The sequence below is a fragment of the Macrosteles quadrilineatus genome, unplaced genomic scaffold (assembly GCF_028750875.1).
Source record: "Macrosteles quadrilineatus isolate MER2022 unplaced genomic scaffold, UCM_ALF_1.0 Scaffold_4__1_contigs__length_99947679, whole genome shotgun sequence".
Lineage (NCBI taxonomy): Eukaryota > Metazoa > Arthropoda > Insecta > Hemiptera > Cicadellidae > Macrosteles > Macrosteles quadrilineatus.
The window spans coordinates 9,670,013-9,808,341 of NW_026542597.1; the positions used below are offsets into that span (position 1 = coordinate 9,670,013).

At 34.8% G+C, this 138,329-nt stretch overlaps 6 protein-coding genes and 1 long non-coding RNA gene across 8 annotated transcripts; 3 read left to right on the forward strand and 4 right to left on the reverse strand.

Annotated features, from left to right (window-relative positions):
- The first annotated feature begins 646 nt into the window (after positions 1–646).
- Positions 647–8,771, forward strand: LOC128992024 (60S ribosomal protein L30). The gene is made up of 4 exons (XM_054415368.1): positions 647–730; positions 832–870; positions 6,101–6,246; positions 8,569–8,771. The coding sequence occupies exons 2-4, from the start codon at positions 850–852 to the stop codon at positions 8,741–8,743; spliced, it is 342 nt and encodes a 113-aa protein (XP_054271343.1). The 5' UTR covers positions 647–730; positions 832–849; the 3' UTR covers positions 8,744–8,771.
- Positions 8,772–10,100: 1,329 nt separating this feature from the next.
- On the reverse strand, positions 10,101–22,030 carry LOC128992047 (uncharacterized). The gene is made up of 11 exons (XM_054415424.1): positions 21,742–22,030; positions 20,192–21,021; positions 19,182–19,281; positions 18,299–18,546; positions 17,798–17,879; positions 17,505–17,639; positions 16,325–16,404; positions 14,487–14,620; positions 13,720–13,870; positions 12,313–12,438; positions 10,101–10,312 (listed from the first exon to the last, which is right to left on the reverse strand). The coding sequence occupies exons 1-11, from the start codon at positions 21,743–21,745 to the stop codon at positions 10,244–10,246; spliced, it is 1,959 nt and encodes a 652-aa protein (XP_054271399.1). The 5' UTR covers positions 21,746–22,030; the 3' UTR covers positions 10,101–10,243.
- Positions 22,031–23,115: 1,085 nt separating this feature from the next.
- LOC128993274 (rab-like protein 6) lies at positions 23,116–43,585 on the forward strand. Its single transcript, XM_054417064.1, has 12 exons — positions 23,116–23,291; positions 24,630–24,759; positions 25,976–26,082; positions 28,918–29,129; positions 32,152–32,292; positions 33,079–33,288; positions 35,144–35,267; positions 37,412–37,541; positions 37,906–38,035; positions 39,107–39,254; positions 41,725–41,892; positions 42,170–43,585. The coding sequence occupies exons 2-12, from the start codon at positions 24,636–24,638 to the stop codon at positions 42,368–42,370; spliced, it is 1,695 nt and encodes a 564-aa protein (XP_054273039.1). The 5' UTR covers positions 23,116–23,291; positions 24,630–24,635; the 3' UTR covers positions 42,371–43,585.
- A 1,319-nt stretch (positions 43,586–44,904) lies between these two features.
- Positions 44,905–53,466, reverse strand: LOC128993312 (uncharacterized). The gene is made up of 7 exons (XM_054417128.1): positions 53,136–53,466; positions 51,326–51,754; positions 49,786–49,874; positions 48,337–48,493; positions 47,235–47,302; positions 46,775–46,844; positions 44,905–45,451 (listed from the first exon to the last, which is right to left on the reverse strand). Exons 1-7 carry the CDS (start codon positions 53,289–53,291, stop codon positions 45,263–45,265), a joined length of 1,158 nt encoding a protein of 385 aa, XP_054273103.1. The 5' UTR covers positions 53,292–53,466; the 3' UTR covers positions 44,905–45,262.
- A 1,194-nt stretch (positions 53,467–54,660) lies between these two features.
- Positions 54,661–66,092, forward strand: LOC128993313 (dual specificity protein phosphatase MPK-4). The gene is made up of 8 exons (XM_054417129.1): positions 54,661–54,833; positions 57,149–57,280; positions 57,737–57,836; positions 57,963–58,049; positions 59,082–59,230; positions 62,492–62,591; positions 63,791–64,014; positions 65,184–66,092. Exons 1-8 carry the CDS (start codon positions 54,764–54,766, stop codon positions 65,285–65,287), a joined length of 966 nt encoding a protein of 321 aa, XP_054273104.1. The 5' UTR covers positions 54,661–54,763; the 3' UTR covers positions 65,288–66,092.
- A 5,479-nt stretch (positions 66,093–71,571) lies between these two features.
- On the reverse strand, positions 71,572–85,400 carry LOC128993405 (paired mesoderm homeobox protein 2-like). 2 transcript variants are annotated; one of them, XM_054417294.1, is made up of 5 exons: positions 85,198–85,400; positions 77,313–77,497; positions 74,611–74,752; positions 72,710–72,820; positions 71,572–71,864 (listed from the first exon to the last, which is right to left on the reverse strand). In XM_054417294.1, exons 1-5 carry the CDS (start codon positions 85,304–85,306, stop codon positions 71,776–71,778), a joined length of 636 nt encoding a protein of 211 aa, XP_054273269.1. In that variant the 5' UTR covers positions 85,307–85,400; the 3' UTR covers positions 71,572–71,775. The 2 variants fall into 2 exon arrangements, with proteins under 2 accessions (XP_054273269.1, XP_054273270.1); XM_054417295.1 differs by lacking the exon at positions 72,710–72,820.
- Positions 85,401–122,737: 37,337 nt separating this feature from the next.
- Positions 122,738–126,376, reverse strand: LOC128993623 (uncharacterized). Its single transcript, XR_008490779.1, has 2 exons — positions 126,134–126,376; positions 122,738–122,966 (listed from the first exon to the last, which is right to left on the reverse strand). It is a non-coding gene; the product is annotated as an uncharacterized LOC128993623 (long non-coding RNA).
- Between the last annotated feature and the right edge of the window lie 11,953 nt (positions 126,377–138,329).

A 138,329-nucleotide genomic window follows, 5' to 3' on the forward strand; every position in this document is an offset into this window, starting at 1 on the left:
CTGGCTTCATGTCACCTAAAATTTGCTTTTAAAAGAAGGAACAGTCCATTCTTGGTTCGCTGCCCAAAACGGCACACGGAAGATTTCTCAGGTGCCGTTTGTCGTCAATAACTGCAGCTGACGTCACTTTGAGGGAACACCATTACCGCAACGATACGGTTTTGAGCCATCGGCCTCGGTGGTGTAGTGGATAGCGTGTCGGGCTGATAATCCTTTAATGTACCGTGTTCGGATCCCGCTGGTGGCACTAACTTTTTGTCAACAATTTTTTTCATACAGCAAGTTTGGTTGGTTTGGTTAGGTTATGACAGTTTAATTTTATAATTGAAAAAAAAAAAAATTGAATGTTGGCATTTATAATTTTAGTTTATTAACAAAACTATTTTTTAGATTAGTAAACCTTCATTCGATTTTTTCACTATCAGCACGTTTGGTTAGGTTATGACAGTTTAATTTAATAATAGACAAATTATAAAATTGTCTGTTTCTTCAGACGCAGCAGTTAGTGGCGTCAGCAGTTAGTCAGTTAGTGACGTCAAACGGCACCTGAGAAATCTTCCGTGTGCCCCACCGGTTTTCTGCCACAGTCCAACGTGGAACCGCCACCGCCATCTAAAGTTTTCTTTTCTTTCTTTCATCGGGCGGACGGAGTCGGAAGTCGGAGTCGGAAACTCAAACTCTTCAACTCTTCTCCTCATCGCTTCGGCTTCGCCTTCGTCCATTTTTAAAGGTAAGTTTTATAACTTCCAGCCAAATTTACAATGTTAATTTCCAACTAAAATAAAAACTTTTAGATTAACTTCATTAATTTATACATTTGTTTTGTTGCAGGGCTTTGTAATTGTCACCATGGTTGCACCAAAGAAACAGGTAGGCTTAACTTTTCAACACGTGTTAATTTAACCTTAAAAGAATTAGTCCTAAGCTTCTACAAGCTACTCAATCTTAATTTTCGGTTAAATCTTTTGAAAGGGAATAAATGTCTTGAACATTTTTAGTTTGACTTGATTATGTGGCTCAAATTCACTTTATATTTCTTCACAGTGGTAGGCCTATGTAACACACAGTCTTACACCACATGGTAGGCTACAATCATTTTGGACACTAGGGTCTGGGCCAGGATCTCTTGTCAACAACTTTCAAGATATGGCTGTGTTGTTTGACCCTCCATCTATGACTGCGCAGAAGAGCCACCAACTGTAAAAATATATTTAGTCAGAATTGAACTAAACTTAGGCTACCAGAGGGCGTTTCCCTCTCAGGATAAACTTAAAAATTCTAAATTAACCCTCCAAGTGTCCATAGTTTTGGTGGTAAAACTGAACTTATACTACTTATGATATAGCCTATTGAACTTTTTTTGCCTTATCTACCTAAATTAGACTATTTTAAGCACTTTTTACCATAGGCACTTTTGGGGGAAACGCCTATTTCACCCTGAAAATCGTGTTTCAAAATCAAGAAAAATGCTAGAAATCAATGATTTTAGACGCATGTAAAACTTTTTGGGTACAATTTCTTAACTGGACTAACTTTATCTATTGAAACAATCAAATTTAAAATATTGTTTAATAATCAATATATTTACCAGCTATATTAGTTATAAAATTAAACTATCATAAGCTAACCTAACCTAACCAACCAAACTTGCTGATGTGAAAACATCGAATGAAGGTTTACTAATTATCGGTATTATCATAGCTAAGTTAAGAAACTGTAGGTAGGTACCCAACTTCTTTTTATTACGTGTCAATAACTTAATACTTATCTAACCTAGCATAGCCTAACCAGGCTTTACCAAAAATCGGTCATTTTGGCACATTGTTAACCTAAGCATGTGTTAGGTTGGGTTGGGTTAGGTTAGGTTAGGTTAAGTTAGTTTATTATATATTTAATTTGGTTTACCCAAAAATGGGGTAATTTTTGGTACTTTACTATTTTCTACGATTTTTCAAACTTGGTTTCCTGGGTAAAAACGGCATTTGCCAAAAAAGTGTTTAAAATGGACTAATAATTAAAAAAAACCACCCTAAGTTAAAAAGAAAATTATCAAGCCCCAAAAATCATTGATTTCTAGCATTTTTCTTGATTTTCAAACGTGATTTTCAGGGTGAAATAGGCGTTTCCCCCAAAAGTGCCAACGGTAAAAAGTGCTTAAAATAGTCTAATTTAGGTAGATAAGGCAAAAAAAGTTCAATATAACATAAGTAGCCTAGTATAAGTTCAGTTTTACCGTTTTGGTCTTAATGTTCGCCCATTTATTGCGTAATCACAGGGTTTTATTAAAATGTATGTATTTTAGAAACTTGAAAACAATACAAAGTATACTGTTTTATAACTTATATCATTTTGTTTGGGTAGACATCATTATTGTATCTTTCGCGGTCCTGTAGACATCGCAATTGTCTCCCATGATTGTGGCAAAATGTTAATCATATTCCGCAGTCGTGTGGAGATCATCAATGTCGCCTGCAATCGCGGCAAATTTCTTACTTTCCCGCGGCCGTGTGGACATTATCATTGTCTTCAGTGATCGTGGCATTATTCTGATCATCCCTCGTGGCTCTGTAGATATCACATTCTTGCGCTTTCATCCCTCGTGGCCGTGTTTGGACACATTATCATCTCCCGCGGTCACGGAAACGTCACTGTTGTCTTGCTCAATTGCAGTAAATTGAAAATTCCAGATAGAAATAAAAAATTCACTCATAATTCCCGGTTTTTAAAAACTCACGCTTAACTTAATTCCCGTATTTCCCGGTCGGTGGACACCCTGTTATGTATATTTCAGATGGGTGCTACTATTATTAGTCACTTAGGGTTGTTCAATTTATTATGTGTCTGTGACTACCACTGCCTCAACAGTAGGCCTACACTACAAGAGTAGAGCGGGAGTATAGTATAGTAGGGATTAGAGGGATTAGTTTTTTGTATTAAATTAATTTAAATTCATTTTTCCTATTGCGAGAACTAGCACGATACTGTCAGACAAAGCTGGAATTGCGCTAGAGACCAAAGCTGGGTGGTCACATGACCTGCTAGTGACTCTTCAAGCGCTTTTAATATTAAACTGTTAATACCCTTCAGCAGCTAGAGATACCAGCTCATGCGAGTGTTTCTAGCAGCTGGAGAATCAATCACACTATGCTGGTTAAATGCTGGTTCTATCTGCTTGTTACTAGCAATAAAAAAAACCAGCTCCGTGTGACAGGCGCTGTAGACTCCAGACTGTTTTTGCACAATGTCAATGAAACATAATATCATTATATTGAGTTTTAGCCTCCTGACCACATTTAAATACTAAATAATGGTGTAAATACCTGCATCTATGTGATCAATGTGTTGCTAAAATGCAACCGGTTTCGACTCACAAAGGAGTCATCGTCGGGCCAGTACAGATGTCTTCTTGCTTCATTTGAAGGTCGTCAATTCGTAATAAATAAATACATTTAACACGCACACATACACGAACATAGAAACGAACATTTAAGGTTAAAAACAAAAGATAATACTATAGCGGTAACGAGACACGACGTGATCGGGCGGGGGTTATGTCTAGACATATGTCTAACCCCCGCCCGATCACGTCGTGTCTCGTTACCGCTATAGTATTATCTTTCCTTTTTAACCTTAAATGTTCGTTTCTATGTTCGTGTACGTGTGCGTGTTAAATGTATTTATTTATTACGAATTGACGACCTTCAAATGAAGCAAGAAGACATCAGTACTGGCCCGACGATGACTCCTTTGTGAGTCGAAACCGGTTGCATTTTAGCAACACATTGATCACATAGATGCAGGTATTTACACCATTATTTAGGAAACATAATAAATAACATTTTCAAAAATGCTTGTTAATAATGTTATTTTTTTTTTTTTTTTTTTTTTTTTTATACAAAAAAGCTCCTAACTTAAAAGACATTCTTTCAAAACCCAAACTACCTCCCACTTCCCAACCCTCAGCAAAACCTTCGGGCTGTAATCAATGCAACAAACCACGATGTGCCACTTGCAAATTAATCATCCCATCAAAAACTTTCACAAGCAGGCAAACAAAAAGATGTTATAACATAAATAGTAACATCACCTGTGAGTCTACTAATGTAATTTACCAAATTTCATGCAAAAATTGTCCTAAAGACTACATTGGCAAAACCACCAATGCTCTAAGAGTTCGTATGAATGGCCACAGATATGATGTAAACCATCCTGATAAACAAAAACCTGTGGCTATTCATGCGAGAGAGCATTCTCAAAATTTTGAACAATGTTATTCATTAAAAGGAATAAGAAAATTGGTAAAAGACGCACCAGACTTGAAATTAAGACAGCTTGAGCAAGCTCATCAATTAATACTTAAATCTAAAACACCTTCCGGTCTAAATTTGAGATAGTATATATATACATATATATATATATATATATATATATATAAAATTTTTTCTTTCTTTCTATCAAAACATTTTCTTTTTTACTTCTTCATAAATTATATGTATTTTGGATTTTTGCTAAAACCATATGATTCAGAGTGGTAAACACTTCTATTTGTTATTGTGTTTGTTCCTGAAGAAGGCTAATGCCGAAATATAGAAATTTCTATAAAAGTGTGTGATAAGTTTATTTTGAAAATGATTAAGCCGTTTGGCAATATTATGAAGAAACAATGTTAATAATGTTAGTTAGGCCTACTTAGCTTAGTAACTTAATTCAATGGTTTGAGAGCCAGTACAGTATCCATTAACTTAAGGACTATTGATTTATTTATTGGTGATATGATCCTGTTAACTTATTGAAGTGGCATAGGATTTATTTGGGATACAGTTCTATAGAGAAGCCAATACCGGTACCTAGTGGTTTTGATTCAGTCGATGTGTTGCGTCTAAAGTTGTTTACCAATATAAACATTGAAAGTGAGTTATGATCTTTAAATCTTCTTATTCATGTTTAATAAATTATAAATTAAAAAACATTGAATTAAATAAAACTACCAATATTCGACCAAAAACAAAATATGTTTCATGAACGTTGACAAAACAAACAAACAAAAAAGAGTTAACATTAACTTTACTTCTTAAAACTTAAAAATTTAAAAAAATAATAAACATTGTAACCATGTTTATTATAAAAATATTGATGCCTATATAATTATGCTGAGTATATATCTTTTTTTTTTTAAAGAGGTTGGCGGCCTCTTTTAACCTTGCATTTGCCCGTCCACATAGACTAAGCGCCCGTGCGTGGATCGTTTGCAGCAAAGCAAGGAGTGAGCCGGTACAGTACAAAGGTGAACTGTACTGATAAAATGTTATCGGCAGTGACCAGGATCCGAACCCACGGCACTACTGCCTTGGGCCCGAAGTCCGTGACGCTACCGACTGAGCCACCGACTCCCTAAAAATACTGTAAAAAATTAAATATAAAATACTGTTAACGTTGTCGTGAAACACACTTGTACTGAAATTCTTTTTGTTAGTTGTCAGAAATAATTTATAGGACTACTTAAAAAAGCGAGTATAGCACTCTGTGTCAGCCTAGATAAGGTTGGTCCAATTTGAGACTCGCTACAACAACTCAAGCACCTATTCCTGTGCACCGAGTTTAAGTGCCCAGTTTATTATGCTTGATATAGTTCTTATTTTCCATAAATTAGATTTCTTATTATCTACCGTACAGCACTGCAGCAACACAAGCACAGCATTGAATTTAAGTTGTTTTTAATAATTTCTCAAATATGCCCTAGTTAGGCCTACATAGTTTAATTTTTGTATAGGCTACCCAAGTAATTTGAATCAATGGATACACTTTTCTTGTGCTAGATTTTATGGCATCCAATTCTACTGTAGGCTATGTCATGGATCCAAATCCCAACATGAAATAATATGTGGCAAAACTTCCTATAATGTGAAGCATGGCTGTTTTTATTTACCTACTTAATGATGATATTGCAAAACACTTATTTACACTCTTCACAAGGCTTTTATTATGTCACTAAATATTTTGGCTTTTTTACACAAGAACTTCGAGACAGAATCTTAGACATTTTTTAAATTCCATTTATGTATTTTCATTTAGTGTATATACATGATCTGTGTGTGTGTAGAAAAAGGCCATGGAGAGCATCAACTCTCGGCTGGCGTTGGTGATGAAGTCTGGCAAGTACGTGCTTGGCCTGAAGCAGACGCTCAAGACTCTGCGGCAAGGCAAGGCCAAGCTGGTGATCATCGGCAACAACACACCTCCGCTCAGGTGAGACTGAGAAGTAGGCTATGCCTATGGAGTCTCAGGCCCCTTCATCTGGTAGGCCTAGTGTTAGTAGAAATCTGTAGTGTCAAGCAAAGAGGTTAATTTTTTGTTGAACAATAGGTTGTTGGGACCGTGACTACCTCGGTTACCGAGAATTTCAGATAACACGGATGTCAACATAGATTTTGAGGTTAGGGTTATGGTACCTTGAAGTCAAATACTTGTAAAATATCTTCAAAACACATCGCGAATAAAAGATAATAATAATGTAATTTTGATGTAACTTTTCTTCCAAATAGCGTAGTATTCTTAAAGAAACAAAATAACCCAGCAAACATATTCAACAGATTTTCAATCGTCTTGAAAGACTTTAAACACAGTAGCCTATAATTAGAATTATGATGAACCAATACACACTATATATTGTTTAAAACAAAACACTAGGTGTTTTTAAGTTTGACCTTATCTATAACTTAGACACAATCACATGTCTACATCAAAACATAGTACCGTAATGAAGAAGAGAAGACTGACAGACTCTTGTTAGCCGGCCAACCTAGTTCTTTACAATTAAGGTTAAAAGAGGCCGCCAACCTCTTTTTAAAAAAAAAGTTCCATGTGATTTTAATTTTTAAGGTTATTGCAGTTCGTTTTAACGTTAAAATAATACTTAAATTAATGGTTATTCCAAGTGTTGTATTTGTTGCAATAAATCACAAATTAATTGCTATATTTACATTTCTTTTAATAGAAACATGTTACAATAAAGTAATTATTGCTTACCTACTGAAAATCAAATAAATATTTAGACCAACCTTGGATAACCGGGACTCGGATAGTTGGGAGTTTTTGTAGTTGCATGTAAACATTCACGGCAAAAACTTGAACTATCACTTTTTTATTGGTGTAATTTACACGCTGGTGATTTACTTGGTTTATCAGTTAGAAAAATATTAATACCAAAAATTTAAAATAGAGGCTAACATTTATTTTGGAAATTTGCGAGTATAGCACTCTGTGTCAGCCTAGCTAAGGTTGGTCCAATTTGAGACTCGCTACAACAACTCAAGCACCTATTCCTGTGCACCGAGTTTAGGTGCCCAGTTTATTATGCTTGATACAGTTTTTCTTGTAAAATATCCTAATATCCTTGTAAAATCAGTAGCTGTCTCTGTAGACTTAATAAAAAGATTACTGTAGTATGTGTTGAATTGTTTGCAGATAACTTAGTTGGTTTGAAATTCTGAAATTGTAAAAACTCTTTGGCTTATGAATTTAAATTTTAACATGTAAACCTACCTACATAATATGTATCTGTAAACCAGCTTTAACTGATCATATTGTATTTTTATTTTAACTAGGGCTATCAGTAGAGTAGGCTATAAGCTAGTTTTCCTATTATTAACCCTTACCACTCTCATTAAGGCCCTATGCCCTTGGTTCTAATTTATTATGCAGGTCATTGCGCCTACCAGTATTTTAACTTCCAATAATTACAATAATAATAAAAAATTAAATTGAAAAACAAATTTTGAAATTTTGTTGGAAGCCGACATGTGATACGATTGCAAACGGTTGATGTCAACTCATGGCCGACACGAGAGTGGTAAGGGTTAAGACTTTTTAAATTTGTTTTAATCATTCAATTACCTTAAAAATACAGACATTACCATTTTACATTTTATTTTACACCTGTTTGTTGCGTTAGTTGATTATGAAATTACCAAATTCTAGACTTCCTTTTGTGATATCCTGTAATACGCGAGAATAGCACACTGCTCTGATCCTGTTAGGTTCAGAAGCAAATTTTCAACTCGCAACATCATAAGCAAGTATTTTAATCCTGTGTTTTGGTTATAAGCTCTCAGGTTACTGTACTTGTGACATAAATAAAAATTAAAAAATTAGTGGTTAATTCAGGTTAATATTCGTTGATAAAATCAGGAAGCTAAGTTTTAAGTCTAGAATTTTACCAAATGTTAAAAATATAAAAGAATGGACTATAGTAATAGGACATTAAGCTATATTGCATAATGCAGTTTAAGTTGAGGACAAAACAATTCTTCTGAAAGACTTTTAAATATACTGTTTTGTTAGGAAAATGAAATCCTATTGAAATTTGAGGACCAATTTTACTAGTTTATGGTCCATACAACAACATAGATAAATAGGTATAGTAGCCTAGCCGGAAGTAAAATAAATACAAATTTCATTATTTACTACAGTTGTAATAATATGTACCTCTGTAGCAAATGGTTAGATACCTCAACAATTTTATTCAGATAACACTGCTGTAAAATACTGAATGAAATAACTACTTTGTAGGAAATCCGAGATTGAGTACTACGCCATGTTGGCCAAGACCGGCGTCCACCACTACTCTGGTAACAACATTGAGCTGGGAACTGCTTGTGGAAAGTACTTCAGAGTGTGCACACTGTCCATCACAGACCCTGGTGACTCCGACATCATCAGGTCAATGCCAGAGTCTCAGCAGTGATTAATTAATAAAGTGTGTTTTTATTAAACTGTTTGTTTTCATTGATTTTGTCCCATTTGCCCTACTCATTGTCTTCAGTACATAAACAAAAGTTTGTGATTTAGTTTTTAGACTGTGTTAACTTATTGTACAAGTTAAGCACTGTAACATAACACAGGATTAATTTGTCTGTAATTAAATTAAGTGTGCCAATGGGGAGTGGACACCCCTAGACAAGGCGACGGCTTAACCTCCCGTCATCAAGGGCTACCATAATTTTGACGCCTACCATCCATTTAGAGTGGAGAGGTCTCTTCAACTATGGTATCCCTTATCGCCAGTGTTTTTTGATTATGTCCGCAACAAACATATTGGTTTAGTTGTATGAAACTGTATTGAAAGCGTGACTGCCCCGTTGTGTGATGGGCTTACTGTAAACTGTGTGGGTGCAATAACATAAGGCAAATAGATGGAGCATGTAAGGCCCATATTTCACTTTTAATCTTTTCTGTGTAGCTCCAAACTTGGGTTCCCACACTTGTATCAAAAGTGGGATTGTAGGCAAAATCTGCTGGCGCATGGCACGGCAGAACCTCCTCTTGTAACTCAAATAAAGTAAAATGTTGTAAATATTTAGAACATTTCACTTTTGAGACAGAATCCACTGTTTATAGGATAGGTGTGCTCTATCTATTGGTCTTGTGTTTCTAAGTGTACACATATTACATGCTTAAAAAAAGCATGTGTTTTGGCGTTTTGTGTTTGGTTGGAATACTGGAGTGTGTCAAAAGTAAATGCAGCAATTGGTAATACTTTGCTTGCTATGATCAGTACAAGAAAGCCCACTTTGTCAAGGAACTGTGGGAAAATGTAATTTTTATTTTAAAATTACTACGCTAACATGTCAAAAATACGACCTTGATATCTTATTCAGTAAAATTCAATGCGATCCACATGAGTCGTTCTCAAGAGGTCCAATCGGTTATTATCAGTTATCAGTCCCCTGCCACACATGTTTGGCTTTATCCTCTCAACTGCAGCCACAATCCTGTGCCTTAGTTCCCGTAAACTTAGCACTCTGACCTGGTACACAATATCTGGTGTTGTAAACAGCTGACTTCTCAGTAAACATCATCATTAGGCTGGTGTTCACAATATTGCCTAAGTTGTTATGGCCAGCAATGATTCAGCTTGGTCACTTGTAGTTTTTAAAATACAGATAAATCAACTATAGGTCGGCCGCTTAAAAAGCGTCCTCCTCCAGCATTGGTTTAGCATTAGCGCGCAGGTCGTTTTCTAAGCGGCCGAACTATAGAGCTATTGCTCTAAGAACCATAAAGGTTGATACCAAAGAAAAAACATTTTTTTATAACAACATTTTATTGAGCGAAAAGCTCTGAAATACAAATATATATATATTTAAATTCACTAGAATCATATAGAGAGAGCAATACAAGTAGTAAATGCACTGAAGAACAGTCAATGCATGTTAAATATCAAAATACAGCTAATGACACACTCCTAATGTGGTACTCTGTTCTCCTTGTCTCGAACTGCAGTCTTCTTGCCCTTGACTAAATTAGATAATGTCTGAAACAGCAGATACAATAATTAGTGATGTCTTAAATACAAATTTAATCAATACTGACTACCCTAAGAGGTATGTATTTCAGTATATGATTGACAAGTTTAGCCTAATAATAATAGCAACTTAACCCCCAAGACAATAATAATATACCACATGTAATACATAATCAATTTTTACAATGCCTCTACCTCTAAGCGGCGGTACGCTCCGGACCTCATAGTCCGACCAGACGTTGGTCTCGGACTATATAAGCGGTGACAAAAAAATGGGTTCACGAGACAGAGCGTAGTGATGTGAAAGCAGGGCTTATTTTTGGTCGAGAACAAATCAAAGCGGAGCCTGATGGCAGGGATTCGCAGGGAATTTTTGTTGAGACATTGATAACAACAGCCTGAAAACACATATAAAGCCACTACTTCTGACTTAATCCGGCACCTCTATACAATAGGATGATCATGAAAGAAAGCTAAACCAAAACAATTATTATTCGCGTATTTTATTGTCTCAATGCTCGTCTATAATAAAATAATCTTATCAAAATTTATTTATAAACATAACAAGCCATGTTTGTAAGAAATCAGATAATTGAAGTCTTTAGCGAAATATATTTTTCTGCGAGTATAATTGTAGTCCAATTTAGATATGCATGACATAAAATAACTGGGTATTTACACCCTGATGAATGCCTATTTTTCATAAATGCCCGATAATTTAGGATTGTTTTTTTTTTATAGGCTAATTTTAAATAAACCAATTTCTATTTATGGTATAATTGGAAGGTCTAAGTATTGAAACTAAAATGTATTTATAGGTAATAGGCCTTTTTATTTTTTTGAGGGACAGGAGGGAAAATGCTTTTAATGCACACAGGTAGCCAGCCTGTAGTGTGAGACTCTTGAAAGTATCAGACTACTCACTTCTGTTGGACACAGACCTAGAATTAATTGTTTGTCACATTACATCAAGTCCGGCCAACATGTGACCTAAGCCCTCAGGGCTTGCGCCATTTCTGGCATTTAGATTATTTATGACCTACACCGCATCCCAGTCAAGGTCGAGCTTTTTGGCCGCTGAGAATACCCTGGATATAATTTGACACACAGGTCCAATTCTCCTCACCCTCCGTCATCATCGGTATGACCGTGTCCACCGACAGCAGTCCTACAAACTGTTCGAGTCTCCAGGTGGGGCCTTTCCCATTGCTGGCAGTGGTAAAAATGTATGTTCCACGTCATCGGGAATACCTGGGCAGTATATGCAATTGGGTGACACGGCTTTGCCCACCCTGAACAGGTGCGACTGGAAAAAGCCGCGAGACATCAGAAATTGGGTGAGGTAGAAGTTCACCTCTCTGCACCGCCAGGGAGACGACGTGATGTAGACCTCTAGTATGCTACCAACCCCGCGCCGTGCCGGACCAAATCAGTATCATGATAGCGCTATCTAAATATTTATTGTGTATTCGTACGATTTTAATGTTTTTTGTGTTCGTGTTGTCCGTGTTTAAAATGTGTTTTCGACGAGTTGAAAGCTTTGAAAATGTTGTCTTCGCAACGAAACATGTAAGCTGATGAAACCTATTATTGTCGTAAAATACTAATATTTTACAGTGGTAACGGAAACATAATAATAGTCTCCCGCGGTCAAAGAACAGTTATCATCAATTCTTCTAACAAATCAAGCGGCCATTCGGACATCATCATCGTCTCTCGCGGTCACAGAAACGTCATCGTCGTCTCCCGCGGTAACGGAAACGTCATCATATTCTCCCCTGGTCACGGAAACGTCATTGTCTTCACCCACGGTTCGGAAACGTCATCGTCGTCTCCTGCGGTCACGGAAATGTAATTTTCATGTGCGATCACGGCAAATTGAAAATTCCTGGTAAAATACGGAATTCACGCATAATTCCCGGTTTTTCAGGTCGGTGGACACCAGCGGTTTTCCTGTATCTACACCAGCAGTAGCTGTAGCAGTTATTATTAGTAAAACTTCAACTCACGTTAACAGCAGTTCTGACTTTGCTCTGTCTTGGAGACTTAGTCTTTACATCAGCGAGAACTCGACTGTTGATGCTAGACTTGGGTTGTGATGTTTTCTTCTTCTCGGGAACTTTATTTGCAGTCATCTGAAGGCAAGAGTATTTTAAAATTGTGATTTTATATTTAAATTGTTTATCTTAAGCATAGAATAACAATCTATAAAATGCATTTCTTATAGGCCTATTTACTATTCGATTCCTGTACATAGGACGTGAGCCAACGTATTGATATATTTTATACTAAGTTATAAAGTTTCTCTTAAAAAACACATATTATTACCTTCCTTGTAGAAGCAAACCTAAGTACCTTATAACCTAATGCTATTTAAATGAGTAATAAATATTACTTTTTCGAAGCAAATTTCATTTAGGAAAAATTAAATCAGGGAAACTGAAATTTGCTTAGCCTGCAGGTATTCTGTGGTGGGTTTATTATTTAATTATTAGTAGCCTATGGTAAAATAAATAAATTAACATCAAATCTTGATATTTGAACAACTTGTGTTTTCAGTACTTCACTTGTAACGATTAAGATTTTCCAAAGGCATTTGGCTACATCTAACTATATATTATTACTTGTTAATTTATTCTTTGCACAATTCTTTTTGGCTCCACTGAACAAAGTCCACAAAAAGCAAAAAAATTTTAATATTAAATACTAAATTACTGCTGAGGTTTCAATCAAAATCACTACCGATGCTAAATGACCATTTTTGGAGAATTTGGGTTGTTAGTGATCAGCAGCATCTTAGGTACGTCGGATTTTAATAATCAATAAATCAAATGAAACCTGGTACTTCACTTCAGACATAATATAGGAATAACGTAGTTAGAATTGAATAAATATATCTAAAATTATATTCCATATTCGAGAAATAATCAACTTTATGTTTTTAATACAGTAACAGGGTATCCTGAACTTAACTGATTCAAACAATCAATATAACAAAAGAAATCCTTTATTTCTACCAAAAATAATATTCCATATCTGAGAATAATCCAATTTACATTTTTAAATTGAGAAATAGAGTATCTTGAACTTAACTGATTCAAACGATCAATATCACAAAAGAAATCATTTATTTGTAGGAGCATTTAGAGACCAAAAAATATAAAATAAAGGTGGCCGTGGGTAACTCCTAAGGATAATTACTATATGAAATACAGCTTTATTATATTATTTTCTTTCTTGACCTCTAAAAATTGTGTATATGTATTTAGTTTGTTATTATACTTTAAAAAATATATTAAATATAAATATTCTTTCATAAAAATAAAAAAATAAAATCATGGTCGGAAATATCGCTTAATTTCAGAATGGCCCATAAGCTAGTTTGATCCCATAATTCTACCTTCTGTTACAATTACCTGAGTGCTAGAGAGGTTAGAGGTAGACTTGGGAGCCTGAGCCAGACCTCTGAGTGGCTTGACCTGCATCACACGAGGAATGCTGGAGCTGGCGGAGTTAGATCTCGGCCTTGCACCTGCCTCGGGCAACACTCCTCGGCTCTTGTGATTCCTGGGTGAAACATTACAAAGATGAGCAACTTTGTTGTTAACCCTTCAACTGGCAGTGAGTCACGGTAGTTAGTGTTTGTAGTGACAGAGACTGTAATAGTCGCGTTTCGTACAGTTTTTTTTTTTATAAATGGTTAAAAACAATAGTAAAATTGAATAATTTGTATACCAACTGAAAGACAAGACTCTAAGCTTTTATTTAATTACTTAAATGCATTTTATATCAAAACAGATAAATGTAATTTAGTACACAATTGGATGAACATTTTGAGCAAAATCAGTTGCACCACGAAACTGCCAAACATGGTATGTTTCAAAATTTATAGCATGGGATATTTAATTTCTTTAAAGAAACTGGTGATGCAATAACAATTCACAATATCACTATCAGTCACTTTTTAAATGTTTGTGATCTGGTTAAAACCAGCTGGTAATAGTCATTAGGTTCATGAAATTCACATACCCACCCAAATTCACAAATTCACATGAAAATACACACCCAAGTATGTGTCACTGTCTTAAAATAATGATTATGATACTTTAAAGTAGGTTCGTGCAAATTCTAAACTTATAACCTACTGTGCATTAGCACCCAGTAACAGTATTTCAACACTCACGCAAAGCTGCCCTCCAGCGAGTGCCGCTTGTTAGTTGCCGTAGACAAGCTGTCGTTTATCTTTGATTCCCCAAAGATTTCTGCTTTGTTGGGAGTCGAGCTCGCCATTGGTGTGATGTTCAACTGACTGTTGTCCTGATAATGTGAAAAAATAGGTCAATACACAGAATTAGTTATCAATGAAATTTAATTGCAAAGGGAATAGGGGACTTTTATTTATGGATTTGGTTGAATTTTTATAAACTTAAATAGTCCAGTAAATAGAGACAAAAATTGGGGGGTTAACTTACAAACGGTCCGGTAGTTCTAAATTTGTTATATGTTGTCTAGGATGGTAAGTAGGTGTTTAAAATGCAAAATGCACAATTTTCCCCCCTCCGCGCCCGCCGACAAATTGTAAAATCAGAATAAATTGGCACTTTCTTGAGATTTTCGCCTATATCTCAGTTTTGGTGCCTTTTAGTGAAAATGAAGATATGGTCAATGTTGTAGACAATTAAATTTCCTATAATTACGTTTAATATTTTGTTTTTAAGACTTAAGGCTAAGAAGATGTTCATTAATAAAACGGGGGAAAAATAAAATCATTCCGAAGTTTGCCAGAATATTTATTTTAGATCGCTGTAATTGAGCAATGGCCTATTCTAGGAAAACAGGCATCACAATCAAATTTGTAGAGAATTTAATTACCTACAAAATGACTCTATTTTTATTTGCCAACCGTTTGAAGGGGGCAAAAAAATTAAAAAAACAAACAAAGCAAATTAAAACAATGGGTCTAAAACAATGTTATTTTGCACAACATGTTATTTTGCTTTAATTACTCCACATTTAATTCAACACTTCAAATTTTGTTGTTGTTTTGGCTTGAATTTTAGTTAATAAATACCCCCGTCACAGCACACATACAGACTAAGCAAATTTCCATTAACCTGGATGGATTTCTATTAAAACATTCCCTTCAAATTGTCAGATTTACTTCCTTATTAAATAACATTAATTTTAATGAGTACTTAGGTTTGCTGCTATAGTTGTGTTTTTTAATGAAATGTTTATAGATTAGTGCTTAGTATGAAAAAAAATAAAATTGCCAAATTTGATTAAAATATATCTATAAACAAACAACTGCAACAGTTTATTATCTTATCTTACTAATATTATAAATGTGAAAGTTTGTGTGTTTGTTTGTTTGTGTGTTTGAAGTTCAATCACGCATAAACCACTGGGCGGATTGGGCTGAAATTTGGCATGATGATAGCTTACATTCCCAATTAACATATAGCTCTGCTAGTTATCCATAAGAACAACATGGATTGTAGTAAATATTTTTAAGGGGAATATAGTACCAGCAACATGAGCATTGTACTGTTACATGTAAGTAACGTAAGAATGATCTTTATTAAAATAAGAAATTTTAAGAAAATTATTTTACAAATTACCAATTGATATTCAAATCTTAAAATTAAAAGAATACAAACAAAAGTACAACATTGACCATATCTTCATTTTCACTATAAGGCACCAAAACTGAGATATAGGCGAAAATCTCAAGAAAGTGCCAATTTTTTCTAATTTTTCAATTATGGCGGAGGGTGCGGAGGGGGGGAATTGTGCATTTTGCATTTTAAATACCTACTTACCATCCTAGACAACATATAAAAAATTTAGAACTACTGGACCGTTTGTAAGTTAACAGACCTCTATTCACTGGATTAGAAAATGGTTTAGTGTTTTAGGTTTTATGAAATAAAATGTGCACAATGTAGTTTGAACTAGATATTTGTACATATTTGTATTTTACGGTTTCTCCAAAGTTTCCCAACTGTCTTATTTTTTTACCTTAACAGGAGTACGCAAAGCATGGGCTGATGATCTTGGCATTCTCGTCTCGGGCGAGCTGTCTTTCTTTGATAATTTTCCTGAAACACAAATCATAAGAAACTGTCTCAAACAAACATAATCTTTGAAAGGTAAAAAGGTATTGCATTGGATTTCGTTTTGCCTCAAAAAAGTTTTGAACCCTATTAAAATGCACAATTTATGGACGGGACCCCTCGTATATGAGTTTGAACCATGTGGTGTATTTGACATCTGGGGACACCAAAACAAAAATAAACTGTCCCTGGGGGCAAGTGTCACAATGAAACCTACGGTAATAGCTTATTCCCAATTGGAAATTTGCTAAAATCAAACATTAAAAAATGTTCTTTATCTTAAAACATCTCCAACACCTTGGAATGTACCAATGTATTTTAAAGTTTGGTCGGTGTTTGGCATCACACGAATCCTAGTTAACATAAGTTTGGATAGTTAATTAAGGCGATTGACTGTCTAAAAGAATCAGATATGATACGAAATAGGTAGGCCAAACATTTTGTAAAATTGTTTATAATAATCCAAGTTGGTAAGCCGTTAAAACCCAGCATTGCTCCTACTATGAAGATTCTACAATCAATTAGGAAGAGCCATCAACGGGCCATCACTGGCCTAGGGACTCATAGTCTGACACTTCGAATCGCAGCTAAATTTCGACCGATAATACATCTTTTACATTTTAAAATACAATAGTTAGTTATTTATTCACCTCAGTGTGAAAATGGTTTTGTTAATAGTAGGCCTGATTCTGAGGTCAAGGGTGTAGCATGTAGCACAAGGGTCTAGGTATTAATAATTTTTTTTAAAGATAACAGGCCTACCTGAGTGGGAAAGAGTCCAATATGGCACAAGGAACAAAACTTTACATCATACACGAAACATAAGAGCATTTCACTGTTAATGACAGCATTTTCAACTAAGGAAGAAATGAGTTTTAGAGAGATGACTTCATGTCTAAAGAACACGCTTTCTTCAACTCATTGCTTCCTAAGTTGAAAATACCCACAGTTAAAGTGAAATATTCTGATGTTTTGTGTATGGTCTAAAGTTGAGTGTTTCATGTACCACGTTGGGCTCTTTCCTATTCAGGTAAGCCTGCTATTCTCACAAGCAATGTTGGGAAGCAATTCTGTTATATTCTCACCAGACATTGTGAATGGTTCCTTCGTCATATTCTGAACTGGCATCACAGCTTTCAATGGTCCTTTTTTTGTATCTCCACCAAACTTCTTTCTCAGTTTAATTGGCTGGGCTTCATTTTTCATGATGTTGATCGGGCCTAAAACAATTGTATGTTAAGTAGTATTCATACATAAGTAGAGTAAATGTTTCATCTCTGTAAATATTAAGCTAATATAAGACAAGCTTGACTAACTTGCAGTCTTTTCATTATTTTAGTACTTTCTATGAAGAAAATTTGTTTTTTGTTGAACTCACCTGCCGCTACAAGAGGAGGAATAACTGTGACTTCTTTGAGGTGAGATCCCATAGAAACACTCCTCTTCATTGTAACCTCTTCCTGTAACATACCCAGCAAACAATTGATTTTAGCACCATCACATTTGATATTGCCAATACGTTTTTGTCTCATAGAAGTACAGTAATTAAAATCATACACAAGTACACAAATAGTCTACACAAGTACTACACAAGTAGTCTTCTACAGTAAAAGTTATATTCATTGCATTTAATAAACTTTAAAGAACTAAGTTTCTAGTTTTTATTTAAGATAAAAATCCAGCCCATTGCCCTTTTATTGGGGACAAAAGGCACATCTTTTGGCCCTATGTGCTAAATGGACCTAACACTATTTAATACAAAGCCTCTGTATATAGAAAAGGCTAATTGATGTGGCACTAGTGTACTTGTTGCTCAAATTCGAGCAATTGCTAAGTATTACAGGGGTTATTTCAAAACAAATAACATAATGTTTCATACCTGTGTGTAATCCAGTTCAGTCTGCACGTGAGTAAGTGAGCGCCGAGACTTGTATGCCAGAAGCGCCGGTGAGTCCGACAACACTCTAGTACATGGCGCAGGCGCAGGTGAACTGCATGTTACTCCATCACTGCGCCGGCGGAAGTTCAGCGTGGGGTCCTTCCGTAGTTTTTCTTCTTCATCTTCGCTGCTATCAGCGTACCACCGGGGCTTGCAAGAAAACAGGTCCTCACTGTCGGAGTCTGATTCTGGTTGTTTGCAAATAACAAATTAAGCTCTTCACAAATATGGCTCACTAAGCAACTTACAAAACTAACATATAGTCAAGGGAACAACTAAAGTAAATGTAGGCATAGCTACAACAATAAGTGTGATCATACTGCTAACACTTTAAGGGTTGGTTTGCCCAGGGACTTCTTCCCTAATGACTTTGGTTCAGTTATTGTCAATCACTTGTAGTGCTCACGGTGGTTTCAAGCCCACCTTTAAATGTAGACGCTCTAGAAGTTAAGGTCGGTAAACCTGACAAACTAATGGCCTTGATAATTGGCCTTTGTTACAGTTTCTGCAATTACTAATGTGTCAACCGAAAGTGGAAGTATTTATTTTTTTGTAAATTGTAGCCCTGATCATCACTTATAGTTTGGTAAAATTTACAATATAACCCTTTAAAGTTGAATTTTTTTCCCATTAGAGCAGTCGGGAAAATGGCGCCCGGTAACCTACACTCGCCATTCAACTGCAAAAATAATCTTTTTTGATTTTTGAATTTTTGATTTTTTTTCAGTAGAGGTCGCCATTTTTGAGCAGTTGGAAAAATGGCGGGCGGCGACCTATGCTCACCGTTTGACCGCAAAGGGTTACGTAATTTAAAATTATTTACCTTGGTCTCTTCTAAAACTTTCTGCAAGTTTACTGAATGTGCGAGATAGTTTATGAGCTTCTTTGAACACTTTGTCTTCAACATTTGATTCCAACGATACCTGCAAGCAACAATCAGAAATAGTTATTTCAAACACCCCTGCTGCATCAAACCTGCAGATTAAGGGAATTTCAATTCATCTGATTGATATTTACCAAAATATATCATTGAGCAACTCATATTTGTTCCTTGTATTAACATTAAAATTAGATTTACCACGTACCGGTACTTATTTAGGTTCCCAAGGAAGGGAACAATAATTGTTTTTCTCTCTTGTTTGTCTTTTACCTTTAATTTTGTACAATAATTCTCATAAAAAAAAAAAATTAAGTCCTACAGCCTACACAATGGCTGTAAAAAATTTTGCATAGGTATCTATATTTAAAGAAAAAAACTTTTGAATAGTTTTAAAACCCCATAACACTCCATTCCTAATGCCCGATCTTGCTGGTTCCCGAACTCAATCAAGTTCCTTTATCTAGAACACATTCATGACAAATTTTATCAAAATCAAGCCAAAATTTCTCGAATAATCCTGTTCATGGACTAGACACACAAACACCGATGAACAAAACACTTGAACAAATAGTGTTTTTGGCCTCTAGAAACATAAAAATGTAAAAGTAAATAGGTCCCGGGCCTAGGTATTTCTAGTATTGTATTGTAGTTTCCACCTATGGTAATAGCTTATTTAGGGAAATTCGCTGAAAAGAAAAACAATCAATTGTTAACAGATATTTTATAGCACAAATATATGGCAGAGCAAACCAGGTTGGTTCATTTGATTTTACATTGTCTCTCTGCAAACATTAACCAACACTCCACTGTGAATAAGATGAATGTATTGGAATTTTACAGTACAACACGTCAATTGCTTAGCAATGTAAATTTTTTAAACTTAAAATGTTGATCATCTAAGATAGCCAATAACTTAGTAAGCGTTATTCTACTTTATCACACAAAATACTTACTTCAGTAGAGTTTGGGCTTAAAATTCCAAAACCGGAATTATCACTTGATGCATCGATATTTAGGTCATCCAAATTTGTAGTATTGATAGCATCTGTACAGCTTTTGTTTAGCCTATCAAACTCCTTGTTAGGCGCAGAAGATAATCCAATGAAAGACAGTGATCTTTTGTTTTGTTGTTTGTTAAACATTGAATTTTTTACGCTGCCATTGAGTGTGTCCTGAATACATCTGTTAACTCTTTTAGCAATAACCTCTTTCAAACTTTCTTCCGTGGAAAAATCAGTTGATATATGAGACTTGCTGTCACTTTCTATTGCAGCTGACAATTTTGAAGAGTCTTTCGTCAAGTCTTGAGCACTCTTTGGAATTACGTTGTTACCCTGGATACTTTCAGGAACTTTATTATCATTAGGAATTTCATTCCTGCTGGTTGCTTCATGATTGGCTATGGAGGTTTTATTCAATTCAATATTGGGGAGGAAACTAAACACTGGTTCCACTAGTTTTTCATTATGTTTGACATCAGGGGACTTTACACTGTTGGTATTTTCACCATTTTTAGGACTTTTGATTAGTTCATCTTTGATGTTAAGAGAAACATCTGACTCTTTTGCTGCTGTTTGCTCACTGATGGAATTATTCGCGGCGGCTTGTAACACACACTCAAATGGGTCAGGTGCGGCAACTTCTTGCACTTCAAAGGGATCAGCAAATGGTTCATCGAGTGCTTTTGGAGCTAAAGTCATTTGAGGCGGAATTGGTATGAGGGGAAGAGCTAAATCATTCTTGTGAGCTGGACTACTGAAGTCAATGAGAAAATTTGATTGATCTGAAAGAAAAAGATTCAATCATTTAGAGGCAATAAATAGATAAACCTCAAATATAAAAAAATAACAATAACAAACCATGTTCATTAATTAAATACCATATTTAGTACCTAACATAATGAATAGTTTAAAATAGCCTATTTACCAGGAGTTTCGTGGCCCGCGATTATCGTTGATCTCGCCCAGTTTTAACCGACGGCCAAAAAATGGGTTCAAGAAATAGAGCGTTAGCCGAGATCAAGCTTAGCCGAGACCAATGCTGGCCGTCAAAGCGCTTTGAAATGAGGTAGGTAGGCTAATAAATTATTCAGAATAACAACTATACTCAATACTAAGCATTTGAAAACGGTTTTTAGCAACATAGGCCTATAACCGATATCAGATTCACTAGGCTATAAGCAGTTGGCTGGCAGGTGGTGGGTAACAGGGTTTCAGCTAAACTGTTGTTTGACAACTGTTTAAGCTAGTTAAACGCTGGCAACTGTTTACAGCTAAACGGTTTAGCGCGAAAAACAGTTCATTAAGCACATCCCTACTAACTATGGGAACTATGGCTCTAACGACCTAGACCTAAGTTTAAGTAAATTTAAATCATTCTGAATACAAGCTCCTAATTACAATCCCTTTGCTAATAGGCCTAGCAGATATTTTAGCATAGGCCTAGGCCTATTAAATTAGCAAATTATAAAAAGTTAATAAATGTAACAAAAATAGATACTCACCCATTTTGGCCACTTTTTGAGTTATGTTATAACTTAATGCCAAATGCCTATGATGGTTTTCAAGGCAGATCCTGAATATTAATATGATTTTTTTACTTTCGACCGAAATATATTTTTGATGCCAACCGAATGAAAACTGGTTTCATATAGGCCTAATCACATTTTTGTATTTCCCGAATAATCTAAATAGCCTATTCTAAATATAAAATAAATGGTCTCGGGCGGACAAGTTAATTCAGAATATAAATAAATTCTCGTACAAGTTTAAACTTCAAAAAGTAACCAACCAAACCAACTAACCTCGAATTTATTTGAATAACAGATTTTTTAATTGTGTCACGGCAGTTTCGCATAGAGTATACAGACATAGAATAAGTAACAAAATTAGTACGATACTGACATGTAAATACAGCTGGCAACATTATGGTTACGGTCTGATTAAACCGCAGTACCATAGACTAACCAAGGGAGTATGTTTAATCTATGGCAGTACTTAGTGTATATGGTTATAAACTTCATCGAATAAATAAATAGCATAACAAATCTATTAGCTATTAACATTATTACGGCCCAGGTTGAGCTATTTTTTTGTTTCAAAAAGCGTATGACACCACCATGGTATGACACCATATGCTTGAAGCTGTTGAATAAAGATATTTATTTGTATTGTATTGTTAGTCAATGATAACTCTCTGTTCCATTTTTGTACAGATCGAAATCAATTCCGACGCACTGATCATAGTTAATACATGTGAAATGGATTGCTAATATACGTTAACAACATTTGAGAAACCATGTGAATGCTATGAGCAAGTATTTTAATCGAGTTTCGATCAAAATCTTAATTATATCACAATTGTGTCCATCCACGCAAGTGGCACTTTTTATTAAAATTTTTTGTAAAGGCGTGAGCTCTACTATTTAACGTCGAATCGAATGGTTGTTTGTTAGAAACCATGTCCAATGGCAATGAGCAATGGTATCTGGGTCTGGTAACAATTTCGCTTGGAATCGAAGGCGAGCTCTATAACCACTCAGCTATCCAGCCAATTGTGTTCTTCACCATTGAAGATGTAAAGACCAAAGTACCTTTTACATTTTTATCCTGATATAAAAGAGATACATAGTTAATAAAAATAAGAGAGAAGATGAGTGTACTTGCAGTATCCAAAGATAATAAAAAAAACTCTATGAATCTTTTTTAGATATATGACTACCTTTAATTCACTAAACACAGTTTTAAAGCTTCATTGGTATAAATATTGAGCTGCCTGCGAAATAAATGAAAGTGAACAGACGACGCTGTGTACTGAAAAACATGAAAATAACTCTTCTTGAGCTGTCACTGTCAAATTTGTATGTAGGTACTAGGTAGGCTATGTTGTGTGCAAACCTAGCAAATAGGACGGTATAAATAATAAAGTAATGTTAATGCAACTGAATGATATGGCTGAAGAATATTTCAATAATATGGAAAAGTGTTGTTATTTGTAGAGTGTCATCTTCCATAAATTGATTTAATAGTGTACACTAATTTTTAAACTTACAAGGTAAACCTACTATGACACAAGTTAGGCTAGTCAAGATTATAGACACAACTTAGTGTTAAAACAATATTGGTACAAATATACCCACAAACTTTGAATTTCATAAAAAAGATAGCTAATACAGTGAAGGCATTTTGTTAAATAAATACCAACCATAATGTTCTTTTTACCTATAATGTATGAAACATTATTTTTTTCATCCATATGGAAGTCAAAACTCAAAAGAAGGGTCTATGGCTCTATGAAAGTGCTACAGTAAATGGAATATTTAACTGAGAATTATCAAATATATGTAGGTGCCTAAACTCTGTTTGCATAGCTTTTACATTTTAGTAGATGACACTAATTTGACCTAGAATTTTACCAGGGCTAATAAACCAACTTAATAGATGTCTTTTGGAGCTGTTTTTGGGGAGCAAAATCATTTGCCTATTTTATTCAGAGTTTAAGCTGTTGTTGCAATTTTTTAACCATCCTATAAGGCTAAATGATATGCAGTGCACTTAGTAGAGTTGTCACAAATTAACTTTTATGAGATGCTGGCAAGTGAAAGTAGCCTATTTAAAATTTGTTGTTAAGTTAGGCCAACTTATTTATTCTATTAGTATTGAATGTCTATTTAGAAAATATTTTTGAATGTTGTATGGGTCATCGTGTATTAAGAAAGTTGCAAAGCAGGAGACAATCATGGTGTTGCCAAAATCACCTAAGTTGCTCTTGATGGGTATTCATGATATCGGGGGAGATGATCTCGGTGTCACCAAAAGCAGAAGAGATGCTTATGGGTGTTGCTTCACCCGTGGGATATCATGTAAATTATGTTGATTGGTTTTAGCTCATACCGAATTGTGGGTATTTTTAGGCATGTACTGTGGATGTGATACTCCCTGGTGTCGATTAACGTCCGCACGAGTGAGTGACTATTTGCAATAGGCCTACTATCCTGAAAATTAGACCAATTCGTTTATACCAAGGTAAAAATGTGGTTCGGAAGCCACTATAAACTGTAGGTCCCTTAGTTGCCATTAGCTGTATGGGCTATTAATTTACAGCTGTGTATAAGGATTAAGTCAGCCTTAGTCACTAACAAGACTACTGTACAAGATCGCGCCACTCATCCTACAATCATCTCCATCTGTACTTGGCTTAAAATACCTACTTTGTATGGTCACCATTTAATTGAAAAGTATTAAAAGTAACTTATAAACAAATTTCAATCTAGGCCTAACTTATTGGTGATGCAATGGCACGTGTGACATGCCTAAGCATGTAAATTAATTATGTTTTGCAATGTACATACTAAATTAAATGAGCCTAGCTTAAATTATGTTTTTGTTTAAGGTTAAAATGTTTTCTGCACTAAAGCGACTGACTAGCAAAAATGAGTCATTACCTTCATCAGGACCTCCAGGCCATCATACAATGTCTCAAAACCTCCAGAAAAAGTTTGCAAAGGGAATTCAGTACAACAGTAAGTTTGGTTAACAAATGTATATAGGTTGCCTAATTTTTGTTTGTTTTTGTTCCGGATCAATATTGACAATCAAAAAAGTTTAAATTACTTGTGTCCACTGATTGATCCTGTTGTATTGTATCCTTTACAGGAGATGCATTTTGGTGAATTAAATCACCATCATCAGTCCTAATATAAGCCCTTGAACTTACCCATTACAGGTGCCTCTTGAAGTTTGAAAACACAGGGCTAATGACATTGAATGACAGCATTAGAACAATATGAAATTTATAGAACAGCTAAGTTAAAACCGTCCCCCATAACCTTCTGAATAATAAAAGTACACTTCAATACAACATTTTATTTGAAACCAATTCTGCTAGTAACGTCTGATCCCAGTCGAGCCTCGACTCACGACCGAAGTGCGTATACATGTTCCTAGTTTAAATGAAAGTAGGCCTACCATGCATTATCCGTTTTTATTCGTTAACGTTTTTATGTGTAATGTTTGTGTATGTGGTTTCAAACTCGAGGTAATGGGGAAGTTGAAGAGCTTATATTAGGACTGATGATGGTGATTCAATTCGCTAAAATGCATTTTCTGTAAAGGATACAACAGGATTGATAGGCAGACACAGGTAATTTAATTTTTTCGATTGTCTAGCCTGATTTCAAAACCATTGCTAAAGTGCAACTAGCCTGGACTATGTATAACAAGTACTAGTAGGCCTTAATCTTTTTTAGACTCAGTACAAGAAGACCTATTGCTTTGTTTGTCAACAATGTCACTCTTGTATGCTCATTAAAAACATGAACATTTCAAAGACATAATTAACAAAACGTAGGTATTTCAGGTAGGTAAACAGTACAACGTTATCAGGGAAGTAATGTCTAGATATTTTTAGAGCAATCAAATAGGTAAAAACATTTTGTATTTTCAACTCAACTATACATTGGTGGGTTTGGGTTATTGTCTTTCTCTCCTCCATTACCACAGATAATCAAGATGAGTTTCTACCAATTTGTCTTATAGAACTCCCACATAGAAAACATAAATTTCTGCATAAGTTTTTGTAACTGAAATCATACTATATATTGTTTAATATGATAGTTTGTGAACAATCCATAATAGTTTCCTATGTTGTCTAGACTTGATTAGGCTCCATTGTTGATTTTATTAAGTTGTTTTTTTATAATTTATTAATCAATTTGTGCTTGATTTTATATTTTCTAGTGAAAATAATAATCAAAGGGGATAGAAATGTTGGAAAGACTTGTTTGTTTCATCGACTACAAGGCAAGAAGTTTATTGAAGAGTACACTCCAACTGAAGAAATTCAGGTAAAAGTTATGATTTTGTAATTTTGTTTGCTCTAGTCAAAACAATAACTCTTTAGATTTTTTCAATCTGAGTCCTTACAAATCACACTTACAAAAATACCCCCGCCGCAGCAAACCTGCAGACTAAGCGAATTTCAACTTGTCTGATTACTTTTTTGCTAAAATAATTCCATAAATAAGACATAGCCTATTTATTCCCTACTACCTGGCCCGACAGACGTCGTCCTGTCCTAATGTGGTTTTATGTCAATGCTCGTTCATTTTCAAGATGAGCTCGTTCGCATGGCTCAATCACGTCCTGGTTGAAGTTCGTTCGCTACGCTCACTCACCTTTAGGTTGGAGCTCGTTTGCTGCGCTCACTTGCCTTCATTTGATTTGACAACAAATATTCGTAAAAAACAAATGGAATAGAAACCTATTTGATAGCTCTCATTTGTTATGCATAGATTTGTTTAAAAAATTAGGTTATTACATTACATTACATTACAACAGCTGTTTCCTTAATTTAATTTAATCAAGATAAAATATATATATATATATATACAGGGTGTCCCGGAACTCTTTACCAATATTTTAGGGCATTGTTCCTGGGTAGTTAACATACCTAAATATCATATTTAAATTGTCCGGAAGTCCTTAGTTACTCACACAGCCGCCATTTTGTTTTTTTAAGTTATTAATTTTTTTCTAAGCATACGAAATTGAAACTTTGCACAAACATTTATGACAACTAGACAAAGCTACCAAAAAATTATGACGATATTTAAAATTCATAAAACAAAATGGCGGCCATTTTAGATTTTGTTTCTTAAATGACTCGAAAACCGTTAAGAAACAAAATCTAAAATAGCCGCCATTTTGTTTTATGAATATTAAAAATCTCCATAATTTTTTGGTAGCTTTGTCTAGTTGTCATAAATGTTTGTGCAAAGTTTCAATTTCGTATGTTTAACCATTCCGTAGAAAAAAATTAATAACATAAAAAAACAAAATGGCGGCTGTGTGAGTAACTAAGGACTTCTGGAAAATTTGAATATGATATTTAGGTATGTTAACTACCCAGGAACAATGCCCTAAAATATTGGTAGAGAGTTCCGGGACACCCTGTATATTAATTTGAACGGATGGTGTTTTTGGTCTCTAGGGACCTCAAAAGGAAAAAGTAAATCGGTCCCGGGTCCAGGTCTTACAATGAGTACTACGGTAATAGCTCATTCCCTATATGGGAAATTCGCTAACACATTTTAGCGAATTTCCCATATAGGGAATAAGCTATTACCGTAGGTCTCATGGTAAGACCTAGACCCGGGACCGATTTACTTTTTCGTTTTGAGGTTCCCAGAGGCCAAAAACACCATCCGTTCAAATTCATATATATATATATATATATATATATATATATATATCCTACTAATATTATAAATGAGAAAGTTTGGATGTATGGATATATGGATGTATGGATGTATGTTTGTGACAAGTGAACGCGAAAAATACTGGTCGGATTGGGCTGAAATTTGGCATGATGATAGCTGACATTCCCGATTAACATATAGGCATATTCTTATTTCAAAAATCCTTTCGGGCTCCGCCCCAGTGGCTCTGGAGTTTCCCATGTTAACCTAATGAGAAATGGAATTATTGAATCTTAACAGCTGTTTCAATTAAACAACTTGGTCCTGTTCTATGATGTTCAATAGCATTAAAGTTACAAGGATTACCAACAGGGTGCAGCACTATTATTTCTTTTACATATTTATGACAACAGCTAATTTGCAACCAAAAGGTGAGTGAGCGTAGCGAACGAACTTCAACCTGGAGGCGAGTTAGCGAAGCGAACGAGCTAAACTGAAGGCAAGTGAGCGCAGCGAACGATCTAAACTGAAGGCAAGTGAGCGCAGCGAACGAGCTCCAACCTAAAGGTGAGTGAGCGTAGCGAACGAGCTCCAACCTAAAGGTGAGTGAGCGTAGCGAACAAACTTCAACAAGGACGTGATTGAGCCATGCGAACGAGATAATCTTGAAAATTAAGAAGTTAAACGGGGCAAAGCCCGTGGGTTACAGCTAGTATACATATATATTCATATATGTGTCCGTTAGAGCGATAACTCGAGCAAAATTGATCCGATTTTGATGAAATTTGGTACAAACGTGTAAACCTACATTTATTCGAACGAGTTCGCGAACCAGCATAATCGGACCATGAGATCAGGGGTTTATGGGGGGTTTTATGGGGTAAAAATGGGGTTTTATCATTTTTGACCCTAAAACTTTAAATTTCTAAATTTCTCTCTAGATCATTTTGAAGAGCTTAAATAAACAAATAATTTAGTATATTGAAGTTTTTTTGAACGTTCATTGACTACGGAGAAAATTAAAAAATTGTAAATTTAAAATTCCCATGTTATTCTAATGGAGAATAAATAAACTGTTCTAATTTGCTTGTTTATGGATATATCTTAATCAAATTTGGCAATTTGGCTTATTTCATACTAAGCTATCAATATTTCAATTGAAAAAACACACCTCAACATCTTCCCCGTAGCAGCAAACCTAACTACTCACTAAAATTAATGTTATTTAAATAGGAAATAAATCTGAAAATTTATAGGGAATATTTTAGTAGAAATCAAGCCGGGTAAATGGGAATTCGCTTAGTATGCAGGTTTGCTGCGACGGGGGTATTTATTTGTAGAAAGATTCTGCTTCTTAAAAACTCATTTCAAGTTGACATCTACATAGGTAGAAAGTTAATAAAATGCCTGTTTGGAGGTGCAACTCTCAGAGAATCTATTCCATCGCTTTTAACTGAGCAGTCCACTTTCACCACATTCCAGGTTGCTAGCATTCAGTGGAACTACAAGGCTACGGACGATGTAGTGAAGGTCGAAGTGTGGGATGTCGTAGACAAGGGTAAGAAGAGAGTTTTGATGGAAGGTCTCAAGCTGGGTGAGAATGACGCCAGCCCACCAGCTCTAGACGCAGAGTTCTTAGATGTATACAAGGGAACTAACGGGGTCATATTAGTCTTGGATATTACGAAGAGTTGGTGAGTGGCCTCTACAATTTACAGTAAACTGCAACTATCCGAATTGCTTAGGAAAAAAAATAACAAAAATAACCTAAAATCACAGTAGGCCTAATGGGTATTGTTAAAGAATGTAAAAGCTGTGATCCGCAGTCTTCCAAGGTTACACGATTTCGTATATACATGAATCATCATTTTAGCGAATTTCCCATATAGGGAATAAGCTATTACCGTAGTACTCATGGTAAGACCTGGACTCGGGACCGATTTTTTTTTTTCGTTTTGAGGTCCCTAGAGGCCAAAAACACCATCCGTTCAAATTCATATATATATATATATATATATTTATATATTTATATATTTATATATTAAGGAACGCGGCAGCGTTCCGCCCCGCCAAGTCCCCCAGCGGTACACAGCTGCTGCAGTGTATATATACATGACGTGACAAAGTGGCTTTTTTACTCGTCTATAGCTCTGAAGAAACAAAAGCTATTAAAATAATTGTTCATCCACTGGATAGGGGCAATCATTCTTGGCAAAATAAAAAAAAGAATTTAAAAAAAGGTTGTGTTTGAGCCAAGAAAAACTAGTTTGAAAATTCACAAATTTTCCGTGTTCTCCTTAAATGTTGACGGACCTACAGCCCAAACCACTGGCTCAATTTTAATGTTTTTTATGTTGTTTGAAAGCCCTTAGCGTGTAGATGTGCCTTTTGAGGGTCACAAGTCGGTGCGTTGACCCATAAACCCTTGGCAAGCCCTCAAAGTACGATTTTGGCCCATTTAAATAACATGGGATTAAAATCAAAACAAAAGAAGGATCAGCTGCGATTAAATCTCAATTAATTTAAAATGTTAGAGAAATTCATAGGATCAGCTGAAAAATTATTTTAAAACTTTTATAAAGTATTTTTTTCAGGTATACCGAATGATTTGAGCTACTTACTATATAAAATTACTTAGAGCAGTGATATTCCCCGATACTTTCCATTGAAAAATGCAGTGTACCGATGGTACACTGGTACAGCAGCTCGTCATTTTTAACAGTTTAATACTACTTATCAAAACATATGAAACCTAGGAACTTGAAACTTAGTACTAGTACTAAGGTTAGTTTTAACATTGTTTCTTCATAATATTGCCAAAATTTATTTAACTAAATAAGGTTAGTTTTATGTTTTGATACACTAAAACAAATAAAACAATCGGGAAAATTCGTCTACGTATGTTAAACAAGCAAAAAAGTGAATGTAAAAAGTGATATGTAAATTTAGGATAAAAATGAGTTTTTCAATATTTGTTTTGCCTTATGCTATTTCTAACAAACCTAATCTGTTTGATTACATTTTTACTTCTCTAATAAGGGCTCAATTTACACTAGTCTTTAGATATACGGGTTTAATTATCGGAACACTTATGTAACACCAATGCATTTTATGTGTAGTTGTGCCCTGGTCTATATAAGAGAAAAGAGGATTTTTATTTTAACTGTTAATTTTCTACAAAAATAAATACAATCTAACAAAAAACCACTAAGTGGTAACACTTCCCCCGCCAAGTCAGCAACCCAAAAAAGACAATAAATCACCACTTTTCCGCCAAGTAAAACAATGTAATGTATGTAACTTTGGCCACTTGGCGGCAGACTTTTGCTTGATCACTTTAAAAAATACCATAAAATTAGTTTCATTGAGCAAGTATCTCTCCCAATAGTACATTGCTAGATGAGAGCTTATTTTACAAAATTTGACCTTATTTGTGTCACATTTCATAAAATCATAATAGTGATGGTTTTATATTTACTGATTACCTCGAAATTATTATACTTAGTTGGACTAATTAATTAGAGAAGTTGATTTGTGAAATTATCCACCAACGTAACTTTAATGAAAAAAAAACAAGCAAAAGTCTGCCGCCAAGTTGCCAAACTTACATACATTACATTGTTTTACTTGGCGGAAAAGTGGTGATTTATTGTCTTTTTTGGGTTGCTGACTTGGCGGGGGAAGTGTTACCACTTAGTGGTTTTTTGTTGGATATATATATATATATGTGTCCGTCAGCACGATAACTCAAGCAAAAATGATCCGATTTTGATGAAATTTGGTACAAACGTGTAAACCTACGTTTATTCGAACGAGTTCGCGATCCAGCATGATCGGACCATGGGAACGGGTGTTTACGGGGGGTTTTATGGGGTAAAAATAGGTTTTTCCCATTTTTGACCCAAAAAACTTAAAATTTTGCAATTTATTTCCAAACCATTTTGTAGAGCTTAAAAAAACAAATAATTTAGTATATTGAAGCGTTATTATGCGCCTAACGGTTACGGAGAAAATTCAAAAAAATTGTAAATTTAAAATTCCCATGTTATTCTTATGGAGAATAAGTAAACGGTTGTAGTTTGCTTGTTTATGAACATATTTTGATCAAATTTGGAAAATGTTTTTATTTCTTACTAACTATTAACATTTTACAAAAAAAAAAACAATTTTACCCTCTCTGATGCAGCAAACCTAAGTACTTGTTAAACTAATTCTATTTAAATCGGGAATAAATGTTATATTTTTAAGTAGACATTTCAGTGTAAATCCAATCAGTCAAATGGAAATTCGCTTAGTCTGCAGGTTTGCTGCGGCGGGGGTATTTGTATGTTACTACCGGTAGCCTACAATAAAAAAAATAAAAGAAATAATTTGCCAAATAGGCCTATTGTTGTTTATTTTACATAAAATAACACAAGTGAAAAGCTTCGTTTTTCTAAGAATGAATAGCAAAAACAATTTCGATCTACAGTGTGAGGGTAGTTCTCAATCTATGCAGTATGCATAATGTGCTGCACTTTGCCGAAATGCATGTATGTATAACGAGAACTATCTATGTTTATTTTCTAACCGCATTGAATAGATACATCTACAGTAATCAAGTATTGTTTGTATGTTTTTTTTTTCATTGAATTCTTTTAAACAAAAATATAAATAAAGCAAATATGTCTGATTGTAATACAGTGATCAGGTTAGTAACAAAATTAATGTTTACAGGTCGTTTGACTATGTACAGAAGGAGTTGGCCAAAGTGCCAGCCCACATCCCGGTGTTGGTGCTGGGTAACCATTGCGACATGTCACACCATCGCACTGTCACAGCTGATATAGCAGCTGCGTACATTGACACAATACAGAGGTAGGCAAATGGTTGAAACGACCATACAGAACTCTAAGGATTACATTTATCTGGGTAGCCGAATGGTTATGGCAACCGCCTTAAGATGAAGGTCACTGTAGTCTTGGATGCCATTTGTCATTGGGCTATCATGAATCTAACCAGAGGTTGAGGTTAGAAGGTAACATGACCAGAGTTTGGACTGTTCTTGCAATGGTGGAGATGAACACAAAATACAAACATTCTTTACCAGACTGGGACCGAAGATTGTTGGTATTGAGTGGCAACTTATCTGTAGAGCAACACTTAAGCTTTAGGCCCACCTGCGCTTAGCCTGAATAAGACTGATAATGCAAACGAGATTTGTGGAAATTTACAGGACCACCAATGGTCCAAATCAACAAAAATATTTTTCTTGCTTGATTTCAATTAGCTTTTTGTCAGAATAACAATTTATAGCTTGTAAAGGTGTCAACTGAGAGGAAAAGTATAAATGGTGGAAACTGTGTGTGTGTACAGAAAGTAAAGTGTCTTCTGCGAAAAATAAAAGCTGCAACATTAAAGAAGTTCCTTTTTATATTCTTATTGAATTTAACTATTTGTAAAATCCTTTAAATAAATTCTTTATCAGCATCGTACGTGTTATTAAATTACCTGAAAGCACAAAAAATATGTCAAATATATAACACTTGTAAAAATTATGTAACAACTACAAGTGTTATTTGACATATTTTTTTGCTTTCAGGTAAAATCCTTTCTATAAAATAAATGATCAAATTGCTCTACATTCAATATAAACATTCACAGACCACTGGGATCGGCTCAGATCCGTTACGCTGAGGCGTCAATGAGCAACGGCTTTGGGCTGAAGCTGCTGCACAAGTTCTTCTGTCTGCCGTTCCTACAGCTTCAGCGACAGACGCTACTCGGACAGCTGGAGCGGAACCAGGCTGAGACTCAGGCGACTCTTGAGGAACTTGATCTGTTCCAGCAAAGTGAACATGCGGACTACGACAAGTGAGCTAGATAACACTGAGTGTTAATTTGTGTCATATCTACTATTGGTTTATGGTGTCTAACATTGGCTATGGGGAGTAGTAGACAACCCATTTAATTGCATCACAGACCAAGTGTGTTGACAAAAGACAGTATTCTATACATTTTCATACTTTAATACTTTTTTATGAAATGGCGACCATACATAGTAGGTATTAAGAGAACACAAGCATAATTTTACAGTGCCATAGTAGGCTACAGTTGATGTCTAATGATGATTTCTGTCTTATACGCCTAATTTATAATTTTAATCAAGCTAAACTGAAAGAACAACATGTCGTACTGTGGACTGTTGTGATTTTTAGAATGAATGGATAAGTTAGTAGCTAGCATCTATAGAAAATACCCATAGTAGACACAGCAAACACAAAATATTTTATAAAGAGAGTTGGGCAAACTGGTGGCTGTAATGGCTGTTGCCACCTATCTAGAATTCAATTGTCAATTTTTTTTTAATAGCTTATTTACACTATTTACAGGTTATGAGGTTATGAACTAACTATATAGTGCTCAGGTCAATTTTAAGTTCAAAACTTGTTTAACCCTCCGAGTGTTAAGCGTCGCGTAATCGACGCACAACACACCCGCTGTGGTGTTATGCGTGGCTTTTGCGACACACAAACATCATTTACGGCGAAGGCTCTGGGACTGACTGAATCAGATTGAACTGGATCGAGATAGGTATCGTTGTTTTCGGCAGATTCCGAGCTTTCTCCTGATGTCTGTTTCTAGACGCTTTTCATTTTAGTTCCGAAAATATTGTAGCAGACAGATGACGTGCGTATTTGTAAACAACTTGGTTAACCTCGCACCAATGACTGATGTGTTTCATTATGTTTATCATTGTTTAAGTGTTAAAAATAAAAAGTAGTGATATACATGGTGCATTATAAGAAGATTTAAGTGATTTTGAAGGGCTGGTTGATGATCCTGAAGAAGTAGGTAGTGATATTGATGTAAATTATCCGCCAGATTCCTAGCTATGGTTAGGCTATGCATTCTTAGCTTACGCTAAATGTACGACATCTGTTTTTCACTCATAACTTATTTATTTGCAAACCTACTTCCTTATATTATTATATTTTTGGAACCCTCATAAAATTTTGAACAAAGTGGCTATTTTAAAATATTTGTAGACCTATAAATTATAACAATTTATTGAGCGCAAACATAATTTTTTTTCATTTATTTTATAACTTTTGAGAAATATTAACCCCACAAAAATTGATGAAATTTTTTTTATGTTTTATATGTTAAATTGAAGCCCATATTTTTCCAAACAAAATTATATATAAAACAGTATACTTTAAAGTGTTTTTAAGTTTCTAAGATACATTTTAATAAAACCCTGCGATTGCGCAATAAATGGGCCGACATCAATACCATTACTATGGACACTTGGAGGGTTAAAGAGAGTTGCGCTACTGGGTTCAGAGAAGTAAGTAAAGAAGGTACAAGACTAAAACTAATTGCATTGTATTAGGTTTGGTCTTCCTCTTTAGACTGGAAAATCTATGGAAATAACACTATTTTGACATTTTCCATAAAGAAGTCACAAACAATTGGGAAAGTGATTTAAGCCCATCGAATTTGTGTGTGTGTGTGTGTGCTCCAAAAGTCTGAGACCCTCCCATTAGGTTGACAGATTTTTTTCTAATTAATTAAATTAATTTGAGTAATGTTAGCATTGTTGTTAGTGTCTCAGACTTCAGAGAAAGAGAGTGGTTTCTGTTAAAAAGCAATTTCTTACATTGTTATGTTTCATAATTTACATTTTATCTTGTTCACTGATGTACATTTTACATTTTGCCTCCAGGTTTATTGAGAACCTAACCAGCAAGAGGAGGCAGCAAGCAGACCTCAACAGCAAGAACGCCCCAGTGATCAGCTCTAGTCAGAGTGCCCAGCAGATATCCCCAGCGATGTCTGACCGGCCGCAGGTCTGTGCGATGATCTAATGGGAAAAATGTATAATATGTCTTTAGGAGAATCGACTATGTCTCAGAATATCAATTGAGTTTAATGTAAAACACTTAGGGCCGCTTTCCCCAAATCAAGTTTAACTTAATCTCGGTTAACTTTAATCGGTGGGTTAAACTTAGGATGGCTTTCCCCACTATTTTGTCATGAAAGTTTAGCTTAACCCTGGTTTAACCTAGATTTCTTTGCAAGCAACAATGTTGGCAACACTGTTATGCAATTTTGTCTGCAATATTAGCTGTTTAGCTCCCCACTATGACATATCTGTCATTAATTTTCTCGTGTTTTGGTTATTTGTATATTTGAATTAAGTTTCGTGTCATTGTCTCCAATTGTTTACATTAAAAAGAAACATTTTTATTTGCAGGCGAATGCTATTATATAAGCATTTCGTTACTTGTGTTTAATTAATCTCAAACTTAATCAAACAGTAGGCCTACTGCACGCATAAAATAACTGCATTAACTACAATCATGTGAAAATAAAATGTTTGGAAAGACGCAAAATTAATGTTTGTGGATTAAAAACTAGAGCATAACAGCCTAACCTTTGTAATGACAGGCATAGGCTACTCAGCATTAGATACGTTCGATCAATGTTTCTAAACTAAATTTAAATTTCAGGCCTAGGCCTACTACAGTAGTTGTTAATTCACACATGATAATAGGCTAGTGGTTAGGCCCGAATGTTAACTAATATTTACTTTTGTGTAACAAAAGAATCGTGTTAAAATAAAATCAAACCAAAAGGCTTATTATGAGCGATTAAACTTTCCAACCAATGTTGCGTTTCTGTGGACAAGGTAACCTATCAATTGTACACAACTACAATACTACCTACCGAAAATATAATAATTTAGGCCTACTTTACGCATTTAAAAACCTTAAAACCATTATATCTGTAGCCTTATATTTTTAAATTTGAAATAGTCATGAATTAATTGTCTACATGGGTTCTGGTTTGCTATTTCTTAATTTATTTCCAGTTCAGTTTATTTTAGGTTATGTTTGACAAGACAAACGTCAAACAAGGATATTTTTTGTCATTGCCGTCTGCCGAACGTAACTAGTCAGCCAAGAGCCAATCAAAATCAAGCTATTCTTCTTCTCTTCTGGTTTAACCCATGAATCGCCAGTTAAACCAGCCTCACCCGGAGGGTTAACTTAAACCTAGTTTAAACGGAGAAATTATTTTGGGGAAAGTGGATCTGAGGTTAAACTAGAGTTTAAACCACGATCAGAGTTAAACTTGATTTGGGGAAAGCGGCCCTTAGAAAATTCTGAAAAACTTTGTTATGACTTTGAGAGACATACCCCAATCTAATGTACCAATAGTTTCTAATTTGCTAATTTTGTATACACCGAATTTTTAACCAATCCAAACGAAAAAGACATCTCCATGTAAGAAGGTATAACCTCTTTTATGTCACCAATCGCTTAAGTACCAAAATCTAAGAAAGAAAATAGAATTTTGAGAGTAGAATGGACATTTTGAAATCTTAATAGGTAACTCGGTTAAACTTTGTTAAATTTGAATGAACAATGGTTTTACAGGACCACATAGATGGTCTATCTCAGATAACATTGTCAATGGTATAAATTAAGTGGGGCTAAAGTTTTGCTTTTGTTATTTTTTAATTTAACTGTCTGAAATAGGATTTTTCAATAAAACATTGAAACTCTTGAATTCCTAAGCTATGTCTGTCTAGCCAATATGAAAAATACATTATCTTATCTGGAAGGGGTGGGCCGAGATTCCAACGCGCTTTATTCGAATATGTTGTTTTGTTGTATATCTTAGTCGAAAAAAGACAACAGTGTTTGCTTAAAGTTACTGTTTTAAGTGCAGTTAGAATGTAAATTTACATTTTTACACAAGTTATCAAAATAAAAATAAAAGTTTTATTGAATGGTGTTTATGGCCTGTAGGTACATCAAAACAAAAAAAAGGCCCTGGGTTTAGGTAGTCATGAGACCTACGGAATAGCTTATTCCCTATATTGGAAATTTGCTAAAACTTGATAATCAAAGATATGCTCTCATAAAATAAGGCAGAACTGCTAAACCATAACCACTTGTTATTATGTGTTGTGTTATGTTGGTAGCCAGTACGGCCGAGTCCGTCAGTGCCAGAAATGCGGCTAGCAGCTCCCCCTCCCCAGCCCTTCCCTAACACCCCTGTGACCGCCAAGATACTCGGCCGGCCTTCCGAACCTGTAGATGACAAGGTTGCAGGTAATTTTACATTATGGTTTGTCAAGTTGCTTGGTCGAATGTGTTATACAGGGAGTATAAACTATCTTGAATTATATCTGGCTTTCAAACAATCTGGGATTCTAAGTCCTCATTAAGGTGACCTGTCAGGATTTATGAGAGTATTTAAAAAAATGTTTTGTACAGAAGCGTCTTTAAAAGGTTAGTAAAACACAAAATACCAAAGAACTCTCAGGACAAGACATATGTGAATTGAAAAAAAAGAGTTTAAACCTAATAAAGTAATTACAATAATAAACTGATAGGTTTCAAAACCTTTTTCAATGAATTACATTTTACCTTTATTGAAATTAGCGGATGTCTAATTTGAATTGTGCTTTTTTAGCTATTTCCAGTAAAATCCATAGTGTGGAAGAATTTGTGCCTGATGGGGGAGAATTGGACAGGTCGTTTTTAGAGGAATCTCCAACCAACAATAAAGGTCAAGTAAGAGAAGACCCAGTTGACTCAGACAGGTACACAAACAAATTATTTTGTTTTCATCACATCACTTGTTAGTTTTTATCAAATAACAATTTATATCCTCACTATTATATGACGTTAAGATTTTTTTTAAGGGGTTGGAGGTTTCTTTTAACCTTGCATTTGCCCGCCCACATAGACTAACTGCCCGTGCGTGGAACGTTACCAGCAAAGCAAGGGGTGAGCCGGTACAGTACGAGGGTGAACTGTACTGATGAAATGTTTACGGCAGTGACCAGGATCCGCTTAAATGATGGATCCTCCACTCCAGATGAGCACTTAACACTTAAATTTTCATGGGAATTAATTGTGCAAGTTTTAGTAATATAAATACAAATTTAAATTTTGTAAATATAATATCGTCTTAGGATCTCTAGTAAAATTTTAAGTTGTGTGTATAACAACTTAAAATACTCTAATATAAAACCCAAAATGTGTCCACTTTACAAAATGTGTGTTTACTTTACCCCCAATATAAAAACAAAAAGTGCCCTTCATTTGTCGTAAATTGGTCTCCATAGAATATCTACAGAATTACCTTTGACTAGAGATATTTAGGTCAGTGTTAGCAGTGAAAGTTAAAAAGGGTTTGTTGGAAGGTGGAATTTGATATGATTACAACTGAAATAATTTCCAGGTCTACCTATTCCAAGAATCAAGAACAACCCTAATCACTGAGCTATATAATGAATATCTGTAGATAACACTTCTCAAGGAGATTGTTTGTTGCTTGCAGTCATTTTGTAGTTTCCTGGATGGAATTTGCCAAAGTGAAAAAAAGCAAAACCCAACAATTGTTAAATCATATTGATTCACGCATGTGTTAACTTGTAGCTTCACTTAATTCATTATTATAGAGCTGTTGGCAAAATTAAAACACTGGACCAGGCACCACCTCCTTACCAAATGGCCAAATGACCAAATGGTCATTACCAAATGACCAATGGCATGTTTAAATTAGTCAACCTCTAAACTAGGCCTACCTCCAGGTAGCTCAGTGGCTCTAACAGTTTTAGATGAAATTGTACTTATTCTGAACGGAAAGTAACAATGTAATGCTGCAGTGAGGTGGAGACAGGCAACCCCCTGGTGGCAGGCTTCCAGGATGACCTTGACCCTGAAGACACACTGATTGTTAGTCCACCCTCACCAACCCCTCCACAAACAGAACTGGCCAAGAGATCAGTGGAAAACGGACACTTTTCACCTCAGGTATAAACGAATAATAAGTAAAACTAGTGTAGCTGTTGCTCGAAATCGAGCGATTGTCAAGTACAACTCTTACAGGAGTTCCTTAAAGTACAGGATTTCGTGGCCCGCGGTTATCGTTGATCTCGGCCAATTTTAACCGATGGCCAAAAAATGGGTACACAACATAAAGCCGATACAGAGCTTAGCCGAGACCAACGCTGGCCGTCGCTCAACAGCAGGGACTAACGGGGAATTTTTGTTGTAAAGTTGGCAACAGCCACATGGGCTACCTACCAGGCCGCTACTCGCAGTCGATGAGTCCCAAAACAATAGGATGACGTTGCGTCATAAATTATTATGATTGGTTCATTTCATAAACTATTATTATTATACAGGGTGTTTAGTGATATTGTATAAAAGGTTGTGACCTTGCACTTAAATTCATTTTATACTAAAGTTTAAAGTTACTGGATTAATCCTTGAATTATGAATAATACACTTTTACTGAATACATTTCATTAAATCGGAAAAATACAATTATGCCAGTACTTTAAAATTTTCAATACCTAAGCATGTTCATGCAAAGAGCGTGAACTATTAACACTAACTATAGTGTCTAAATTATGCCATCTGATTTGAAATTCCACTCCTCCACACAGTAAGTACTGTAATAAAATATTCTAACATCACTTAGCCTTATTACTAATGTTCATAGTTTTTTGTTTCTGAATAAAAATTAATCTACCGCACCTATGTTACAATCACTTAAGAACAAAAACATTTACGTTTTATATTATTATTTTTTACGTATGAGGGCATCCCGACTCCTATAATAGCCAGTTGTTCCTCCAACTTTATTTTTTTAAACAAATTACTGATACAAAAAAGATAATCATAAATCTTTGAAAAGAAGAGTCATTTTATGAAATAATTTTAATGTTTGGATAAAACTGCAAACCTGATACAGTATCTCACATTTGAAAATAATTGGTGATCTAATTTTAGTTTGCAAACATTACCAAGATTTGCTTAAACAAATTTTAAAGTACTGGCAAAATTGTATTTTTCCTATTCATTGACATGTATTCAGTAAAAGTGTATTTTTCATAATTCAAGGATTAATTCAGTAACTTTAAACTTTAGTATAAAATGAATTTAAGTGCAAGTCCACAACCTTTTATACAATATCACTAAACACCCTGTATGATAATAAAATTGGTGCGTCATTTAGGGTTTACACGTTACATTTTTGGCGCCACTTTGAAGCCAGAAAAAGGTGGCCCCATTGCTACATGTTATTGAAAACCTAGCTTAAGTGATTGTAAACTGAAATGTAACTACGTTGACCATACTCATAGAGTTTGTCAATACTGAACACACTGTTATTTACCTTGTACAGATTTAGAGTCATCACAAAGTGGGAATGGTTTGAGAAAACTTGATACTTAGTTCCATTGTTCACAAATTAAAGTTTATTGCTGCCAGTTGCAAGTAAATAAAGTAAAGTATAATAAAGTAAGTACTTTACTTTGCAGTTGCATAAAGTAAAGTAGTTTTACTGGTTGTGTTTTTACTGCAATTTGTGTATTAATCTTGTTATGTTTACGATAATTTCACACCCTAGGACAGGATCAGATTCGATATCCCAACTTATCCGGAATACTTTGATTTTTAGTAATCAAGGTAAAAAATCCCATGATAATCCCTTCAATAAGTTCAGGAACCCCTAATAACTGAAATTTAAGGGTTGGTACCTCGACACATCACCCAAAGATTATTGTGCATCTAATCTGAAATAAAAGGGGCAAGGCCGTTTTGTATAACCTATTTTTTCAGTTAATCAATGTTGGGAATTTAAAGGCTATTTACGTGAAAGATATCCTACAACTGTACAAACAAAACTTAACTCCTGTAACAATCAACAATTGTTTTCTAAACATTATCTTCTCAGATGTTGCGAGCAGCCATGTCTCTTAAACTCGCCTTGATGGTTTTTAGTTTTTCTATCTTTTTAACTATTTAACAATAGTTTGAAGTTTTTTTTTTTTAACAATAGTTCCTGTTGCTTTGCTAAATTTTCAACTGGTTTGAATATTTACTGTGGTTTTGGTTAATCAAAGTTTCAATTTAACGGGAGTCTTACCAAGACCCCACTAGAAAAACAGGCCATGCTGCAGGATCCATGATGTCACACTAGTGGATAGATTAATTGATAGATTCACTGTCATATCCCATATTTTTTGGGTAAATAAGCTGGCTGTTCGTCTTAATGGTAAGATTTTAGTACAACTATCCACCACTGAGACGTAGTGTTGCGCTTCCCGCACTGCAGCATGGCCTGTTCTTCTACTGGGGCCTTGGTCTTACTGTACCTCACCATCACCAAAAAATAATTTAAAACATTATTGTTCTGATAGTTTAACATGCTGTGTAAAGTTGGAATTTAAAGCTTACCAACTATAATAGTCAATGCATTGGTTGTGTTTTACAGGAAACAGAAGATGTTGATGGAGGTTGTGTGGACATCACAGGAGATGCTCTGGATGAGTGGGGAGCAACTCTGGGAGTGGGGGGAAGAGTGAGTCCTGAGGGAGGAGAGGACAGTGGCCCCGGAAACCACTCTCCGGATACCATGTTGCAGGCATCTGACAAGCAAAAGGTACAAGTTTTTGTGTTGCCTACTTGTGTGTCTAAGTTTTAGGTATGTAAATGTTTACAAGATATTCCAATGTTATTTAAAACCCTCCTTGATTCTAACACGGCTATTTTATTTCACTTGTGTGTTGTCTTCTTCAACAAAAAACTTTTAATCTTGTTCATCTTGCACGTTATGGTATTGTTGGACAAGTTACACAAAGTGTTGTATCAATTCCATTCGAAAAATTCTTGCTGAATTGTCTTTATTGTACACCTACAATTATATACTGGGTTTGCAGGGTGAAAAAACAAAGAAGTCTAAACAGAAAAAGAAAACAAATAGTAAAGATAAAGAAAAAGAAAGCTTAAACAAAGAAGAGAAAAAAACAAAAAAGAAAAAATCAAGTCGGAGAAGTAGCACTGTGACGGGGCCTGCTGGAGAAAGAGACGAGCTTGAAGAATTTCTCAACTCTCATGATTCCGCATATGAGGCTTTCTAACCTCCAAAACTATTGTTTAGCATATATGTATATATATATGCCTGTTATCTCTAAAACACTGGAGAAGTATTAAATTGAATTTACAGTCAATGTCATCCCTAAATTGATCATGCTAGTAATATTTTGCCTATGTCGACATAACAATATACCGTACGCAATAAGTCTCTGTTCAAGATAGCCAATAGAATGTTTATTGCATATACAAATATATATTTTTAAAAATGTAACTGGGCTTGTGATAGGAAATTACGTAAGCCTGCTAAAATTTTGTTTTATACAGGGTGACACAAAGGAACCGGACGTTTTTTTAAATAAGCAGTACACAGTAGTTAAAAGGAATAAACTGGTTTTAATACTGTACATAGTGAGGTAAACATTTGCCATTTGTTACAATACAGTCATTTTTTGAAAATGACTTCATGCTTATGGCGGCCATGTACTTATCTACAAATGTTCATTCTGGTCTGAAAATCATCTGAAACTCGGGTCAGGAGGTCTTGTTCAATGCCATTGATATCTTCTATGATTACAAACTTCATATCCTCTAGTGTGCGTGGTTTGTGAGCATGAACACGCTCCTTAAGAAACACCCAAAGGATTAATCACTATTGGACTATTGCACTAGTGGCCACGGTATGTCGACAAAACGAGAAATCACCTTGTTAGGAAACATTCATTCAATACTGCTCTCACTCAGGCGATGTTTTCGGGTGTTCTCGAAGTTCTAACAAGGCCTGGTGGTTTTTTTCTTGTTGTATTCCCAGTTGTTCGGAACCCTGAAACCCATCTTTATAGCGTATTTCGGCTTGGAACCGGTCAATGGCGTTCAATATTTAAATTTCGACTAAATTCCCGCTGGATTTGACGACGGATTCACCATTTCCGACCAAACTATCGTATGCGAAAACGCAATGGTCTAGGTTCCACTGAGCTATTTCAACAAAAATGGCAAGCCTCACTGAAGGTAATGACTTAACTTCAATCTTCCTACCACGTTCGACAACAATGGAACAGCTGTTTAAAAAACGTCCGGTTCCTTTGTGTCACCCTGTATTATACATTTTTATACATAATTAGAGTAGTTTTGTTAATTTATTATCTGTTGAACAAGTGCATTTGTTACTGTTTTGTCTTCCGTCATTCAAGCTTTACAATGTAAATGTAACCTGGTTGAATACTAAATGTGAATATTGGAAATAAATAATCAAAATATGATAGTGCAAAATTAATTATTTACTTAAATCTTCTTAAAAAATATAAAACTTTGATATCTATATAATTAATAGGCAAGGCATGCATGTTTCTTTAAAACCTTTTTTCTCAGCTCGTGTGCATTGCAAGGAAAATCTACGCATACTGTTAGAATAGTTATTTGTGTAACTAGTGAGCAAAGTGGCACTTTGCTGCACACGAGAGGCGAGTGCGGAATGTTTCTTGAGTGCAGCAAAGGCCATTTGCGCTCGTGTTCACATTATATTTTTCCTACAGTCACTATAAGAATATAAATCATTAGTCTTTCAAACACTATACAACACGTTTTTAGTTTAGGTTAATGTTAAACCCAGGCTTTGAACAGAATGGGAAACACTGCGCACCAGCTGATTATTACTGTTTTATATCTGTACTCTTGATAATAAATAAAGCTGGGTTTTCCTAGGCGCGGAAGCGGAGAGAGGAACGCGGAGAGCGGAAAAGAAATTAACATGTTGTTCCGCTCCGCTTCTAGGAAAACAGTAACATTAAATTACCTAAGACAAGTGGAGTCCGCTCTCCTCGTTCCTCTCTCCGCTCTCCATTTCCGCGCCTAGGAAAACCCGGCTTTATTTATTATCAAGAGTACACATATAAACAGTAATAATCAGTATTAACAGAATAAACAAGTATGTAAACAGGTGATATTTTTTTATACTGACGAATTTGTAACTTTCTTACTTGCACCAAGAGGAAAACATTTTGTATGCTTGTTCATACTTCTTTCTTGATTTTTCAGGTAACAGGTTTAATTTAACATTTTTTGCAGTTTCTGCCGATTCTTCTGGTGTACACTTATATTCACACTTTCATCATTACTTTCACTGAGTTCATTATTCTCAAACCTGTTAGGCCCACTTATAATTATTCTTTCAAATACAGTACTTACTACACTTTTGGTTATGTTCAAACCAAGTGTTGAATGAAAATAGAATATAAACACGAAATGACAGGTCAAATCGTAGTATCAATAGTCAATGATAGTAGTTATTTAGTAGCAGTATCTTTAAATGTTGCCAACCTATTTCCAAGCATACACGGATTACGTGCATAATAAAACCACACTGTTTTGTGTTGTTTAGTTGGAATACTGGTGTGCGCCAAAGTATAAACCGTGCGACAAAGTATAAACGGTGCGACAAAGTAAGTAAATGCAGCAATTAGCAGCTTAGCTACTAAGGCTGTCATTTTCTATTTGTAATTTACTAGCTGAACAATTCTATTATCATAATTCTTTTAGACTTTTACAAAAGGATTCTTTTGGATTAAAAATAAACAATACATAACAATAACACATTTAATGGGACAGAGTTCTATTTACATAAAATTAACATTTGAATAAATTATAACACATTAATATAACAGGATGCAACACAACCGTGTTAAACGTACTTGAAAACTACTTTGGATTCAAATTGTGTCAACATTATCTTTCAGGCATGAAAATGTACTATTTTTATTATGAAATTGTGCTCCTTTTAACATATTTCTACTACAATAAAACCTGCGAGGAATCCTAATTTCCAATTCATTTTCTTTAGAAATCACTAGAGAGACATTTAGGATGAAAGTAGCGAGACATTGTGGCTTCAACTTAATGTAAGTTGAGTCTACTTGCAACTAAACAAAAGTGTGACTTGTTCAAGCTATCTTGTCTAGTGGGAGCATGGCGTGCTGTAGACACTCTGTGTTCTCCTGGAACAAGGAGAGAAGCTGGGAGAGGTCCAGGTTGTCCCGCGGGACTAGACCCAACATCAGGGCCAGCTTGGTTGCCAGAGGGGACTTGAGTTGGTTGACAGGCTGAAGCTTTTCTTCCGGGTCCGGTTGCATCTGTAAAACATAACTTGGTGTTACAAATAAGTTTGTAGTGCAGACATCACAATAATATGTGTTTTTAGGATTTAGTGCAAAGTTTTGCATTTCTTGTGCCAGTTTGGACTTTTTCCCATTCATGTTTAAGCCCTGCTAGCCTTACAAAAAATCCTAAAAACCTACACCTTGTGCTCTATGTTGCATCCTTAACCACAAAAATAAATGTTTGTTTTTTATAATATTTGTAGTAGGCCTATAGTAGTGTCAACTTTTCGGCCCGACCTACTTTGTTACCTCACTCTTACTGCTGAGGACTGTACCAAGTAGTCATATATTATTTGGGTGAGGTTTATTAAGTCCAAATTTTACAAAGTCCAAAAGTAAAATATTAAATAAACATAGCAATTCACAACCTCCAAATGTCACTAAGTCCAAAAAAAAAAAACAAATCTTAAATAAACCTTGTTTCACAATGTCCAAATTTCACAGTCCAAACTAAGACCAAAGTACAGTCCGGGCCAGAAGTGCTGCATGGTGCACGTTCTTGTATTGTAGTCACGCGTCACAAAACAACATTGTGGATCCATAGATGAGTTGTAAAGAGTGTACAGTAGTGGTATTAAAAACCAACGATCCAATGTACTATATATATTTGTAAATTTAGATAAACAAAGTTTATAATATCATGCCGCTAACTGCCACTGTGTCACTTTTCTAGTGTATTACTGTATCATACAACTACTGTAGGGTAAAACAAACAAAAACTGTTCCAGTAGCGGAATAATAAGTTAGTAGTAATTAACAAATTCTTAATTATTGTTATTAAAAATTACTATACAGCGTGATTTTAAATTATTGTTACACTTTTGAAACTCTATAAATGAAAAACTACACAACCTATTGTCACGGGGTGAGAATCAATTGAAAGAGGAGATTCTGTAGTTTTGTATGACACCACTTTGGTAAACATAGTTGCAAAATTAGCCTCTACAGGCGTTATTAAATTTTAACTACGGTTTTGAATTAATTATACAATTTAAAATTTATGAAATTTGCTGCGTAAAAATTTTCAAACAAAATGGCAGGGATTTAATAAAGAAAAATAACAAGATTATGGCTAAAAATATAAATGCTCTCTCTGTAGTTGAGCGCGCTGGCGGACGGTGCTTGCAATCTGACTGTGCCAACCACTGCAGCAACTTCTGGCCAAGACTGTACTTTTGGCCATAATGAAATTTGGACTTAAAGAATCGCTCTGCTTAAAGAAAACTGTTTTCTACATACGCTATATATTTTATTTCGCTTATATCAAGCTTTAAAATATATATTGGAGATTCTTACCTTGTCTACTATGTGCTTGTACACTTTTCCGTCAGCACCAACATAGAATATGGAGAATCCATCGTACCAACTGAAAGTATTTTGACTATCGTTAGAAAAATAAATAGAGTACAACGTAAGTTGTCTACTTACATATAGGAACTAAGGCATCCACGGCATGGTTATAAGTTTATCTCTGTAGCTTGTTTGTACCCAGAAAACCCAAGTTTGTTGTGTTACCTAGTAAATATTTATATCAAATAAAAAATCAGCAAGAGCTAGACGTAAAAACCTACGTAAACTACTGTATTAAGGAACGTACACTAAATCGTCCTTCAAAATTATTTCAACAACTTTCATGTAAGTACTTTCTAATGTGAATGAATCCATTGGAAAGCACTATTTGTGGTTTACATTTTGATTTTACATTTTTTAAGTTTTTTTCTTCTCCAAATAGTTGAAAATTGTTTAGTCTACTTACGATTCAGACTCTCTGTCAATTGCCTCCCTTATCTTCAAAATGTTGAATTTCCAGAAGTTCATAAACACCTGGAATAAATATTTTACTAATTTATACCCTTACTGGATAATTTTTCTTAAAACTAGTCTCAGCATGTCTACACTAAAAACTATAGGCTTTGTATCTCATTGTGGGATCTCTTTACAATTTTGATTTAAAACATTTCCTTGATGTATCTATCTGGCTAGGTATTGTTTTAAAATCTGCGTACAGTACAGTACCTGGGTGTACACGAGGCTAGAATTGATTAGTGCTTATAAATTAGTCCCTTGTAAATTATCCATTAGCAAAAATAACTAGCACACTAGTATTTTATTTGCTGCTAGTCGCTTTCACATGTTACAAGCACAAACAAGTGGGGAGGGTAGTCACGTGACCACTAGCGCTGGCGAATTAGCGCGCTACTAGGGGGGTGTGTGCACCTCTGAGAGCGCCAGTGCTAATCGCCACTCGCCAGGACAAGACAGTTGCTACTTGTTTGTCAAGTAGAGTGGTTATGGACAGTTCTTCCACTGCCTGTTCTCTTAAACGAGTAATCAAAGCACCAAGAATTTCTCACCTAAACCACTTTTGAACCCGAAATCTCATCTCTTTTTATTAAGTTCCTTTTCATAGAACTCCTTTGAACATCAATTCTTACAATTTGTCTAAAAAAAATTGTAATTTAAAGGAACAGAAACCATTTGTAAAACTGAAATTGTAAGTCTGAACACTTAATTCTACAACTGGCTAGCACTAATAACAGCGACAATAACTAGCCACGTGTAGATGGGAACTTTTGCGCTAATGTGCCCAGCTTGTATTAATAACAAATATTAGCTGTTACTAAACTAGCCTAGTGTACACGGGCCTTATGATATTCCTTTTTAAATGATTTATAAACATATAAGAAAATATTACTAATTATTCTCCACTGAGTGAAAATGATGAAGAAAAAATGGGGTTCTGTGGCTAATTTTACAATTTCATGGTAGGTCACAAACCAAGATATTTTATCAAGCATGGTAAAACTACAAGGATGGCAATTACTACAAGGAACTTTGATCGGCTAAATCATACTCACCTTCATACCAGAAATTCCCCGTATCCTCCACCTAACCTTTACAGTTCCGTCTTCAGGATGAGCTGTTATTTTGAGAATGTCGAATTTAACATAGGCAAATTTGAAATGACCGATCATCCTTAATAGAGCTATTTGCTTCACGTAATGAAAGATTCCTCTGAAAAGAAACAAAATATTTTTGACACACTTAATACGTGACGGATTAAGCTAAATGTAAAATTGAGAAAAAGCCTGGTTAAATCTATTGTGTTTCAAGAATCATCTAGAAGATTCTTGGATTGTTTTATAGGCTACATAAAAACGTAAAAAAGTTACTAAATCACCATTTTTCAATATCGTTTGAAATTTTTCTTTCTGACTAGTATGTGCATAGAAATTGTCATTTGACATCGATAAAATAATTTACTCATCACTCAATGGTGGAAAAAAGATTGTGATTATTCTTAATAACTGGTACAGTGATATGATAAGGATTTGTCATTTCTGAAAATCATCAGTGCTGGTAATATTTCACATTTTGGCTGCCGGTACATAGTTCTGAACGGACAGTTAACACTGTACTGGATGGTTAACAATGTACTGGATGGTTAACAATGTACTGGATGGTAAACAATTTACTGGATGGTAAACAATTTACTGGATCGTAAACAATTTACTGGATGGTAAACAATGTACTGGATGGTAAACAATTTACTGTAGATGGTTAACAATGTACTGGATGGTTAATAATGTACTGTATGGTTAACAATGTACTGGATGGTTAACAATGTACTGGATGGTAAACAATGTACTGGATGGTAAACAATTTACTGGATGGTAAAAATTTTACTGGATGGTAAACAATTTATACTGGATGGTAAAAAATTTACTGGATGGTAAACAGTGTACTGGATGGTAAACAATTTACAGGATGGTAAACAATTTACAGGATGGTAAACAATTTACTGGATGGTAAACAGTGTACTGGATGGAAAACAATTTACTGGATGGTAAACAATTTACTGGATGGTAAACAATTTACTGGGGATGGTAAACAATTAACTGGATGGTAACAATTTACTGGATGGCAAACAATTTACTGGATGGCAAACAATTTACTGGATGGTAAACAATGTACTGGATGGTAAAAAATTTACTGGATGGTAAACAATGTACTGGATGGTAAACAATGTACTGGATGGTAACAATGTACTGGATGGTAAAAATGTACTGGATGGTAACAATGTACTGGATGGTAACAATGTACTGGATGGTAACAATGTACTGGATGGTAATAATGTAGGCCTACTGGATTGTGGACAACAAATGTGATGGTGGTGAAGAATCTCACAACAAAATAAATCATAAAAATACATAATATATCAATAAATCAATTTAATAAATCATATTAAAACTAATTTTGTAATAAATCTGGTACCTAATTACTAATTACCATTGTCAGCTACTTACACTGTCCTAGTGCCCCTAATGTTGTTTTCAAAAATTAGTTGAGGATGGTATATCGTGTAGTCGAGAGGGTGGACAAAAAGCTTTGGTAACTGAAAAAACAAAATAATATTTTTAATATCTGACATATTACTTATAGAGTATAGAATTACTTTAAATAAAAAGAACAATGAGAAGGCTCAACATAAATGATTGCAAGATTTAATATCATAAAAGGTAAACTGAATTATAAAATAAAGTTTTTAAATAAAAAACTTAAATAAAAACTTTTTAAAATACAGTAGAACCTCTTTAATCCGAACCCCTGTAATCCGAACATCCACTAATCCGAACCCCTCATTGCTGTACTCTATACACAGTACAGCAGTTCTTTATTGTATACTGTATTTAATTTACAGTACTGTTTATTCACCATGTTTACTACTGTATTAAATAAACACTGTACTTTACTTTACAAAACATTTTTTCACTTTTCCCAAAATAATGTTGATCAATTTTAGCCATGTTTTAGCTATTGTTATGTAAAAACAATAATATGTTCTGTAATCCGAGCTATTCAATAGTCCGAACTACCCCTGGTCCCAATTAGTTTGGATTAAAGAGGTTATACTGTACTACGTTCTTAAACAAACTAAAAAGTAGAAAATAGTTTATAAATATGTGGAGAGAATAAATACTTGTAAGATTTAAAACTAAAAATGTGGGCGCATGCAATAGCTAATTTACAATTATTATCTTCAACAATTGAAGTATTATTACCTATTGCATGCGCCCACGTTTCTATTTAGTGTACAACAGCTAGTTAATATAATTAATAGGCCTATTAGTAGGGAGCCTATATTTTCTGGGAACTCGTAATTTAAACTTTACATAAACTAGCAACTATCACTAGACAAGTGTTAGAAAGACAGGGACCCCCCTTCTTCACTGATTCAATAAAAATATCGATATCAAAGCCATGGTATCCATCGCTGGTGTGCACAATGAAACAAAGCCAAGTATGTGAACTGCAGTGCAATGACCGACTGCATGTGTGAACACACTGACATAGCTGTATTGGTACGCCACAGAGCTGTTGGCTGGATATCCACGGCAAGCCACTAGGAAGCAGTGCCAGCTGGTTGTCTATGACAGAGCTTGTCGCAGCTGCCGTAAGCTCATGTTAAACGTTGTGTTTACGACCTAGTCACAGCCTGGCCAATAGATGTGTCGCTTGTGAATCAGGCCTTAGGCCTAGTTACTATTATTAACACTCAAAACAAAATTTCACAATTTCCAAAAATGCCTAGATCTCAATGATCATAATACACATTAGCAGGAAGATTGCTTAGGTTTTCAAAATCAATTTTTCAAAATACCGTAATAATTTAGCCTGCTTAAACTAGCATGAGTAAGTAAGTTATCCAACCATATATTTAGGATTGTGTTCTTTTTTAAACCTTAGAAACTAGTTTTAAGTAGGCCTACTGGTTCGGTTTCTTTATAGTATACCCATACTATTTAAAGAAACCGAACCAGTACGGTATTATATTTTATCACTTACATTTTCGGATAAAACATTGAAGACATGTTCAAGCTGTTCAGCCGAAGGTCTTCCACTGGTACCATTTGATGGTTCTGGTGTCGGGTCTTTACTTGCCTCTGAGAGCACAATCATTCGTTTTTCATAATCAGAAAACATTTCAACAGACGGTTTGCTGAAGGAAAGTGAGCGCAAATGGCCATTGTACAAGTAAATTTCTTTGGCTAAACTGTTCACAGGTGTTTGAAGTTTATATTTGTTTGGTAAATTGTTGGTGCTTGAGTTTTCTTCGTAGTTATGGTATTCTATGTCGGCCAAGTCAGGTTTGGGAAAGTTTCCGTTCGATGATTCAGAAAAAGATGGTGTTGCTACACAGTTGTTTGAAGGAGTTAATTTATCGTCAATCAATTTCACAGCTGGAACGCTGCTCAGATTTCTCTTGCATAAAAACTGAAACAAATATTAACTAAGTAGGTCATTGTCATGGTACCTAAAATAATAAGACTAAGATAGGTAGGTAGGTAGGTTATGGGGGGGGGGACTTACACTACCTAGGTTAAGATATGAATACCTAGTTTTAAAAACTACTTAGCTGACAAATTTCTACAGATTGAACAAAAAAAAGAAAAGTTTCTCTACTTTGGCAATTAGGATGTGTACAACCTCTATACTTCCAACCTTGATATCCCTTTTTACAAACTAAACAAAAAGAAGAAAAGTTTCTCCACATTGGCAATTGGGATGTGTAGGCTTACAACTGACTACGGGTACCGTACCTCTAGATACATGGTACCTACTTTCAACCTTGATATCCCTTTCTACAGACTGAACAAAAAAATAAAAGTTTCTCCATATTGGCAATTAGAAAAAATGGTAGTGTGCACTGGATGAATATTGACTTCTAAAGCCTATGGGCTTATATATAGCTTAGGCTATGGGTCAATGCCATTTTGAAGACTTGACGGTGGACATAAAATGCAACCTGGACAGTTCCCTTTATCTTTCACTTAAAATGCCTGTTGCCTATAGCCGAAGTTAATACTATTGTACTAAATAAGCCAAGTCTTCAAAGTCCAAAGATAACTTAGTTGTTGTGGTTGTGTCGTGCTCTGGCCACTTAGTGGAACACAGCTACGACTAAGTAACTTAGTCAAGGTTTTTGTCGTGGTCTAGCTTGTGTCATTATACCCTTGTGACTAAATCCGGCTGCACTTTACTTTAGGTCCTTCAGTCATTCAAATGAAAATATCGATCGGTATATCGATTGTACGATAAGTTATATCGTTTGGTAAGTTAGGTAAGGTTAACCTAACCTAACCAACCAAACGATATATCGAATGAAACAATCGAATAATCGATATTTTCATTCGAATGAGTGTAGGACCTAAAGTAAAGTGCAGCCCTAAATCCTTCTCTAGGCTGCACTTTACTTGACGTCCTACACTCATTCGATTGTTTTTTCGATTCGATATTTTCATTTGATTGTTTCACTCGATATATCATTTGGTTAGTTGGGTTAGGTTAACCTTACCTAACTAACCAAACGATATATCGAGTGAAACAATCAAATGAAAATATCGATCGATATTTTCATTCGAATGAGTGTAGGACGTCAAGTAAAGTGCAGCCCTTCTCTACTCAGCGGCTGTACAAGACAATTTCAGCAAAGCAGAATAAAGTGCCTAGTTCATTGTGCTAACTTAATGCAATGAGTACCCATCTATAATTCACTCCAACTTGTAGTAGTCTAGGTAATGTGGTTGAGAAACTGTACTGTAAGTAGGCCTACCCCTCTATTCACACAATTAGATTTATACATTGATCCACTTACCTCTGAGAGGAATGCTGATCTGACATATCCCCCTTTGATACTGGACTTTGATTCAGAAAAACTTGTATTCAGCAATAAAATATGTTTCCTCATGTTAGGGATAACCTGAGCCGCAGGAACAACTTTACGACAGACGGATCTTAAAGTACCTGCCATTAGTTTAAACCTATTTAGGAGTATTGCACCATCTCGCTACAAACTAACTGAGTATTTTCCCAAACACAACAATCAATGGATGAGAATATCCACTCGAACATGTACTAGCAATACTAGCATTTAAATTAAATAAAAATATAGGCTACACACAGTACGTACGGTTAAGGTTTTTAGCAACTCGAAAAACCTAACCCAACTTCAGTGTTCAGTCTCCACTCTCCAGTAACTCCACTCCACTCCAACTCCAAGCAAGGCGTGACTCCACTGTCCACTCCCACTCCACTCTCCACTCCAACTCAACTACACTGGCGTCTAATTTTCCCCTTACAGAAACTGATGAGAACCTTTTCTGCGAAAGAGTGGGGGATTGTGGGAGAGCCCCTCACGTCGATTTAAGAAAATCTTTAAATTTATTTTATAATATTTTAGTTTGAAAATTAAATTTTTAGCTATAAAATTAATTTTAAAATTTTTAATTATAGAATTAAACTGTCATAACCTAACCTAACCAACCAAACTTGCTGATAATATAAGATATAAAATAAAAATCGAACGAAGGTTTACTTATAATTAATTTTGTATTATAAAATTAATTTTAAAATTTCTTATTATAAAATTAAACTGCCATAACCTAACCGAACCAACTAAACTTGCTGATAATAAAAAAATATATAAGTTAAATTAAAAATCTAATGAAGGTTTACTAATTTAAAGAAATATTTCTGTTCATAAATAAAATTATAAATGCCTCAAATTCTAACAAAAGATGTACAGTTAAGAAGTATTCGCAATCTAAGCAAAACCTTGGACAAAAAGTTAGTGTCACCGGTGGAATTCGAACTGGGGAGTGGGGACCTCCAGATCACGAGTCCGAGACGCTATCTTTCAACTACGCCACAAACGCCGATGGAAAGATTTCGTCTCGTTACGCAGTGTTGCCACACAGCTTCGGAAGAAATCCGTCCTTACAAGCATAAAAATCCCGCCTTTCCCTCTCTAATCTGCGCACAATACGTTAAAAATACGTGCACAATCCGCGTACTCTGTAAATTAACCTGAGTCTAATATAGTGCTAAAAAACAAGTTTTTCCATTAATTTTTTCACCTATAACGAAATGTAACACTCAAATATTTTACAGGATGTTTACCGTGTATGTGTGCTTTCAATATTGATTGAACAGATACAAAAAATATTCAGTGAAGAAAAATAATAATGCTAAGTTATTGCATATACGAAAAATTAAAAATTATTTCATATTATGTATTGTACTTATGCTGCATTTGTATCATTTGTAACTATTTATTTTTCTCACGTTGGCGACTTGGTTTACAGTCAATAGTTACAGTACAGTTTGTCGTCTGCGTCTGGTTTGTTTGTTTACTTAAATTTGATTAGTCTTGATCGAAATCGTGAACTGAATTTAAAATGATTTTGATTAGGTAATATCGCATTACAAATCAAGTCATTCAAAATGTTAAAACGAGAAGATTTTGATGCTGGGCCGACCAGTTTAGATAGTATTGAGAAAGGTTTGTTTTTAGGTAAGCATTCTGAACACGTTTTTACATTCAGCTAAGTACACATTATGTACCGGTAGGCCTACTTCAATAATTTACCTTATTACCTCCTCCTTGGCTTGATACCAGCATAAGCTGGATAGGCTGCGTCAATATTTACAATTAAAAAAATAAAACTAATATTTACAGTACATATATACAAACTTCCATTTAGTCGGATTTTCGTATGGTCATTAGACCAAGAAGAACTTAAATAAACTTAATGGCGGTGGATTTAAAGTCCTGTGAGGTCGTCCTCAAAGAACTCCTTGAGAGAGTGTAGTTGCTGTGTATGGTGAGTATAGCCTACCCAAGTCAGCAAATATAGGCTTGCAATGCTCCTGTCGCCCACTGCCAGTCATGATTCTCAGAGCTTTCTTCTGCTGCTTAAGGATTCTGGAGACATTGGCTGCATGACCCCATAGCTGGAGATCGCAAGTAACGTGACTGTAGAATAAAGCGTGGTAGAACACAACTAGGTAAGCTTTATCAACTAGTCTCGTTAACTTGCCCCCAGAGGGGTGGCAACTGCCGGCACTTCAGGTAAGGCCAAAGTTATAGACGACTGGGATTGCCAGCCCTCAGGGGAGCCCCCAGTGACATTCCTCCATCCAGGATGGTGGGGTGTTTAGCTCTCAGAGTGTAATTCTCTGACCTGTGGCTGTGGTTCTATGGGCTAGCCCTGCCTGTTGTGTACAACTAACATTTTGTGAGGCAAATCCTCGGCTCTGGAAGTAGCCTCTTCCTGGGAGGTGAAAGACGGGCAATTGCTAAGTCCCCAAAGGGGAGGTAACTGTTCGGGGTTGGAATCGGCATTTCAAGTAGGCCATAGTCATGGACGTCTGGGATGCGCCAGCCCCTTAGGGGGAGCCCCCAGTGACATTCCTCCATCGAGGTTGGTGGGGTGTTTAGCTCTCGGAGAGGTGGAAGTGCGCCATCATTTCTCCCATTTACCTGTGACTATGGTCCTATGGGTTTCGGCCTGCTTGCTTTGTGCGACCAACATTTTGTGTGGCAAATCCTCGACTTTGGAAGTAGCCTTTCCTGGAGGTGAAATCAGGCGAGTACCCGTAAGCTCACGGGGATACTCTAGGGGAACGGAACTTTCCGCAGTGTGAGGGCAAGGCTGGGCGCACTCCATCAGCCAATCCCTGTCTCTGAGCCCGGGAGGTATGGTTATCTAGAGTGTGGGGGGTTTTCTCCGGAACCTCAATTGAGTTAAGGGTGTCGCCACCTTTGGTGGATAGGTTCATCCGGGTGGGTCCCATTTCTATACCTGCCTCCTTTTGGGGAACCCTGATGGCCCGGCAGTGATGTTGGGTTAGATGGGCAAATGAAGTAGATCGGGTGCTGGGATCAAGCCTGCAGGGGGTATCTGGGGATCTATCGCCCTAGTTATCCCTGGTTTCCCAGCGAATGAGATAGCCTCAATCGGGTAGTGGTGTAAATAGGGGGTTGGGGTTCCCCTGTCAGCTTGCTGACGGTCCCCTTCCTCCTGGCTTTGATGGCGGGTTATGGCCTGCCAGGGATTAGATAGGTCCCAAGTGTCGCTGGCACTATGTTGCGTCCATGGACACCATCATGGTCTGTCGGGGTTTCGGCCCTGGGGGAACCCAGTTGGAGGGATGTAAGACCAAGTAACCGGTACCCCTGGTTAGGATTGAGGGGCAACCCTCTTTCTGAAGGGTTGCTTCGGCAGCCGGTGAGCCTGATGACCTTAAGTCATCCACGCATGGTGTGTGAGATTTGAGACCAGTGATTATGTGTCTAAATACAATGCTCTCCTAAATTTAAGTCGAATATCACAGTAAACGGTCCGTTTTAATGAGTTTTTGGAGACGTCGGTTTAACCGGAAAAGCCGTTATCCGGACTGGCCTCGGTCCCGAGGAGTCCGGATAAGAGTGAGTCTACTGTATGTCAAATTTTTAGGCATCTCTATCGATAGGAATCTGAACTATTTCTCTCATACTAATTGTGTGACTGCGAAGTTAGGCGATCACGCGAACACAACAAAATCGGTAACACCTCCCACAATTACCTAAGGCACATCATCATCATTACCCACGCGCAAGGCCCCTTTTGCTTGTGGCTGCAACCTAGTAACCCGGCACTGGTAGCTGTACAATTAACATGCCGGTAACTGAGTGTATAGTTGTTAAGTAAGTGAGGGTACAACAGCATGTTTTTTTTATAACTTTAATGCTGGTTACACAGAAGTTAGCGTAGTCTACTTGAGTGATTTGAGTAGGCCTACACTACAGGCAGACTCTAACCTATTTATTTGATTTTTATTTTGTAGGAAACTTGACAGCAGCAACAGATAAGAATGTCATAGAGGGAAACAAAATAAACAGAATTCTCACAGTTGACTCCTGTCCTCTGCCGCAAAAAATCACAGATATTTCAGGAATCAAAACATTGTTTATTCAAGGTAAATTTTCTAGATTGAATTCTCAATTTATTTTGAGTACCTAGGCCTATAGTATGCGTGCTTCCTATCTGATGTGCAAAGTCGGAGCATCAAAATAGAATGTGATAGTCTTGAGTTCCTACCTAGTGGGTTTCACAGTTGACATTACAATAGTGTATTTAGTAAAATAGAAAACAGAATTATCTTCAGTTCTGTTATAGAACTTACTAAAATATGATGTTATAATGTATATCTTAACAGTAAACAAAACTGTAAAAATATTATTTAGATTGAGACAGAGATCAAATGCTGTGTAATTAACTGATACCGAGTGAAATATGAGATTTTAATGAATTGGCCCTTATTTTAAAAATACCCCTCGTAGTATTTAAGTGGTTAATAACTATTATTACTACTCTTGGAGTAATAATTAAATTGTACAGATTAGGGTGATGTTTGATAAAAGTTTTGTTGCAGTCACTGACCTACCCCATGAAGATCTTCTAGGACATTTTGAGGAAGCTTATAACTTTATAAAAGAAGCACAAGACCGAGATGAAATCGTTTTAGTCCACTGGTAAGGTTCCTAGGGATTTTTTAGCTTTAAATTATTCCTCAATCATAAACTTTAATCACTAGTCCTATTCTTGAAAACTCTTTATTTACGTGATGATAATCTGTATCATTAAAACTTGTGTTTCAGCTACTTTGGCGTTTCCCGCAGTGCTACAATTGTTATCGCCTTCATGATGAAGAAATACAGCCTTACCTATTCCGAAGCACTTGAAAGGTAATTGTATCTTTATTCTATACTAAATCTTATTTGATAGAAACTGTGTCTACATAGCTAGTCTCGGCTGGTCTGGTCGTTACAGGACGCAACATTGTCTTGAAGCTCCTGGTTGAAATGATGCTAATCACCGATATCTTGAGGCCCAACCCTTACCTACCTTTTGCTAAATGTCCGAAAAAATAAAAGGGATGGTTCTCTCAGTCAAAACTTTTTCTGTACCGGTATTACCCTACTAAAATTTTGTATGAAATTAACAAATTATTCTTTAGAATAGAGGGTGAACCTGAAAATAAAAATGATTATTTTGCTAGTTTGTATGAGGGAGAGGGTATGGTGTTTATTACTGGTCTGATTGCAACAGCGAATTTTACCCTAAATTGATGAACCTAACTGACATCACCCTAGAAGAGAACGAAACCAAAATATTAGAACTTAATCCAAAATTTCATCCTAATACATCTACTCTCAATCACAAAAACATAACCAAATCATTAATTGATACAAAAGTAGCACTACAAATGGTAAAATAGAGATCAAATAAGATATGGTGTATCTGATATAATTTGTAAAAAGATTAAACACAACCACCCAATCAATAAACCTTTCACCGAAAATAAAACCATGTAGACAACAAAACAAAAACTCATTGCAAACAATGCACAAATCCTACCAGCAGACAAATCTAATTCCACTGTCATTATTAATGAAGATGAACTAAACGTCAAAATAAATAAATACTTCCAGAAAAGCAAAATTAAAGAAATAAAGGACACAACAAAAGTATACAACAAGGAAATAAAATATTTCCTAAACAAAAACTGTATTATCAATCCAGAACAGAACTTTTATACAACAACAACGCATCGCCACCAATCTTTAAGCTCCTAATAAAAACGCACAAGGAGGGTAATCCAATCAGACCTCTAACAAATGATTCTCCTACCACGATAGACTAACTACTTATCCTTCTATGTGTTAGCTTATGCAGAGCCTCTTAAGCTTCAAAGTAACACAATTAAATTGTTCCAGAGTGAAGAGTCAACGTAGATTTGTCGGACCAAATGCAGGGTTCCAAGCTCAACTGGAGCTTTATGAAAGGATGGGTTACACTCTAGATCGGAGTAACGCTCAGTACAGAATGTATCGGTTGAAACTGGCTGCTGATAAAGTCAAGAAAGGTAAGTTTACGATTTGTTGACTGAAATGTTGAGTATTTAATCTATTGGAAAATATTCTACTGATACAATCCAGCATCAGAGATAGTATATTCTAACTAAATTATTTTAACTAACTTGCAATTCTGTAAGCTCCTTTAATTGTTGCTATACTGATTATCATGAGTAACTCAACTTAACATATCCTTTATTCACAATCATTTATGGATAAGTAAAAAAAAGTGCTGAAAACAATGGATGACCTACCTAATGCCCTACAATCCTAGATACAAGCTTACAACTACAGTAGGGCCTTATGAGCATTATAATTTGCATTTTATCAACATTGTAATGGATGTTCAAACAAATTCTATAAGCTATCTTATTAGTTTTATGTGGTTTTATCAAGACATAATAGTATACTAAAACTCTTCTAATTTTATCAGCATTTTGTAGCTGTTTTGCCTGATGCTTTTGAATTTATTTGCATTCTTTACATAATTATTTTGTGAATTTCCTGTACCGTTTAAAACATCTATTATGTTTGTTTCAGTAACTTAAACAGGTTTTTGGTGTTGTAGCTACAAGGTAAAATAATAAAAAACTAATTTCACAGTCAGCTGCACTGTAGTTTTACTTGCAATTCACTCAGTATTCACCATATTTGAAAACAGTAAACTACCAATTATCCGAGCCCCAGTTATCCGAGCCCTCGCTTTATCTGAGGTCGTTTTTCGGCTAAATATGTATTTGGATTTTCAGTAGGAAAACAATAATTACTTTATTATAGTATGTTTATATTTAAAGAAACATAAACATATCAATTAATTTGCAATTTATTGAAATGAATACAGTACTTGGAATAACCAAAACTTATTATTTTAACGTTAGAATGAACCGCAATATCCTTAAAAATTAAAATCACATAGAACTAGGTTGGCCGGTACCAATAGCAAACTGGACTGGACGAAATGTCTGCAGAACATAAACAATAGCAGTGTCAACCAGTCTTCTGCATTTCTATGTTTTGATGTAGACACGATTGTGTCAAGTTATAGATCAGGTCAAACTTAAAAAATGTAATTTAATACTTTTAACACGTTGACTGCGCGCGCCGACTTTACAGGCGCTCCCCAGTGGCGGGCGAAGCCCCGGCGCGCAACCGAATCAGCGAACGCAATTGGCATTCAAATATTTCAGTCTGACGAATCACAAAAGAGCAGTGGTGACTGTGCTGCGTTACCCCGAGAGTGGATGTAGTTCACTGAAACACCCAAAGGTAGCAGCACTGCACGGATCCGTATCCAGTGTCTTTGTAATGTGGGTTGAAGAGAAAAAATCCCCAAAACCGGGACAAAAGCATTGCCAGACAGGATTTTACGGGAAATTTTAGTACCAACCTACACCAAAGTAAAGCTCGCATTCTAAGCTGGCAGGCTGGCAACGATTATAACGTCTCCGTCTGAGGCTAAGCTCACACTGACTCAATATATTTCTGTTGGTCTGGTGCCGCCTTTAGTCGGCGCGCGCCACCTGGGAGCGCTGGCGACGCCGACTAAAGTCGGCACGCGCAGTCAACGTGTTAAACAAGAAAGATCACCCTTAGTGTTTTGTTTTAAACAATCTAGTTTGCTTTGGTTTATCATAATTCTAATAATAGGCTATTGTGTTTAAAGCTTTTCAAGACAATTAAAAAGGGTTGAACATGTTCGAGGTGTAATTTTTGTCTTTAACAATACTAAATTATTGGGAAAAGAAGGTTACATCAAAATTACATTAAGTTATTACTTATCATTTTTAACTCGCTATGTGTTGTTTAAAGATATATTTTACAAGTATTTAACTTCTGAAACCCTTACCTCAAAATCCACGAGACCTCCGTGTTATCCAAGATTTTTGGTAACCGAGGTAGTCTCAGTCCCAACAACCTCAGTTAATTGAGAGTGTACAGTATTTATAATGGTAAAAATCATGTTTTATTACACAAGTAAGCTGCGACACTTCGTGACTTCAAAATCCGTGATATATAGTTGATACGAGTGAAAACGATTATTTCTCTTCATATCCCTATTATTTGCACTGTATCTTATAAAAATTACGAATACTAATTAAACATACTTTGAAAACACAAAACCTCCAAAATCACAGGACCTCCAAATACCCCCGCCGCAGCAAACCTGCAGACTAAGCGAATTTCAACTTGTCTGATTAATTTTTTGCTCAAATATTTCCATGAATAAGACATATTTATTCCCAATTTAAATAACATTTCAACTGACCTACTAATAGAGCTATTGCCACAATATTCACCTTGCACTGATTGTAGTACAGAAAGAAGGAAACTCATCTAGCTGTAACATGTCCTTATAAAGTGGACGATTTAAAAAAATGAGCACATCTGTCTGAGGGGTTATACTGTATTATATATTTTCATTTTTGTTAGACTATATATCTTCTCCAACGAAACAACACAAAACAGAGTGGTTCTATTATGCACGTAATCCGTGTACGCTTGGAAATAGGTTGGCAACACAAAGATAATAATACTATGAGCAGCTGATTGACTATTATAACTACGATTTAACCTGTCAGTTCGTGTTTATAGTTCCGGTATTTCTGAACTTTCTGGAATTTTCTTTTAAACGTTTTTAAAACATTCCTACGATCTTAATAAACAAGAAAATACCTTTAAAGCATTTTTTAGGCGCGGAAACCACTGAAAATTACAAAAATATACGGAACTATTTTCTCAAGTCGCGGAGCACATTGCTTGCCGAGGAAAAAATAGCCGAGTGATACGGACCGGGAACTACTTTCTCTAGGGCACCTATTTGTGTTGCCAGCTGAACCTAAAAACGTGTTGTATAGTGTTTGAAAGACTAATTATTTATATGCTTTTTATAGTGACTGTAGGAAAAATATAATGTGTAACACGAGTGCAAAAGGCCTTTGCTGCACTCGAGAGCCTGCGGCTCGTGCGTAAACATTGCTCTCGTGTGCAGCAAAGTGCCACATTGCTCACTAGTTACACAAATAACTATTGTACTTGCAAATCTAGCTGTGGATTCCGAGATTCAAAGTTATTGTTCAGGTTTTTGTTTAACTAATTTCATTGTATGGATATTCTATGGTTTCACAATGTTTATCACAGTTCTTGTAACTCCACATTAATTGTTTTGTTGGCAATGTTCTTTCATGAAGGACAGAACTTCCAGGTTAGTGTGTAAAAAAATCATGATATATCTGACTTGGCTTGGGCCTGATACGTAACCACTAATGTTTCAGTGAAGATACTGCCACTGGACTGCCTGGATGTTATCCAGCCGGATCCATCCCTGATCCGAGTGAGTCCGGATCCTTTGGTATACCGCTGTTGTAGATGCAGGTTTGTTTGTACTTGAGCTCAACAATAATTAAAAATATTAAAATTATTGTCCTGCGCCAGTGACATTTTACAAGAGAAGTCACGAGAGAATTAACGTTTAGTCTTACTGACTTAACTTTGTCATAGTACTTACTTAATGAACAAATAAATACCCGTACGAACCTATTTTATCTTTATTCCCAGGTTGTTTTTGAAGAGTAGCCGTTGAGGTTATTTCACTTCATTCCAAAATATTGATTAAACACTACAATAAATCTCAAATAAACACACTGGGACGGGTGGCGTCGTCCTGTGATCTTAAATTTAAGTCAAATACTGCATACAGTATGCATTCAAACGGTCCGTTTTAATGAGATTTAGGGGACGTCAGTTTAACCGGAAAACCCGTTATCCGGACTGGCCTCGGTCCCGAGAAGTCCGGATAAGAGGGAGTCTACTGTATTTCAAATTTGAGTTAAGGTTTTATTCTGTTTTCGCAAAACTATACATTTCTCTTATTTGAAATATCTACATTTTTAGGGGGATTTTGGTGGGGATATTTTCCTTCTAGGTTTCATAATGAATGTATAATTTTGTATAAGCGGCGAAAAAGTGTTTCTAATTAGTTCACTCACCAACAATATTTTGCTATTTGTCATTAAGATGACTTCTAAGAATGGTAAAAACACACCTTGTCAAACAATCCTTAACATGTACGGTAGTGTCGAATTTTACTTGCTACATATGTTTTGTTGGCTCTTTAACTCCACCATCGTCAGGCTTACAAAATGATCCACTTCTGAAGGTGTCGTCAGAATACGTTACAAACATTTAACATAAAACAAATACGATTACAGATAGGCCTATCAATTCACGCGGGCAGGACTGTAAACTGGAAGTAAACTGAATCACGTTATGACAGACCGACGTGGTCTGGTTGTATGGTCGCCATTTAATAAGAAAGTATTAAGTATTATCAAAATGTACTGTTTGAATAAAGGATTGTTTTATTTGATTTGGAAGCATATTGTTTGTTGTATGTACTGTTTTTTATTGTCGGTTCTAGTTTTGTCGGTATAGCTAGTTTATACACCGTAGTTTTCGACTACGGTATTTTCGGTTCTAGCGGTAGATGCGTTAGTTCGATATCCGGATCCAACCATCACTAATATAATTTAGAAACATTGTGGATGGTTGATTTTTAACGTTACATTTTGCAGACGCATCATTGCGTCGGCTGCTAACTTGATGCCGCACGTCCCGGGAGAGAGGCCGTCGTGGAAGGACCCGACGTGGCCGCAGCGTGTGAGAGAACAGAAGATTTGTTCCGCCACACACTTCGTAGAGCCACTAGCCTGGATGAAGACTGTGCTGAATTCTGAGCAGGGCAAGCTGCACTGTCCCAAGTGTAATAACAAGCTAGGCTCATTCAGCTGGATCATGGGTGGGTTAGTAAAACGTAGATAACATAACATTTTCAACCAATCATATAGGTGCTTAAGTTAAAAGTGCAGCAGTAGGATTTTGGAAATTTGTATTTTGAGGTCATAGCCCGTAACGATGGCAAACATTTATGCCTTAGTTTAGAGTCTAGGATAATGTGCTTAAAAAAAAAAATAAACTTTCTGCCATTTAATTGAACAGGTGTGATAAACATTTATTGAGTTATTTTTCTGCAATATGGTGTGGTTAGCCCTGATAAATCCAACCAATGAGTCTTGTGGTCACATTGTTACCAGGTTGGTCCCTATCCTAAGATTTAGGTTCATCTTTAAAGAAAATCAAGAAATATACAACTCTCTAGAAAGGAGAAATCAGAAAACACTCTGTTTTAAACAACTACATCCTCCAACAGACAAATTATAGGAATATAGTACCATAGACAAATAGAATAAATAGACCGACAGTAGTGCTGCGGTTAGCATATGTTCTGGCATCCACCACTAGGAGTGCCACATAGCAGATCTTTCCTTTGACAGTCTATATTTATTCTATTTGTATATGATAGTACTAACAATTTTGTCATTGAATGGTTAAAATTATTGTTGAACTTGTTCAACAACTAAAACACAAGTGTTTGGCCTTAATGACTCCCCTAAGAGTATATTTTCTTGTATTTAGATTTGGCTCAAATTAAACCAATATATTTATTTAGTCAGAATGTTAAACAATTTGTCTACTTTAATGATACATGTTTCATCAATTTAGCTTATCTTAATGCACTAAAATTAAAATACTTACCACTAGTAGGAATACAACAACATACTGAGGTCGACATATACCTAAGGAAGTGTTTGCTAAGTAGTCTGGGATGGAATATTAAATCCTATCAAGTAATATTTTCTTGGTTCTGATCGTAAACTTTGATTGCCATAAGTTTAGTAGGCTGGCTAACAAACTCAAAAAGATGTAGATTTACAGACGCTCTCCGCATTTTGAGAGAAAATTGCTTTTGCTTACGGGTAAAAATTTACAAATCTGTAGAAGTATTATAACAACTGGTACCTATATGATCAAATGGTTATTGAATAACTAAAAAATTTTGATAGTTTTTAGGAAAAGGGTTAAAAAATCATTAATTAATTACATTTAACATTGATATAAAATTTACAGGTTGCCAGTGCCCATGTGGATCCAAAATTTCACCTGCGTTTTATCTGGTGCCTTCTAAAGTGGAGTGGAGTAATTTTGTTCAAAATGTTCAGGTAACTGTATAAACTCACAAGCTGCAACAAAATGGTCGGATTATCATATACAAATAGTTTTAAGAAAGTGTTTACATATATGTATATTTTATTGACTTTTCATGATAATTTACCAGAACTTTATACATTACTTGTAGTGAGTTTTGAATTTATAAATTTTTGCCATTTACAAATTTTAATATGTACATTTATTGTGTTTTAATGTTACCTTATTAGTGAACTTGAATACCAGTTTAAAAGACTATGCACGTAATATTTATATGTAGAACAATATTTTCATATTGTATTTTGTAAAAAATGAAAATTTATTATGATAATAATAGCATTGAATTTGGATATAAAAGTAGACATCTCATCTTCATGCGTTGGCGGCTGTAGTAATAGCTAAGTTAATCATATTTGGATTAGTCTCTTGGCTTCTCAAAGAGTAAGTTATTATAGTCGGATGTTCTATTTTAGTTTTTTATTCCATGAAATTGATTGGGGGCATAAAATAATATGCTTCCAATATTATATATCCTTAAGATTGCAATAAGTTACTCTAACTTTTCCTCAGATACAATTTTGGTTTAGAAGAAAAAAGGATTGTTGGTGTGTTACAACAGTTTATTCTAATTATTCAGTGGTTCAACTGAACTGAGTTCTTCCTTATTTTGAAACTGGTTAAGAGAGAGTCTACTAACATCAAATATTCAATCGTTCCTTTATTTTGGCAAATACCTGCAGCTAGTTTACATCCCATTGTAGTATTCTATCGTAAATTTACTTATTAGAAAACTTTTAATATTATTTATGTATGTAATGACCTATGTAATTATTTATGTGGATAGGAATGTGTGAATGTTTTAGTATTTATATTTTATACCATTAGAGATAGTAGGCTTAATTGAAGTTGTTTTATAGGAGTAAATTATCGTATGCACTTTATCAAATATTAATTACATTGTTTTGTAAAATAATGTATTTATTTCCGTAGTGGGACCAATTTAAATATTATTTTTTGTAAAAAGAATGGTAATTTAGTTGATAGTTGTAACTACATTGCTGCACAAACAGCGGTGATTTCTGTCTTGCAGTCTAGTTTTCTTAGTTACTCGCAACTAAAATGCATTGAAGGAAAAGGTCTTGCAAACAGAGTGTAAACGTTGATGTTGATTTTTAAAATCCTATTTATCAAGACGGTGTTATGTTCATTATTTTTTATTTTTTGTAATAACAACCTTTATGAAGCATTTGGTGAGTATAATGAAATCAGCATTTCTAGTATTTTCATTATACAGGGTGTCCCGGAACTCTCTACCAATATTTTAGGGCATTGCTCCTGGGTAAGAAACATAACTAAATATCATATTTAAACTGTCCAGAAGTCCTTAGTTACTCACACAGCCGCCATTTTGTTTTTTTCAGTTATTAATTTTTTTCTAAAGAATGATTAAACATACAAAATGAAAACTTTGCACAAACATTTATAACAACTAGACAAAGCTACCAAAAAAATATCACAATTTTTCAAATTCATTAAACAAAATGGCGGTCATTTAAAATTGTTGTAAAATCAATGGTTTTTGAGTTATTTAAGAAAGAAAATTTTAAATGGCCGCCATTTTGTTTTATGAATTTGAAAAATCTTCATAATTTTTTTGCAGCTTTGTCTAGTTGTCATAAATGTTTGCGCAAAGTTTCCATTTCGTATGTTTAACCATTCTTTAGAAAAAAATTAATAACTGAAAAAAACAAAATGGCGGCTGTGTGAGTAACTAAGGACTTCCGAACAATTTAAATATGATATTTAGGTACGTTTCTTACCCAGGATCAATGCCCTAAAATATTGGTAGAGAGTTCCGGGACACCCTGTATATGCAAATTATTGGGAATGAATAAAAACTTGGGGTTTCAAGATATTAAATATCTTAAATCATAAATCATGATTCAGTACCTATTTTGTGTTTCTTTTACATGTGATATATTTGTAAATACACTTTATGTTAGAACTTACACACATAGCAAAACTAAGATCTTAAGGTACAATTCCTAAGCATTCAAAATTCAACAAGTTGCCAAGCTGCAAGAATCTTTTTTAAATGTTAGTAATTGGTCACCTCTTTAAAATAGCTTGATATAATGTAGACTGTTATTTTTCAAACATGTGGCTCTTGAGTTTGAAATGTTTGACTGGTTGTTCCTTAACTGCTTGAGGCAAAAAGTTATACATCCTGAGAGACGACGGCCGTCTGACAATGTTCTTTGAGTTTTGCCGGGACTTGTTTATAGTAGGATTTTCTCCTGTGATTTTGTCCCAGTTACGAACTGACTAAACTTCCGCAAGAGTTTCCAAGTGTGCTTCAACCTTTAAGTAGCGGCGGACATGCAATTTATATTGTTCCAGTGATGCACAAGGTCTAATTGTTTGTCACAAACTAAATTACACTTATTCTACAACCACTCGGCTGGGATTACGAAGCTATTGTCGCTATAATTGCAGCTAAGGAATTGCACCTTTAGACACATTTTGTAGATGTTTCATTAGAACTTTGACAATAAAGATGAGTTAGGTTGTTTATTCAAGGCTGTGATATTGTAGCAGCTGTGATTTATTGATGTTTATCGTTATTATCTCACAATTTCCTTTTCTTTACCACTTTTCGTTTATATTTCTGAACATAGCACACTTTATATACGAGACTTTTACAAGATCAACCTGTGTTATTAGACTTGTCTTCGCCATAATAGTATTAATGCGTAAAATATGTACAAACATTAGTTAATTTTTTGTATGAGTTATGAAATATAGATAGCAAAGATGTAAGTACCTAAGTAATTTTTTTGCATTATAAAATTGATGTGTTTAAAATATTGTCAAGCTCTGGAATGATTAAGAATAGTTATTTGTGTAACTAGTGGGCGAAGTGAGAAATGTTTACACATGAGCCGTAGGCGAGTGTGGAAAGTTTCTCGATTGCATCAAAGGCTTTTGCTTTTGCGTTACACATTATATTTTTCCTACAGTTACTATAAAGTATATAAATAGTTAGTCTTTCAAACACTGTACTATGCTTTTTTAGGTTAGGTTATATCTAAACATTGAAGGAAATGGGAGACGCTGCACAAGCTGATCGTAGTCGTAATATCTTTAAGTGTTGTCAGCTTATTTCCAAGCTTACAAGTATTATATGCCCAATAAAAGCACGCTGTTTTGTATTGTTTGGTTGGAATACTGGTATGAGGCAAAAAAAAAAACAAAAAAACTGTGCAGCAAAATTAAAAAGTGTGCGGTAAAAGTAAGTAGATGCAGCAATTTTCAACTTTCTGTGCTATAATCAGTGCAAGGAAGACCACTTTGTCAGGTGACTGTAGGAAAAAATAATAGTAGGGTAATATAACTCATTTTAAAGTACCACTGCCCTCTATTTGCACAACCTAACTAATAATTTACAGTAGGTATGAATAAATAAATTGTAATAGTTGTTAATCGTGATAAATTTTGTGAGTTAAAAAATATTTGTAAATAGCCAAATAGGCTTATCTTGAATATTATCATTATGTGAAGTCCTAGAAGTAAAAGTCCTCATGAAATGGTTATATTATTTGTTTTGTGTGATATTTAGAAATACACAATTAGCTAGCTAAGAAGTAATAGATAGTAGTTACTGTACTTGCGGTTGTAGTGATAGAAATGTTCTGCATTTGCAAACTATTTGCTAAATTTCTCTTAAAAACCACTCTCTACACAGCTTACTCCTAAAACTTATTATATCACAATCTATTTGTCACACAAATCTCTTCTGAAAACTTGCCCCTGATACTAATTTACAAGAAAACTTAATTTGTCTTGTCATATGCAATAAACATTGCTTCTTATAAGCATTAATAGCCCTAATAACTGTTTACAATAAGCCATGGTCCTGATAACCATTTGCAAAGTGACTTGCTTCTGACAACTATTTGCAATTGCAATGTCACTTGATTTCCAATGTGAATTGTTTGTGATAACCACATTCCAAAAGAATTACTTCTCGAAGTTACATTAGAGGTTATTTGCTTTTAATGACTATTTTTGTAAAACACTAATGGTTAATTTGCAACAAGGGCAAGTTTTTGTGTAGTGAAACTAACCCATCGTCTAAACAAGCTTTAGTTACTATTGTTGGGAAAGACTTGTATTGTCTGTACTGTAGACAACAGTATTGTTAGAACTGTATTGTCATGTTATAGAGAGTTTTAATTTTATATGATCCTCCATTCTGTATTAGGACTTTGTTTTATATTATTATAATAAAATCCCATTACAAGAGCATAAGTAGACTTCTGTGTTGTTGAAAATGATTGTTGGGCTTGAATATGTTAAAAGGTGATATCATTACAATGGTTATTGTAAATAATATGGGTTCAGTTTTATAATTACATAAAAATAAATAAATAATCTCTTAAAATATAATTTTTACTATTTATTGTGGATTTTTACAAACATTGATTTCATGAAAGCATCAAAGCTATGGCTATGTAGTAGATATTGTGTGAGTGTTTGTAAACCTTAAACTGTTTGCTGCCACTTGTTAAACGATAGAGTTTACATATATGAATAAAGAGTTTAAGTATGCAAAAGAGAATAAAAAAACTGTATCATATTCTTTGAACCTGTTTCATTAATATAAAAACTAGTGGTTTGAAGGGACATAGGCCCCTAAAAAGCTCAAATGTAAAACAAATTATTGTAATATTTAAACAAACTCAGAATCAAATTACCTATGTGTCATGATATATATGACTGCACACCATATCTTTTGTGTAAAAAAACAGGCTCGTTGTTTGGTTTTTTGACGGTATTTTCAATAAATCATTTGAATCATTCCAGAGGATTAACTCTCCTAAAGGCAGAGAACATATAAATACTTTGTGAATAATACTGGTTTACTAAGGTAGTTGTAAAATGATAATAAAAAAAGGCTTCCCTGATTGGTATTTTGGAAATTGTCTTGGTATCAAAATGCATATAAAGGTGTGTTGAAAGATTATTTCTTGGTAAAAACCGCTAAATTAGCACCCCAACCCAGCTATTATTTCTACCTGTACGAACCTATTTAATCTTTATTCCCAGGTTGTTTTCTAAGAGTAGCCGTTGAGGTTATTTCACTTCATTCAAAATATTGATTAAACACTACAATAAATCTCAAATAAACACACTGGGACGGGTGACGTCCTGTAATCCAGCTACTAGGAGGTCACGAATTGTGGATATTTATAGAGATGCACTCTGGATGCGATACTCCCTGGTGTGGATTAACATCTGCACTAGTGATGACTACGACTATCCGCAGTACTATCATGATAATTAGACCTAGACCGATTTGTTAATACCAAGGCAAGAATGTGGTTCGGATTCCACTATAAACTGTAGGTCCCTTAGTTTCCATTAGCTGTTGGGCTATTAATTAACAGCTGTGTCTAAGGAATATGTCGGCCTTAGTCACTAACAAGACTACAAGATCGTGCCACTCATCCTTCACTCATATTTGGGTTAAAATACGCACATAGTGGCGTTGACGTCCCCATCTTAAATAATTGACGTTGATTGATATAATGATAAATCACGATCAGCTGTGTTGAAGTTAACAAAAATCAGCAGTAAATGGCTTCTAATGCTCTATGGAGAACATTTTACGTTATATCTAGTTTTGTGTTAAAATTTGTGGAATTTTACTATTTTTCTCGCTGTCACGGGATCGAGACCTTTAATTTGAGCCCTCTTCTGTCGTTCTACGACTTCCCAGTCGCCCACAATTTTGACGCAAATAATCGGCTTACGTAATTAGTACATAGATTGTATTAGATTTATAACCAACACGCCAAAAATTTAATTTAACTATTAAATAGGATTAATTATCTGAAACTGTTTGTGTTTAAAAGGACTTAAAAGGTCTCTTTGTATTCCCGAGGGGTATATGCACAGAGACGATTCTTTTTATTTGTTACTTACTAAAGTAATCGTACTGACGAGACAACTTATTGTTAAAATGCTTTTTTGGTAGGTATAATGTCCTATGGCAAATTATTATGAAAAAGAGTAAAATGCCCTATTGCAACTTATTTCATAAAATCAAACTGAAATAGTGTTTAAAGGATAACAATTTTAACAAATAGGCTTTATTTGACACTAACAATGAAACCAAAAAGAAACAAAGTTTGCCATGATAAGTACTTTATTCATTTAGTTGGTTGGGTGCATGAGAAAGAAACAGAACGTTGTGGTCGTGAAGGAACTATTTATATACAAGTATAATATGTTATAATTACTACTCAGAAAAATAAATAATTTGTTAATACTAAGTAACACTTTATCACCTAACGTAGTTCACAGTATTTACAGCACTAACTTTAAACTAAAGCACAAGTGTATTTAATAAAATGTTTTAAATACCGATATGTTTGTACAGTATCTTCATTAATAATATTAATAGAAATCAAGAGTACAATGTTAGAGGTGCGTTGGGTGTAGAGAATATTCATGAGCTCGGAAACGAAGGTTGGCAATACTGTTGGAGACTGCAAGAACTGTGGATCGGCAGCTGACTGTACGCTGAGGTTGGCAAACCTGGTAAACAGCGGATCAGTTAGAAAAATAGTTTACCCCAAAACTGATACAGAATTTTTTCCCATGTCCAGCGTGCAATACAGAGTTATGTACTGTATTTCAAATTGAAGTTTCAGCAACAATACCCATCCAAAAAAAAAAAAAAAAACACCAATAAACTAAACTTAATTTTTTTTAGTTATGCTCACATACCGATTTTAACTACACCTAAGTCAAAATCCAAATGATTAAGTCAAAATACTAATCTAACAGAAACATAAACTTACATGAATAAGTGAAATTTAATTAAGTGCCTTCACAAGGGTCATGAGGACAGATGACACAACCCACACGACATAGATTATGTTTCTAGTAATTTTAACTGCTCGACTATCTCCCATAAGACTTGTACTGCAGGGCGAACTTTGAATGGAGTATAGACAATCTCTTATTATTGTTAAAGACAATAGGATGTCTCATTTTATGTCAAATAATCTTACAAGACAAAGGCATCCGCATGAGATAAACCGGATAGTTAAGGTATAATATATACACGCACACAACAGTACAGTATATATACAAGTATTTAGTTACTACATTGATTACAAAAATGATCAATGCTATAGTGAAAACAAGATCCCTGAGGGTAGCGTACATTGGCAAAAAATTCATATAGGTTTACACCTAGCTGCTCATTAGGCAAACACATGAAATAAAATGTATTCTAATATTGCATGATTACCATTTTCTTGAGAAACACGGTTGATATTGGGTAGATACTTATTGAAAATTTTTACTAGGATCTGTTAACTGGAAATAATTAAACAAAGTGTTATTTTTATGTTTGATATATTAATAAATCTCACCAGAAGGCAGGAAAGTGCAGGCGGGGGAGTGTTGGGACGGACTCGGGATGACTTGAAACTGCGTTGAAGCTTTCCAAGAGCCGTAGTAATCCATGGTGTGGTTAGGCAAGCCTGGATAAAAGCATGAAAACTATGATCATCATATTTAATGAATTATGTTTAATTTGCTAATTTGCATAAAAACTTACAAATAAAACATAGTACTCGTAATATCCAACTAAAATACAGTAATTCATTAATAACAATCATTAGTGTTACAGGTTTGAAATCATATGGATGGCAACTTATGGGAGCTTGCTTTGAATATTATTCAAACAGTTTCAGTTTCTTGAGAAACAGTTGAGAAAAATGTTGATGGACTCTTTTAACATGTCCGTCCTTTAGAAGCCTCCGTCCGGCCAGTGCAGGAAACACATCAAGTTAAGCAAGGAATGATCGAATGATCCGATACAGTACAAGAATGAGTTCATTCTTGTAAAGTAAAGTTCCAGTAATTCCAGTTAAAGTAATTCCAGTAAAGTTTTACTGGCTGTCTTGTATTCATATTCTTTGGAACTATCGCCATTTGTTGCATCTGACACTGTGAATCAGTTATTCAAGAGGCACTTTACAACTGAAATATTGGTCAAAAGTTTTTAAAGGCATGTCAACTACTATCTTCAGTTTAAATCAAATGCCATATGGTTTTTTGGTGGAAATATTAACACAGTAACAGTCCTCCTCTCTAGAAAATCTTTCTACGATGATTGGATTTACATCTTGAGGGCTCTACCACCAAGTCACTGCACCGCATTATCAATTGATAATTGTCAATTAATTGAGACAAGGAGTCCACCTAGGTGCGTATTTGAACCTAAATATGAGTGAAGGATGAGTATGACGGTGTGAGATGATCTGTGTAGCTTTGTTACTAAGATCAGCTGTGTCTTTAGTCGGGACCATTATTAAATGCAAATTGCCATCACCTCTAGGACAGACATGAACAAACGTTATGCAGAGCGTGCTATCTCTGACTCTGGGTATTTCATTGCCATGTTAAACTTGTATCCAGTTTGAAAAAAAACCTGCATGTAGTTGAATGAGCTAACAACAGAGTGTTGAATTTTTCAACCAAGCCAAACTTAAAGGACAATAAGTTATTGTAAACTAAAGCGTATTGCATGTCACAAAAAAATCAAGGAGTCCATTTAACTAGGTATGTTCATCTATCTATACATATAAAATCCAATGTATGTTTGTATATTTGTATGTTTGTCCTTTATGGACTCCCCAAAATCGCTCGACAGATTGTAATGAAACTTTCAGGCATTATTAAGCATTATTCAAGGATGGTTTGTGTGAAGTTTGGTGCAGATCCGTCAAAAGGGCTCCGCCCCAGTGGCTCTGGAGTTTCCCATGTTAATCTTATGAGTACTCATATTTAAATGGAATTAAAGAATCTTAACAGCTGGTTCAACTAAACTATCTGATTCTGTGATGTTCAATAGCATTAAAAAGTTAATAGGTTTACCAACAGGGTGCAGCACTATATTTTTTTAATTTATGAGAACAGCTAATTTGCAACCAAAAGGTGAGTGAGCGTAGCGAACAAACTCCAATCTGGAGGCGAGTTAGCGTAGCGAACGAGCTAACCTGTAGGCAAGTGAGCGCAGCAAACGAGCTCCAACCTAAAGGTGAGTGAGCGTAGCAAACGAACTTCAACCAGGACGTGATTAAGCCATGCGAACGAGCTCATCTTGAAAATGTACGAGCATGTGACATAAAACCACAATAGGACAGGACTACGCCTGTCGGGCCAGCTAGTTTCCAATAAAATATAGGCTTCAGCTCGACCAAATTGGATAGTTACTTCAGTATGCAAAAGTGAACATTATGAAGTAAATGATGAGATCAGGTCCTACCAGTGGCCGCTGGAGAGGTAGAAGGCCGAGCCACCAGTCTAGCCTCCGCAGTCTGACTGTCAGAGACTCTAGTAGGCTGTCTCTGTGAAGCCAAGGTTCTCTCATTGCGTCTGAACTTGGCTCTTCTGTTCTGGAACCACACCTAAAACATTGTAAGGGCTGTTTTGAGAAACTGGACCTATCCGTATAAAATTATGTTTGGACAGTCTGTCATTCACAGGTCTAAATAAAAGGTTGTACTTTATCTGTATAACATGTAATTTACTCAAACATAACTATCAAGTGGAGAGAGTTGTGTAAAACTCTTACCCTTACAACTAAATTGTTTAACACTATTTAAAGCTTGAACAGCGGTGGATAGACGAACAATGTGGTAGTGTGCTACTTTGTATGTCTTCTGTAAATATCCAAAGTGTGCTAAATTCTAAGTGAATCATTGCCTGTATTGGGTTTCTATGTGATAATAATCAATTTCTTTAGTTTCTCTAACTTTGATCCAGGGATTTGTGTGTATTTTATGTTTGTTGTCAGTTTTAATTGATTTTATGTAAGTTTTAATTGAGATTATTCTATGCATATACTACAAAGTAATATCAAACCAAGATGTGTAGTGTAATTGTAACAAACTCATCAGTGCTGTGAAATCATTCCACTACACCCCATGGATACTGTCTTTTTTCTATCAGCAATGAGCAAAATGGGTCTTCTGGTTAGTTCATGTTATACCCTCATCAGCTGTATGTTTGTTTGATAAATTGAAGACCCAAAAATTTGTTATTGGCTCATGACACATAAAAAAATGGATATTTCCTGATTCCTGGTCTTGTAGATTGTGGAGAAGAAGCAAAGCAATGGTAAAAGTGAATATGTCATGTAGTGAAGCCATTTGTTTTGGTTTTTGCAAAAAAATATTTAATTCCTTTGCAAGATATTACCGAATCACAAATTGTGTTCAGATTTACAAGGTAAAATAACATTCAACGTTATTAACTAATTAAAAACCATTCAAAAATTTTACTTGACTTCTTTTACTGCCATGACATTCTACTTTCAACCCAAGGAGGTTTTGAAGGCTAGAACCAGCAAAGTGTCCACAGCATTTCAGTGTGTGTCATCTCGTATTCAGACCGAGAAAGAGAGGGAGATAATGAGAGGCGAAGTACGAGACATGTGTCGGCGCTTGCAGATCGCATGACCGCCCTGACAGATCTACAGATACAGCTGGCTGTGGTTAGTCGCTCCACTGCCACCTATAGTCGACACTGCTGCCACTGTCGCTGTCCACGGAACTGTCAGCTGATCGGCTTCGACGGCTTCACAGAATCAGCTGTTTATGTGGAAACACTTCAAGGGGGCGAGCATTGGATCGGAATGGATTTCGACACAACCAATTAAAGTTCAAACGCAATAGCGAGATAAAATTGTCTCATATGATGAACATTGGTATGATTAAAAATAGGCCAAAATATTACCCTAGTAAATTATGGATTGCGACAAGTTGGCTTTTAATATATTTTAATTTCTCAAATGTGGCATGCAAGTTAGATTGAGCATTAAACGGTTTTATGATTATTAAATTCAAAATGTCGACAAGTTTTATACTTGTTATAGTGTAGTATCGAGCTTTGAGGGTTTAACCAATCAGTAATGATTGCTTAGTTTATGTTCACTACATGCAATAACAAATCTATAAAAAAAATACCATTTAATGCTGAGAAATAATGTTGATATGTTATAGCTTAGAGATAGTCTGTGTACATAAAGCCGTGGTTTTCTATATGATAAACGCCTAAAATTTCGTTGGTACTGTAACAACACTTTCAGGCAGCTGTGCAGAGCAAGGCTAATGGAAAAGGCTTTTTCATTAGCCTTGTGTACAGACTACATAAAGGGAATTAGTATTTCCCTGTTGTTGGTGGTGACTACCATCATAGACTAACGAACCCAAGTAGACTTCTCATCCCAGTGTAAGTTTTGAAGCTAGTTTTTCGTGTCTAGTTCATGTCCGGTGACACTGTTCGCTAGTGTTGATGAAATTTAGTTTTGATAGTTTTATTTGATTAAACGAGGTTTTAAATTACTAATATAACAAGAAAAAAAATTTAATACCTCTACAGTGCACAGGGCAAAACTAACAATAAAATTGGCTTTCGCTGTTCCATAAGGATGAGAACTCTACTAAGGGAGTATGTTTTATCTGTGCTACCATACTACCGTTCGTTTCAAAACGTCGTGGACGATGTCTTTTCTAATCGTCATGTAACATGTCTACAGTAATTTCTTAAATTACATAAAACAAAGAATATTCATTTCCATACTCGGAGATCTCACTGTTACTCGGTGTAGGCCTACTGACCTGTACTCTAGCCTCGGTGTAGGCCTACTGACCTGTACTCTAGCCTCGGTGTAGGCCTACTGACCTGTACTCTAGCCTCGGTGTAGGCCTACTGACCTGTACTCTAGCCTCGCTGAGGCCTACTGACCTGTACTCTAGCCTCGGTGTAGGCCTACTGACCTGTACTCTAGCCTCGGTGTAGGCCTACTGACCTGTACTCTAGCCTCGCTGAGGCCTACTGACCTGTACTCTAGCCTCGCTGAGGCCTACTGACCTGTACTCTAGCCTCGCTGAGGCCTACTGACCTGTACTCTAGCCTCGCTGAGGCCTACTGACCTGTACTCTAGCCTCGCTGAGGCCTACTGACCTGTACTCTAGCCTCGCTGAGGCCCACTCTCCTCGCCAGCTCTTCCCTCACGAAGGCGTCTGGGTAGTGAGTTCTCTCAAACACCTTCTCCAGAGCGCGCAGCTGACCGCTGCTGAAGGTGGTGCGGTTCCTCCGAGGTTTACCCTTCCGCTTGCTGTCGTCGCTCTCCCCCGCGTACTCCTCCTCTGGACATAACAAGTTTGATCATATTGCTGTTTGTCTTTTCACAAAGTAGAGATCAAGGAAACTAAATGGTAAACATCTAAGGCCACAATAATTGACGCAGCTCTGCTAAAAAATTCTAACCTCATTGTTGCATGTACATTTGTTGAATACATAACTATTTTTTAGTTGTTACATATCAAACCCTCTAAACGAAATATAATATGCAACTCGTGTCAAAAGTATATTTTTTTACTCAATAAAATTGAACATTTTATTTTGTTTAAAAAAGTGCCACTTTAATGCATAAATAACTAGGCCCTATTGTTGACTTTAAAACATTGACACAATTAATTCCCTGTTTTGGATTACGTCTAAAAAATCAAACTACTAAGAAGTTTGCAGTTAGTAGAATGCCTTTGAAAATAAAAAAAATGGTAGATTAAAATATATGCTGAAAAGCTATTATTGTAGACAGACAAGTTAAACCATCGTCATCGAAGGGGTCATAAACTATCGAACCTTTAAGTGTACGTTTGTATTAATATTCTCAAATTCAAATGGTTGTGAGCTGGGTACCTGAAGTGTAAATGCTCGCCTGCCTATCAAGGTCACCGGCTCGAACCTAAGAAAAGTTGGAAGCTTTTTGATGTTTGGAAACTGGATTCTACAGTAGTGTCTATGATGATTAGTCCATGGAGAAAGGTCCTTGCTAAGAATTAGCTGATCTAAGTTAATAACTAAGCTAATCATATATCATCACACTTCATGCTACGAGGACCCTGCTGCGTCCATATTCAGCTTCGCACCTTAATTAAGTTTTAAAGTACCTATTGGTCTATTGTATTGTGCGGCAAACAATCAATTAAACCCGCAGGCAAAAAATATGCTACGGCAACAGAGAATAGAGGTTTAAGTATTAGAGGATAGAATAAGAATATATTACCCTCTTTGATACTTTAGCAGTTCCCTACTTTTGTTTAGACTTCTACAGTTTGTACAAGAGTGAGAAGGAGGGAGGGAGGGTAGAAGAGAGAGAGAGTTTGAGTTGCGACGCCAGCCGCTCGTTGTCTGCCGGTGACAAATCGCCAGCTAATCCCAGCAGTCCAAACAGAATTAGCCGCGGGTTTACGGCTTTGCGCGCCTCGCTGCTTGGTGTTTAACCTCAGGACCTGGTCTGAGTTGTAGACATTCCCCGACACTTGTACACGGGGTGCAACACTGGAGGAAAATGCAGGTGGCATTCCGTGTCTATTCTCTTTTAGCTCTGAGAGAGATCACCCATAATATTGTAGCTTTTAGCTGGATGAGTTACGAAAGGAACGTGCGTAGGTAAAAACTGGCTTAAAACGTAGTACCACGCTTCACGCCTCCTTAAAGGGTTTTACGCTCTCATTTAGTTCTGATCGTGATCGTAGAGGTCACCTTCACCTATGATAGCTTGAATAGCTGGGTACCTAAATGGTTAAAGTGATGGGTCTTACTTATAAGAAAGTCAATGGTCCGATTATGAGAAAGTACTTTTTGATGATTTTAAATTGGACCTAGCTATCCTCTATCGTCTAGATTTCAATAAATAATCCTGCCTGAAGAAACAGCTGGTTTTAGCAACTAAGCACCCAAAGAATCCCACTATTCTGACCATTAACTTAGAGGGATACCGAAGTAGGCATCCGATCCACATAGACCAGTAGGAGTCAATCTATTATATTATTAAAGTGATACAGTCAAATTTGTGATCTTTGTATAAGGCCATTGACAAAATTAAAATATAGGCATATGGTTCATCAAAATAAAGCTTAGAGTGCGTATATTTGCGAAAAAGTATTGGCATAAACAAATTCCCTAAGGGCTCTGTAAATTTATATGTATTTACTGTACTATAATACTATAATTATATGTATGAATACTATAATTGTGTGGAATCCATACACTCGTGGTATATAGAAGACAATTCCTGCAACGACGAGAAATTTGTGTTTAAATTTTTCATTTTCTACTCTCGTAACTCATCTTCATTCTTATCACCATCACCATCTCCAGCTACTAGTTTACTCTTTTAAGGTTTTTGAATAATTTTTACTATTAGATATACTGGGTCAAACAATTTCTAAGGCATATTTCCTAAATCGTCCTTTCTAGTCGGGCGTACCGACGTGTTTGGGTGGCGACTTAACTTAAGTGATGTCGAGACACAAACTTAATGAGCCGACGACAGGCAATAACTCACACACACATACATACACACACGCACACGCATGCACGCGCGATTTATAACCTAATTAACACCACCAAATCGCTCCTACAATTTGGCTTCCAGTTCAAAGGACAATAATTAGTTTCCAGATGTTTAGTTACATTGTTGCAAGTGCGTCTATTGTTGACGGTCACGCCTTGAATGTTTTTCTTCGGGATGATTTGTAGCGTTTTGTGCCATGCCACTTATATACTGGAAACAACACTGTTTATAAATAAGACGCAAAAAGATATATATTTACTTGGAGTTGGATGTCCCTCACAAATAGGGAATAGGTCTAAATGAATTCACTAAAAAGATATCCATTAAATAACGTACCTAGAATATTGATTTTGAGAAATTACGAATATAACCCCCTTAAATAGATCAGGGGGTTAGATTATTCTGATCTAAATAATTATCCTTAAGCTCATCAGAATAACTATTTTATTGGGAGATTTTCGTGGGAACAGGAGAAAACTTACAGTACTTAAAATGTGTTTAGATTAGGTCTCATATGTTTGTTTTTTTTTTAAGAAGTAAATGTACATTTTACCAATAAAAAAAAAGTTTTTACCATACATTATTTCTCTTTCTTTTTTTAAACTTCGAAGTTTCGATATCTTAGTTTTAAATTACTACCTACCACAAATTCTGATGGATTTTGCCCGGAGGTAGTTATATTAGTGAATTAAGGCGAATTAAGTAAGACCTAGGCCCGGGACCGATTTACGTTTTCATTTTGATGTCCCCAGGGCCAAAAACACAATTCGTTCAAATTATTATACATGTCCCTCCAGACGATAACTTGAATAACTTTTGTCCGATTTTGATAAAATTTCGTTTGAAGGTGTAAGGCGGGATAAACTTGAATGAGTTCGCAAACCAGCATGATCAGACTATGGAAACGGGGTTTAACGGGGGGTTTTATGGAGTAAAATTGGGGTTTCCTCATTATGACCCTTTATCAAGATTTATCAATTTTTCTCCATACCTTTTAAAAGAGATTAAAAAAACCAAATAATTTAGTATATCAAAGTGTTTTTGTACGGTGATTGGTTATGGAGAAAATTCAAAAAATTGTTAATTTAAAATTTACATGTTATTCTTATGGAGAATATTGTAAAATGTTTTAGTTGGCTTGTTTATGGATATATTTTGATAAAAATTGGCGGATTTGTTTATTTCATACTAAGCTATTAATATTTTAATTAATATAATTGATATTTCATATGATATACATTATTATAAAATCAATCCAGGCAAATGGAAATTCGCTTAGTCGGCAGGTTTTCTGCAGCGGGTGTATTTTATTTTTGCATTGAATCTGGAGAATGCAACAAGTAGGTCCAAATTTCTTGTTCAACTTTTTTCCTGAAGATTTTTCTTCCTGTTTTATACGTTGAAAAAAATTAGTGTTGAGTTTTCTACACAGCTGCTCAGATTAAGCCAAAGAGAATACACTAAGACCTTTGACTATTAATACAACAACTTCTGTATCCAATAGTCAATGGTAAAACAATGGAACAGCTGAAGCCAATTTGATTGTTAGTTCTGTACGTCCAACTATAGAGGTTATGTTTTGTTTACAATTTGTTTCTTGTTATTGCAGTAATTTAAAACCTCGTTTAACCTAATAAAACGATATAATCATAAACAATAACTGGTCTCCTAGTTAAATAACCAAATAGTAAAGCACAAATCATGAAAATAACCCTAAAATAATAGAAACAAAATGTTGTCTACACTAGCGATCAGTGTGGACGTACATGAACTAGACGCAAAAAACAAGCTTCAAAATTTACAATGGGACGAGGAGTCTACTTGTAAAACTAAGTTGAACCAAGTATATCAGCAGTGTGGGTGTATAGTGTGTAGAGCGCGGTTTTGGTTGAACTGTCTACAGTACTCCTTTAATCTATGGTTGAACCATGTTGAACTTAACGGTATTGAAATACTCAATGCAAAATCCACATCTCAAATTGAGTATGTTAATGAAAGGACGCAGTTGACTTTGGTTTCTGTAATTAATGGGAAGTGTGTGGTTTTGTGTCAATACCAATAGTAAATGTTTAAATGTAATAGTCATTACTTTTTTGTACTACATTCTAACTGTGAAATTGATACAATAATTTGCAGGTTAAGAGACCCTTGAATTTGGATAAACAATAATATTGCATCTTACATCGATATAAACTATTTAATTTTCGCCTCACTACAGGACCGTATTCTGCAAGGTTGTTAAATGTTTCCATACGTGTATGATTTTAGACTGGTTTCACACTATCGCATTCAATTATTATATAAAAAAATATAGGTAAAACAAATGCACAGTATTGTATAGGCTACATTACTGATAAATGTTTCGATTTCAAGGGAATTTGTTCCAAAACACGTTAGATAGCTCAGAACATTGAAAAACTGAAATAGTGAGATTAAAAATCTGTTTTACTAAACAGGGTGATTGATATAAGTGTGCCAGCTATTTTATTAGAATGTTATGAGATATATAACAAAATTTAAATTGTAATGTAAAGAAAAATACACTTTTCTGACGATATATTTAGATATAAATATTAAAATATATTTTATTTTCGTAAAAAAGTCTTAAAATTGCATCTAGATTTTAAAAAACCATAACATACATAAAAATATTGGTTCCATTGTTTCAAAAATGGTCACCATTTTCCAAAATGGCAGGGAAATTTGAAAATAGGATAACTTATAATCTAAATGCAATTTTAAGACCTTTTTACTCTTTGCATTTTTGCTCTAAACGTACTAGTTTATGAGCTACATGATGCAGAATTTACACAGCAAGTAATTTTATTAGCGAATTTCCCTATAGGAAAGTAGCTATTACCGTAGGTGGCACGGTAAGACCTAGACCCGGGACCGATTTACTTTTTCATTTTGATGTCCCCAGAGGCCAAAAACACTATTCATTCAAATTTATATATATATATATATATATACAGACATATATATATATGAAAAATAGAAAAATAGGGCTACTATATATAAATAAAGATTAAACATTAATAAACTTAGTACCCAAGTAAAATTATTTATTAAAATATTTACTTAAATATTTTAATAAATAATTTTACTTCGGTACTAAGTTTATTAATGTTTAATCTTTATATATATATATATACGTCCGTGAACGCGATAACTTGAGTAATTTTCGTCCGATTTTGATGAAATTTGGTTCAAAGGTGTAAAGCGGGATAAACTTGAATGAGTTCGCGAACCAGCACGATCGGACCATGGGGACGGGGCTTTACGGGGGGTTCTATGGGGTAAAAATTGGTTTTTCTCACTTTTGACCCTCAAAACACAAAATTTCCCAATTTCTCTTTAGACCTTTTTAAAGAGCTTAAAAAACAAATAGTATATAAAAGTATTTTTGTTCGATTAGTAACGGAGAAAATTTAAGAAATTGTAAATTTAAAATTCCCTTGTTATTTTTATGGAGAATATTGTCAAATGTAGTTTGCTTGTTTATGAATATATTTTGATCAAACTTGGCAAATTTATTTATTTTGTACTGAGCTATCAATATTTTACTCAAAAACACACTTTATTAGTTTCCTTGTAGCAGCAAACCTAGGTACTCGTTAAACCTAATGTTATTAAAATATATTTAATTGAAAATCAATTCAGACAAATGGAAATTCACTTAGTCGGCAGGTTTGCTGCGGTGGGGGTATTTTAGTTTTAATACGCTGTAAATCTTAAACAAATAGCTTTAGAGAAAAAAATTCCATAAATAAAAACGTTTTTAAATTGAATTTACTTCCTAAACAATCATAAAATATAGGGTCTTCCATAAGAAAATTCAAAGTTGGCGAATGGCGGCTAAAATTAATTTTTGAACTTGACCAAAATTTGTTAAATAAAAAATCCAAGGCAGCTACAATTTAACATTTTGCTATATCTCTTATAACTTTCGAATAAAATAGTTGGCACACTTATATCAATCACCCCTGTATTTATGGGACACTTCAGTGCGATCTATCCAATTAAGTATTGACCTTAAATTTATTTGTTAATCATGTTATTTTGTACTTTTATATTAGACTTAACTGTACATGTTTATTTTCTACTTGAACAACATGTAAACAAAATTGTATAATGTAAACATTTTTCTACCAGTTCCCTAAACAATGCATATTTTTCTGTGATCTTGCAATAAAGAATTATCAGTAATACAAGTAGTTTACCCCTTAAATTTCAGAAACTACAAGTTTATAACTCAGTACTTTGTTTTGATTTGATTGAAATTATTAAGGTTAAAAATGGAAAATTATATTTAATAAATCTGGCGTATATATACATGCTGGAAAATAATTATTATATGTTAAGTAACCCCCAATTCAATCCTCGAAATGGTATTCGATTAATAGTCTCGGAATTTACAATAGGACGACATTTAATGATTACAATGTACGATTCACGATTACAATGTAAATACAAATACAAATACAAATATATACAAATATATTTATTCTGAAAATTACAACAGCTTGGCCTCACCAAGTTTATAAAACTTGTTGGTGAGGTCCAATTGATACAATAAGGCTAACAAACAAATAATTTACATTTTTTTTCTTTTTTTTTTTTAACAAAGATTTCTTAATGTCCTATATTTCTACGGCGGTTTGTGGCAGGCACTTTAACTTAAAACAAAGTAGTTGGCAGCACACTAAAAAATCTAAAATGTAGTGACATAATATTTCTTTATAACTGAAAATAAATAATTTCACTTTTGTTAGAAATATATGCCATGTGGGGTCTCCCTGTTCGTTTATGTCTCTTTTATCACCGTCTGAGGTTTCCATTCGAAGTTATGTTTTAACACTGTCTTATGGATAAAACCAAAGTATCGATTGATTACACATTCATATAGTGAAATAAGCACAGTCATAGATAATTAACCAATAAAGACAATCGATTTATTTTGGTAATATTTTGGTAAAAAAGTATTGTATGCTTAAAAATTATTCGTGCTTGGTTGTAATTGTGAAAAACGTCTTCATAAAACTGATTCTCATCAATTTTAATTCTGTTTTAGGTTGTCTTGCTTGCATTGCTATTAATTATCTGTTTAGTATAATAATTTAGAAAAGATGTTACCTACAAGTAAACTTTATTTGTTATTTCATTCATGTCCACCAGTTAAAACATTATACACCTTATCATTATTTTGTTTTACTTAAAGATTCTCCCATATTTTAATTTGAATTAGACGGTTGTGTTTTAATTGTAAATTAATTAACAAGGGCAAATATCAATTTTCTTTTACCAATATGTTTCCATTGCTTATACAAACAACTTAACAGGCCGAATACGTTGCCAATAACATAAACATTAGGACGGAATACAGTATGGCTCCAGATGACAAGGTATGGATTTGCTGACTTTCATCTACATGTGTAAGTACACCATCTCGTACTCAACAGTTATTTTGATAACATCACTTACCATCACTTTTCTCAACATTGTTGTCCAGTTGCAGCAGAGAAGTAACGGAGAACCTGTTCTGAGGAGGAGGCACAGAGTACAGACAGTCCGCGGCAAACATGTCTAGCATGACAACAAACTAGTCAATTAAACAAACTACTACAACTGAGGAGCGACTGGATTAGACACGATCGGTTTATTAGTTGACGGACAGTCGGGGGAACAAGTGTGAACATTGAACAAGAGGATACTAAACATCGGACACGTGGTGGGAGGGAGGTTCTAAGATGGGACATTTGGGTAGAGGGGGGCGGGTCCCGCCCCTCGGGCAAAAAACTAGGATGAATGTGCTATTAATGCAGGTGACAAGTCGTACATCATTGGTGTTAAAGTTGTAAATCATGAGGTCGGAGTGGCGCCGACAGTGATGTCTTTATAGACTCCTCCCGGTGGAGTCAGGGAGTGAGGACCACCGGAGGCCCATGGGAGTCTATGGGAAGTGGTAAACTGGGTGGATCAACCTTCATATACTTGATAAGTAGTGAGAATTCCAAACAAACATGATCGTAAAATTGAAACTTTCCAAATGGTGCCTCCTTCAACATTCAACACTTTATACACTTTCAAGGCAAGTCCTCTATAAACCTGAATCTGTTTATTAGTTATTTTTTTCTACTAGCCTTCACATTTAAAATTAAAAATAACAGCTGATCATTGTTAATCAATTCATAATATTGTAAAAAGACATTCCATTCTGGTCCTTCTTGTTACAATGACTTGATTAATTTATTACACACAAACACTCTCCAGAATCTGTCATTCGATGTTCTCTAAGCATTGAAAATACAAATCAGAGAATAACATTATTGACCATTACAATTTTTTACCGGATGCCTTTTTGGGTTTGTTAAAAGTTTTAGTATAGCCACAAACTATATACCAATGAGTAGTTGAGTTCTTATAATACTCGTCTTGTGATCAGAAGATCACCGGTTCGATACTGAGAAAAATTCTAGATAGTAAATTCATTGGCTTATAATTTAGTTAGTTAGTTCTTAGGCTTTTAAATTCAATCTGATGAGAACTTCTCAAACTTGGGCTCTTTAAATGAAATATAAATACAACATTGATTAATTAGGAAACACTTCTCTGCTGTACTTGAGCATTGTGGTATTTTTATGATCTTATCTTGGTCAAATTGTTTTGGGAATTTGTTGAGTATGCAGGTTTGCCACAATTGATCCCTGTGTCAATATTTAACGAAAACTACTGTTTACTCTATAGTAAGCTATCACTATATTTACTATATTTATATTTACTTTGTTTCCTAGTAAATTATTTATTAAGATATTGAGATATTAATAAGCTAGGATGTACGTTTTCAGAGCTAGTAGTGTACGTACACTATTCCCACAAATGGCCAGGCGAAAATACGCCTGGAATAATTCCGGTAAGAAATGTATACAAAAGATAGCGCAACCAATCGTAAAATACAAATCATCTCCACCTTAACTTTTAATAATTACGGCATATATCACATTTATCTCCATGTAAACTTAAAATGTATCACTCTTTGAGTACGATTATAAGTACGATTATTAAGATCGTCGTACTCTAGTTGATCGTTAAAGGCTACACCCAGCTACTTATCTTTTGTGTTTTATATGGTTTTATTTTATAAAATAAAATAACCTGTAAACCTGAATTATTGTTTTATCCCTTTAACGCTATTTAACTTACGTCGGTACTTTCCAGTTAAAGGGAACATTCATTATTATCGATGATTTTTGTATACATCGATATTTTATATTTCGATCCGATATACAGATATTAACATTGAACCAGTTTATTAACATTGAGTCCTCCACCATCTCTGTTGGTTGCAGCATCTCTTCTATATCTTCCGAGATGGCTAATGAATCTTTAACCATCACTGTCCGACGCGGGATGTCTTCTGCACCTCCCAATATAGCTGATGAGTCCTGGACCATCTATGTACTATTCAGGATCTCTTCTGAATCTCCCGAGAAGGCCGATGAGTCCTCAAAAGTCTCTGTCTGACGTAGGAACTCTAGGCTATACCCATGTTTATAGTTCTATGGCTATACCTCCTGGGATGGCTCATGAGTCCTCGGCTAACTCCAAGATATTTCCCCGGTTGTTGAATTTGATGTCATTGTAATTAATTTCTCCGATTTTTCTGTTTCATAGGTGTTAGTAATTAGTTTAGTTTCTAATTTTGATAGATTTTCCAAAATATTTTTAATGGAGGATCAAATTTCATTTTTGATGTCTGCAAAATGAATATCCTATTGTTTTCATCGAGTTTCTAACTGCACCGAAATATTTCATAGTAACATACTCACCGGGTCCGCTGGTTGTCTAAGCTGTACCGACTGGATTTCGTCCTACCCGTGGACGGCACTCGTAGGTTCCATCTCCCGTCCCCATCTGATCACCTTCGATTGTAGGACAACCTTTCCCAGGGTCTCCTGGCCAAGGGTCGGTCGTAAAATATTTCTGCGGGGGCGGCCAACCTGTCCCAGGGTGCATGAGGATTAGTGCAGGGACAGGTTGGCCGCCCTAGCCAAAATATTTAATTGCCGACCCTAGACTAGTAGAACCTGGGACAGGGGTTGAAAGTAGGTACTCATAAGATAACAGTACTTAACTGAAGCATGCATCAAATTGATATTTATAGGCTGCAACATAAGCTTCGAATACAAGTAACAAAGCTTTTAAGGAATATCTTTGCGTTTCCGGGATCAAACACGGAGAACACAATATGTTGCAGGGACTAGAAAATTAATTGCCTTCCTTAATTAGCTTGTTCCTTGCGCTTCTTAACAATCGAGTCATCGTGAAAACCTTGGTAAAGTAGGCCTATATTAAATCAGTGAATGTAGGTTTTTGAATTTACTTTTTCGTTGCATTTTCTATGTCTTTCAAACATAGCACATGATGTGACAGTGAAGAAAATATACGCCAATCAAAAGAGAAAGTCTTAAAATATTGTTTTAATATTAATGATGCAAGGGCTTAAAAAAACCCCAAATAAACACATTTTCCGCACTAATCTTTTTCATTACAGTAGTAGGTCATCACACTTTAGTGCCCAGCAATATTAGCGAATTTCCCTATGGGGAAGTAGTTATTACTGTAGGTCTCATGGTAAGACCTATCCGGGACCGATTTGTCCGTAAACGCGATAACTTGAGTTATTTTTGTCTGATTTTGATGAAATTTGGTTTGAAGGTATAAGGCGGGATAAACTTGAATGAGTTCGCGAACCAGCATGATCAAACCATGGGAACCGGGTTTTGTGGGGTAGTTATAGGATTTTATTATTTTGAGCCTTAAAACACAAAATGTCTCAATTTCTCTCTAAACCATGTTAAAGGGCTTAAAAAATAAATAATATAGCATAACAAAGTGTTTTATGGTGTTTTTGAAGTGTTTTGTGTAGTTAATGGTTACGGAGAAAATAAAAAAATTGAGTTTTTAAAATTCCTAAGTAATTATTACAGAGATTATTGTAAAATGATGTAGGTAGTTTGCTTGTTTATGGATACATTTTGATCAAACTTGGCAATTTTTTTTTAACAAGGCTACGATATTAATATGTTACAAAAAACACTTTATTACGCTCCCTGTAGCAGCAAACCTAGGTACTTGTTAATCCTAATGTTATTTAAATAGATTTAATTGAAATTCCTACGAGGCACATGGAAATTAGCTTATTCTGCAGGTATGCTGCGGCGGGTATTTGCCACTTAAATGTCATATGACAAAACTACATTATAGGTACGTTATTAAAATTTTGCACTGATAAAATTGATAAGTATGACGATTTCATGGATGTTTTAAAATATTAAGATGTTATGTCAACTTACTATTCATACTAGTGTTTCTACAATTATTAACAAAATGTATAATATGGAGGATACGTGAATGTATATTTTACAGAATAACGAGTATGTTGATAATGAAGAAAAAATTTTATCAATACGCATCAAATGTGGCATTTTTTTAAAAAACAAAATTGAATACAATTGAATAGGCCCTAAGCCACTCACAGATTGTACAGCTACGGCCTATAAACCACAAATGTCCCTTAGTACAACAAAAACAAGTGGTAGTGATATATTTCATGTGATAAAAAAGATGCTATAGCTTACAATAAGTCTTCATCTCAGTTTGATTTTTAAACAACAGATGTTTTTAGGAATTTTTCGTTTGGTGAAAAATTTGGGATGGAATGTCTAGTTGTATGTTCAGATGGTTTTACATTTATGTAGGTTTAAAATTTTAAGTACAGTAAAAATTCTTAACTTTCCATGATACCCTTACAAAACTGTTAAGACCTAAATAGTTGGCATTAGGTCTACCGTATAAAAGAGGATAATATGAATAATACGTCTAATATAAAATGTGTTTACAAAATAAATAAAGATAAATTGTCTCATTTCCCACTTATACAAGAACTGTATTGTGTTTACGTTAATTTAATGTTTTAAACGTCATTAGCGCAGCCAAACGTTTTGAACGTTACACACTTGAAATATACTTAATATTTTATTGTGGGACGAAATATTTTTAAACACTGTTTAAAGTCATTAATAGCTCACGTTTCTACTAGTATATTTAGATAATAATTGATTTGACTTTTTGCCTGACTTTTTCCTTTTTCAAATCACATAAATAAATATCACAAATGAAATCTGTAAACCCCAACAATTCCTTAAGGGATAATATTATCTTCTCGTGCATTGCAGTGCCAATGCTAGAAATATAATCCATTGCACCCACTGTCATCACCTATCGTCAAACTCCGTGATAATCCTGGCAGTAGGGGCGGCCAACCTGTCCCATCCCGAACCCTCATTAGTGATGGGAAAGGTTGTCCACCCCTGCAAAGCAGGCCAGAAATTCGCAGGTCAATTTCAACCCTGGGAAAGGTTGTCCGTTCCAGACGATCCCCCAGCATTTCTATTGTCAAATCTCCAGTCTCCAACTTCTAATTTTGTCATTTCTTCTTAAGGTCCTGTCACGGTCGCCAATTGTCGTCGTCACTTTACACGATTCACTTACTTGTGATATGAACGAAATGAAATTCACGAATGACAAAATATAGGATTTAATTCAACACCAAAATGAGCTGTGTTCTTTACAAATCCAAACAACAAAACTAACTTTGTTTACATTATTGATCACACATGAAAATAACTTATGAAGACAAAACTGTCTTTAAGCAATAAGTAAAAACCAGTCTCTCAGCAAAAGTTCTTTTAAATATATATTGAAGTTTTAACCAATGACTTACAAGTCATATAACGACACTTTTCAGATTTCCCGCTGGTAGTTCCAAATCAGAATGAGATTAATGTAAAGCACGATAGGTTGTTCATAATGTTTATAGTTTGTTTGTATTTTACAAAGTGGATAACGTACGCCTAGTTATATTAGTTAAGAGCATTTTTCAATCGCGACGGTAGAGGGGAGAAGAGCAATGTTATGGTTGTAGAGGGAGAGAGAGAGAGAGAGAGAGAGATGATAATGGAGGGGGGGGAGGGGGGACTTAGTGATATACTACAGTCAGGTGCCACAACTCAAGACTCGAGATCCTCTACCATCTCTCTCCGTCTTATATAAACAAAACATGCCGAAATAGTTAGTCTTCATATAGTCCAGGCAAATTAGACTAAAAAAAGGTAGTGCTCCCCGAAAAATCGTCTAAAGCTGGAAAGTGTTTTAATACCTTTTGGGGGTCCCAAATAATAGTCCTGTGAGTTTGCGACGGATTCTGACGTCTGCTTAAGTTTTGGGAGTTGAAAAACTATGAAAATTTTGCACTTTTTTCAGTTTTTCGCTTATAACTGCTAAATGACGAATCCTACGGAAATTGTTGTTGAAAGGTGTCTTTTAGTGCATAAAATTCTGCGTCGATTGGTGTAAAATACATTGAAATCGGCCGAGTGGTTTAGCCGCTGTAGCTTTTCAAAGTTGGGATATTTTCATTAACATGGTAAAAAAGTTAATTATTTGATCGGTTTTTGGCTTACAACTCCTTAACGACGCATGCTATACAAAAATGCACTTTAGTTAGTTTTAAGAACACAAAATTCTGAGTAGAATGTTTATTAATTCTTCAATACCCGCAATTGATTGTTAAAATTTGGAAACTTCACTAAATTTGGTTACAGCGTAGATTCTGTCCTGGATGGATTTTGAACTATTAGATAGTGGTTTATTCCATGGCAATCATCCAGAGGTTTATCCTAGAAGCTGTGAAAGGAACAAGACCCCCTATGTAATTTTAAATCTAATATTCTTATCTGAGGTTAAAAAAAAATTCTAGGATTCGTCTCAACCTCCCATCCCTGGACACATTTTAAGCGATTCTAACATATGATAAGATATTACAAAGAGAAAGATTTTATTAAATAAAAGAAATATGATGATGGGACGGATGTACAATGTATATTGTCTCATTATGGATTTCGCCTATTTTGAGAAAACAATTGGGAGTCTTCGTAGATTTCACCATATAACTTCTCTACTTCTCATCATTGGAATGTTAAGAATAAGGATTCATTTCTTGCTCTTATTTGTCACAAATGGAGACATTCGGTATACCCTACAATCTTTTTTTTCATATATCGAATTGAGATAATCGTGGCCCTTTCTAGTCTTTCAGAAGAAAGCACCTTTGAATTTCAAAAGAAGCAGGTTAATGTAAACCTTTTTTTACATGTACACTGTAGTCGAAATAGGAAGTTACAGGATAGAAGTTCTTGTCGAACCGGTGGATTAGCCGTAGTGATGGGAGTTAACCCATTGGCGTTAATTTTCCATACCCATCTCTCTGGATTGAGTACACTTTTAAATGAGCTCTAAAGGATTGGTGGATAGCAGCCCCTTTAGTAAGAATTAAGTCAAAATTAGTTTTTGAAAGTGTCCTCTAGAAGAGGCCAAACCTCATTTGATATGGGTAATTTCTGCTCCCATCCATGTACACTGTACAGGGTCAACCTGCTTCTGCACCTTCGCCAAACGTTGTAACCCGTCAGAACACAGTGAGATCCACATTGATTGGAGTGAACAGCATGAATAGTTCAAATTTTCTACTCTTCCACATCACGCTTTCGTCATCAAACAGTGCTAGTGGGTACGGAGTACGGACCTATTTGTAATCTAAAGTATGATTCAAATTGAGGCTTGGATTTAATGTGGAATATCGAGTGCTGACTTGATGGGGGAAGATTCTTCTTGAATCTTTACTGGTGCCTTCACAGCTCGCAAGGTCACCACTTCCTTTTTTTCTGCACAGTTAATGATCAATATAGGCTTGCCTATTTACAATTTTGATGCAAGCTGAGCCTTTTCATTATGCTTTTTATATCTCGTGTTGATGCTATCATATGGGATAACTCCTGAGCTGTAGACATGAGGGAACTATTTTCAGTAAATTGGTCGTGACACTGGAACCATTTGATGAATTTCTTTTTTATCCCACTGTATCCCTGGAGTTAATATTGTCAACGTGCTGATAATATGTTGAAAAGGTGATCCCACAATATCCCTCAATTTGATGGGTAACATTCACTGCGATAGGCATGCCAGCGATCCATCTAGGTCCCCATCGTAAATTCCCATATTTCGGAATAGCTATCCACAATAGGATGTTGCTTTCATGAGTACTTACTTGTTCAATGGTCATATTACGCCATAATCCGGACCAATACTTTTTTCCATGCTTTAATTGTCAAATATCATTGTTCAATAAAAATTGTATATTTAGCATTAGCCAGTTTGCCATTCAGCTGCTAGAAAATAAATTAAATTGTTTACTATTGTTGAAAATTTAGTGTTATTATTTGACATTTAAACCTGTGTTGCACTGAAAATATCAATAAATAATAGTAGCCTACATTTATTTTGTTATTATAGTTTAACTATTGGTTACGGACGAGTTCAGACAAGGTCCCACCAGAAAAACAGGCCATGCTGCAGGATCCATGACGTCACACTAGTAAATAGATTCATTGATGCATTCACTGCCTTATCCCCTATGTTTTTGGTAATTAAGCTGGTTGTTTGACAGATTTAAACGGTAAGATTTTAGTACAATTATCCACCACTGTGACGTAGTATTGTTCTGCCCGTAGTGCAGCATGGCCTGTTTTTCTTCAGTATAGCTTTCAATTTTGGAAAGTTTCCGTCAGCAAAGAAACTTGACAAGCATTCGATCTATTGAATCCGATCTTAATGAATTGAAAAGCATTCTACGCAGACGTTTATGTTCTTCACACTAACTACTGGTACATTTTTTCTATAGCATGCTTCGTTAGAAGATGTAAGCCGAAAACTGAAAAATGAATCCTATAAATGGGAGGTTGAAATGAATCCTAGAATTTTCGGAACCTCAGACTACAATATTAGACTTAAAATTACATAGGGCGTCTTACTCTCTTCACACGTTATTGGATACACCTCTGGATGATCACCATGGAATAAACCACAATTTAATAATTCATAATCAATTTAAAGGACAGTATCTACGTTATTACCCGTGTGACCTTAACTATCCTTATGAGTCCGTACCGTTACTATAAACTATAGTACACGCTTCACCCGATTTAGTAAAATTTCCCACTTTACCAATCAATTGCCAGTATTAAGGAATAACAAAAACTTGTGACAAAGAATCTTGTGTTTTCCAAACTAACTACAAGTGCATTTTTGTATAGCATGCGTCGTTAAGGAGTTGTAAGCCGAAAACTGATCAAATAATTAACTTTTTTACCATGTTAATGAAAATATCCCAACTTTGAAAAGCTACAGCGGCTAAACCACTCGGCCGATTTCAATGTATTTTACACCAATCGACGCAGAATTTGATGCACTAAAAGACACCTTTGAACAACAATTACCGTAGGATTCGTCATTTAGCAGTTATAAGCGAAAAACTGAAAAAAGTGCAAAATTTTCATAGTTTTTCGATTCCCAAAACTTAAGCAGACGTCAGAATCCGTCGCAAACTCACAGGACTATTACTTGGGACCCCCAAAAGGTATTAAAACACTTTCCAGCTTTAGACGATTTTTCGGGGAGCATATGTCTAATTTGCCTGGGCTAATATTACTCATTGTAAAAATGGTAAAAATGACTCATTGTATAATGCCCTCCCAATCATGGGGTTTAACATTTAAAGGTTTTTAAACCAATAGTTTAGTTCACCTACATTTATTTTTCAGGGATATAAAGGTTAAGTGGTTTTGGGCTAAGATAATTTAGAACTAGGAGAACCTGCGTGATTTCGCAAAAGACTTAATAAAAATCTCTTCTTTTGTAAGTTAATCTTTTCAGTTAATAATGTAAAATGACAACGTCGTAAACTATAGAATTTTTGCATGTCGCATCCAACTATCAGAGTACCTATTTAAAATTACCGGAGGAATAATATTTAGATAGTAGGGTACTTCTACGAGTGGCTCATTCGACTATTTCGTTATCTATAAGTCAATGATACCAATATCAGTTTAAACGTCGTTTTGACATCTGGAAGTAAGTACAGAGGTCACAGGTCTAGGAACTTGCATGAAGACTATAGTAATATCATATCACATCTGTATTCTCGATATATATTACACAGTGCCAACCAACAGCACAGTGCCTTCCAAGCAGGATATTTCCGATTCGATAATGGAAAAGATTGAAACTCGTTGGATACCAGATCAACTTCCCTTCATGATTTGACTGTCCTTAAGGCTTTAAAAAAGATCCTGAACGTATAACTAGCTGTATTAGTACGGAACAACACTATCACATCCATTCAACACCAATCCTTCACTTTTGTCATTAAAATAACCCCTCCAATGTTTTGGCATCCTACATCGTCACTCAAAATGTGAACTAAACTAATTGCAATAATTAATATAAATCCACAATACTATATTGTAATAATAAATCCGCCAAATGCCACACAAACTGTCTCTGACAGCTAATTATGTTTCTCATATTGTTTCCCGACGCCGAACAAATCTTGCTGGATTCCTGCCATCAAACAGCAGTTTTAAACCCATTACCGCCTCCGCCTCCACAGACACCAACCACCCCTTAGTGGCGATAATGTCTGCTATAACGTTGCAAACACCGATCATAAGGTTTGAATTGCTTCTTAAAGCGTTGCACACTTTGCAACTTAACAAATACTGCAGATTAAACGCATTCTTGACTTCATTCAAAAGGGGATTTGGATTTATAGAATTAAAATAGTATGTTCAAAGATTAAATTATGTATTTAACCATGCAATATATACATGTAAAATATCATTTGTTTTCAACGAAACTTGAGGTTCAGATACGTATATATTTATTCATTGACAATTTAGTAGCTTGTAGCAAATGTCACATCATGTATACAATATTGCACTGCGTTTTTCAATGTTTGATTTGAATATTTTTATTTTTATTGCAGTTACGGCATATAGGGCGAATGGAGTGTTTTGATTGGCTGGTCCAACAGTGACGTCATGACTTTGGGTATTTCTTAACTGTACCCTAATATTGATTGAAAATATTGATTTGGTTAGTAAACCTTTATTGGATGTTTTGATTATCAGCAAGTTTGGTTAGGTTAGTTTATAAAAGTTTCATTTTATAATTGATATCGTAAAAATATCGAATATCTGCATCTGACATCCGTCACTTATGGATCAGCTAATCAAATGACTCCATTCGCCATATATGCCGGAACTCCAATTGAAATAAAAATATTGTTTGATGCATTGTCTTTTGGGATATGTGGGGAAACGAGTGTTAAATTAACTATAGGTTGGATACATCATGTTGTGGTTATTAGTACGTTTTATATTTTTCCAACCAATCTGTATTATACAATATGGTGTTATTGGTACTTAAAATTTGTAAAATTGTTTACATTTTTAAATGATTAGGTTATATGATAGCCTGTTACGTGCTTCCAGCAGAATATTCAGATTAAATCTTAATGTTATTACTTAACAGCTTTCTTGAACTTACATGTAAATCATAAATTAATTGTTATAACGATTTCGGTATATGCATGTTGTCAAGATAACCGCTTTTTGTATTTTGATTTGTTAAAACATTCACTGATCCAGCACCTACAAAAATGTAAACGTCAAAACAGAAGTAAGAGAACATGTATTTTATGTGCGCAAAAATATAAACAATGTGTAACACAGAATATAAAAGCGGAGTTTACGATGTATACAGGTGGCAGCACTGGTAACAACTCTCTTCCGTATCCGGTACTGAATTATACAGCAGCTTTGTACATAACGCCATATCTTTGCGTTCAACTACCGCACCTGTACAACACGTATACTTTGGTGAAATTATATGTTTTATGAAACCTTACTGTGGTTATTTCTCCATGAAGACATCAATAATACTGGCAAGTATAGGCCTATGTTATTTAGTGGGATATTTCAGACATTTTTATCATGATTAGCAAGAAAACCTTTCATAACGTTTGTGGGTATAAGATCTGATACGGTCCACAAGAACTTAAGAGGAATGGAATCTTGTTATGTGACACTTTTTAATTAAAAATAATATACAGGGTTAGTAAAAAGTGTGGAGACCCCCTGTTATTTTTTTAACGGCCCATACTAGAAAAACCAAACTCGGCACACCATTATGGCATGTTATGAAGTACTTTTTAAGCATAACCGCCACTTGGTATTCATCCCCAAAATGGGGGATTTTAGGGGGAACTCAAAAATTTCAAACACAAAGACCCATCGAGTGACCCCTCGTTTTAAAGGTCCTGGTAAAAGAAAACCAACAACGCAAATTAGAGGTCTCTATCTCAATTTAGTAAACAATGGCAGCCAATTGAAATTCTCATAAGTTCCCAAACCCAAAATGGGGGATTTTGGGGTAAACTCAAAAATTTTGAATGATAAGCCCCATCGAGTGACCCCTCATTTTGAAGGTCATGATAAAAGAAAACTAACAACGCAAACTATAGGTCTCTATGTTAACACAGTAAAATATGGCAGCCGATTGAATATAAAATTGCAAGCTATTACCGATTTCTAAAGATTTCAATCGGCTTCCATTTTTTACTGGATTGAGATAGAAACCTCTAGTTTGCGTTGTTAGTTTTCTTTTACCAGGACCTTCAAATTGAGGGGTCACTTGATGGGGCTTATCATTTAAAACTTTTGAGTTTCCCCCCAAATCCCCCATTTTGGGTTTGGTAAGCAAGTGGATATTAGGCTTAAAAAGTACTTCATAACATGCCAAAAAGGTGTGTAGAGTTTAGTTTTCCTAGTGTGAGCCACTACAAAATTTACAGGGGGTCTCCAGACTTGGAAAACTGTAAGTTAAATTTAACTTCTGAGAATTTCAATTGGCTGCTATTTTTTACTGGATCGAGATAAAGACCTCTAGTTTGCGTTGCTGGTCTTCTTTTACCAGGACCTTTAAAATGAGGGGTCACTCGATGGGTCTTTGTATTTGAAATTTTTAAGTTTTCCCCAAAATCCCCATTTTGGGGATGTACACCAAGTGACGGTTATGCCCAAAAAATACTTCATAAGATGTCATAAAGATGTGCCGAGTTTAGTTTTTCTAGTATGGGCCGTTAAAAAAATAACAGGGGGTCTCCACACTTTTTACTAACCCTGTATAGTAAATATTGAGAAACATAAAATATTTTATGCTAAGTTCGGGAGATCGTCGAAAGCAGGAGCAGTTATAAAAGGACGAATTTGACCACGATCAGCACACTCCATATGCATACTGACTCAATGATCACTGTATCTCAAAAACTACTAACCATAAGACCTCAGGAATCGGCATGGAGATTCTAATTAGGCTCTAGGTGTGCAATAAGAAGCGTTTTCAAGAAATTCCATCAGGGCTCTGCCCCAGTGGCATCAAAAGTTCCCATGTTATCCTTATGGAGAAATGATTTGTTTACATTTGAACAGGTGAGTGTTTTTTTTTTAATTTTATACTATTAACTAAGGAAACAGCTGATTTTATTTATTTGATTGAAAATAATAAATTGGTGTTTAGTTTAACTACATAACACTTTTTTTAGTAATCGATAAATGAATTTTAATAATCAAGATATACTTTATTTGTTGATGCTTTTAAGATCTGTTTCTCAGCAACTATACCAGTATAGGTATATTATTTCATGTGTTTAGAATATCTATGGTCAAAGGAACGATTATTTCCAATCGAGTTTCACCTAATATTTTAAGGGATGGCATCTGCCTTCTTCTATCACTAGGCTTAATGGGAGCTCAAGAGAGAAGATCAGAAGTGTGATAAGTTCAATCACTTCCATCCCTAGGCGGTATTTACTCAGGGGAGGTATAGAAGAGGCTACGATGACAGCTGTGGGCTTCTTATTAGCTGAGGGAACGCCATTACCGGAACAAAACTTTCGATAACCATCGGGCCTCGGTGGTCTAATGCGGTCTAATGTGGTTAGCGTGCCGAGCTGATATACTTTAGGTCCCGGGTTCGAATCCCGCTGGTGACAGTAACTTTTTGTCCAAGATTTTTTTTATTATCAGCAAGTTTGGTTGGTTTGGTTTGGTTATTACAGTTTAATTTTATAATTAAGTCATTATAAAATTTTAATTGAGCAATTTCTAGTTTTATTTAATAAACAGAATTATTTTTCCGACTACTAAACTCTTGTTATATTATTTCTTTATCAGCAAGTTTGGTTAGTTCGGTTAGGTTATGATAGCTTAATTTTATAATTAAAAAATAGTAAAATTGAATTTGAGGCATTTATAATTTTATTTTATGAGCAGAACTATTTTTGCGATTAGTAAACCTTCATTGCCAAAGTGCTCTCTACTACAGCACTGTTCACGGAGGAATTTTGAACTAAATGCCTCATTTGTACCTCCCCTAAGTCAGACCCATCCCTAGGCTAATAAAAATGGCACAATCATGCATTTCAGATGTGTATGTTGCTTTACAATCTCAGTTCACGTTTTTGACGGATTATGTAAAAACTAATAACTATTTATGTTTTTTTTTCGTATAGAAATGTATACTATGAAGCCACACATGGTTCTGCTTGGTTAAAACATCTTAGACATTGTAGACCTTCAACTGTTTAGGCCCTTTGAGGGTTAAGAACCACAATAAAACATCGTGCAAGGTGTTTATGTCACTTAATGTTAATTTAAGATAAGACTAAAAACTACCCAATAATGTTATGCGAGATCTGACAGTACTATTGGAAAATAAGGTTTAAGCATGTAAACCAGTAAACCTATGTAAAAGCAGATACAGTGGGAATAGTTTTCTGGCCAAAATATTATGTAGGGGGTTTCAAAGTGAACAGTCCGAAGCTCCTGGTAGAAGAACAGTTGTTGTAAATGAAGTAAATGAAGTTTTCTCTTGGTTTAATTAACCTAAGTGGTCACATGTTTAACTTAAATTTTCGTGAGCGAAGCCACGACGGGGTAAGCTAGTAAATCATAAGATTGATACATATTTATTCTTTTTAAACTTTTGATTGTTTAATTAATAGGTCAGTAACTTATACACGATATTGCCCGTCCGCATGTACCTCATTCCCTCAGGCCTGTCAAACCACAATATTGCTATAAACTCGCAGTCTACGCAACTGACTGACACCAACTAACTAAATCCTTAAATCACCTCGCACGTCAACATTGCAAAATAACGATGAAAGGAGGCATTCAACATTCCACGTAAGTTATGGCACGAAGGGTCTATTACGGGAGTTTTTGGCCCCGCTTGATATACTACCCTGCCACACATGTAGAGGAACACACGTGTTGACGGCGTCAGGGTGTCCTGATCCTGCTCCTTGGTCCTGTCTATTAGCCGCCTCCTGTCAGGACCTTCTGAGACATCAGTGGAGCGTGTGTCTGGCCAGTTGGCCATGTGGGATGTGGAAGTGATTGCTAATATAGGGTGTACTAAATTATCGTTTGGCTGCAGCGAGTTTACAACGTATTTATAAATACCCCCGCCGCAGCAAACCTGCAGACTAAGCGAATTTCCATTTGACTGATTGGATTTACACTGAAATGTCTACTTAAAAATATAACATTTATTCTTGATTTAAATAGAATTAGTTTAACTAGAATTAGTTTAACAAGTACTTAGGTTTGCTGCATTAGGGAGGGTAAAACTGTTTTTTTTTTGTAAAATGTGAATAGTTAGTAAGAAATAAAAACATTTTCCAAATTTGATCAAAATATGTTCACAAACAAGCAAACTACAACAGTTTACTTATTCTCCATATGAATAACATGGGAATTTTAAATTTACAATTTTTTGGAATTTTCTCCGTAACCATTAGGCGCATAATAACGCTTCAATATACTAAATTATTTGTATATTGAGCTCTACAAAATGGTTTGGAAAGAAATTGCTAAATTTTATGTTTTTTGGGTCAAAAATGGGAAAAACCAATTTTTACCCCATAAAACCCCCCGTAAACCCCCGTTCCCATGGTCCGATCATGCTGGATCGCGAACTCGTTCGAATAGACGTACGTTTACACGTTTGTACCAAATTTCATCAAAATCGGATCATTTTTGCTCGAGTTATCGTGCTGACGGACACACACATATATATATATATATATATATATAAATATATATATATATATATATATATGAATTTGAACGGATGGTGTTTTTGGTCTCTAGGGACCTCAAAACGAAAAAAAAATCGGCCCCGCGTCCAGGTCTTACCATGAGTACTACGGTAATAGCTTATTCCCTATATGGGAAATTCGCTAAAACAAACTTTAGAGAAATTGTTTATAAATTACCCATTAACATCTTTGTTAGAAATGTCCAAAAAGGCAAACATTATAATCTGAAAATGTATTAAAACAATTTTTGAGAAGTAGACGTTAACAATTTAATTTTTGGATACCAACATAGGATAAAAACGATACCGTGTCCTTTTCTTGGCATATACAGTAGCGATCTAGCAATAAATAAATAAAGGTAAACCGCTAGATAGAACGGTTACGATAGACCAATATGCGCACTAACCACAACGTGATGTGACATGATGTCCAATTCCCTAGGATCGTAAAAATCAAAGTTAGTATGTATCTAAGTAGACTAGTAAAATTAAAGCCTCTTTTTTACCGCAGTCATAACTAATACTGCAATAATCTTTTATTCCTATTGTAAAATATTTATTTTTCATTTTTCCTACAGTCATCTGACAAAGTGGCCATCCTTGAACTGATTATAGCACAGAAAGTTGCTAATTGCTGCATTTACTTACTTTTGCCACACTATTTTTTTGCAGCACTCCAGTATTCCAACCAAAGACACAAAACAGCGTGCTTTTATTCGGCACGTATACGTGTACGCTTGAAAATAAGCTGTGTAAAGAAAAAAAATAAACGTTCTTTACTTACTTATTACTTCAAAATATACTCTTTACATTAATTGATCATTCCATCACTAAAATCGCCTCACACCTTTATGTAATGCAATTTGGCTATTCCATATAGGTGTGAGTACAACAAAAAGTTGCCCCCTGGTGGGGTTTCAATGAATTTAATTTAGTTGATCAGACAACTGAGGACCAATCACAGAGCCGGCAGTGGAAGTAAGATGTTGTATTGAGCCCTGATAATTGTGTATCCCAGAAGTCCGATTTATGGACCGTTGAGAGGTCTGATATGTCCTCCTGAAAGTGCTTTCAATAATCTTAAACGTAACACTTCTTAAGATGCAATAAAAAGTACATCAAATACTCTGAATGCAAAATTACACTCTTTGTTGAAACTTTGTTAAAACATTGGTTTTGACTCTGAAATATTGAAACGATTATGCAAAATATTGATGAACCAATATATAATAAATTATGTGTCAATTGACTACTTAATGATATTGTACTTTATTGCAATTGTCCGGTTAAGCCGATTACCTTGAAAAGATTAACACAGGAGAATTAATAAAATTGATGAAAGAATAAGCTTTGTGTATTATCACTATAAATAATACAAATATTACAAATAATCAATATTAATATTCAAGTTTCTGCTAAAATTAATAATATTCAAGTTTCAGCTATAATTTATAATATTCTAGTTTCTACTAATTACACTTCAATTTAATGTGAGAGAGTATTGATTGTGGTCTTTTTGACTTTCTTTCCTGAAATATTGACAGCAGAGCCTCGGGAACCTAGGTTTAATTTATTCAATCTGTTTTAGGCTATTAGGCTTCCCAAAGTATGGTATTTACTTACAACTGGCCAGTTGATCTTATGTGCAAAGGGGCTATTCGTAGATCTGTGTACAGCACACTTTGTTGCTCAGTAGCAAACTGGACCAAAACGACTACTGAGTCGTTTGTTTAATTTAAGTTAAAAATATGATTTTTATGGCGTTAATGGAAGCCTACCTTGTAGCCTGTATTGACACCTAACCTTCAACCGGGACAATGCTCTGATTGAAACCTGAATTTGCACCCAATCAAATACTCTCAGTGATCTCTTTATGTATTTTTGAAGTGATTTCAAACCCAAATATTAAAGCAAGAACAAATTGTAACAGTTTTACGTGACAGACAGCTGATTACCCTAACAATATAATTTGAATTTAAGCACAAAACTAATATGAAATTTAACTGGTATAAAAATTTACCCAAATTATTAATATAACAATATCTACAAATGTATCACAGTACGTATTTTAAAATAAGTAAATGGCAATAATTCTAAAGCAATGTGACTGAATTTACACACTAAGACATGAAACCTGCAAGAAACATGATTAAACAAATATGAATGTGGACAGATTGGCTTCTCCTAATGATATAAATACAATTTACACAAAACATTTACTTACATACACAGAAGACAATTTTGACGACACATAAACATATAATTACGACACTGTACTTGGGATAGGCTCTACGAAAATGGTCAAATCTGACGAATTTTGCCGGTCGACGTCGAACTTAAAGACTCGTTTTGTTTCAATTCGTAATTTAGTAAATGCTGTTTCACGGTTTTAGATATCAATGCACTCCGGAGATCGAACAATTGATTCGTTGACGAAATACACGTTACGACTACCAAAAGTGATTTTTGCAAATTGAAAAGGAGAATTTAAAGATTTCCGTACATCGCGGCTCAGAGCTTGGTCCCAAGTGACCGTTAGAAAAAGACGTCCGCACAAGTCAGCAAATTGGTGTTCCTCCGCGCTCACGTGATTGGCCGTTGTTGGTCCTTGCCTTCGCGCGTTTTCAGTTTGATTTGAATTTTCATTTGGTCATTCATTTTGAATCGGTACAGCTGGCAACACTCAAAGACATTACGACTACGATCAGCTGGTGCAGCGTTTCCCATCTTAAATAATTGATAAAAAAAAATTCGTTCAATGTTTGGATTTAATCTAACCTAATAACGTGCTGTACAGTGTTTGAAATAATTGTTTATATGCATTATAGTAACTATAGGTTGTGTAACGCGAGTGCAAACTGCCTTTACTGCACTCGAGAGACTTTCCACACTCGACTACGGCTCGAGCGTAAACATTTCTCTCATGTGCAGCAAAGTGCCACTTCGCAAACTAATTACTTACAGTAAATAAATATTTTGTAGAATGCTTGGTTACAGTCCAGTGTAATTATGTTAACTAAATCATTTGTCTCCCTAAGTAAATTATACAATGTACTCTTTCCACTTAGGCTATTTTACCAGAAGACAAGAACTAGCTAAAAATATTTACAGGATAATTTGGTTAAAATAATTTCATGATGGATAAATATCAAGAAAAAATACCACACATCAAAATGAACTCTACATATTCTGATTTAGGGAAAAACTTAACAAACTCCCAATAGGGTGACTTTTCCAAGATAATATTCAATAAATCCTATTGGTCAACGAGTCCAGTATTTCCTTAATGAAACTGGCATTAGTTAATTATTGTAGGAGCTTGCCCGTCTGACGTCCCCGGTGTGGGTGGGTCTAGATGGGTCTAGATACCTAATTTCCAAAGCACAGGTTTACACGCCCCACTGGTTGAGAATTAGCACATCCGCATTCTCACCCTGGCGTCGTTGAGCTTAATTATTTGTAATTAAACCCCTCTAGGTGTCACACACCCCCGCTGTCATCAACCGGTTTCCTGCTGTGCTGTCGGAGTGGGTATAAATAAATAAACATATTTTACCTACTACTGTTTTTTAAAGTAGCCGTTTCAGTACAGTTCTTAGAATTGAAAAGTATCTCATAACAGCATTGTTTACTTTCTTAACAGCATAGTTTTACTCATAACAACACGGGTAACGGACCAATGAGGTTCAAGGATTGAGAGAGGAGAAGCAAAATTGTAAAGATTCGAAATTCAACTAATCAGCTGTTCAGGCCAATTTAATTGTTGATTGGTGCAATTAGTATTTAAAACAATGTTCCGTTGCAACAATGTCAGTGGCAATTAGAGGTTATAAACAAAAACATAACCTCTCTTATAAGTTATGAGTAGTGATTTTTAGTAATTAAAACACCGTCGTAGGTAAAGTAGTGTACGCAACTCGCGTAAATAGTGTTAACGACACTCGTAGAAGTTTTTAAGGCACTCGCCAAGGCTCGTACCTTAAATTTTCTACTCGTGTCGTTAACACTATCTTTACGCAATCGTTTCGTAAACTACCATAAATAATTAAATGCTTACCGGTAATATTTGTAAAAGTAGTATCTTTGACTATTAATAGTCAAGAGTAGTATGTATACTGAGGGTTGTCCATAAAACTTTTGCAATAATCATTTAATCCAAACAGTTTAAAATTTATATAAACTGCTATTAAAATTACCGAGGACAATTTTTACTGTCGGCCCCACCATTTTATTTAAATATGCAATAATAAGTATTACAAGAAAACATATGCAATCAGGAAATAAATTATACCTTACAGTTTCGATATGATTATTGGAGTGTATTTTTTCTGAACAGCAATTTTGATAAAAATACAATTTATCAAACACATTCCAAAAACTTGTGGTGAAAATTCCAACTCTTTTTATGCCCAGAGGATTTTTTTTACCAATGTGGAACTTAGATTTTATAAGAATATCAAAGCATCATGAATTTTTTAATAACTTGAATTTAAGTTTTTGTGAATGTTTCGTTATTTAGAATTCTTCTATAGTTGATGAAGTGTTTTTTGAGTTAATTGTAGAAGAGATAGACAATAATCGCTGTTTTTCCGGAAGGATTTAAAATGCAAAAACTGTTATAAACAAAAAATTGGTTTCGTTTAATCGGTATGTGTATGAGAGAAGGAATGACCTTTCTACGATCTGTAAAGTTTGCTCTATTAAACTAATTCGGAATGGGATATCTAAATAAGCAAATATACGGGTTTTAAGAAATGGGGGGTTTAAAAATAGTTAGGCCTACATCTCTAAGATTCCAAAGCCATTTTTTTACAAAAAAATATTAAAGACCTCAATTTGTTTGGTATCTCTTTCTATCTGTACTATATAAGAGGTGGTGTCTGTCTGTCTGTCTGTCTGTCTGTGTGTGTGTTTGTATGAGATAAACTCAAAAACTACTAAACCGACTGGGCTCAAATTGGACTGACATAACGCTACAGCTCCGAGGATACATATAGAACTATTATTCCCGCTTCGATATTGTCCTAGGGCTCTCTCCCGAGGGTTTTCAAAGTTCTGAGGTGAGAGTTTAAAAAATAAATATTGATTGATCTCCATGGTAACAAAGAACTAACCCACAAAGTTTAAATGTAAACAAGTAGAGCTGTCAAATGAATCATTTTGATTTCACATTTCCACACAGCTAATTCAAACATATTAAAATACTGCACGAATATTAGAACAGAAAGGGTATGGATTATAAATAATAAAATAATGATGTCACTCGCCCGAATGTAAACATTATTTAAAATTACTTAAATGTAGCTGTGAAACCATATGTTAATGCCATTTTATTAGTACTAGTGGTCGAAAACTCGACCATGTAAGGTACAGACGTCTCTATTTTCACCCCATGATGTAAATAAAACATGTGATTGTAATTTCTTCCATTTGTTGTTTTGATTTCTGTTTATATTTTGATGTTATTTCGTCACCAGCATGGCAACCCTAAGGCCCATGTAAGTTTTTTAAATTTTAAATTCATTTTTGGCGCTTATTTTTGATTGTATTTTAATTTGTAAAGGGATTCTGCACATCTACAGGAAAATATCTTTCTAACAATATGCGTAGGGTTTCCCTGCGATGTACACGAGCTGAGAAAAAGGGTTTAAAGAAACATGCTTGCCTGTTAATATATAAATAGGATTCTTTCAGTTGCCGTACTTATTTGTTTATGTTTATGATCTAAAAGTTACTGAGTCTGTTATAATATTTGTGAAATGCTGTAATACAATTTTACAGGGAATATTCATTCTAAAAGATATTATTCATGGATATAGGAAATAATTAATATTGTATAACCATTGCCGTGCCAACCTAGGCTCTTATCCTGAGTTATATGAAAATTATTTATGAAAAATTATTATGAATTTTGAAAATTATTGTTTAGATATATTTTTGTGTAAACAGGATAAAACCCCTGCCGCAGCATATCTGCAAAGTATGCAAATTTCTATTTACCTGATTATAATTTCACTAAAATATATTAGAAAATTACACTACAGACAGATTTGGAACTATTGTGACAGCTTTTCGTTTACGATACAAACAATTGAACATGATATTTGATTATGCCTTAAAATCTATCATCGCTTTTGTATCCTATGTAGCCTAAATAATTTTTCACAGTCTGAGTGAACAAAAACATACTATTATCAAGTAATACAGTTAAATTTCGTTTCTAAATTAAATGGTAGGAGTGAAACCGTTTCAAAGGAATTTTCAAAGAGCATGTACCAACATTGTCTCTTTTACATACTGACCCCGTTGCAAGGCACGGGTATAGCTGCTACTTTGATATAATTTTAATATTTTTACCATCGATTTATTTTTTACTGGTTAACTATTGTTGGAACGGGAGTTTATGTTCTGGATAAACACACGCAGAGCGAGACGCTTTGTCACAAACAAGTGTATTATTTATTTATCAACGACTCATGTTAACTAGAAAGAGTGCTATTGTTCCAATTGATACCAATTGCTAAGTCAAAATGTAGATCTCTTCGCTTCCTGATTGTTAATTTTCTATATTTCAATGCTATAAAAATATGCGTTGTCTTACGACATTGACTTTTGGATATTCAATTGAAGCAGGCATCTAATCAATATGGATCAGCTGTATTCCAATGTTTTTGTTCAAACGAGCTGGAGCATGTTGAGTTTGATGAACATTTCGGTGAATCGTGGTAAGTTAGTTTTCTACCCGTGGACGATATCAAATGCAACTAGCCTCACTGTGATGGTGTATAGTTGTATCAGCAGCTGGTTGTGGTTGTATGACACTAGGCGTCAGAAGACTTCTTGGCTCACACTATTTCTGGCTGCCGAAAGGAAGTCCTGTCTCCTGTCGCCTTCAATCAGGACCAGCTTCGCGTCCAACACATATAACAAACATCGCCCACACTTGAGGTGATCGTCTTTGAAGTAAAACTCGCCACTCGCAGTGCGACGAGGGGAGCGGCTTGTTTCATTTGTATGGATAATATAACAACATTTACCGTTGTCTTGGTACTTAGGATTGGCCCTTTACGCTTAAAAGGGCTCTTAAAAAAGCCACCGTAGATTGTTCTGATACATGTAGACAATACAAATCTACCAGTAAATATTATGCAGGATGTTCCGTAAGTAAACAGCCAAACTCCGTGAAATAGTCCTTTGGGTATAAAGAGAAAATTAAGTAATAAGTATGACACTTTTTCCAAAATTGCTTTGTTATCCAGAATCCACCATTTGCATTTTTATATGAACATTTTTATCTGTGAATAGTACCAAGAGATCTATATAGAACTTGCTAAGTATGTTTAGGTTAAATATATCTCTATTATACGTGATTTTCTCTTAAAATATCCCATTAAGACATTTCCTTGAGTTTGACTGCTTACTTACAGGACACTCTGTATATCTGTCCTCGAAAAGTTGAATATCATTTATAAATTGAAGCATAAATCAGGCCGGGATCAGGGCAAAGTAAAAAGTAATTCTGTGCAAGTGTACAATTGGTATTTTCTGCTCATTGTTATTCCAAAAGACAGCCACAACTCAAATTGCCACTCCCCAAATTGCGAGAATATAAATTTGAAGAATTATATTTGGTTAACTTTGCTTATGATACTTATTAGGACATAAATTCTGAAAAAAGTAAGGATATGAGTAAGAAAGTCCTGGTAATATTCAGCGCCTACGAGCTAGACACCCTTCCGCAACACACTTGTGTCTAGACATTGCTTACACTGAGTCAGCAGGCGCTGAGGTGAATCACCATTTGTGGCGCAATGCAGCAAAATACTTTTACATCGTGTGTAAAAATCAATAATCATGATACCTCAAAATGAGATTAATTAGTTGTTTAACTACTGGGTGAAGTAGCAGAAACTAATAAGCCTTCGCACAAACACTCGGGAGCGAAGTTCTGCACTCGAGAAACTTTCCTTCTCTCGTGTGCAGCAAAGGCAGTTTTCACTCGCGTTACACATTATATTTTTCCTTCAGTTACCATAAAGCATATGAATAATTATTCTTTTAAACAAAGTACAACACGTTTTTAGATTAGGTTAAATTCAAACATTGAACGAAATGGGAAACACTGCAACAGCTGATCGTAGTCGTAGTATCTTTTTGTTGCCAATCTATTTCCAAGCGTATATGGATTACGTGCATAATAAAAGCACGCTGTTTTGTGTTGTTTGGTTGGAATACTGGTGTGCGTCAAAGTAAAAAGTGTGCGGCAATTAGCAGCTTTCTGTACTATAACTAGTGCAAAGAAGTCCACTTTGTCGGGTGACTGTAGGAAATAAATATTTGTATTTTTACAAATTTAAATACAGTAGGTATTTACTACGGATATTTATAAATCCATGCGCAAGATGACTTTCTTAAATACTGACTTTTTCGATTGATAGAAGTATGGTAGACATTTCATCCCCATGTTAAAGATGTAGCCACTTTCAGAATTAAATTGAACCTAGTTGAATTGAATCACCGGCAGAGTGCGTTGTTGTTAATTACTTACTTACTTGACTTCTGGCAAATACAAGAACTTTTAGCCATGCCAAACTTAAAATACCCTGCTGCAGCAAACATGCAGACTAAGCGAATTTCAATTTACCTCGCTGGATTTCTACTAAAATAATCCCTTAAAATGGTCAGATTTATTTAATATTCAAAGAACATTAGTTTAATGAGTATTTCGGTTTGCTGCTGCAGGGAAGGTAATAACGTTTTTACGGTTAAATTTCAATACTATGAAATAAATAAAATTTCCAAATTTGATCAAAATATGTCCATAAAAAAGCAAACTACAGCTTATTTTCAATAAAAATAACATGAGAGTTTTAAATAATCGTTTTTTTGCTATTTTCTTCTTTACCATCAAAGTACATGACAATAACACAATATACTAGGCCTAAATTATTTGGGTTTTTAGGCATAAAAAACTTTATATATATCGTTGCAAATTTTAAGGCACTCATATCCAATAGAGAAATAATTGAAAGAAGCACAACATGTCTACACTCTAATTTAACAAGGTTAGCTACAGCTGGTCCATATAGATGGGGTCTATGGGATGTTTATTTCAGAACACAATTTTGGATGATACTTCACAGACGTACTTACATCAACAGTAAGTTTTAACAAAACACATTAAAAATTCAGTGAAGAATATTATTAAAACCTATCATTTTCATTATTTATACCTCTTGTACTATTAAAACACACCAGACTAACAAATCCATGCATTTGAATAGATAGTCTCTAATTATTATTGAGTTACGTAGTGGCATTGCAGGATAAAATCCGAAATAAGTTGGATCCGTTGATGACAAATTGGAACTTGAAACTAAATAAAATTGTAATTAAAGAGTAGCACCGAGGTCTGTAATCAAACTTTCGTGCTGAAACAACTCGTCAACTGTGAGGAGGCTTTAGCTTACACTCCACTTGATCACATTGCGGAGCAGCAATCAAATGTGAACCGTACAATATACAATAAACGGTATCAGCAATCTGACACATACTTTCTCCCATAAGCTAGTCAACAACCTTTATTATGGGTAAGCGGTGGGAGTAACTATGTTAATTTTGTGGTAAAAATCACAAACGTTGCAATAACTTTGGAACCGTAATTTTTATAGTAATGAGGGTTGCAATTTTGTTTAGAATTATGAAGACCATAACACATTCATTTGAATCAAAACCGGTTTTTTACAAAATAAGAATTTTTATTTTATGAGATTCTTTATGGGGAAATAACACAGGTTACAATAACTTTTGAACCGTAATTTTGTTCAGAATCTAAAGGACAATAACATACAAAATTTTTATCAAAATCGTTTGGGCCATTTACGAGAAAATCAGATTTTCCATTATTATATGGAGTTTTATGGGGAAATCCCCATTAAAAATCAAAACTTAAAAAAAATGAAAAAATACCTGGAGATTCCACGGATTAGTACCTACATACCAAATTTCATCAAAATCGGACAACAGGTGTGGTCTTTAGCTCTGTACATATCCACACACACACAGACATCACTTCTTTGGGTTCCAGAAAACCACTTATTTGGGTTCAGAGGTACCCAAAATGGATATATCCACTCAAACTCAAAAATTTTGACGAAAACAATACTTTCTCCATATACTATGTATAGGGGGGGAAAGTAAAAAAAAAACAAAAAAAAAAACACACACACATGCATACAGGTACTTTCACTTTGTTTGACCTTTGACCATAAATAGTACTAGACATGCCCATGTTATACTTGCCAGTTTTTGTAAGAAACGTACATAATTGATCATGGACAGAATTTGGTGTTGTAATTTACTGGTTTTTAGGTGTATACTTCGACCAAAAGTTAAATTGGAAATCTCATATAATTAAAAATTAAATTTGGCTTATGGCAGATTATCAAAATTGTTTCCTTTAATGAACAAAAAATCATGTATGTCTATTAAAAATGGAAACCTTCTATACAAAACACTGCTACGTCCACTATTGTTATACGCCTGCCCAGTATGGGGAACTGCTTCATCAAGCTCAATTCGTAAATTGCAGACGTTTCAAAATAAAGTTTTAAGGATAATTCTAAAATGTCCCTGGCATGTTCAAACCCGTCAAATAGATTTAGAACTGAGAATCAAACCTATAGAAGATTTCATCAAGAAAATTACCTTAAAATTCTTTACGAAACTTCCAATAACCAGCAGCATTAGATTTTATACTCAGGTCAACCTTCTGAAATCCAGAGACTCCGACTAAAACCCAGATTGCCTCAAGATATTTTATTATAACCTTTTTTTAATTGTGTTTCATTGGTGGACAGTGCCTTTACAGTCCGACCCGCTAAAACAGTGACGATAAGTGCCTGAGGGGCTAGCCATAGCTGACCTCTACCTATGTTAATGTAATTAATAATGATATTTTGTTTCTTATATTATACCTAACCTGTATAGCAATGTAATGCTGATCGGTTAATAAATTGTAAAAAAAATTAATACTTATAAAGTCAAAGGGGGAGAAGGTCGTGGGTAACAGCATAGACAAAACCACAATCGTGGATAAAACATAGTCCACAGCTAGTTTGTAATCAAACAGTTTTTAGTAAAGGTAAACAGCTAGTTAAACCATAAATTAAGCGTAAGGGAGTATGCTTAATCTATGGTTAAACTAAGTGTCGCCTTGAGTTTGCTAATGTAATATTTAGCTCTGAGAACCGTTTTGTCCCTTTATAAATCACATTGTTGACAATCTTAAGTAGTCTTCTCTCTTATTTATGATACAAACTAATGAACAGTTATGTGTTGCCTTGTAGCTTCCATGCAGACGTTAAATATCGTGTTAAATTATATTAAAATACTCTACAACTGAATTGATGATTCTGTTTTAAGAGGATTATTTGTTTATAATGATTCTTCTTGGCTCGGTTATAAATTAAATCATACCTGACTCAAAAGATCAATCTTTCCTACTGAAACCTTTACGATTTTTACTGAACGTACAAAAACATTTAATTATATTTGACTTAAATTTAGGAGCATTATTTTTTGCAAGTAGTGTGTCATTTCATTATTTTACCTAATTACCTTAAAATCACTACTTCTTATTACTTTTGAATTAAAATTTAAAAAATTAAAACACATTTCTGGTATTGTGAATGTATGTCAGTGTAATACAAGCCTAATGTATCAAAACGCCTGCTGTTGCTGAACAGTCAATATCTCATCATTATTGAGCTGCTGGTCGTGTGGTTACATTTGCAGGCGTTATATTTTATTCTTTTTCCTTTATTGTCCAACTGGATTTCTGTCGAATATACTGTACTGTAAACACCTAGTTTTAAACCAATGATTGCGTTATTATAAATGTAAGTTTTTTTTATTTAGTACATTAAAATAAAATACAACAAAACTCTATTGGTAGAAACACAATGAGGAGCAAGAACTTCGTTTTCGATATGTAACATCGGCTCTATAGTTAAAGTTTATTCGGATGTATTTGATGCGGATGTATTTTATTGTAGAACTAATATCAAAATACATTGTATTTTGTGTATATTTTATTTCATTAAAATTGTAAACCACTATAACGGTTAACTTACATAATTCACAATGCTTCCATACGTAACCCTTCATTGTGAAGACATTATTGTATTTAGTTTATCATATTTTATAATGCTAAACAATTGGATGTTCCGATTGCATTGTAGAATTAGGTACCGTACTCAAAAATATGATTGCAGAAAGTTTAAAATCAAATTCTATTCAGGCAAAATGTCCGTATTCTGTGATGGCAGTCTTGCAACAGTCAACTAGAAATATAAATTAAATAAAGAATGACAATATTTAAACTTGATAGATTGTAACAAGAATAACAAATCGTTTCTACTGACTATAATAACACTGATGGCCATGATTAAAAAATATTTTTTTGTAAACTAATAAGTACAAAGGAAGCCTAATTAATTACATATAACAAGTGAATTGGATAGGTTTAAGATGTATTAGAAAACACCATTCTCTAACATAATCTGAGTATTCCGTCCACTATTAACGATTTCATATTGTTAAGTATTTATTAGTTTTCTTTATTTCAATCATATTTCAATTATTCCAAACAAGTCAATCAAATTTAATTAACCAATGTTTAAGTTTACAGTTTATTATTATCAAAGTTTAAATTACAATTCATTTCAATATTAAAAATTATCATATGTTATTACATCAAATTCTATTATATCACATTTTATCTTGAAGAATATTTCATTATTAAGATTGGCAACACTGTTAATGTAAGCAGTTTAACTAACTCTAAATGAATGTTCAACAATTAAATTATTTCAAAACAAAACATGTGACTGTGATGAAGATAAGAAGGAAGCCAGAATGAACTGATGATAGAAAATGCATGGTAGTAAATTATTTTATCAAAGAAGAAATAAGGGGAAATTCGTTGACTGTTAGATACTGTGTTATTACGAAAATTACAATTAAATTCAAGAAAATTACTAAGTAGGCCTATATAACATTTGTATTAATCAAGATTAAAGAAGTTACCAACAGTTATTGATATTTCTTTTATGTAATTAACACAAATACAGTCCACTTATTCAAAAGTCAAAACGATTTTTACTCATCTATTTTAACCATTAGGTAAACTAACAAATTTTTCAATCAATTATCAAAATTTCATGAAACATATAGTAAATAATAAATTGCACATATTAAATTTTATATAGTAAAATCTTTATTCAACCAGATTTTTTTCCACCTAAAACTTTAACTATTTTATTTACTGTCCTGTGTCGTAACTAATTCTTACGGCCGAGCTAGGACAAACATATTTTTTAAGTTTTACGGCTTGAATCAAAACTTTAAAGCCAGTTCACTAATTTGTACGATATAGATGCGTGTTTTTATATATAATAGTTATGTGGGAGTAAGGTTTAGAGAAGCCCAAGAAGCCTTATCGGGAACAAGCTTTGCATGTGCGTATTAAATATTACGAGTAATGTCCAGTGGTCGAAACTCGACCAAAAATATGTAATGTACTCACTTATGTTAAATGTTTCACCCACATTGTAAATAAAACATGTGATTGGAGTATCTTCCATTTTGTTTTGATTTTCTGTTTATATTTCGTTGTTATTTCGTCACCAGCATGGCAACTCATAAGATCCATGTTAATTTTTCAAATTTTTAAACTCATTTTTTGCGCTTATCTTTGAGCCTATTTAAATTTATAAAGGGATTCTGCACACCTACAGTAAAATAGCTTTCTAACGGTATGCGTAGATTTTCCCTACGATGCACACGAGCTGAGAAAAAAGGTTTTAAAGAAACATGCTTGCCTATTAATATATAGATAGATAACATTCCTTAACTATAACTACAAATTGTTATTATGTGTGAATGTATCACACTAAACATTATTCTTTTAATACATTTCCTCCTAACAGGATTACCTTTCATGTCTATCCCTAGCCAACGTTTCAGCAGAGCGTCCGTCATAATAATTTGATACATACTAATCAGAAACACTAAAACTCCAACCCCTTACAACTAACCATTTACATCTGGAAATTCGATCTTTTCACCATTAACATTTTTCTGTGTGAACATTAAAACTAGTAGTTTCTCGCAGAGGGTTTGAGAGTCCCGACCTGATTTAAATGAGCGAGCCGTGTTGGGGTGTCTTCCTAGGGGTTCTTGGGTCCTTGGGGTCGATTTTGGCACCCAAAGCCAGGGGGAGGAAACAATACCGACCTAGGCTATGCAGTGAATGCCTCATATTAGCCGGGGGGAGGATCTTAACGGCACAGCTGCGTCTTGAGCACATGCCTGCCTAGTGCCTAGCCATCCTCAATGCCTCATCTGCATAATTTCAATATGATTCCACTGAAAGTGATTAGGGAAAGAGCTCAAGAACCTCTTTAATAGGGTCTTATGCAGCCTATCCTTACATAATACGTGAATGTGATATCTACGAAACACTACTCCTCCGTCAATAATGGACGGATTGTTACAAACTAGGTGTCAAAATTAAGTATTTCTTGTGTAGACGCCCCCTTTCACCAATTCCTGTAATAAAAGTCCTCGGGCTTTGCCCCACAGGCCATCAAATTCCCAATGTATTTCTTATGAAGAAAATATTTTTTTTACTTAAACAATCCATACAATTAATACGCTACATGAAACTTTGTCGGTTGAACTCTTTCGCCATTTCTTAACCGATTTTATCCAGTGACGTCTCATTGGAAAGAGCGTGTCGCGTAGATTTGCAAACTGACCTTACAGTTTTGAAAAAGTCCCTTGGGCTCTGCCCCAGTGGCTGTTAAAGTTCCCATGTAATCCTTATGGAGAACATAATTGTTTACATTTTGATCAGCTACATATATGATTTATTTGCTGTTATTTATTTGTCAATTCAAAGTCTTTTAAACTCATCGGAAATTATGATGACTTTTATTTGTTTTTAAATAACTACTTTACTTCTTTGCAATTGCTCGATTTCGAGCAACGTGTTTACTAGTTTGTATTAATTGCATACAAAAACAGCTGTTCATAGTAAACACATGATGCACACAAGAGCGTTTGTTTTCAGTTTCAATAACTGGAGTGGAGTGATTGATACATTATCTTTGAGTTAACTAATTTAAGTGATCGGAAATTATGACTGTTATTCGTTTTGAGTTAATGCCTGTAATACTTTGCAATTGCTCGAATTCAACAACAGGTGCACTAGTCTATAATTAGTGATAGCTCTATGTAGGCTAAATATTTTTATATGTTGTAGATTTTGACATAAATATGTTTACACTTTTAGGAAGTTTTTTTCATATTTTAATAGGTATATTATAAAAACGAAAGTACAAATGTCAAACAGTCGTGAAACACAAAGTAGTAAGAAAGGCAACTAAGTTTGTCAACGATGTGACTTGAAAAGTGGCAGAACAACACTTGAAAGTAACTGCTTCAGTGACTTCACAACTGATATTTACCGTCTTCTGTTTTTATTACCTTACTTACTTAAATTATTGTTCTCATATGGAGAGCAATTAATTAGCAACACTTGTTTGTGTTATATTCACCATCTGCTTTTGCCTTTATTGCTATGCTGCTGTCTAAACTTTTTTAAATATACATAGTATATATATAATAATTTATTTTAAGTACATTCTTTTTTGACATAGTTTTATGATAGGATATTAAAAGTGCACTCCACTTTACCTTCAAGAAAATTTTTATTGTAGCCTATATAAGTTTTTGATGATTTTTGAATACTAACATGTATAGACATCTATATGCCTCTTTCAAATCAATGTTTCAATCAAAACTAAAATGTATAATAATTAAATGAAATTTAAAGAAAATTATTGATAAGGATGACTGAAAAACATGTAAATAAAGTCTTATTGCTGATCAACATCAAAGAACATAGAGAGTATCTATATTCCTATCTGGGTAGATGAGTGGATGGAGCGCTTGCCTTAGAAAAGTCAATAGCTTTTTCTTGGTTCAAATAACTTATCCCAGCTGACCTTGATAATAAGGCTGAACCACGTTCCTGGTAATGTTATTCAGTAATAAATCTGTCATCTTATTCATTCTACAATCATGATTCACCTTAAACTACACACCCTGACGTGTCGACGGCGTTAAAATCTGATCTTATCCGTCTTTTTATGTTGAGACCAATACAACTAGACATTTAAACTTGAGATTGTGGGTTTGCTCAAATAATGGTACACTTTAACTGTGATATAAAGATACACTTCAAAACCACAAAGTGTTGAGCCGTCAACCGATCGACATAGATAAGTGCAAAATGTAAAATACAAAAATGTTTTATTATTTTATGTTGTCTGTTGAATTTTATTTGTTGGTGTGATAAGGCATTTGTATCTAATCAGTTATCAGGTGTCCAATGTCATTTACACTTTCTTTTGTATTTTCTTTGTAAAAAGTCTTTGAAAAATTATCGTGATGGTTCTCAATTTGTCAATTTCATACATATTTAGCTACAATTATTGCTATTTTTACTGTTGTCACGTAAAAACTCTCTATTTACATGTTATCGTTTATACTTTCACTCATAATGTCAATCTTCTTTTGTTGTGCACTAAGACATTTACCAATGTTATTTAACTAGTGTTGTATAATAGTGTACTGTCACTGTTAAGATAAATAAATAGATAAATACAAAAGAGTAGTTTTTGCTGTTTGTGAGTTGTAGTTGTAGCTCGGCATACACATGAGTGGTATACGTGACAAGACGTTACCTCAAGCGAGGAGTCATTCAAGAGGTCAAGGGGTAATTGGTCTCAGAGTAGTCTGGAGTACAGACTGTCTGCAAACATCTTTTCCTCGCACTACGACTTTCGTTTTCTTTCCATATATGGTGGATGGGTTTACTTTATTCCCCGTGGGTTCAATACATGGTATTTGTAGAAAGTATTGTTTTCATAGAAATTTTTGAGTTTGAATTTTGGGGGGATATGTCCGTTTTGGGTCACCGACTACACAGAAAAGTGGTTTTTGAATTGATATCTCTGGCATTTGGTGGGTACAAATCTATTGTATCTCCAGGCGTTTTTTTTTTATATTTAATTTTAATTAAAAACAGAACACTCGCATCTTCAATAAACGGCACGAACGATTTTATTAAAATTTAGTACAGGGTAGCCCAATTAATTATTATTTACTAGTTGTACAAACTTGCTCTATCTTCAAACTAATATTCCACCATTGGTTATTACATATTCCATTCGTCTTTGCATGTTTTAACCATTCCTGAACATTGTTGTGGAGTAATGTCCATTAAAACAGAAGTTAAATTATAAGCAGTCCAGTTTTTATGAGTACCTTTTTGGACCACCCTGTATGTTGTAGCCCTCACAGCTATAAAAAATGGCACAACACCCATTGCTGTGGAAATTACGGTTCAAAATTATTACAGCTTTTGTGATTTCCCCCATAAAAAATCATAGTACTCCCACCACTTGCCCACGATAAGGGTTTTTGACACGCTAATAGGAGTAAGCATGTGTCAGACTGCTGATACCATTTATCGTTCTGTTGTAGTTTATGAGACATAGAAGGTTCTATAGCTTACAAAAAGCTTTTTTCTGAGTTTGGCTTGGTTTAAGCTGGGTTTTCCTAGGCGCGGAATCGGCGAGCGGAGAGAGGAACGCGGAGAGCGTATCCACTTGTCTTAGGCAATTTAATGTTACTGTTTTCCTAGAAGCGGAGCGGAATGCCATGTTAATTTCAATTCCGCTCTCCGCGTTCCTCTCTTCGCTCTCCACTTCCGCGCCTAGGAAAATCCAGCTTTAAGCTGGGTTTTCCTAGGCTTAAGGTAAGGGTATTCAACAGAAAACAAAATATGTTCAACGCACTCAGTCATAGGCTAGAGTTCGACTATAGTAATGTTATTCTGAAACTAACAACAAATATAACATGAAAATAGAGTATCTAGAGAGAGAAACAGAGTATAGAGTATCCATATTCGATGATATTTACAAGTTGACATCTTATCATGTTGAACTTGAATCAAATGTATGAATTAAAATAAACGTAGGACCTATATGAACGCGTTGGTCAGGAGCGCTGCTTCCATTCCAGAGTTATGTCACGTACACACAACTTGTAACTGAAAGGATAACTTCTTAACTACTGCTTTCAATTTCTATGGAAACATACGGTTAGTATTTTTTTAAGATATTACAATCTACTATTAGACATCTTATCCATATAGTTGTAGCATCGATTTAGAAGGGTGCAAGAAGACTCCTCATTGTAATGTAGATACAATTTAAAGTCTGTTTAAATTTGTGACATTTGAGCACTAGTGTTGACAAAATGTTTGCTATTCTTATTTACATTATATTTTTTGATTAGTGCTTTACTCTCGGTGTATACTATACGAAAAGAAATGGTTTTTAAGTGGACATTGTTATATTGTTAAAATCCTATACTGAGCAATGTTTGCTTGTATGTATGTATGCTTGCTTGCACAAATATATCGAAAAAGGCTTCGACAATTTCTTTCTAATGTTGTAAATAATTTATTTTTGGCCTAAAAACGTGTTTCATGCAGTTAAAACTGCCAACGAAAATCTAATTACGTAAACAATTATATTGAAAGTCAAAAAAGTTAAACAGTGAGCCTTATGGGTTACTACTTCGGCAACGAAATAGTGACGAAAATCGTAAACATCAACAAAAGAAAATAAATAAATATTACAGCTGATTACAACAAACCTTAAAACAAAGAGGTTTTTAATTTATGACAGAAGGACAGTGAGATGATATCCTTACTGTTGTTAGTGTAATAGTAAACCGGTGGCACAGTTGATTTATTGGGTTGGAAAGCTGAGCAAAGCTCGGTCCTCTAACTTGTTTTAAAAAGTTTTACATTTCAAGATACAAAATGCAGTAGTGAGCATCAAAAAAGCCCTCTGTGTAATACGGACTGAACCAACTTAAAATAATTGCCTTCAGATGATCTATGAGATATATATATAAAAAAAAAAAAAACGATTAATCACCAGTCTATGAATGGAAATAAACGTATTTGGATAACTCACTGGCAGAATGTGCAGATCCTAACCATAGATTAAACATACCCCTTGTGTTAGTCAATAATTTAACGTATAAAAACTGAAAGGACGATGTCTTTCAACCTGTACATAAATGTATGTCAATAGTTTTTTAAAGGTATAGTTCAATAAAATCTTGTTCCATTGTACAATTTAGTAGACAGTTTATTAAAAGAATAAATTTATTGAGCCAACGTCAGTGTGCTTCTGCACCAACGAGTGAACGTAAACTGCTTTTTACTGTAAAGACAATTGGTACTCTATTGACCAAAACCACCATGTCGTTACGTAGTGCGTGCCAGGTCGCGACGCTGCCCAACCAATCTACATTGCAAATAAGGCATGATTCTACCGGAAACGGATCTGGACCAGATGTGACAACAGTTACCGACACCAGGTGGTACCAGTGCTACCACTACCGGTAACTCTCGTGGTGTATGCCTCTAGTAATGAGATGGGTAGGTAATTAGCAAGGGGATTCCTCGGGCTTAATTGCACTTAGATACGGCTGGCGGCTTGTGCTGGTAGAGTTAAATTGACCAAACAGGAATTAAAATGAAATTACAGTGGTAAGGGATAAGTTGGTCACACGCAAGGTATTAGCGAATAACTTCGAAACCGCTCTTGATCAATTAAAAAATTGTTTTAGAAAGGACTACGACCGCCTGCATAGTAACATTATTTTTAGGTGGTCTTTGTTCATAATCTGCCTCCACTTATTGTGAGGCGGAGTTGCTTGGTTCGGAAGAGGTCTACTGGCCTAACAGAAAACTTAGAATCAAACTGATCCGGTGTTCCTAGACCATTTCCAGTTTCTGGAGTAAAATTTTCATTAGGTTAGTAAAGCTGATGGATCGAAAGGTATAATATGGAATTACTAAACACATGAGTTATCCTCTTTCTGTGTTTATGAATAGTTTAACAAATCCTCACCAATGAAAAAGCTACTTCTCATCAAGCCGAATCTTTCTCATGCCAATTGAGATGGATGCAATGTAGAGAAATTGTAGAGATTGTAATTGTGTAATTAGAGATTGAAATTGTAGAGAAATTGAGATGGATGAGATGTATTTCAATACAAATGAATAATGTAAATGTATAATGTATAATGTATAATGTGAATGTAATTGAATATTGAACAGACAACGAAGTGAGACTTCTTGAGTAGTTTGTAGCTAATTAAGATTAGCAGATGTTTTGGCCCGGACGATTTATTTTAAAATTCCTATGAAAAATGACAGCTTACCGGGTTGTAAAACATTAAAAAGCTACTGACCTTTGTCAGTCTCCTTGTGATTACCAGGCAAGCATTACTTGTCAGCTAAGCTTATGCAAAGCACATTTGTAGAATCCAATATAGTATCAAACACGTCTTAGGTGTTTCTCAGGTATGTTTTACTTAAGTGGCATTCGATACTTCACCGTAACCGTCAAAATTTTAATTTCACACCCCTCCGAATGTGTGCAGACTCTCTGACAGCCAAGTGTTCCCTTAGATTTCTCAGCCTCCCCAAATTGGTTCGCTAGGAACAAGTCAGGAGACGATCACAACAATAGGTATCATACTTGGGTCCGACATGTCGTGATTACTTCCTTGTACCAGGACAGCTGTCCTGCCAGTCCAGGTGGACCAGAAACTACAAAGCCTATTATTTTAACTTGGGTCTTTTGTCGGAAGATGTCTTCCTTTAGATCTCGTGTAGCTTTTTGTCAGCTAAGGTTGCGTTGTCAGCTGCTAAAGGAATCGATTGAAGAGGAAATGCCGCAAGAGGGAAATTGTTGGTTAGGGTAAGTGAGACATTCTGTCAAAAAATTGAGTCGTACAATGTTTAAAGGACGTTAACCCTATATGTATTGGGCCCTTGAAGCTACTAACGAAATACTTCGTCGATGTTTAGGGATGTTGATATGAAAAAGCTCATAATTTTATAGTAGAATTGTCGCCTTACCAAACTTGAGAACGCAATGAGGTCAACATCAATAATAAAAATGTAAATAATAAATGTTGAACTTTTTTAAAGGCTCAGAACTTTATGTTAGAAGATTGACATGGGTAAACAAAAAGTTACTTAAGATAGTAACCTGTTGAGTAGCAATATTTATTGGAATAAGAGTAGTATATCAACTGATCGGTAATGAAGGAAAGCATACCAGGCTACCAAATTATGACCTTTTGTGTCTTTAAAGTGTGTTCTTGGTACTTTTAACTTAGGTTGCGTTTATATTAAACACCCTGTACATACTGTGTGTTCCCAAAATAATTTAACTTAAAGGCTTATGAACTATCAGTGCACCTTTTTGACAAACCATGCAATAATGTTAGCAAGCAAACAATATTAGTATTTCAATAATTTCTCTATTACAAGATTATGGCACTACCCCCCCCCCCCCTGAAAAAAGAGTGTATAGATGAATTTGAATCTAATCACGTCATACTGAGGTGAACCATATTTATGTTGCAACATGAACTAAATCACATAACTTCTAAGGGAAATATTTTGTTGCTATTTAAAGTAGGGGTTACCTAACGTAACCTAACAAAAACGTTATACCACATTACAAATTTACAAACGCTCTACGTACTTTAACACATTCACCGGTTACACAAACCCCCCTCATACAGAGGAGTGTAACGACTGGTAGATAACGTGTTAACAGCTTTTCAAGAGCTGAACAACTACCCACACTTGATACCCAGTTCCTCTACCTCTCAGTGCAGGGACTGACTGCACAGCCTCGGCAAAACAGGAAAGAAAATCTCGAGTTAATTTTATCCCAAGGACTAAATAATGTCCATCTCCCTTTTATTTTCCATAGACTTTAGTTACAGTTGAGCTCTATAAAGTAACATATAGATCAACGTCCCCAGCTGCCAGCGAGATCGCCCCAGCCATCGGTGCTGTATGAATTGCTGTTATGGGGATACGGGTTACGGGTGTACTGAGGTTCCCGATATCTCCGCCGTCTGTACGGGTAGTCTTCGTAATCTTGCGCCTCCTGCAAAAGTCAATCATCAAGAAACATTATGAGAACATGCTTTCAAATTGTAAAAATAGATTTTTATGCTGAAAAAGCCGATACATTTAATCTCTATTTTTCTCTATTTTTGTGACTATCGGTGATACCCAAGATGACCATTTACGCTGTCTACTCCGGTAAAACTAGAGCCCTGATCAAGATTAATTTATTTGTAATTAATACATCTGTTGATAATCTGATTGGCTAATCTAACCTGGCCTAAATTATGTGAAAACTAGCACACCCGTCGTGACTTCGCTCACGAAAATCGCATTAAAAAGTTAAATGATCAACCTGAGTAGTGCCTATACTTCTTGTTTTCTTTTAATTCATTTAACTATAAAACATGTGTTATGCAGTAAAGTAAATAGTTATTTGTGTAACTAGTTGCACCGAATTTCAAACACTGTACAACAAGTTTTTAGGTTAGGTTAAATCCAAACATTGAAAGAAATGGGAAACGCTCCACCAGCTGATCGTAGTCATAAAGTGTTACCAACTTATTTTCAAGCGTACACGGATTACGTGCATGATAAAAGCACGCTGTTTTTCGTTGTTTTGTTGGAATACTGGTGTGAGCCAAAGTAAGGCTTTCTGTACTATAATCTGTGCAAGGAAGCCCACTTTGTTGGGGGACTGTAGGAAACCACTTTTTCAAGCCACAAAAATAACGTAAATATTTTAAATTTATGTAATAAAATATAACCAGCTGTTCCCTTATAATAGTGCAGATTCAAAAGTATTCATGTGTTGAAATTTAAACAAATATGTTGTCCATAAGGATAACATGGGAACTTTTAAAAGCCACTGGGGCAGAGCCCTGATGGAATTTCATGAAAACGCTTCTTATTGCACCCCTGAGGTTGATTGGAACCTCCATGCCTAAGTTGTTATGGCTTGTAGTTTTTGAGATATTGTGATCAGTGAGTGAGAGGTATTTTACTTTTATAAGTACTGTATAGATAGAAGATACAACTAGTTAACGTGATATTAGACACATTTCAATCTCCATTAGGCTTCATGCAAAAGAGGAATCTTTTGTTTAGAGAATGATTCTTTCTACAAAATATCCCTGAAACGTTTGTGTTTAAATTGTTTTCTATTCATAATGTAATTATGTCATTGATGGTAAAAAATATAAAGCAATATCTATCTAAGCTGTAAATTAAAATAGTCTAAGTAGAATGGAGACAGTAAAATATCTCACGTGGATAACTAATTAAGTGATAGGGTTCATCTTACAATTAGAAGGCCGCTGGCTTGATTCTAAGAAAAAGCAGTAGCTTTTTTAATTCGAAAAGAGGCAGAGGTGTCTTTGATCATTAGTCATGTAATAAATAGTTCTGGTTTTAAAAATCAGCTTATCTAACTAGACAGATCATCTCACTTTAATCTACTCTCACCTTATTGCCATTATAATATTACCAATTGCGTATTTTAACGCAAATATCAAGGATGAGCGTAGAACGGGTAGACTGGGACGGGTGGCGTCGTCCTGTAATCCAGCTACTAGGAGGTGTGGATATTTATAGGAATGCACTGTGGATGCGATACTCCCTGGTGTGGATTAACGTCCGCACTAGTGAGTACTACGACTATCCGCAGTACTATCCTGATAATTAGCCCAATTCGTAAATTACAAGGGAAAAATGTGGTTCGGATTCCACTATAAACTGTAGGTCCCTTAGTTGCCATTAGCTGTATGGGCTATTAATTAACAGCTGTGTCTAAGGAACATGTCGGCCTTAACTAACAAGACTACAAGATTGCGCCACTCATCCTACACTCATCCTTCACTCATATTTGGGTTAAAATACGCACATAGTGGCGTCCCCATCTTAAATAATTGATAATTGAAATTGATTGAACGTTGTGAGATGCCCTGTGTGTGTATTTTTTAACTGACTAAGGTCAGCTGTATCATTAGTCAGGACCATTGATTAAAAGCGCAATGATTAGGGACTCTGGGTCCAGTTTAGAACCATCAAAAAGCTACTAACTTTTGTCAGGATTGAACCAACAACCTTTGGATTACCGAGCACTAAAACCACCCAGCTTGCTATTATGTTTTATATACTCTTCGCTGTTTTGAAGTACAGTACTGTAACTATAATGCTAATGTAAAAATAACTGTAACCATTCATAGAAAAGCCAACTATAGATGAAAAATAAATAATTACTAGTGTCCCTGTTGCTCAATTGCCCTGTGTTGAGCAATTGCTAAGTAACAGGCGTAATTTTAAAACGAAAAACAGTCATAATTCCTGATGACTTTAAAAGATTCGACTCAAAGATGATGGAAATACTCAAGATGTACATAACAGTATTTTATACAAATTGCCTTAGTCAGAGCCGCATTTGGTTGTCCATAATAATGATTATAAATTCTAAAAATACAAACATTATTTCTATTTCTTCTCCTTGGTGGTGTTCTATGACTTTTCTACGTTTCCATAGTTTGCAAATCGGCTCTTTCAATGATTACTAAGAAATGCAGCACAGTGATTAATTCAGTTTTCTTTTTAGTATATCAAATCTTCCAGGCTCTCTCGCTTTTTCCATTGTAATATTTACGCCAACCCCAATTCAAATAGTAGATATTTCATTTCAACCAAGTCAGTAAATGTTTGTAGCAAACTGCTAAATAAGCAAACTTATTGACTGTTTACAATTAACATATGTTCTTCTTCTCACTTTTAATTTCTGACAACAGCTGGAGTTTCATAACAATTTTTCTTTCCCATGTTAATCTTATGAAGAAATACGACACTTTAAAGGGCCTCAGAGCCTCGCTCTCTAATTATTTCCCTGAACAGAAAGTGTCCTGCACAACTTCACGTTACGCTCTTTCCAATGACACCAAAAACATGTCAATCGGTTCAGTAGTTTCGGAGGAGTAATTGTCACAAAAATCCTGCTTGCGTATTAACAAGTATAGAATTGATGTCAGTGAAGGATTCGCTAGGAAACCAGGAACAAAATCCACAACGGAGGAAATAAAATACACGACAAAATGCGAAAAAAAAACTAAAGAAAGGCAGTGTTTTACATGATATTACAGAGTGTCACAAAATATAAATAATTAATTTAACCTTGTAAAGTAAAATAATAAATGTTTAAGTACACGGAGATTTCATTCAACTCACCGCAATACTCCATAGAGCGAGGACACTCAAGACGACGAACATCAGAACTGACTTATTCATCTTGGAAATATGGATTGCCACAGTTACAGGACAACAGTGAAGAAACTGACGCAGTTTTAGTAATTTATATGCTTTCTTTGCACGGATGATTTCAATTGTACAAAGCCCGTCATGAATCAAAGTCAGTCAACGGTTGTTAACGAGATACGTAATTTTATCGTTCTCACTATTACGCTTGAAGAATATTTCACAAAGAAAACATACTTGTATTTAGTTGTACAGATCTATAATAAATTAAACTTGATCTTTGTAATGTCATGCTTATTTAATTTATATAATTGCCGTAGCTTCTTACCTATTGTTTAAATCCTGAAATGGGTTAGAACAGAATTCTATTTAATTTTCTTTCCCTAATTTTTTTAAAGGGGTGTGAATTGGAGAATACATAGTATATGGAATCGTATGCAACAAATTAGCTTAAATAGTTTTAAACATTATTCCTGCAATTCAATTGATAAATTGCACCCCTGTGATAGTTGGGTTTGTTCTGCAAGCTAATTATTTTAATAAATTACTTTAAGTTACTTTAAAATTAATACATTTTGTATAAATCTGGAACTGGTATATTATTCATGTCTCGTATTTCAAAAACCTGACACCATGATGATAAATCTAATCCAAAGTGTTAAAAGTTCAAAAGTATTTCAGAACACATTTTAATATTGAACTCAATCACAACAACAACAAAATACCCCCGCCGCAGCAAACCTGCAGACTAAGCGAATTTCAACTTGTCCGATTACATTTTTACTAAAATACTTCCATAAATAAGACACATTTATTCCCAATTTAAATAACATTAGATTTAACGAGTGCTTAGGTTTGCTGCTACGGGGAGGGTAAAAAGTGTTTTTTGACCATACGTCAATAGTATAGGATGAAATAAATAAATTTGCCAAATTTTATCAATATATACCTATAAACAAGTAAAATACAACAGTTTTCATTTTCTCTATAAGAATAACATGGGAATTTTAAATTACACTATTTTTGAATTTTCTCCGTGACCTTTAGGCAAACAACAGCGCTCCAATATACTAAATTATTTATTTTTTAAGCTCTACAAAACGGTTAAAAAATAAATTGCAACATTTTTTGTTTTTAGGGTAAAAATGGGAAAAACCCATTTTTACCCCATAAACCCGCGTTTCAATGGTCCGATTATGCTAGTTTGCGAACTCGTTCGAACAAACGTAGGTTTACACGTTTGTACAAAATTTCATCAAAATCGGATCATTTTTGCTCGAGTTATCAAATATTGTCATTGAACACTCCCAAAATGCATGATATAGAAAAGTGTTCCATAAGTGGATGAAACAACAATCAAAGTGTCTTTATAACCATTATTATAGGTAATTAAATTTTTGTGAGGTTGAAATTAAATTATAAGTTAAAAGATACATACTTACATTATAATGTATTTATGAAATAGTAAAATTATTCAAATAATGTAATTATAAATTTTAATATAATAGTGTGATATAAAGAAAGGTTCTCTATAATATTACCAAGTTCATTGGACAGAGTTAAGGGGCGTCTGAAGTCACAGCTCTGTAAACATTGCTAATTGGATCGATTCAGGCAATTAACCTTAACCCTTGGCTTCCTCAGGATGTCTTAATTGGCCTGGATGGTAATAAAATAATGAAAGTAATTTTTACAATCCTATTCTCACGGGTAAGATTTGCCTACACTTTATCATTGCCTTAGTAAGTAAAATTTTTAAGAGAATGCTATGACGTGTATTTTTTATATTTGTACAATGTTAATTAAAGCTGTAAATTATCTGGGATTAAATCATCCATTGGTTAAAACATTTTACATTTTTCCACCCCATGCATGAAGTTATAAATTAATAGGCTATAAATGGACTAACTGCTTTTTGAGTAGATCAGTTAGCCCTAATCAAAGTGTTACTATGGTTTCCAGCAAGTTGTCTACAACTAGTAGAAAAGACTAGTACAATTTAAAAGTGAACAGCTGTTTCATTAAAAAGTATTATTCTCATGGCCAAAATGTAAACAACTCTGTGGAGGGATTTTTAAAGGCTTCTGGGGCAGAGTCCTAAGGGATTTTGCTAAGTTTTTCTTTTGATAACTCATCTACAGACCAAGACCTTTCTTTGGACACCTCTACCAAGTTTCTACGCCCAACCGTTCTCTCAAATTAGTGGGGACAAAGTTTCCAATCAAATATTTAGATTCCCCCATGTTAATCTTATGGGAGAAACTCCAACTTTGATGGCCTGTGGGGTAAAGCCCGAGGATTTTTACTACATGAATTGGTGAAAGGGGGCGTCTACACAAAAAATACTTTATTTTGACACGTCGTTTGTAAAAATCCGTCCATTATTACCGGAGGAGTAGTGTTTTGTAGAAATCGCCTTCACGTATTATATATAAGGATAAAAATGAATCCTTGAAGGGTGATTTTCTAAAACATATTTCTTTTAATTTCCCGCAACTACCAAACTGTATCAAACATAATAAATTTATAAATAATACGTGTAACAGTGATCTATATATATAAAATCCAATGTATGTATGTATGTTTGTTTGTTTGTTTGTCCTTTATGGACTCTGAAACCGCGTGACAGATTGTAATGAAACTTTCAGGCATTATTAAGCATTATTCAATGATGGTTTGTGTGAAGTTTGGTGCAGATCCGTCAAAAGGGCTCCGCCCTAGTGGCTCTGAAGTTTCCCATGTTAACCTTATTACCTTATTATACTCATATTTAAATGGAATTAAAGAGTCTTAACAGCTGGTTCAACTAAACAATGTGATTCTGTGATGTTCAGTAGCATTAAAAAGTTTATAGGTTTACCAACAGGGTGCAGCTAGCTTTTTTTTATATTTATGACAACAGCCAATTTGCAACCAAAAGGTGAGTGAGTGTAGCGAACGAACTTCAACATGGAGGCGAGTTAGCGTAGCGAACGAGCACCAACCTAAAAGGTGAGTGAGCGTAGCGAACGAACTTCAACCAGGACGTGATTGAGCCATGCGAACGAGCTCATCTTGAAAATGAACGAGCATTTGACATAAAACCACATTAGGCCAGCTAGTATTCTATAAAATGGCTAAGCGAAAATGTATGTTTAAATTAATAGTTTAATTGCCTTTTTGGAAACCTTCTTTTATTACTGTGACTTATCAAATTTCCCAGATATTAATATTTTCCTACGCGAATTCACCAAATAGTAGGATAAACAAAAATCCGTTTCTCAGCACCAACTATTCCCAGCTCTGTCAAGGTAGACATTGTTAACCATAATCTACGGCCTGGAAGTCTACTTCCTCATGATATACAGCGTAACCTTGCACTACAGATCAATTATAAGCTGCCCTATAGCGCTAGGTCCCGGCTAGGGGAGTTGCGTATAAATCCTTGCAACAATGTAGACCTTGCGTAAATCTCGCGGGGGTTTTGTTGAAACGTCGTCGCTTTCCTGGTTCCTGCAGACACGGTTAGTTAGGGTACTTCCTGTCTCCCGATCTCCCATTGCGGTAGGCCTTTGTGTTGTGGATTCACCTGAGAAATGTCCACATCTGGTGAAGGAACAATCCATAGAGTAATCAGGTAGGGGAAGTGATCAATACAAGTACAGTGGATTTTTAACCATTTGCTCGTTCTTGCAGTGGTGATTGGTCCCAAAAAGTATCACAATTGGTTACGGAATACTATGTATTTCTATGATCAACTAGTTGCTCTGCCCGTGCTTCGCTACGGGTTGAGAATGCAGAAAAGAATAATTTGGTTTATTAAATATGAGTCAACAGCATAAGTGTAAACGTGTCATTGTTACTGTATTATACATTGTTTTATTTACTTTCAGCATTATAGCTTTTTTGATAGTAATTTTAAAAGATAGTGTACGAATTGCCTGGTTATTATTCATAGTTGCTTTGAACAAAGTTTGATAATTTTGAAAATTATTGTATTCAATTTGTTGGAATCACACATCCTAAAAATTGTATTGTTGATTTTATTGGTTGTTTTCTTTTTTGGTGTAAAAATCTGTATACATAAAATAAATGGCATAAAATCAAAATACAACTGTTTGCAAGATGACGCCACCGGTCCGTGAAGACATCTTGAACAATCGCTCTCCAGTTTCACCTCTTGCATGACGCAGCAAATGTTACTCACTCATGATAATAGAGCCATAATGATTTGTCTCTTGAACGAGCACACCATCGATATATCATCTCAGCACCATCAATGATAGTTTCGGCACAATTATACAGGCTTAAGTGAACATTTCATTAGACTCCAGGGGCGAACACACCCGTGCACATGGATAATGCCGTCCCCTCGTCTTACAGCTGTTTTTGCAACCCCATGGGAAGGCTGGGTGATCTGGCTTAAGGGCAAAGGGTGATCTTTATTTTTTTAATGAGTTTTTGCGTCAGCTATGAGTTTGAACAGTTTTTTCGGCATTTGTGTGTTCGAAAAGCAGCAATGTAGTTAAAGTTCCACGCTTTCGTATCAAAAGAAGTGGTAAATGTGCATATACTGTAGTTTAAAGACTAACGGTCAATAGTGCAAAAGGATCATGTGTAAGGAAATCTCTCAACACAGTGCCATTAATATTAATAATGAAGAATTCAATACATTTTTCAAAAACATTGGTAAAGTAACCAAAGTTAACAAATCATCTTTTGAAACATTGTACAGTTATAATTATAAATTTTTACACGATACAAATAAAGAAGGGGTCATAAAAACTATAAACGATATGAAATCCTCTACCTCTTGTGGCTTTGATGAGATTTCTTCTAAAAATTTTAAATTTTGCACTTCAGAACTGTCTACTCCTGTGACGTATTTAATAAATCAGTCTATAACTAATGGTAAGTTTCCACAATTATTAAAAACTTCCAAAGTTATACCAGTTTTTGAAGCTGGTGATTCTCAAAGTGCAAGCAATAACAGACCAATATCTACCCTCTCTTCATTCAGCAAAATACTGTATTTGAAAAAATAATTCTGAATAGACTTTTATCATTTCTAAAAAAATAACATATTATCAAACAATTGAATTGGATTTCAAAAAGGAAATACCGTATCCACCACAAACGCTATATTTGAATAATGTAATGGCGCTATTTTTGGATAAAAAAACATTCGATATGGTATGTCATTAAAACTTTTAACAAAATTAAACAATATTGGAATACGAGGAATTGCACTACAATCGTTTGAATCTTACCTAAGTAACAGGCAACTGTCAGTTCAAATTCCATTTGTTGTTTATAACAATTATGTAAAATACAGTATTATAGTTCAGAAGAGTTCTAAACTTTCTGTTCTATACATTTTAAGGATAACTAATTACACCATAATACATTTTATTCTGGAAGCTATAAATATAAAAATACAGGGTTTTATGTAATTTGACACAATGAAGTGATATTACTTAGGTTGCACGGATTTTTACCAATCCGTTACTAGCTTTAAACCACTGGAGCATTTATAGAGCTTTTAATGTTAAAGTTAAGGAGCACTATGACTAGTAGTATTAAATATAAAGGTCCATACTTTAATGAGTGCTTTAAAAAATCGTGATTGCAGGCAAACTTATACAAGTTTACAGGATTTTTTCGATTCCTTTTGATGATTTTTGTGGGTGAAGCTATAAGTAGCTAAGTAGGGACTCACTAGGTACTACAGTGAGCCGGTTCATGGTGGAATATAATAAACTAGTTACCGTCAGTATTATTCCATATCAAAGTAGCACTATTACTATACAAGTCGTAATAAATATCAGCATCCTTAAGAGTAGTTCAACGTCCTTTTTTTCTCTAAAAGTACTTCCTCACTAAGTACACGTATAACAGCATGTGCATCATAAAGAGTGTTCATCCGCTTATCAAATTTTTAATTCAAATCCACCATTATTACAATACCATATACCTCCCAAGACAATCCTTAATCCTATAATCTTAAGAATTTAGAATCCAAAGACAGACTATTAAAGTTGTGTTTGGACTTTCCGAAGATCAACGAAAATCGGCCAGGCTTACGTTTTAACGGTGCAAGACTTCACCAAAAACTATCAAATTACAACTAGTATTTCTAATTGACAGTCAGCCAACGGCCCTAATTCAGTTATACTGGAATACTTTATAACTTAATCTTAACCACATAAAGGGAACACGAACCCTCATAAAACTACCCTCCCTCGCTGCGACTTGGGACCTTTGAATGGTGTTTAGCGAGTTTAGAATGCCAAGAGGTCTAACAGGTTCATAAACTATGAGTTGCACAATGAGTTTAATGGGTGAACCCATAAAGTCTTCAGACCCGAGGTCGTGTGCCCGTATGGAACATTTTACTGCCCAGGGGCAGTTGAGGGCATTAAGTAAGTTTATGACTGCCCGCCGCTCATCCCCCCTCTCACAGGAGTCTAGCACCCCCTTCTCAGCATACCTGCACAGTTAGCGCCAAGTGAATAGCTTAAGTCAAGGGAATTTAAAATATTACTTTTGATCATGGGAGATGTCAGTATCCTTTTGATGATAATCTTTTTTTTCGTGGGGTAAGGACGAGTTGATGAGCTCATTGGAGCTGTTCCAAGACTTCAACAATCCTCTTCGGCCTTTTTATGTTTGGAAACTTATCATTGTTGTTCTTGATTATAGTTTTCAATCAATTAGCTAAAAAAAAAACAGTATATCTCAGTCGGCAACAAATCCAATGGTGTCTTATCCAATTCCATAGCCATTTATTATATCATTCTTTAGTTTTCTGCTTGAGTATCGAGTCTTAACAAAATAATAAATTATTAACTTAAAACCCCACATAACGAGAAGAGAAGGGCTATCAAGCAAGAATTAGATGAAAATACTAATATTAAGTACCTTTTACTTTGGAAGTGTTTTATTTTGTTAACCTAAAAATGCATATATTTTGCAATAATATAAGTAACTTTAGTGCTCTATCTAACACAAATACTTTCAATGTACAACCACACTCTACTCGTCGAAGCATGTTTTTCAACGCAGCAGTAAACTCACGTAGTCGCTAACGCAGGGATCGTGCATAAAAAATTATATTTCATTTGTTTGATTCAAACCAATTCAGAAGTTCAATTCACGCATCGAATGTAGACGTCTCATCCTACTGTAAAATTTGATGCCGGTTTTATGTGCATTTCATCTTGGTGGGGTTCGTATTTGCTAATGTCAGTAAAAGTTTCTCTCTTATTTTAGAGTAGAATTTACGATTTGTGTTTTACTCTTTGTTTATGTTACAGATGAAGAGCAATAGTTTACACTACTGTTGTGTTCAGTTATAATATTTTTAATATTATATAGATATAGAAAAGTATTAAAGAACAAAACAACTTCAACATGGATCGATTAGAGCTCGCCGTAAAACTTGTCATCAGTTGATCCATCAGGATGACAAGTCTATATTGGGATATTATCAACCTAACCTATAGCAATTTAATAGGTAAATCGATCTTTTTATTTAATACAACAAATTAGATAAAGTATACATTAGATAAAGAATTTAAAGTGTTTAAACAAATTTATGTAGTATCAATATATTTTGTTAATTACAATTTAATATATTTTAATTATAAAATTTTCAATAATATTTAGTAACTGGAACGTCCTCTTCAGTATCCAACATCAATAATGAAACATGCACATGCAATCTAGTAGTTACATGAAACTCTTCAAAGGAATTCGAGTTCAGTTATAAAACAAAGTATGTCACGACATTATACTATGTCAAACATGGGGCTATTGCATAATGTTACTACAATTGCTGTATGTGACAATGTTTATAATTTTACAGATGTAGAACACCTTTTACAACCAAGTACATATTTCTTTATTGGTGTGGTCAGCTATAACAAACTCTCAAATTTTCCAATATTTTCAGATTTCATGACAAGAATAAACTTATTCATTTTAACTCTATATCTATGCTGTAAGAATGATTATCAGGGTGGTGACATTTTTGTTTTTGTTTGAATATTTTTCAACTAATATAGTTTAGAACATAACTGCAAGGTAAGTTAAGACCTTCTTAAAATATTATATACAGTATTTATTTTATAAAAGATAGGTATAGGAGAAAGATATTTGAATGCAAACATTAAATGAGGAAAAGGAGCACATACTCTAATAAAAGTTTTTTGGTTCGCTATTTGTACAGACAAATAACGAAATAAAAACTTTTATTATTTAAGTCTTATAAAGAGACATATTTCCGTACTGATAGCATGTAAATCAATATTACAACAAATTCCGAAGTATTGTACAACCCTTTTCAATCGGAAAAGTTTCTCAATTAACTTTTCGGCTTAGTACGAGACTAAACCACTAGAAATGCATTATTAGCCACTTGTCACCAGAGCATGTGATTTCATTGGCGAATGCATTTAGCGATCAAAAGCTAACGTATGAGCGATTTCAAATTGTCGTTTGTCGCAAAGTGCGCGGGCGAGGAAATGGGGGGTCGTGGTTCAGAGGGTTCAGTTTCTAAGTAGGGGTTGATTAGACTAAAGGACTTGAAAATACTCTCTTAGGCGAGTGTTCGAGTACTATTGACTTTTAACAGTCGGCAAAGAGGGTGAAATTACTACTTTGGTTTGCATTACGAATTTGATCTCGCGTTAATGGTTTAACACTTGTGGAGGACCCGGCGAGTGGTCTGTAGAAGAATGTGTCAGCCAACGTGTGTCTGGCTAGAACCAAACTTGTGACGTGGCTACGAGCTATACATTTTGTTGTTTTAACCCAGAAAATAATGGTACTGTATAATGTTGACATAATAGATGATCGACTCCCTTGACGTGGATTTGGTGAGTTTTCAAAATGATCATTCACGTCTGCTCACCACCGATCAAACATCAACAACACTTAACCCCTTTTATTAAAGTAAAAATATATATCTTTCACAAATTAATGGTGAAAACACGTATATGAGAACAGAAACAGTATGGAACACAAACATAAACAAATTACGTCACTGGCCCGAATCTTATACTAAAGGTAATACGTGAGAAGACAAAATAACCTTGAAAACGCCGCACATTTTTGGTGCGGCAAAACGTCGGAGTTGAGAGCTTTAGTCTGTGATTTTACATTCAATTTTATTTATATTTTTGTATTTTTATCAGTGTGTATGTGCAATGCACTGTAATATGACAAGCGCTGTGTTCTCCTGATTTCAATAATGTGAGTGATGCCCAAAAATATTTATCATACTGAACCTTAATATCATCAGTCTGGATTGGAAAATATTTGACAGATCCATTGAAATAGAATTGCATAAATAATTTGTATTTTTTTTCGTAGTGTTAAGAATTTTTGTTTAGTTTAAGTCCTGACTTGCGCCAATTTATTTATTTAATTAAATAATAATACAACAATTGACCCATCGTTAAGCAGACGAAAATTATAAACTTGCTTTTAATTTTATCAGGCTTGGTAGTAACCATGTTGTATGAAAGACATTTAATTGTATGATTTTGACAGTTTCTTTGTTTTGATTTAGCCTTAAAGTTGACAAGTCTGATCACACGCTCACATTACAGACAAAGTTAATTGTCAAAGTCCACCATCCCTCAACCGTTTCTAGTTTAAAAAAATCCAACTGTACCTTAGTAGATAGCAAAGTGGTTATGGTAATCACCTAACAATTAAAGGCAGTTAGATGCTTAGTAAAGACTATATATTTATTTTTATTTTTTTAACTGGTTCAAGCTAAATGGACTGACTAAATAAACAGCTGATCTTAGTCAGTAACAAAGCTACACAGATAATCTAACTTCATTTTAATTTTCGGTTGTTCATATTCAACTAAAAATACTCACGTAGTTGTCGATGTATACAGCCATGTCCTTCTCTAGTGCACACAGCTTGTATGGTAATACTGTAGTTGATTTTATTTTACGTTCCAACGGTAAAGAACATTATATAATTGAAACGTGTAACTGCAATCTTAGACAAGCGAGGACTAGTTATTTCGGCTACTGTAAGAAGTTTTTATATGTAGTATGGTTTGTTAAGTTTATGCTGTTATTTCCAAAGAAATAAGTTTTAACTGTTCATATGTTTTAACATTCGTGTTTTCAGCAACAACAAAATAAATTAAATATTTCTTCTAGTATATATCGATAAGTCAAAATGTGATACAAAAAGGATCCTTAATTATGCCCTTAATACAAGGAAGCAAATGTCTTGAATTAAATAATGTAAATCTAGCAGTGAAATGGGAGGACACGTTTCCCCTTGTTTACAATGTATTCTCTCCATGGAAACGTATACAAAGTCAAATTCAGCTAATAAATTACGATTATATCTAGTAGGAACGTGATCGTTGAGTAGGAAGTAGTAGGTGTACGAATAATGCAATGATAAAAGGCGGATTCGTATATATTGTACAATATATTCTCTATGGAAAGAGTAAGGTTATTAACCATAGCTAATTAATTAGTGGGGTGGATAATGGGTTTATATTGATTAACGTCCTTTTTCATCTCAATGAAACTTAAATATTCATATAAATTAAAGTTAATGTTTAATTTCTTAATTTTAAGTCTTAGTAAGTAGCATACTTAAAAAAGGATGGTTCTTTTATCCAAGTAAACGTCACAGAGTAAAGGTATTTTGTATGTTGAGCTAGATTGATGTTTAATTTTAGTACGTAAGGAATTTTCATTACTGACCACAGAACCTGCTAAAAAGAGGTTCCAAAGACAGATTGTTTTTGTCATGTGAATTTTTAATGGAAATAAATTAATTTATTCATATTGAAGCTTACAAACTAGACTGCTTGAAATAAAATACCAATGTTCATTAATTTATAAAATTGTTTACGACAGTATAAAAAATAACCTAGTGTGGGTGTGATACCATTAGTATTTTTGATACACAGACAAGCTGTCATACTGTTGACAAAGTCATCTTACGTTAAACTCTCTCTTTACGGCAAATGAGATTCTCGTATTTATTTATGTAATTTTAAAAGACAACTAACTATAAAATATTTTTTTACAAATTAGGTTTCCGTATGAATCCATTTAATTAAAAAAGACAGTCATATATCTTGGGGGAAAAGTTGTCGACCAAGTGGTAGATTAACACTTAACAACTAAAAACGAAGTTTTAATCCTTAATTTATTTCTGTGACATATCTCAGAGTATAGACATTTGACATTTAAAATGTATCGCACAATTTATAGTCACTTATTAAGCTGACGTCTTGACTTGACTGTTTATCAAAATCAAAATATTATCAATTAACCTAAAATTACCTCTGTAATAAACAAACTAGTTTAAACAGTTTTTTTTTAGTTCATCAGAGCAAGAAGTATGTGTTTTGCAAATTGTTTGCAACAATTTGAAACCACTCTAAAAAAACTGACCTAAAAAGCAGTTTCTTTATATTTGCACAACAAGCGTGCAGAGTGGGAGGCTGTTTACAATGTTCTATAAATGTTGGTTTTACGGAAGAGTGACCACTTGGGCTAAAATTTGCGCCCGGAGCGATACTGGACCAACCGACACTCATTATTTCACCCTGCTGTATGCCATTACACCCTGGGATCTCTCTCTCTCTCTCTCTCTCTCTCTCTCTCTCTCTCTCTCTCTCTCTCTCTCTCTCTCTCTCTCTCTCTCTCTCTCTCTCTCTCTCTCTCTCTCTCTCTCTCTCTCCCCTTCTCTCTTGGTGACATGTCTCCTACAGTAACCCCTAATTATATAGAGACGTAACCACTAGATGCAGCTATGTGCAAGAATGCATGCGGTTTACAGTGCAGTCTACCCTCCCAGGATTAAGGGGTGAAATGTTGTAATACGATTCGTTGTGGTTAACAATAGCGAGTAATACACCTCTATATTGTGGTTGTGATTTGTGTATTGGTAAGCCTGATGTAGTGTAAAAGAGTGGATGAAGTTATTGATATTTCATTAAGTATTTAAGGTATTCAGGGGTTTAAATACGGGTGATTTAATGGTCTGTGGCACAGTAATCGGCAAATAAACATTGCATACTGGCATCTCTGTATCCAGAAGCTTAGTAGGGGTTTCAAGGAATTGAATAAGTTATTTGACTGTTGTAACTAAAGGGTGAACATGTGGATTGATCCCACAGCCTCCACCCAAGCAT

Excerpts from the sequence above, each read along its gene's own strand:
- LOC128992024 (XM_054415368.1), top strand. The coding sequence starts at position 850 with ATGGTTGCACCAAAGAAACAG. Across the intron at positions 871-6,100 it reads TGGTTGCACCAAAGAAACAG|AAAAAGGCCATGGAGAGCAT; the intron begins GTAGGCTTAACT and ends GTGTGTGTGTAG. Across the intron at positions 6,247-8,568 it reads AACAACACACCTCCGCTCAG|GAAATCCGAGATTGAGTACT; the intron begins GTGAGACTGAGA and ends ACTACTTTGTAG.
- LOC128992047 (XM_054415424.1), bottom strand. Across the intron at positions 17,880-18,298 it reads CTGAACTGGATTACACACAG|GAAGAGGTTACAATGAAGAG; the intron begins GTATGAAACATT and ends GGTATGTTACAG. Across the intron at positions 14,621-16,324 it reads CTTTGCGTACTCCTGTTAAG|GACAACAGTCAGTTGAACAT; the intron begins GTAAAAAAATAA and ends TCACATTATCAG.
- LOC128993274 (XM_054417064.1), top strand. The coding sequence starts at position 24,636 with ATGTTTTCTGCACTAAAGCGACTGACTAGCAAAAATGAGTCATTACCT. Across the intron at positions 29,130-32,151 it reads TTGGATATTACGAAGAGTTG|GTCGTTTGACTATGTACAGA; the intron begins GTGAGTGGCCTC and ends TAATGTTTACAG. Across the intron at positions 41,893-42,169 it reads AGGCATCTGACAAGCAAAAG|GGTGAAAAAACAAAGAAGTC; the intron begins GTACAAGTTTTT and ends CTGGGTTTGCAG.
- LOC128993312 (XM_054417128.1), bottom strand. The coding sequence starts at position 53,291 with ATGGCAGGTACTTTAAGATCCGTCTGTCGTAAAGTTGTTCCTGCGGCT. Across the intron at positions 51,755-53,135 it reads GATCAGCATTCCTCTCAGAG|TTTTTATGCAAGAGAAATCT; the intron begins GTAAGTGGATCA and ends TATTTGTTTCAG. Across the intron at positions 45,452-46,774 it reads ACAAGCACATAGTAGACAAG|ATGCAACCGGACCCGGAAGA; the intron begins GTAAGAATCTCC and ends TATGTTTTACAG.
- LOC128993313 (XM_054417129.1), top strand. The coding sequence starts at position 54,764 with ATGTTAAAACGAGAAGATTTTGATGCTGGGCCGACCAGTTTAGATAGT. Across the intron at positions 59,231-62,491 it reads TGCTGATAAAGTCAAGAAAG|TGAAGATACTGCCACTGGAC; the intron begins GTAAGTTTACGA and ends CTAATGTTTCAG. Across the intron at positions 64,015-65,183 it reads CTCATTCAGCTGGATCATGG|GTTGCCAGTGCCCATGTGGA; the intron begins GTGGGTTAGTAA and ends TAAAATTTACAG.
- LOC128993405 (XM_054417294.1), bottom strand. The coding sequence starts at position 85,306 with ATGCTAGACATGTTTGCCGCGGACTGTCTGTACTCTGTGCCTCCTCCT. Across the intron at positions 77,498-85,197 it reads CAATGTTGAGAAAAGTGATG|AGGAGGAGTACGCGGGGGAG; the intron begins GTAAGTGATGTT and ends TGTTATGTCCAG. Across the intron at positions 72,821-74,610 it reads TACCTCTCCAGCGGCCACTG|GCTTGCCTAACCACACCATG; the intron begins GTAGGACCTGAT and ends GCTTTTATCCAG.